Genomic DNA, 144,179 nt, shown 5'->3' with positions numbered 1-144,179 from the left:
AATTCTGGATAGCTGAGTGTATGGGTTGTAGGGCCTGTTTTAGTTCATCCATGTGAAAGCCAGGGTCTTCATTAGAGCTGACAGTATTTTTGTTAAGTTCCATCTGTTGTTTATTAGTTTTTTGCCTTTTTGATAGGGACTCTTTTTCTGGTGAAAAAATTACTGAAGACTTAGCCTTTGTTGTCTGTATCTCCATTGTGATAGGATCATTTGAAGATTTTTGCTGCCTTGCCATGTGGTCTTCCAAATACTGGAGCAAGATTAGGCCTTCTGAAACACAGTGAGTATGAGGCCTTGAGATTTAATATAGATTATAGGTTTGATTTTAGACCTTTTTTCAAAGCTAAGAGTATTGAGTGGGTTGATTTTATGATGAAGTGAAGAATTCCTTTGTTCCTAGTGACGTCACAGAGCTTTGAGAAGAATAAAACTTAAAGAAAGCAGGATAAAATGAGGAGCTCAGAGTGGATGCAGCTCACCAGGCGACCACCATTTTGGAATTTTTTTTGTATTGCACTTGGCACTGGGGGTTCAGGATGTGAGCTGTAGCTCCTGTGGTAGAGGATTTGATTCCATCAGCCCTCATTTACCTCGTGTGTGCACTTGTGCAGTTCTGTTAACCACGCACTGCTTTGGAGCAACAGGAGCATCATCGTATGAGCCATGTTCTTTGGATATGATTCTTGATTTCCTGGTTTTGTTGAATATTGTCAGTGTTTTCACTATTTAGATGCGGATAAACTAGACAGCATAAAGCCTGAATTTAAAGTTATTATTTTAATTATGAATACGTTTTTAGTTTTTTTTTTGTTTTGTTTTTGCAGGCACACAGGTGTAAAGTGGATTGTGTTTGTGCTATGACAATTTGTTTGCTACTTAGTACAGATAATAAAATATAAGCTGTTAAAGAGCTGCTTCTTGTAGTATAGATTTTTTATTTCCTCAGCCTTTATTTGTCTTCTGTGTGACTCTGACCAAGTTACTTCACCAGACAGCACCCCTGGGCTGCTTCTGAAATGGGACACTTGTGTACAGTGGGCTGTCCTAGGCTGTTAGTAAATGCATTACACATCTGTCTTTTAAATTACTGCACCCTTTACATACCAGTTAAGTAGTGCTTCAATATATGCTACTTTCTTATGAATCCCAGCAGGTCTGTTGTACTTTACTGGATTGCCAGATGCATTTTTATTAACTGTGAATTTAAAGAGAAGAGAAGTTTACTGTTTCTCATGCTAAGCATGTTCGATATGAGAGTGTTTTATTTTGTTTAGAAAATGGTTGTGAGTGTTTTTGCTATAAAAATTTTAAATGAAATCCAAATATCTGTGATAGTTGTAGTTGTGTCTTTCGGCTTTTCCCGGTTAGGGGTCACCACAGCAGAACTCCGGTCCGCTAATGATTGGTAGTTGATTTTTATGTGCTGAGTTACCAGCCCTGATGCACAACCTTCAACGAAGGTACGCCCATTCATGCATGTCTCCACGTAGAAGACGCTCTAGCTGAGAATCGAACCGGACAGTGTCTTACTGTGAGGCGACAATGCTACCGCAGCACCACCAGCATGGTTCTGTGATAATTGTAAAAGTAAAGAAGAAAATAGTATGCACACTGACAGATTTGAATAGTGTTTTATTGTAGTTCAGGGAGAGACAGACAAGTAATAGGGTACTAGCATGGCTGACAGAGGCCTGGTTCATTACCCTGCAGAGGAACCTGTTTAACCACAATCAAGCTCTGTCAATTCTATGGGCATATGCTGCAACAATACAGCATGATCAACTGTTCAGGTAGGTTAGACCTGTGCTGAGTGATGTCAGAGGGGATAGCTATTCTGTTGACTAAAACAAATAATCTTAATTAAGCTGTGATGTAAGCATCCTGCAAGCATGTAAGTTTCCTCCAAAAAATAAATAGTATTATATATGCAGTAATATTTCTGATTTTTTTATGACTTGTGAGTTGTTGATCAAACGCTGCTGCGGGATTTATATTGTCTTTAATTGTTTTCGCTTTATTTATTGCCATGAAGAATGAATTAAGTAATTAATAGCTTGAATTACATAATTGTAATGTAGTCTAAACATGGTGCATTTGAGTAATCTATTTTTTTTCAGTACCTTTTTTACATCCTCAAGTAAGTGTGAAGGAGTTGATATTCTTCAGGTTATATAGTTTGCATTGCTTACATTATTTTGAGTGATGCTCAGAAATGTCTAATCTTCATCATCCATTGTGCAGTCATTGTTGCATATTGCTGTGATACCAGTCCACCCTACAAGATCGGATTTTAAAGTATTTCTGCATTTATTTAAAAAATCTTACTCTGTGTGGCAGTTAGTGCAGATGACTTGCAAATGAGATGCTTCTTGTGTCAGGGGTGCAGTGTTTGAATCTTTCCACCTTCATTTACCTACTGAGAGACCTCAAGCAAGTCGCTTTACCAGACAGTCCTTTAAGGTGATGGGGTATTTGAGTTAGGCTCCTTTATGGCCTCACAGCAAGAAGTTCTCCCATTCAATTCTCGGCTGGGCTTGGGAGTGCCTTCTGTGTGGAGTCTGCATGTCGTCCCTGTGGTTGGGTAGCGTTTGAAAGACATGCGTGCGTAAATGGGCATGCCTTCATTAAAGGTTGGTTGTCGAGCTGGCACCTCGGCGTTTCGTAAAAATCTACTGCCAATCATTAGTGGACCAGGGTTCCACTGTGGCGACCCCTTACCGGGAAATGCCGATAGACAAACAACAACAACATCATGCTGTTGATGACTATGAAGAGCCTTTAAATAATATGCTTAAATTCAGCAATTATTCAAATATACTATGCACATTCAGCACATTAAAATCTATTTTATAAAAATGTTATTGTTTTAGTACTCATAAGTACTGGATTTTCTGAAAATATTACACTAAGCATGGAGATCTAAAATTCATACTGAGATGAATAGGATAAGAAAGAAAATAAACATTATTTGCATCTAGTTTTCTGTAATGTGGAGTATTTTCCTGAATCCTGTTCTTAGTCATACCCACAGTATTATTTGTATTGGAGCCAAAAAAAGGTGTCTGTATTTTGTACTACAGAAAAAAGTACATCTGGAAGGCAGACCTGTTGTTTTATTATTATAAAAATAACCTGTGTACTTCTTTTAAGATGCAGCATGAACATGATTAGGTTATTCATAATTCACACCTCCAGGGTACCATTTGGAAAAAATAAAATACCATTCTAGTAATAGATGTTAACTTCTTCTTCTTTCAGCTGCCCCCATTAGGGGTCGCCACAGCAGATCAACTGTTTCCATTTCTTCCTGTCCTCTGCATCTTGCTCTGTCACACCAACCACCTGCATGCCCTCTTTCACCATATCCATAAACCTTATCTTAGGCCTTCCTCTTTTCCTGTTACCTGGCAGCTTCATCCTTAGCATCTTTTTCCCAATATACTTTGCATTCCTCCTCAGCACATGTCCAAACCAATGTAATCTTGCCTCTCTGGCTTTGTCTCCAAACCTTCCAACCTAGGCTGACCCTCTAATATACTTATTCCTAATCCTGTCCACCCTCGTCACACCCAGTGCAAATCTTAAAATCTTTAACTCTGCCATGTCCAGCTCTGACTCCTGCCTTTTTGTCAATGCCACTGTCTCCAACCCATATAACATAGCTGGTCTCATTACCCTCTTGTAGACCTTCCCTTTCACTCTTACTGGTACTCGTCTGTCACAAATCACACCTGACACACTTCTCCACCCACTCCATCCTGCCTGTACTCTCTTCTTCACCTCTCTTCCACACTCACCATTACTCTGAACTGTTGATCCCAAGTACTTAAACTCATCCACCTTCGCCATCTCTACTCCCTGCATCCCCACCATTCCTCTATCCTCCCTCTCATTCACACACATATATTCTGTCTTAGTCCTGCTGACCTTCATTCCTCTTCTCTCTAGAGAATATCTCCACCTCTCCAGGATCTCCTCCACCTGTTCCCTATATCATCTGCAAACATCATAGTCCATGGGGACTCCTGTCTGATCTCGTCTGTCAACCTGTCCATCACCATTGCAAATAAGAAAGGGCTCAGAGCTGATCCTTGATGTAATCCCACCTCCACCTTAAATGCATCTGTCACTCCCACCTCAGACCTCACCGCTGTCACACTACCCTCGTACATATCCTGTACCAGTCTTACATACTTCTTTGACACTCCCAATTTCCTCATACAATACCACAGCTCCTCTCTAGGCACCCTATCATATGCTTTCTTTAAATTTACAAAGACACAATGCAACTCCTTCTGACCTTCTCTGTACTTCTCCATCAACACTCTCAGAGCAAACATTGCATATGTAGTGCTCTTTCCTGGCATGAAACCATACTGCTGATTACTAATCATCACCTCACTTCTTAACCTAGCTTCCACTACTCTTTCCCATAACTTCATGCTGTGACTGATCAGTTAAATCCCTCTGCAGTTACTACAGCTCTGCACATCACCCTTATTCTTAAAAATCGGTACCAAAACACTTTTTCTCCATTCCTCAGGCATACTCTCACTTTCCAAGATTTCAATAAACAATCTAGTTAAAAACTCCACTGCCATTTCACCTAAAAACCTCCATGCTTCCACAGGTATGTCATCTGGACCAACAGTAATAGATGTTAACTGCAAATAGAAATTTCAAATGAAATAGTATTCTGTGTGTTGAAATGTATTTCAGAAATGTGTGGGAATTCAGAATACATATAAAGCACTTGACAAATCTGGATTTCCTTATAGGGCCCTCTAATTCCTGACTAGTTGGAAAAATTCTTCACATATGGCAACCTTGCTGGTCTTGAATAGCAGTACTTCCATATGACATTGATAAAAATGCATAAGCAGCCAAAAAAATGCAATTAGATGATAGGCATAAATGTTTTGAGAAAGCATCAAAGTGGTCATTGTGAAGGGAATACAAAGTGAAAAAAGAGAACTTTTGCAGACCAGATATAGAGTTCTGATCTATAGCATCATGGTGAAATCAGCAGACAGAACAACTTGGTAGTCAAAGGAAAGACTGGGTCCACCATCTCACATCAGATATCTGACAAATACTGAGGGTAAGCTATCTAAGCAGAGTTCACAAAATTAACATTGATAAGGGTAAGCTTCAAAACATCTTTATCAAAAGAATGAAAATGAGTTAGAAGTCATCAGTAGGGGAGTGTGAAAGAAGGCTATATCAGCCATTGAAAGCTGTCTCTCAAGTAATGACAGGTAATGACACTACCAAAACATGTAATCATTTAGTCTACCAAAGATGGGCCAGTATTTATACTTCTCATTAATTTCCCAGTGTTGAAATGGATCAAAATATCACTAGAGCCCAAGATCCATCTGTGACAATAGGAGATAATGCCAGCCATGCCAGAGAGCGGTAGGGCAGTGGATGTTTGACTTGTGCCAACACAGGTAGTTGGAATTTTATAAATAATTATATGTCATTTGTATATCAAGCTAATTTGTACAGATGCCTGTGCTGAAAATTTGTAAGCTTTGCTTGTGTTAATTGTGTTAAAATGTATCAACAGTGCACCCTGCTGAAATGAAGAGAAATGTACATGTATTATGGTATCTGAATTAAATGTATATGTTTTGATAGAAGACACTGGCACAGCAATGGTTAACCAGCTGGCTTATTTTAAGAAAAATAAAATAAATGTAAATGAGCTGTTACATTATTGAACAGCACCCTACATTGCTGAGTAGGCTCATAGATGGTAATTCTGGGAGCAGCCATTATCTGTTAGCTTTTGTAAAGAAGGAGGGAAGTGTTGTAATTTCTTCTGCATCCTAGGCATTGCTATAAAAGCTCTAAATGTGTATTGTAGCAGTCTGCTAAAGTCCTGTTTCAGACTTCAATAGGAGATATTGTAGAAACCTAGAGTCAGGTGACTAGATGAGGTCATTCTGCAAGTCATCTTGGATATTATATTTTACAGGGAGTAATCTCAGAATATAGAGTATTCTGTTTGGGAAGCCTGACTTGAAAGACTGCTCACGTATGTCATCTTTTTTTGTCCAAGTAAGTTATTAGGGAACAGTAAATTCTCTTAGATTCAGTCAATAATATAGTGAAGCTTAGTTTAGAAAATGTTTTTCTTTATTGTATGAGTCTGTCCGTCAATGTTGTTTTCAATATTTTCTGTCATTTGAACTCTGTGGTTTACTGTGAATATATATTCAGTATTTTCATGTTCCTTTATTATTAAATATATTTAAAACTTTTTTTGTGGCTGATTCTTGTAGCTAGTACCTAATCTTTGAGAGGACTTATATTTATTTGGTGATACTGTGTGGGCCACTCCAGAAGGCCTAGCCATCTTGGTGAACTACTATCATTTATATTAGTATTAATATTGCACAGTATAACTGGACACCCTTTGTTAAGAGCCTTAGTATAGCTGATTGTGAAGTGTCTGGTGGCAGTGATAACTACCTTATACTATGGGCAGAAGGGGGCACAGCAGGTAAACTTGTGCCAGCCTTTCCCAGTTGTGTGTGACAACTGAATCTCTCAGTGTGTGTGTGTGTGTGTGTGTGTGTGTGTGTGTGTGTGTGTGTGTGTGTGTGTGTGTGTGTGTGTGTGTGTCAGCAACTTGGGGTAGGGACACAAAGCACTGGGTTTGCAGAGAGAGTGCTGGAGGACTTGGCTTGGACCCTTGGCTGAGGACCTAACTCTACATCTGTACCAGTGGGGAGTCTTATTGGGGATCTGGTGGGAGGCAGATATAGAGACACCCAGAACCCAGGATGAGTGTGTTCCCTGTGTGCTCTTATGGGAAATTGTGCTTGATGTTGTAAGGTCTGCATCTGGAAATACTGTGTATCCATTTGTATTCCAAATGCACATCCCTCTCCAGTGTCAGTGGTGAGGATTCAGGCTCCTTGATTATTGGCCCAGCATGGGAATGACACATAGTGGTGCCCATCACATATTGGTATCAGTGGTAGGCAACACAACATCATAATGATCTGTCTACAAAGATCAGCCAGCAGATTGATGAAGGTGCTCCCACGAGTGATGTTATAGTCTTAAAACTCTGAGAAAAAAACAAAGTAACATTACCAGAGTGTATACTAATACACAAACATCAAAAATAAATGCTGCAAAGTGGCACATGAAATTTTAAATGATGCTCACATTCAAAGAATATAAGAAAATCAATACAAAAGAAAGTAATATGGAGTGTTTCTAACCGGGCCTCCGCTGAAAACAGGCTCTGTGGAACCTAGTCGGACATTCCCGGTCAACAAATGTTAAATAAATAAAAAAAAAAAAAATAATAGATTAATTAATTAATTAATTAATTAATTAATTAATTAATAAAAGAAAAGAAAGGCGTATGGACATTCTCAGCCAAGTGCCACCATCTCGCCTCCAAAAAATAAAAAATAATATAGGCACTATTATGTTTATACTATTACTATTAATAATAATAATAACAGCAACACAAGCAGTACCGTTTACATTATGGCATTAAAAGAAAGTAACTAGCCTGAAAAGTAAGATGGTGCTACAAACAAATCTGCATAGATAATGTCATTGTTTGCCCTTCAACCAGAAAAATAAGGGACAACTCTGTTTACAACTGTATGTATTCCCTAAATGAAATCTAAGAAACATTCTGCACAAATTATCTTGAAGCTCAGATATCCAGGCACAGAAGATGAGAAAGAAGTGAAAAATTGTTAAAATAAATTACAGCACCAGTAAATGTATTCATAAGATTTATGTGTTTAAACAGACAATTTTTAAGACTCTTGTTGTTGTTGTTTGTCTTTTGGCTTTTCCCGGAAAGGGGTTGCCACAGCGGAACTCCAGTCTGCTAATGATTGGCAGTAGATTTTTATGAAATGCTGAGGTGCCAGCTCGACGCTCAACCTTCAATGAAGGCATGCCCATTTGCGCATGCATGTCTTTCGAATGCTACCCAACCGTGGGGAGGACATGCAGACCCCACACAGAATGCACTCCCAAGCCCAGCTGAGAATGGAATGGGAGAACCTCTTGTTGTGAGGTAACAATAAGACTCTAATAAATATAAATAACAGTATTAGGTATCAGCCTGCTTTTTTCCTTCAGGACAGCTATTGACATAACTCACTGAATGAAATCCTGAGACACTGTGGTTCTGGTCTTCATTTTCTCTTTATATTTTATTTGCAGTTTAGTGATTGGTCACTTTTGCACAGCTGTCCCTTTTACAGCAAGATTAGTTGCCACACAAGCTCAAAATACAGTTTGATTCACTACAAATCAAGAAGATGCCTTACAGCAACTACTAAGGTATTCTGAATCATAAGTAATCTAGATATTCTTAAATACAGTAAGATGATATCTATCAGCTAGTAAATTTGAAAGTTACTTGCAAAAAATTCTGACATGTTGGAAGATTGCATATCTCCATGCGATATGGTCATCTGCAGCCCCCAGATGTCTTCATAGTGTGTCCTGCTATTCCCCCTACTACTTCTTCAGGTACACTCAACCAGCTGTTTATCACTTTTTTTGAAACAATACTCCACTGTGACTGTACGGTGCATTTCTTTACATTGTGTCTTCTTATTCTCCCTATACCATTTATTTATTTATTTATTTATTTATTTATTTTTTTTTGGAAAAATTTACCCTACCTGGACTCTGGATATGCTTGAGGTTCTTAAAAGTGTCCATTATATCCTGTCTCCATCTTCTTTTTTTCTTCATTTCTTCATCACTATACATTTAAAGTTCCTGCGATATCCACAGAAGAAATTTCCAGCTTTGGTCCTTTCAGCAGCCTTCTTACTTTTCCTTGTGAAGTGAGTATTTTTGCACTCCCCAGTTGAAAGTTATGCTCTGACAGTGCCATTCAGCATTTACTGATTGTGTGATACCACTCCAGTTTGCCCATAGCAAAGTCTGTGCTTCAACATTAAGGGTAAATGTCCACCTTAAAAAGCTGTGACAGATCGGAACCCTATCACATGGTCGACAGGCCAAATGATCGACTTTCATTTGGTCGACAGGTCATTTGGCCCCCCACCCCCCCTAATTATATATATCAACTCCAGGGTTGCACAACATTGGGGAGGGGGGCAAATCTGCCTGTCGACCAAATGAATTGTCGACCAACTAAAAGTCGATCAAATGGCTTGTCGACCGTCTCAGGTAGACCCGACAGATTATATAACAGCAGGAAAACACCAGTGAGGAGCAATCCTACAACAGGTGCCCATAGTAATCTGAAAAAAAAAAACATTAGACTCACTTAAATATCTTATCCATTACCTCTTTTTGTTCAAAATCATTTCCTACCCACCACTGAATAATTAACTATTATCTACACATTACTTTAAATTAGTTCAAGTTATACTGTCATATCTCTGGTTGCATGAGGACCTTCATGTGCTTAAGAACTGAGTGAAAAACAGTGGACCAAGGGTGGCAGCAGCTTTTCCTCCATTCAGATAAACTTAACAGATGATAAGCACTTTGAGGTGATAACAGAATTTATGTACTTTACCATAATATTGAACTAGTGCTCACATGTCACTCTTAACCTTAATCTGTTTCACACAAGTATTTGCAATTTCTGTGGAGCCAGCATTTCCCTCATCACTCATTTATGTTTCCGTAGTTTGTCTGATAAGGGTTTCCAGGGCTTCTGTCCCATTTTTGTTAAAGACCCCACTCCTGAAATTCAGAACCTTTATTTATGTTAAACATAATTCAGAAGATGAGTTGATTGTGGTGTTACCACTGAGAAAGGCTTCTTTATCAGTGCCAGTGAAAATCAGGTAGCACACTCACCTTTGATGCTAGAAGACCAAAGGCTGTGGGTTTTCATCTTATTCCAAGTGATTGGATTGCTGACACTGTAGTGCAGCATGGGGGGGGGGGGCGTGTATGTGTCATCTTGTTAAACAGTGGACCCATCAGCTTGAGTTAGTGGTAGCTCAGGTGGATGTAAAAGGTCCCACAGCACCTACTCAAAGGAGTAAAAGTTCCAAGATGCCCTGGCTAAAATTCCCCTTGTGGTAGAAATACCACTTCAGGTTCCCAATGAATAGAGGTCTCTAACCTAGTTGGACTAAACTGGTCAACAAAGGATAAATCAATAAAATAAAGAGCAGTTGGCACAGAAGACTTAAGCTCTGAGCTGTTAATGGGCTGCTTCCTGTGTCTATGATACAGGATTTGTTTCCTTCCACTTTATTTTGCCTACGGTGTGACTTTTTAAGGCATTTAACTGACAGTAGTCAGAGTGCAAAAATACTCACTTAACAGTAGTCTTAGGTTGCCCTTGAAAGGGCACAGTTGTGTCCAGTGGGCTTACCTCATCAACAGATGGATTAAAAGGAGTGTGTGATTGTCTGTTACTAATCTGTTATTATTTTATCATTTAATTCTAGCCCACCATGAAAATGTGGAATGTGTTTGTGACACTCTTCTGTTTGGTTACTGCATGTTTGGATTTTGGAATTATTTCACAGCATATTGTTGAACGATTACTAGTTCCTAAAATGACTCTGAGATCCTCTCTTCTGCATTTACGTAAACCAAGCCCAAACCTAACAGAAGCTTGCCCCTTGCACAAGGAAATAAGAAAAGTCTGATGCAGTGCCCTCTCTAGAAGTGAGAAGTTATTCTTCCTTTCCATAGTCTGTCAGTAAGACCTGTGTTTAAAGGCTGTTTGCATCTCTAAAGACCTCATTAGTGTCATTACATTGACAGGATAATGGAAGTACAAAGGAAGTCAACAAAACGGTACAAAGAGTAACCTCATAAAGAACTACGAGAAAAGCTTAATATGTATTACTTTGAGGAAGTGAGGCATGTGGGTCATGGAATATTTTAAATACCGCAATAGAATCCACAAAATTGAAATTGTTACCGTCTTTCAATGAGATGCATAAGGACAAAATAACAGTGTGGGAATAAAAGGTGGACAGTTTTGGGGAGGCGCAAGGCCATAGTTCACAGAAAGGGTGGTAGATGATCAGAACAGTCTTCTTGAAGATGTAGTATGGTAAAAAACAGTGAATAAATTCAAAGTTGCATGTGGCAGGCATAAGGTCATTCTTAAAACGGACTAGAAAGTTTAGTGGGCAATACCTTAACACTGAAGCTAGAAATGGGTCAACATAGTCTGTCTTAATTCTTGTGGTTTTTTGCATACTTTATACCATAGCACTGCCTAGTTTGTTAGTGAATTCTAAGATTTTCTCTGAGCTATGTAGTCCTCAACGAGACACACTGGTCGCTATTTTTGTTTCTTATCTTTAGTTATAACATTTGTTAACTAATTAAAGATCATGTTTAATGGTGCAAAACAAACTTTTCTTTTCAAAGAAAAAGGCGTTTCTATGCATCTTTATGTATTTGAACATTTTTGTAAGGTAACAGCTGCAAGTAAGACCATGCAGAGGTGGTGATTTGGTGAATACGACTGAGATGGCTGAATCTTATTGGATAGCTGACTTGCAGGCTGCCAAGCATTCCAGCTTGAATGGTGTGGTACCAGTCAAGCTGATCCTGAAGGGGTGTAGGCCCTTCTATTAATTCTAATTGGATTTTAACTTCTTTTTAAACATAAGGTTGAACTTTCCTGAATGGATTTGAAGAAAGGACAACTCCTGAAAGCACTTATCCAGTTTTTATATGCTCTTTAACTATTTGCTTTTATTTTATTTTTATTGGTTTTAGTATTTATATTAAAGCTTATCATTATATGCAGTACAGTGTAGTGGTCTACATGTTTTTTCTCGCAGCTGTTTACTCTTGTACCACAAAGGATCTTTGGTTCTCTTCAGGCTGTTTCTTGTTGTGGTATTTTTGTAAGAAAAGAAAAGTGCATTTTGCAACCTTTGAAAAAATATAAAGTTTAAAAGATTGCTTCTGAATGCAAAAGACAAAATATGCTGCGCTATGTTTACAGCATGAATATTCACGGGTGGACAGGTGATGCTTATGTCACTTTGGGTTCCAGGTGTAATTATATTGGATTGGGGTAGGTAAGTAATTGTAACTTGGTTCTGTAATTGCCAAACTGATGACTTTTTTGGCAATCTGTTAATTTAGTAGTTTGGTAATTGCAGAACTAAGTTACAATTACTTATATAAGCTAATCTAGTATAATTAAAACTGGAATCTGTATTAATGTAGTTTCCTCCTGCTTATATTTTCCTATTAGAAAGCAAAGATGCAATACAACTAATAGTCATATAAATGTATGCATTGCTTTGCCTGTATCTTTTGTAATACAGATATCTATGAATTGATGTACAGCACATGAATCCCTACAAAACAGTCCAGCAAGGTATGAAGGGCCTAGCATGTTTAGTCTGTGCCCACAAACAGTCATACTTGCATATGGCACTAAAAACCCTTACTGCTCCATATAGCATCACTGCACTACTGTGCAGCAAATTGTTGTTTAGAATTGCAGGCCTTTTGGATGCTACACAAAATACACAAGGGGAGTGTGATATCCAGCCTATGTTTAAAGAAAAAATTGGCACTTTAAAAGGAACTGTCTATTTGTGTTCTGTGAGATGTAAAACAAAGGCTTTTCAGACCAAAGTCAGATCCTTATCCAGTCCATGCTAAGGTATCAATGGGGATAAACTGTGGAAAAGAAAAAAGAATCATAATTCCTGGGAAATATTCAGAGTAGACTGTTGTTGCAATAACTGCATGTCAAGCCAGATGAAAATCTGTGCAAGGATTACAAATTAACATTTAACCAGGTAAGTTATTTGAACCAGTCCTCCCTACTTCATATGGAAGTTGTCTTGCATTGCTGGTAATGGGCTAGAAATTTTCAAAATTAAATATGAGCCGTGTGCATCAGCAAATGCTTTGTATTGATCAGTCTTATGAAGTATTTAACTGTAGCTGCATATAAAGTAACAGTATCATCTACATTTACTAGATCTTAACACAAGTAATCCATAGTGATTGAGCTGGGTCTGGTATCCAACTTGTGACCTACAGGGTACCAGGGCAAAAGTAAAAGAGTAAACCAGAAGATATCACCTTAGCTCTTAAATCTAAGAGAATGCTTCTAATCCTCTCTCAGTGAGAGGAATAAGATGCCATGTAAAGGTTTTTTACTGTTTATTCAAATCTGTTAATTGAGCTGATGGAGAAGTGTTCTTGTTCTGCACATTTTGCAACTTTGTTAAAGCACTTTCATCTTTTGTTATGCATACACTAGTACAGAACAGAAAAAGAATGAAACATCACATTTCAAAATATAGAAATCTTATGATCTAATGATATGCTTGTCAGTTTTATATCCAGAGAGTTATCTTTATTTGTGAGCCTTCCCGTTATGTTGGAGGTGCTGTACATTCATACAGAATGCCTGATAATAGCAACACATATGCATTGTATTTATTGAACACCGATGTCTGCTGAGAAAATGTCCTCACAACTGGACCAAGAACAATTAAGCAAATGTTCTGGAATCTAGACATTTCATAAATGTTTGTTTATTCATGTCTTTATTATCATATACATAGATCACAAACCATAGATTATTTACAAACAAGAAACTAGTTCCTGAAATGAGATTAGAAGGAATGCAGATTTGGGCAGTGCTAATGAAAGCAGATGAGTACAAGATTGTCTATAGGCAAGGGTTACATTAATGCTTCTGCATTCTGTATGTTAGATATTCCAGAAAGACCTATAGACTTCACACACCTAATCAAATTACTGATGTTAAATGTTAAAACAATGCACCAGTCCATAGTGAACAAATTAAACCCATTTGGCTAACATTACATAAAAAATGCTGGACTGTCAGACATATTATTGTATCACAAGTTTGTGATTGTTTTTAAAGGTTGGCCTGTAATAAAAGAGTTAAGGTTTATGCCACACGTTTACAGAATACTTGCCTTAAGGGTCAGAGATATGTTTGGATCGTGAAAGTCTAGAGTCATAGTTCCTCCACAAGGTCATTCTGTATTTCTGAATTTGTTGTATCTAGCTCTTCTTGGAGTAGACAGAATGAAATACTTACCTAGATCATATATACTGGGACCTGGCATGGGTCAGGAGATGGAAAAGGAAATAAAGATATGTAATGAGAGTCACGCAATCATTAAACTGCCGCCAAATACACAATTACTCCAATGAGAATGGCCAGAAAAGCCAACACCTATCCTGGGCTGGCTCATGCTACTGAATTGCTGAGCTACAGCCCTCTTGCTTTTATTTGATAAACAATAAATATATTTGTTTTAATTAAAACCAGCTCATCATCACAGCAAAAACAAGTGAACTGGTGCAGTTATCTACCTGCAGTGTGCTCACATGCAGTTTCTAGTGTCCAAAGTAAAAGTGATTGCCGTGTTGTTTTTAAAACAGTTCAGTCAAAATAATCAATCCTCAGTGGATAATAAGATCATTCTTTTTGACATCTGTTGGTGCCATTTTTAGTACCATTGAAATGATGCATCTGTGGAGACTAGTTGGGGCTGCTGGAGGAAGCAGGCATTACAAATTTGTGTGACTGCCTGATGTACTCAAAGAGGAGTCAGAGTCAGAATATACCATAAGGTGGTGTGGTGCTTTATTTTTTTTCTATAGTATGAATTGTTAGTTCTTTTTGACTTAAAGTTGCAGCCCACCCTTTGAAAGTCCTTTTCTGAATCTAAGGAGGGCTTCTGTTCCTGCTGCCACACCGCCCAGGCTTGTTTTCCCTGCCACTGTTTTACAGAGTTCTCATTGTCTTCTCCATGCTGAGATTCACTGATTTCCCCCTGTGGGGTTTTCTGGACATTCTTCTCCACTGCCCTGTAAAATGGAGGTGCTTTTAACACTTGGAGCCACCACTGATGCTTAAAGAATTGAAGAGGCAAAAGCTTATATGTGGATTGACTTAATGGTTAAGGTGTTTGCCTCACAGACACAAGGTTTGATTCTCAACTTTGGAAAAACTGGCTAGACTTAAAATAACCCACAAGGACAGCTAGACTCGTACTTACCTATGAAATTAAGCTGTCTTACCATTGTGAGCTCCAAGTCTTGCCCACAACCCCCTCCTCTGACATACACAAACACTTGATGATGAGTCTTTACCTGAGACGAATGTATAGATGCAACTAATTTTGCTGTGTAAAGGTATGAGCAGAAACTGAAGGGGTGAGGGGTTCTGGTCCTTAAGACCACTAGCAACATACATAGTAGAAAGGCTTAATACTGGGTTATCTAGCTTCCCAGAGGATCTTTTTTGCCACACTTATCCCTGAAGTTAAAACAGAAGTGAGCCTTGAGTTGAAGAAGAACTCGTTAATTGAATAAATTTGTCTTACATGAGCAGTCCTTCATTTAAGCACAAGGTTAACATAGCTTATAGCATTTATTTATTTATTTATTTATTTATTTATTTATTTATTTATTTTACATTTGATTACCAGGTAATGTCTGACTAGGCCAGGAGCCTGTTTCCAGAGGAGACCCGGGTAGAAAAGCTCCAGAAAACTTTATTATAGTAAGACAGTATAAGTAGCAGTAAATAAAGTAACAGTACATGATTACAAAATTAGCAAAAATATGTTTACAAAATAAGAGAAATACAGAATCAATGGAGTTACAGCAAAATACAGTACAAAGAGTTACATGGAGAAATGGTTGAATCAAGAATGCTTCTATATGTTCACATGTTCATATCATATTAAAGTACTGTTTTCTTGTTTTGTTTTTTTATTTTATTTTTTTAAGATTTCGTAGAGAGAAATTGTTAATTTATTGGTGGGTAGAGAATAAGATATCAGAAAGATTTTACAAGCAGGGCCTGAGAGGACTCTGACTAGGGGATTTTGGCATGGCTAGAATCTTAGCCTGGGATAGTGCAGGAGCATAGCTAGTGATTAGTAAAGTGTTCTTTTTGGAGCATCTTGAATTTGTGGCTGTCAGCATTGTTTAGGATGTATTGGGCTAATAGAGTCCAGGTTCTGGATATTTTGTTACAGTAGAGGGAATCACCATAGCTATTACGGGATTTAGTAACTTTTAGATGCAGTTTGTTGGATGATCGAAGAGCCCTAGGATTTGTATTTATTTGGACTAGGTCTTTTATAGCTGGGCAGTTGTCAGGTTTATGGATGATGCTGTGGGCAATGATTACTTGACTCAGGTGTAATAGGTAGGGTAACTCTATCCAGTTGAGTTGTTTCAGCGCTGAGCAATGTTGATTCTATGTGGTAGGTTTGCAGCAAATTTTGCTATTTTATTATAGCAGGTCCCTAGATTGTTTAGATCAGTCTTGCATAGGTTGGTAAAGATTTGGGAAGAGTAGAGGAGGGTGGATAGTAGGTAGGATCTAGCTGTGGCTAGTCTGGAGTTGTTAGGTAATGTTTGGCTCTACAGAGTGAGCCAAGTTTGGTATGGACTTTTTTGATTGTCAGGGCTACATGTTTGTTGAATTTTAGACAGTTGTCTATTGTGACACCTAAAAGTTTCATTTGATCGACTGGTTCAATTTTAGTGCAGTTGGAAGCATAGATGATGAGTGGGGTAGTTGTTTTTGGCTTTATTATTGGAGAAGAACATAAGCTTAGTTTACTTTGGGTTAAGTATGTGATGTCTTTTGGTGAGGTAGTTTTCTATGTCTTGGAGTGATTTGTGCATTTTCTCTTGTTGTTCAAGGAATGCTGGTGTAGAACAGATAAGGGAGGAATCATTGGTGTATTGGATAATAGAGGCTAGCTGGGTTACAATACTTAGGTTATTGGTTAATATGATGAAAAGGAGAGGTCTGAGGATTGAGCCTTGGGGAACTCTGATAGAGATGGGTAGGAGGGGGAAGAGGTTATTTTCCCATTTGATGGTCTGTTGCCTATTAGTAAGATAAGCTGTGGTACCAGGATAAGGAAGGTAGACTAAGGTTATATGTTGCAGGTTTATTGAGATGTTTTTGATGAGAAATCATATCAAATGCTTTAGACATATTGAAGAAAATGGAAGAAATGAGTAGGCCTTGGTTTTTGAGGAGGTAAACCATGTTGGTGAAACTTATTAGCGCAGTATTTGTACTATGTGTGACAAAGGGGGACACTACTAGCACAGCTATATGGACTTTTGTAATTAATTATATGTCATTTGTGAATATCAACATGATTTATATAAGATGCTTGTGTTACAAATGTATTAGAACTGCATGTCATGTGTATATCAAACTGCTGGTACAGAAGTGTGTGTTGAAAAGGTTTTTGCAAAGTGCTGTTTGAAATGTAACCACAGTGTGCCCTACTGGAATGGAACAGAAATGTGCATGCACTATTGTAACTGTTTAAATGTATAGATTTTAACAGTGAAAACTGGAATACAGGAGGTTAACTTCAGAAAAATAGCTGAAATTAAATTACTTTATCGCTACACAGTAAAAGATGGTATATTTCAGTTTCAAGGCAGCAAGAGATACAATATCTATGCTAGGGAACTATTTGCATTGTCTTTATGGTGAAATAATTGCTAGTCTTGAAATGTGGAGGAATGTAATTGTTTTATGACTTCTAGCATCTGTCAAAGATCTGAGGTCTATGTATTTCCACAGGTAGATGCTAAACACTGCCAAGCTTCCAGCAGTGGGGGATTTCACCTGGGAACTAGAGTCAGATGAGAAGAAATTGTGTCATTCTGCAAGCTATCCCAGTAGTAATATTTGAGATATTAATCTAAGAAGTCTCTTAGAGAGACCGAGCATTCTGTATCTTGTCTTGGACCTGACAACAACAGGAACCATTCAACACACATCTGTCTTCCTCTAATGAAGTAAGTTTCTACGGACAGTATAATTCTCTTAGATATAGTCAGGAATATAGTGAAGCTTAGTTTAGATATTTTTCTTTATTTATTTGAGACTGTCCTGCAAAGTTGTTTTAAATATTTCCTGTGGTTTTGAACTCTGATGTCACTGGGAATATATATTTAATATTGTCTTGTTCTTTTATTATTTATTATTAAATATAATTAAACCTTTCATCATGGCTGATCTGTGTAGAGATATTTAAGTTTTGAGAGTACTTGCATATTTATTTGGTGGCACTGTGTGGCCTCTTCTAATAGCCTTGCTCTTGGTCAAACTACCATTTGTATTAATATTAATATTACACAATAAGATTGAACACCCTTTGTTAAGGGCCTTAAAGTAGCTGATAAGGAGTTCACTGGTGGCAGTGATAACTACCTTATAGTCTGGGCAGAAGGGAGCATAGCTAGTAAACCTGTGTCAGCCTTTCCCAGGTGTGTGTATATGTAAATCAAACCTCAAAGAGTGTTTGTGTGTGTCAGCTACCTGGGCAGGGACATGAAGCACTGGTTGGACAGAGAGGGTACTGGTAGGTCTTGGCTTGGTCACTCAGCTGAGATCTCAACTCTATAGCTGTGCCACTGGAGAGTTTTACTGGGGATCTGGAAAAAAAGTGAAAAACCAGACCTGGACGAACTGTGGTCTCTGTGTGCTCTTAAGGGAAATTGCACTTGATGCAGAGAGCCACATCATGAAATACTGTGTGTGTACCTGTTATCCTCTCAGTGAACATCCCCCACCATTGCCAATGGTGAGGCTTGAGGCACCTTGATTACTGGTTGGCAGTGATGGGGCATTACACTATGTTTAGGTAGAAAAACATGCTGAGAGTTGGATAGAAGGTTATTGTTAAGGAGGTTGTCTAGGAGTTGTTGATGTATACTCTTTTCTAGGATTTTGGCTAGGGAAGACAGAATAGCGATGGGTCAGTAGTTAGAGAAATCTGTACAGGTGCCCCCTTTATGAAGAGGGATGATATGTGATATTTTCCAGAGGATGGGTATGTATTATTCTGAAATAGAGTGGTTAATTAGTATAGATACAGGATAACAGCTGGAAGAAGCAGCTAATTTTAGGAAGTCATTTGGGAGCTGATTGGCAGCTGGAGATGAGGGTTTTAATTTGGATAGGAGCTTTTTAATGTAGCTAGTTTATATGGACTCAATGGTGAATGAGTTAGGATTAGATTTTGTACAGTTGGGAAATGTTAGGAGTGAGTTATTATCATTGTCTATGAGAGATGTAATAGATTTGATGAAGTGTGACTTGAACTGGTAGGCTAAGATATCAGTAGAGTTAGTGGATGTTGGAGATGGGGCCCTAGCAGGATTTAGGAGATGTTTAATACTTTGCCAAAATTGTTGTGGGTTGTTCTTGTATTTTTGTTGGGATTTGAGGAAATAAGATTTTTTTGTCAAGGTTATATTGTTTTGGGCTTAATTTCTTAGTTTTTGATAAGCAATGAGGTCAGCTTTGTTTTTGGTATATTGGTAGATTGATCAGATTATATGTTTGAGTAAGACTTTTGTGTCTCTAGTTAGCCAAGGAAGTTGTTTAGTTTTGGCACAAATTTTTCTAAGGGGAGCTAAGTTTTTTAGAATTTCGAGGAAGGTATTGTGAAAGTATTTGGCAGTAAGATCTAAGTGGAGGGATTTTGAGGGTGGCCAGTTGCACTGCAGAAGGAGTGAGTTGAATATTGGAGAGGAGAAGTTTCTTTTGCTATGGATGTGCTTATATATGATGTTGTTGGTGGTGTGAGTATGTTTCCTGAGAAGGAAGGTTGGTGAATGATCACTTAGATTGTCTGGAAGGCATCCTGCTAGGTGACCTAGGTTGGGTTTATTTATTAGTATCCAGTCTAATATTGATTTTTTGTGGAGTATGTGTCTATGCGAATGGGAGAGTTAATGGTTTGGGTGAAGTTATAGAGGTTGATAAAGTTGGAGGGGTTATCTGAGGAACAGGTTAGCCAGTCAAGGTTGAAATCACTTAGAACTATTGCTTCTTGTTTAAAATTGGAAGATGCCCAGCAGTGCAGGTTTTCTATGCTGGACAGGGTTTTTCCAGGGGGCAGGCAGATGAAGATAATGGTTATAGTTTTGATTTGTAGGCTTGCATTAATTAGTTCAGAGCTGAGAAGGTCTGGAGGAGTGCAGTTGAATCATTCTAGCTTAAGAGAGTCTTCAAACATGATGGCAATGCCACCCCGTGCTTTGTTAATCTATCACGTCTGATAATGTTGTAACCTTTGGGTAAGATTTCTTCATCTTTTATACGGGATTTTAGCCAGGTCTCAGTAATGATAGCAATACCAGGTGAGTAGAGGCCAAGAGCAGAATGGAAATCATGTAGTTTCTTTATTATGCTTCTTAGGTTGAAATTGATTATTAATAGGTTAGAGCACTTTATTTAAATGCCCTGCTTAACAGGAAGCTCCAGAATATAAACCTTTTCCAGATATTTTAGTCTGAGTAAATAATAACCAGGAAGGAATTTAGCCTTTGTTCTACAGTTAGGAATGAAATCAGATCTAAGGCCTTTCATTCGGCCCTTGTTCAATGAGTAACCAGTAATACGCGGGGACCTTAGTATAGTGCACAGGAGGGCAAAATTAAATTGTTCTGTGGGAAGTAAGACAAGCTGAGTAAGTTCTCTGCTATGTAAATATTGGCTGTTTGTCTGCAGGTTACCTATGAGAAGTAGAGGGATTTCATTTTTACTGGGTTTGAATGAAAACATGAAATACTGACGATATTTTGAGGTGTTCTATGTATTCCATTCATGATTTCAGAAGGATTTTAGATGTGTTTTTAAGCTGCACTTACTGAACCAGTTTTAAGACAGTTTTATTATATTTTTTTAGGAATAGCTACCACGTTCTATAGTCAGTTTATATGTTACTCAGCGTGTATTTGCATTACGTTTGGTATGTTGTGGCATTTAATAACTTTTTCCTGCAATGTGTTGATATAGGGAACATTTTGTTCTTTTACTGTTTGTCAGCAAATCTGAATTCTTCTAAAAATAAATAGGCTGTTCTAGGACTGTAAGGGATAATAGAAAGCCATTTACATATAACAGCAACTTAAATATGTGTGGCCATCTGCATATAACTGCAACTTAAATGCATGTGGCTATCTGCATATAACTGCAATTTAAATACATGTAGAGCGCTTTCCTTCAGTTGAGAAGATAATACCAAGTACCATGGCACCAGGGTTTGGTCTACAGAAGGAATAAATATGAGATGGAGCCAGTGGTTTCACAGAAAGCCATTGAGTCTTGCTATATGCTTTTTTAAAAACAAGAATCTATGAGAATGATTCGTAAATAGTTGATGCAGATTACATATTTAGAAGGTAGTGCTATCACTGCGGATATGAGGTAAGCTAGTTTGAGCAACCAACCCACTGCTGTTCTGTAAGCATGCACAAAACGTCATTCATAGCACCTGAAGTAGTAAATCAATTCCGGATAGACACTGAGATGAGCGTTATGACAAACTGCTCCAGGAAAGAAACATATTTTGTAATTTTGAGCTGCTGTCAATAACTATATAAGTTATGCTTTTGATGTATTGTGGTTAACTTCAGAGGTGTAAGTTGTGTAATATTTCCATCTTTAAATTGTATAAAAGTATATTCTTCCAATAGCTTTGAACCATTTATAGTTATACAGTGAAACCTTGTGGGTATTCAAAAGCATGCACACTGATTGTTCAAACCAGAGTGTCTGTTGTAATCCGATATTACCTAGTGGCTTCACCCTCATGGTCCACCCACTTCAGCAGTGGGTTAACCCTATATTATCCAGTCCTACTCACAGATGATTGCTAAATTGTAATATATGAGTATTCAAGAACACCTTGTTTTGAATGAGCATTATGGTGATGATCAATAGAAATGCTATGGGTGATATAAAAATAAGCAGAGTAGAAGAAGAGGTATACATTTCTGCAATTCATTTTTAAGAGTATGGATGCTGTTGCTGCTAAAATGCTGTGTACATTCAGGTACTGACAGTATTATTATTATTACATAACAGAACTTTGGCTAGAGGCTCCTGTAAGAATGATGACTGTGTGAAAGCTGTGCTTCTTAGAATGAGCACTATAGGAGAATGCTGCAGCAAGTGAATTCCAAAGCCGTGGTGGTACAGCGGTAGCATTGTTGCCTCCCAACAAGAGGTTCTCCTGTTTGATTCTCAGCTGGAGTGCCTTCTGTGGGGAGTCTACATGTCCTCCCCATGGTCGAGTGGCCTCCGAAAGACATGTGCAAATGGGCGTGCCTTCGCTGAAGGTTGGGTGTCAGGTTGGCAACTTGGCACCATAAACAAAATTGACTGCAAATCATTAGCGGACCGGAGTTCCACTGTGGTGACCCCTAACCAGGAAAAGCCGAAAAGACAAACAAACTGAAGCAGTGGTGGGGAAAGGGTACAGGTCTGTGCAGTTTATTCTTATAATTTGGCTGCTGTCACAGAGAGTTGCAAATATGCTTAAAAATACACCAGTAGTTCTTAGAAGCCAATTTCTAAGGAGACTTTTCAAGATGTAATGGAGTAAAACTAAAAGCAAAGCAGACTGATTCAGCAGTCAAGAAATGCTGACAGCATCATGCTGCCCCACATGAGGACTATGACTGGATAAGGAGAAAATGAATTATCATTACCGTGACAAGACATTTAAATGTTGTGAATTCAAATCGAGTGAGATATAAAGGGTGTACAGAATTTTTTGCAGCAACAAATGCAGTTTTTCATTCTTGTTGCTAAAAGATAAAAATATTTACAAACAATAAACCTTATTTCTAATGAAGGCATATGTTATGCAACAGTGAATAGATAATTCTTGTTATTGTGGCCGTAAATTCAGAGGTGAATATATAAAACTGTCCCTAGGATTCAGTAAATTCTTGTAGGCTTTGCATGAAGCCTACACAGAATTAAAATGTGTGCATGGTGATGCACTGTGAGCAGCAGAGCTCATTGCATGTTCATGTCACACACCACGTTTAAACATAAATAAGCAAGGTTTTGTGGCTGACAACAGTGTTGCCAGCCAGGAAACCATGTAAGCAAACACACATAGCAAATCTGTTTAAGTCAGAGCACTGAATTTCTGCAGTTTTGTGCAGAATGCCACAATGATCACCAGGGATTGACAGACTATATTTTTTATAGCTCTCAATCTCTTAGTGCAAGTCATCTGGACAAAGGCCAATATAATAGGGGAGGGCAATAAACCAGAAATAGGGACAGATTTGACATATTTGCTCTTTACAAATGTGCTAGAATAACAAGAGGTTTGCGTGCAAATACATTTTCTAAAGGATTTGAAGACTGAAACTCAAATGTATGTAAGTATTGAGTCATGTCAGTCCTAAGATCATCCCAGTGATATGGCAGAGAACCACAGATTTGATAAGGAACACGCCAAAAAATATATAAGGCAACCATTTGAATATTCTGTGAGAATCTGGATACTTGAGAGGTATGATGGTTAAGTATATGGTCCAACACAGTACATGACAGTCTATACAGTGCAGAGTATTATGAAATCTAATTTTTGGCTTTCTGTATTAAAGTTGTAAAAATGATATTTAAGAGTACATGGACTGCCATGTAAAATAAACACTCAGGGAAGTGTGTGTCTTGAATAAGGACACACAGATGAATTATAGAAAGGAACACAGGGAAAGAGGACAGGTGAAACAATCTAATGTACAGCTGATGAGGGCATGTCAGTGGAACAGAGCTGAAGTAGCAACACCAGTCACATATCAATATAGTACAGTAGGGACCGCACAGTGAAAATGTGTATTATGTGACTGTCACACAAGGTGACATAACAATAGGAAAGATGTCTGTGTGAGATAAGCATCCTTACATGAACAATGCAGAGGACATCTATCAAGGACGTTACATACAATTGGGGTAGGGTGCATATTGCAAAGCTGTGTAAACTGATTTGCCTGAATATGAGTGTAATCTCAACAGAAGTCTCCAGCAAGTGGGACACAGGTAAAGGCTCATGGACAACATTAAAAGAAGCAAGCACAATCATGGACAATATCAAAATAATACCACCGGTAATCCCATGGCTCTGACATAATTCATTCAGAGTGATCAGAGACGATCCTGCACAAACACACTTGTACAACTATTATGACATGTCCACATTGTATAAGGGTAATCACGCACACTGTCCTGGCACCACAACATCTTCTGGAGGTGTTAGGAGGGACAGTGCTATACCTGTATGCAACATGATGATCAATACAGGCTAGGTGACTGGTGTGCATGGCATATATATATGGCACAATCCACACTATCACGAATGTTACCCATGCCATTAATGTTGTCAAACAGCTATGTGTTTACTGTGTGCTTCACTGGAACAGGTAGCACACATGCATCAGGTGTAACAACTTGATGGGGGTTCCACACCATCAGACAGTAATGCTTATGCCACAAAAAGAATACCTAAGTATGGCCAATAAGATGTGTGACAGCTCATTGTGACAAAGGTGGTACCCTTAAGGTACACATCACTGGAAGATATGTAGGGAGATACATGAATAAGGGTGCAGTGTTCCCAGTTATTGGTGTGATGATGGCTGTGAACTGTGGCGGTATTATGGCCTCTGATATGGATCGCCTTCACATACTGAGTAGTTGTGTTACATACAAGGGAATAATCAGCACTGTGGCCACATGTTGGTGGACATTCCATTTACCATCTAATCCAGGACACAGGCTACATACCTACTGGTCTGATTATAGGGTGTGATGTCTACATTATACTTGGGTTGTGTGCCTGTTTTTCTGGCATAACAAATCCCCCTAAGCTTTTGTCATTGCAGGTGTTGTCATGGCTGTGGCAGCAATTTTTTGTGTGTGTTTATACTGTCTGTTTTATACTAATATCACAGTTGGAGTCAATGATTGCTCACAGTCTGTAGTCCATCAGACAATTGTTTGGACACAGGATGTGTATGTCAACATCTGTGATGTCCATCACTTAAATAATGGACAAGAAAGGGCCTAGCAGACAGCCCTGATATATGGGCCTGATCACTGGACTTGGGATATAAGTCACTTCATACATATCAACATATTTAGATACAGTGGTCTACCCACTAGATGATATAGGTGTATATGGCCACATCTGACAGTGTTGAGTGAATACCTCAGTGTGGATTTGTGTCAAATGCCTTTGGCTTGTCAAGTTCAAAAGGATTATAGTGTTGTTGTTATGCATGCCCTCAATGAACTCTTTGAGGACATCTAATAGATGTAGCAGACATTATGAAGCATTAACAACTCACACAAGTCCATGATGACATGTTGGTCTACCTCACAGATGAGGAGAGTCAGGATGTGTCTATACATGTATGCATCGGGTGTTGCCCCCCCCCCCGAATCTCAGACGAATGCATGTTAATGTACACCCCTCTACAGGAACATAGCCTGTGTGGAGGGTGTGTTGAAGTGTGTAGTCAACTATGTCAGGAAGGTGTATGTGATGAGTCACATGATAGATGATCTGTGATGCTGCCACAGCCCATTGAGTCTGTGTGATAGGCCTGGATGAAGGTAAGACATTGCATACTGGCTAGCCTCAACTGGCCTAAGGTTTGAACACAATCCCCCATGCAGGTATCATTGACAACCTCTCCCAGCTGGGAATTAAACCTTATGTCACTAGATGGGTAACCAACTGTCTCTCTGACAGAACACATACTGTGAAAGTTGGTGAATCAATCTGTACCAGTAGAGCTGTCACCACTGGTGTACCCCAGGGATCTGTACTTGGCCCTTTACTGTTTTGAATCTACTTCTCAACAGTTCAGGCTACAGTATACGGCCTTTAGCTTACTGTGGTTGCTGATTCTTGCATACTGGGTGCAATCATTGAGTCCACCTATGATGATAACATACTACAGGAGGGGCTAACACAGATTGATTGTTGACAAAGCCACACAGTCTAAAATAAATGCAAAAATGTGTCTTTATTTTGGCCTTCTGCAAAGTAGACTTCCCTGCTAATTACAGCATTGACAACAGTCTCACTACACTGAAACCAAGTGATGCAAGCATTGGAAACACATGTACACAGCAATCAGAACTTCAACCACAAAGTGTCCACACTGGTTTTGAAAGCCTATGTTGTGCACATCATAACTCACTCCATAGTATTCCGATCTCAGGAGTATATTACAGCACCGTACTCGAACCTCATCAGAACACTAATACAGAGTATTAGTTCTACCACAAGAACATAGGGCAGTGAGGGAAAGGAAGGGGAGAAATCGAATAACATCATGGAAGTATTGAACAGAGAAAAATGTAAAGCAATTAAGACAAGAAGTGCCACTGTTAGAAGAGTACAGAGGAGGGAAGAAATCAACAAAAATACTTGGAAAGATCGACGTGATAAAATCAATGTGCGGTATTAGAACAGATCAGGATCTGTCATACACTGTCACAAATAACAAGCTAACAATCTCAGCTCAGGCAGAAAAACTTAGAAGATACACAGATAAATATAAAGGAAAAGTGCAAAATAAGCAATTTATTGACGACCCAAAAATGTTTTATAGAGAATTGGGAAACAAGGTAAAAGGAATTGAAAGACCACCAGAAAAGAAGAAATAGATACATTTTGGAGAAGTATTTCTGAAGATGTTGTGGAACATAACAAAGATGCTAAATGGATAGAAGAGGTAAAAGAAAGAATAAGAAGTTTAAAGGTACAGGATATGAAATGGGATGAAGTAACAGCCAGAGAGATTGAAACAAAGTTAAGAAAAGCCTCTAATTGGAAAACCCCAGCCCCAGATGCAGTACCTAACTTCTGATTAAAACTACTAACATCTTTGCATGAAGATTTAACCATGAGTAAGAACTATTTATATGCATACCCCGAACAGACACCAACCTGGCTAACAACAGGAAAAACAATGCTCCTACTTAAGAGTGAACCTACAAGTGTCCTAAAAATTATAGACCAGTAACTTGCCTTCTGATGACCTATAAACTATGCACTGGAATTGATGCCGACAGAGTTTATAGTTTAAACTCAATTATGGAAATAGAACAAAAGGGCAATAAAAGAAAGTTATATGGAACAAAGGATCATTTGTTGTTAAATAAAGTCATAGTGGAGAACTGGAAAAAGAGGAAGAATCTAAGTATGACATGGACTGACTATAAAAAAGGATATGATAGTATCCTAGATTCATGGATAAAAGAGTGCTTAAAAATGTATAAGATACACCTTACATTGATCAATTGCATTACAGTGACCATGAAACAGTAGCAGGCCACTTTGCAATTAAGCCATGATAAAGGACAAATTATTATTCCAGGGATAAAAATTCAAAGGGGATATTCCAGGGTGACTCTCTGTCATTGCTGCTATTCTGTCTTGCCCTAAACCCATTAAGCTGCCTACTTAACAGCTTAGGCCATGGCTATAATTTGGCTGCTAGAAAACAACAAAGTGTAAAGACCTCATCTTCTCTTTATTGATGATTTAAAACTGTATAGCTCATCAGATGAGGAATTGAAAGCACAACTGCAAGTTGTCAAAACTTTTTCAGATGATATAAGAACGTCATTTGGTCTTGATAAATGTGCAAAAGCAACCTTTAAAGCAGGAAAACTGCAGCAGCAAGAAAACATCAGTTTGGGACAAGAATGTGATGTAAAAGAACTTCAGCAAGAGGGAGTTTATAAATATTTGGGAATTGATGAAGGATCAACAATAAACATGAACAAATGCAAACAAAACTTAGTAAGGAATATTTTAGAAGACTTAAATTAATCCTGAAAACAGCATTGACATCTAGGAACAAAATTCAAGCTATAAACCAATTTGATCTTCCTGTCTTAACTTACAGTTTTGGAGTGACTGACTGTCCCCAAAACATGTTGGCTAGATTATACAGGAAAACAAGAAGGATGCTTCATGCTTACCAAATAATTTATAAAAATCACTGTATAGCAAGATTATATATTCCCCATTCTGAAGGAGGGATGGGCCTCCTTGAAACTGACTACATGTGTAGAGCTGCAATCATGGGACTGCACACATATCTGCTGACCTCACAAGACCCAAACGTAGTAAAAATTTTGAAACATTAAGCGAATAAATCTAAGATGACTTCTCTGCTTAATCTAGCAGAAGCATATCAGTGTCAAGCAGGAATGGAAATCAAACCAGAAGTAGATAAAAATCAGGCAGCAAATGAAAGAAAAAATATAAGATGAAGGACCAAATGAAAAGGCAAGAAATGTGGAAAATGCATAAATGTAGTTGCAAGTATGGAAAACTTCTGGAAAAAAATCTTGTTGACCAGGATTAAACACAGGAATGTTTAACGAGAGGCAAATTCAAACCAAGAGATGAAAGGTTGATATTGGTGGCCCAAGATAATGGGCTACGTACACATTGGTTTACAAAGTCCATTGCAATGTGGGAGAAATAGACAAATGCAGGTTTTGTAAAACACAATTGCAAACAATTGCACACCTCTTGCTGGTTGTGACATATTAATTGGCAGAAGGACTATATACTGAAAGGCACAATAATGTGGCAAGACTGTTGCACTGAGGATTGTGCAAACACTACAGTACTGAAGTGACTGAAAAATACTGGAATCATGAGCCACAAAGCATCATAAAAACATTAAGTCTACATCACATGGGATCACCCATTACTGACAGTTCAAAAGATAGATGCTAGAAAACCAGATATGGTTGTCCATGAAAAGAGGACAAAAGTAGAACTGATCTTTGAAATCGCCACACCCAGTAACTACAGTGTCTTGTATACAGAGAGACACAAAGTTATAAAATATCAGGATTTGCAGGCAGAAATGAGAGCAATGTACCAGAAAGTTCCAATAGTTGTAGGAGCAACAGGTCTTATAAAAAAAGAATCTACAATCATATTTCGATATGTTACTAATATATGTAACCCCGTACAAATTGCAAAATGAGTCATTACCGGGCACATTGCAGGTAGTGCGAAGAGCACTTCTGGCTGACATCAAAGATTGAAACAATACTAATTTCATGAACTTTAATCATACTTTGACTTAGGAATGGGGTCCATTCCTGTTATGGTATTAGAAACCCAAGAGACTTGGAGAAATTAAAAAAAGTATAAATTATTACAATATTTTAGAAGACTTTAAATTAATACTGAAAACATTGTTGACATCTAGGAACAAAGTCCAGGCTATATACCAATTTGTTCTTTCTGTCCTAACTTACAGTTTTGGAGTGATTGATTGGCCCCAAAAGGTGTTGGATAGTTTGGACAGGAAAACAAGAAGGATGTTTCATGCTCATCAAATGATGTATAAAAATCAGTGCATTCCAAGATTATATAGTCCCCATTCTGAAGGAGGTATGGGCCTCCTCGAAATTGATTACATGTATAGATTTGCAACCTTGACACGGCTATTAATAGGACGTGCTGGAGGGATAGATTCATCACCCAAAGACTCCCTATGCTGTGGAACAAAATCCCGGTACATGTGAGGCAGAGCACCTCGCTGGCCTTGTTCAAGAGAAATCTTGACCAATGGATGGGAGATCACAGATATACCCCAGGGATAACCTCAGTGTCACTGCTCGACAGAGGCACAGCAAAATAATGGGTATAGTTCCCCATACTAAAGGGGTGGCGTAAGCCACAAAACGATGGGCTAGGCTTGTAAATGCCCTCGGGCAGATAGCCTAGTATGAACCTATGAACCTATGAACCTAATTGTGGGACTGCATAAATATCTGCTGACCTCACAAGACCCAAACATAGTTAAAGTTTTGAAACATGAGAAGAATAAGTCTGAGATGAGTTCCCTGCTTAGTTTAGCAGAAGCATATCAAGCAGGAATGGAAATCAAACCAGAAGTAGATAAAAATCAGGCAGCAACGTAATGTGCCAACAAACAAATGAATGAATATAAATTGAAGGATCAGATGAGAAGGTAAGAAATGTGGAAAGTACATAAATATAGTTGCAAGTATAGAAAACTCTTGGAACAACCTCATGTGGATAATGATTGAATGCAGGAATGGCTAAGGAGAGGTGAATTTAAACCAAAAGATGAAAAGTTAATATTGGCGGCCCAAGATAGTGGACTACATACATGTGGGTTTACAAAGTCCATTGAACATGTGGAAGAAACAGACAAATGTAGGTTTTGTAAAACAGAATTGAAAACAGTTGCACATCTTGTTGCTGGTTGTGATATACTAATGACACAAGGACTGTATACTGAAAGGCTTAATAATGTAGCAAGACTATTGCATTGTGGATTGTGCAGACATTATGGTACTGAAGTGGCTAAAAATCACTGGAAACTTGAGCCACAAAGCATTATAGAAAATGGCGAAGTTTATATCACATGGGATCACCCATTACAACGGTTCAAAAAACAGATGCAAGAAAACCAGATATAGTAGTCCATGAAAAGAAAACAAAAGTAGCATTGATCATTGAAATTGCTACACCCAGTGACTACAGTGTCTTATGTACAGAGAAACACAAGTCATAAAACACCAGGATTTGCAGGCAGAAATGACGGCAGTGTAGAAGAAGGATAACCAGACAGTTCTAAGTAGTAGTAGGAGCAATGGGTCTTATAAAAAAGAATTTACAATTGTACTTAGATATGTTACCAATACATGTAACTCCATATGAATTACAGAAGGAGTCATTACTGGGCACATTGTGAGTGCTGTGAAGAGCACTTCTGGCTAACTTCAAAGATTGAAACAATAATAATTTCATGAACTTTACTCATACTTTGACTTAGGAATGGGGTCCATTCCCATCATGGTATAAGAAAACCAAAAGATTTGTAGAAATTAAAAAGTATGATGATCTTTTATGCATGTACCCTCACCAGACACATGCAGCAGCTGGAGACACCACAGGGGTTACTCACCAAGAAAACACAGTGCCTACAAACCATGGCATATTATATATATGGATAGACTGAAATCCATGTCACTGTAATCTGTATCATATAGGATGATGTGACTTCTTCCTGGATTCCAGGCCAGTTTCTGACACTGCCTTAGTGGGAATAGTGCACATCCACAAATCAGATATAGCTGATGATGACATCAGCAGTGTCTGGTGAAGAGAATATGGCAATAACAGTGTCCCACATACTGATGTAAAAGGCTCCCTGTAATGACAAGCAAGTGCACACACACACACAACAGTTAACTACAGTGAAATAGAACCTCTACCTATCTAAGTACACAGACTACAGAACTCAGTACTTAAAAAAGCACCACAGCACAAGTCTGACTTTTGCAAGGCTGCAAGGCAGTTTATAGTGGATGATGTCAGCAGGGCATACTGGAGAGAAGATGTTGGGATGCCTGCATGAAACAGATATGTAGGCATATACAAGTATCAAAATACTGTTAATCCATAGGATTGGAGTGGTACATGCAGGATACACACTTCTGCTATTCTGGCTAGACACACACACACACACACACACACACACACACACACACACACACACACACACACACACAGTTGACTGCAGTGAGAACAGGCCCCTACCTATCTAAGTACACACACTACTGAACTCAGTACTTTACTCTAGTGCCACAGCACAAGTCTATTTTTCACAAGGCTGCAGGACAACTTATAGTGGATGACATCAGCAAGGCATGTTGGAGAGAAGATGTTTGGAAGCCTGCATAAAATGGATGGGTAGGCATGTGCAAGTATCAAAATGCTGTCACTCCATGGTATTGGAGCAGTGACTATAGGATACACACTTCTGCTCCTCTGGTTAGACATATACACAGTTGACTGCAGAAAGAACAGAACCCCTACCTACCTATGCATGCAGACTACTGAACTCAGTATGTTATGCTAGCTCCACAGCACAAGTCTGTATTTCACAAGGCTGCAAGAAAACTTAAAGTGGATGACATCAGCAGGGCATTTTGGAGAGAAGATGTTGGGAGGCCTGCATAGATTCATAGCTTCATAGATTCATAGGAGGTTACTAGGTTAATGCCCCTAGGGCATTTACAAGCGTAGCCATGTAAAAACACAAGTACCCTTATTGGGCATAGTTAGATGATCGTTGTTAGTAAAGTGATTTTACTGTGATCAGCACTGACTGCCTCTGTCCATGAGGGACATAGGTGCCACCCCAGGAGTAAATTTACAACCACCCATCTAGGGTCCTTGACAAGCACTGCTTTACATGCAGTGGGAGCCTATCACAGCAGAGTGGCAATTTATGGGAGATATATCTGTCTCCACAGCATGCTCTGTTTGTCTCAGACTAGGTTGAGATCCCTGGAGCAAGTTTTTCTTGTCATATTTAATTTGCAGATGTCCAGTATTACCAGTAGGGCAGGGTCTGAGACTGCTCTATAGGCCAGGCATAGGTCAACTCTCAACAGCCTGCATGATACTGAGTAAAATGACAGATCTGTCAGTCTTTCCATGTATGTCATGTTTTGGAGGGTCTGTAATCTCCCAGTCACAAACTTCTGTCTTTTCTCCAGTTGCTGTATATGTCTGGTGATGTACAGACAGAAGGGGACATTATACTCAATAAGTGGTCTGATAAGGGCCAAGTACAGTGGAGCTATGATCTCCCTGGTCTTGGATGTGATGCCTTTATTTATGAGGTGCTAAATATGTGTCTCACTACTATGGACACATAGTGATTGAAGTGTAGATTGCTATCAACATGTGTTCATCAACATGTGTTTCCAAGTCTCACAACACTGTGTTTGAGCTTACAGGGATGTTATGCATATCATAATTAGCATGGGTACTTCATTGCCAAAGGGGACAATGAGGCATTTTTTGCTTTAAGGTTCAGTCAGTGAGTTTGGAACCAATCATTTGTCTGGGTCAGCCCTTTCTGTAATATGTTAACATTGTTGGGAGATTCTATATGAGTGCACCCAGTTGACAGTTATCTGCAGACTTGGCAAGTCACAGGCCATCTACTATGCCTGGACTTCAGAGAAATAGTTTTAAAAAAGTTGAGGGCCCAGCATAGATCTTGTGGTATTCCCATGGTAGTGGTCTAGTGGTGGAGGTGCAGTTCCCAACTTTGGGAGTGTGCATTATGTCAGTCAGCTAGTTGGCTATACATCTTGTAATGTAATGGTTAATCCCTGGATAGGAGAGTTTCTCTATGATACCTCAATGGGGGATAGTGTCAAAGGCCTTGGCTAAATCAACATAGGCCATAAGTTCTGTTGATCTTTGGGGTCATTATCAAAGAAGTTCACTAGGTTTAATAAGCAAAATCTACCCTTAATAAAACCAAAATGGGTTGGGTCAAGTGTGTTGAAGGTCAACTATGTCCCTGTGGATAAGGTCCATGATGATTCCTTCCATAGCCTTGCAGATAAGGCCATTTAGGCTTATAGGTCAATAGTTCTAGTTCTGCATGTTATCAGATTGATGTGCATTGCATATTAACACAACTTATTCATTTATGTAGTGTAATTGATATATGTGTGTGAAAAGGTACTGAGACACTAGGGTTGCAGTGCTTGGGGAGGCAACATATAGCTGTATTGTAAATATCTGAATCCAACCCCCACGCAAGTACAGCAAGGTGCCAGGCCCAGCTAGTAAGAAATTCGCAAAATATACCAGCCAGCACTCTTAAAGGCTCTCTCCATAAACAAACAAAAAATTGGAAAAAAATTCCATGAGTGCATTAGCATTGATGAAGGCTGTTAGCTGAAACCAGTATGCTTTATACACCTTTTAGTGTTTGGATTTATATTTTCTACTTGATGTGACAATAAACTAAGAGCTTTGTGGAATTTTTTTCAAATTTTTTGTTTTTTTATGGAGATAGCCTTTAAGAGTGCTGGCTGGCGTATTTTGTGTATTGTAAATATGTGACATATTGTTAAGATAGGGACTTCAGTTTATGTTTCCACATGTACTTTCATGTTATAAACAGGAAATGGACAGTAAACAGCACTAATACATAATAATATTTAGTTTTCCATAGTGCAGTGAGCAGCATGTTTGCCTGTCGGTTGGCAAAAGTGTTTGTGCATGCAAGATACACATTTCCATTACTTTACCTGTTTGAGTGTAGTTAAGCAGTGCGCAAATGCGTGCTGCCTTGCCAAAGTCTGAGAGTTAGTATTGAGACTATTAAACACACCTTCTGCTTAACTGACTCTGTGGCAGGAGGTGTAAAAGCTTTGATACATTTCTTTTTGAGCCCAGATGATACTGGGTTCTAATCCAGGTGTATCTGATACTTTTAAATTTTAAATAAACAGAGATAAGGCAAAGACATTACTTGCTTGTAGTACATGTGTTGCTGTCTGTTGACATGGTGCAGCAGGGTTAAGCAGCATTCTGCTGAAGTAACCACAGCACTGTCCCACCGCTCACCGTTTCTTGGCATTGCTGCACAATGCCCAACTCAGTTCAAACATAGAGGCCAAAAAGTGAAGGGATCCATTACTTTTTCTGCTACTTATATTTGTTATGTGTGATTCTATTTTTTCTAGATTATAGGTTTTAAAATGGGGTAGATAGGAAAGTGGTGAAATGGGGAAAGCAAGAGGAAAAACAAAGGGAAAGCAATACAGGAATGTGCAGGAGGGAGGAAGGAAAGAAATATAGCTATCCATTTCTTCAACAGTAAAAACTGATATGTGCAGAATATTAGTTGAATTTTGACAGTCACCTCCAGAGAGAAGGGTGACAACAACGTAATCATGTTGTACAGCCAATTGGACTAAATCAAGTGGGTCAAGAAGACACTTGTGTGAAATGGAAAGCTATGTATGAGACTTTTTTTGTTGGACAGGTGCCCATTTTTTTTTAATTTAGTAAGACAGGACTGCTGGGTAAGGGACATAGGTATATTTGGTTCAGGTAAGTTGAGCAGGTGAGAAAGAAAATGCAAACAAACAAGACAAGAGATGGGGACCGTGAGAGACACAAAAGGTTGGAAGACACCATGACTGGGGTTAGAGATGGGACAACACAAGCTCATACCCATCAAGGTTGGAGAAAGTGAGAATCGAGTCCTCACCCACTGTACTGTCATCACTGTCCCGTTATTCCACTGGTGGCTGGAATACTTGATGTCTTCTCATCCTATGGACCATGAGGGAGAGCAGCCTCTCCATATGGCATAGGCATAAAGCAGTGGTGCACTGCATGACCCTACTCACCAATCCTGGCATCTCCCAGCAGGTAATGAAATCAACACCTCTGCCACTGCTCCTGGAGAGTACCACTGCAGCAGCTTCCAGGGCAGTACTACCTGAGGGTAAAGATAGTGCAGGCATAGCAGAAGTAGTGCTGCCAGGTTGGCTCCCAGACATGTTGGGCATCGGTGCTGAAGCTGATGGAGTGGGGCGCAGGCTGTTCTACTTGCGTTGGCCTACCTCACTGTGCTGTGTAGCATTTAGTGATGTGTTACACATGGATGACATGGAGACATTTTGATGACACGTAACAGAAAATAAAAAGAGAGATAAGGGATGGAGTGAGAGAAAAAAAGAGATAAAATTAGTACCATCATATGTGACATACAATACATTAACACAAGTATACAATTCTTTTATCTGAAGTATTACATGTAAGTATACATCCTAACAGATACACACTATACAACAGACTGCTGAAAGAAATCATTGAAATGTACAAATATTGCACATATGTGTGTTCCAATTATATGGATTACAGTTTACAGCAGGGCATTTGAGTCTTTAATTTAATGTAATTATCATTAAAGAAATAACAATATTTTATGTTTGTGAATTGTGGTATTTGAACCCACAACCTCTGACTACAATCTAACATTTGACTCCTTTGGTTTATGCTACAGACTAATATATGCGTACTTGATTTTACAGTTGGGATATGCATGCTGAATTTGATACAACTGTATAAAAGACCCAAAAAGCTATCTTTAACTTTTAAAGCTGCAATAACACTTCTCTTCTGCATGCCATTTGCTTCCCTCTGTTTCTCTACTCGAGCAACATGAGCCTACTTATTGAACTCATGTTCAGTGGCAGCTGGGGAAAGAACAGTAAAGAACAGAAGAGCATTATGCATACCACTCTTGCCTATATTTAGCTTTCTAAGTCTTACAAGTACTCTCCTATTGTCATACTTACACAACTGTGAGATGTCCGTAGTCTAAAACTCATTCAACCAACGGTTGAGGGTATCCCTTTTCACCTGTGTAGGTCATTAAAATGATGTCTACACTGTTCTCCAGTGTGTGAGATGCCAGTGGCACTGGATACAGTCTGGGCCATAATATTCCATGCCTCAAACTTGTACTTGGAGCCAGAATAGTCCCCCTAACAGAAACCTTTGGCTGTGGTGCTTTACCAGGAGTCCAATAAATATCCTGGACTCCTGGGCATCCCACCTCTCTGCCTTAAATTTTCCACCTTCATCTCAAATGCCAGCCATATCTGCCAGCCAGACTAGAGCAATGGAAACTGATTGCTTTCCCGCCAATTCCAGTTATCACGTTTACTGGCACTGCACAAACCTGAGCAATGATGCCAACCACATTTGTTAAGTGCAGAGCAGTGGTGCCAAGCAGGGAGGAATTAATAATTGAAATTGTAAGGTTAATCTCATGCTTGGCCTTAGTTTGAGGTGTGTCTACTAATGTAGCCTGGACATACATATTGGAAATTGGAAGGTAACTGTTAGGTGAGTTAAGTTTGCAGATATCCACTGGGGGTGTAAATGTAATGACCTGACACATTTGTTTTTGCCTTTATACACTGAGGAAAATTTATTTTTACACTGTGGGATTTAAACCTAGGCATAAGGGACAGAACATTTTCTTTCATACTGTTGATTTTCCATCTTTGCCACAGAAGAAGTGCTGCCCAGACATAGTCAAGAATCATACATAAATACATGTGATAGTTTGAGCTGTTACACATGTATGTATTTGACCTGACAAGGTTATTGGATATAGATCCTGCTGTGTATATGTCTCAAGTAATTGTGAAGGCCATGCAAGTCCAGATAGCAGAATTATACTTACAAAAATACAGTAGGCAGCATCCCCTCAGTCATAAATCTGAAAACACAGTAATGGTGTCTCAACCCTTACACATATAATTCATATCAGCTCCACTACCTAAACTGTTATAAGTGAGAGTGAATATAATGGGAAGTGGAACAACAGTAAAAGTGTATGGAATATCCTGTACTAGAACTCAGGACCATGTGTATGGCAGTCCTACACTTACACCTGTTGCCACAAGAATGTTACAATAACACTTGTCTCTTTTTCAGTTCATTGCTATAAACTGCAATGTAAAACAAGGTTGCATACCCTGTACTAGAACCTATGACCATCTGTACTCTGGCCCTATACTTACACCTGCTGCCACTGGACTAGTTATATGACATTTCCTAATTTGCTAATCATTCTTAAGGTTTCTGTGTTAACAATCACACAATGCCTCTTAGCGTGTTTGTGCAGTGCCCAACATAATTAATTGAATGTATCCGGTTTCAAATATTGTCTGTCTGAGTCCTATCTGCAGGTACTCAATGAAGGCAACAGTTGGGGAACCTTGCTAACCGTCACACAATGCCACTAATTGCAGTGGTGCAATGGAAAACTAAAACTGCATCAATGTATTGTTTTTCACCTTTGCTCTTTTACAGACACCCTGTTTGCAGGTGTTCTGCTGGTGTTCTGTCTGCTTCCTGGGTAGGCCACTAGTTCAGTTTGTACACTGCTGTGCTTCAAGCAAATGAGATAAGTACAGCCAAACTTGACTTTCATTTTTCTCCATCACCAGTGTTTAAACTAAGCTGCACATCACGTAAACACTGGCCCCAAAAAAAAAAGAAAAAAGAAAAAAAAAGAGAAAAGTTGTTGAAATGAGAAAAAGCAATCCATGACAAGCACACTACAAAATGTTAGTACACATGAAATATTTTTACATAGTGACTGATTTGAACTGTCACTCCAATGAACCTTCAGATCACAGTAATGGTGCCCTATTCCTCTTTGCCACACAAACACCTTTGCAGCAAGAAACTGAAATCATTCTGCATACAACCAACTGCAATATTATCTAAAGTAATATGAAACCATATAACAGTTATTTATACTTTTACTAATTTTGGATGTAGTGCACTGAATGATCACACAACCAGTTATGAGTATTGATAGCAAATTTGCAGCTCTGTCTTACCTGTCTGTGTTTGTTGCTCATTCTTGTCTTATCTGACCAATAATCTGAGACATGCAGTCTGTAGGCCATTCTATATCATTGTCCTTAAAGTGTGTGAGGATATTAAATTGCAGTAATATAATATGCAGTTGCGAACAAATCAAGAGGAGGTTAGATGTTAATGAACACAACCTGTGAATTGTGTGCTGTTTACTTACATTTCCAACCTTGACAATATTACATCTAACACTTTGTAAGTCTAACCTGACACATCCACTGGATGTAGGGCAGTCTGCATTGTTGTTGTGTTTTCTTCTCCCTACCAGTAATCATTCACAGTTGAAATCTATTAAAAACAAACACTGAGATTGTCAAGTATTTGGGATTCAGCAGTCGTAATGAGTTCACACCTGATTTGCATCTCCACCGTGCTGACAGCCCTGAATCTAGACCATAAAAAGACAACTGTGTACCTAGGGAAAATGAAAGTGAGGAGACTGGTTTATGTGGAGAACACAGAAAAGAGGCTATTACTTTAGGATATATCTACAGAGAAGATTACTGTACTTGAGAAGGTATGCTTGCAATTTGTCAGCTATATACTGCACATGTAGAAATGTAATTAAGAAAAATCTGTTTAATAGTTTTATATATATATATATATATATATATATATATATATATATATATATATATATATATATATATATATATATATTGCTTATTAAAGGCTACATTTGTATCTGTATGCATTAGTTAGAAGTGTGCTGATGGCATGAACATGTTTGTCAGGGCATTTCACAGGTATACATGATTGTCAATACCTTAAAATGGAATGCTTTGTGTTAAATCTGTAGACATGTTTCAGGGGCAGTTAATTTGAAAGCACGTTTAACATTTCAAAGATGATCAAAATGTGTCATTTGCCAATTCTTTTGGGGGTGGGGGAGCAAAGCTGCATTTCTGTTATGGCACAAACAAGGAAATGTTGCTATTGTTACTCCTTTTTTTGCATCCAGCCTGTTCATATTTTAAATCTCCAGACTGTTTTATGTTTCTGCAGTGGGTAATACTAAAATTTTACCTTTTCTGTTTTATCTAGGAGCGGTTATTTTGTAGTTATGTGATAGTTATGTGTATTATCCTTCTGTTGTGTTTTAATACACCTAGGACCATGGCACCCAGTCATTTCAATCCCCGAAAACCATCCTTCACGGACCTTGAGAATCAGGTCATTGTGGAAGCTTTTGGCAACATGGTGCCTTCCTACTTGAGAGGTGGCATGGAGATATGTCAGACAGAATGCAAATTTGGTAACAGGTAGTTGCAGAGGTTAATTCAATAGGTGGCCACAGCAGGACATATGATCAGGTGTGCCATAGGGCCACTGACATGATCTCATCTGCAAGAAGGACAGCAGCTGCAGTGGCCCTTGATCAGATGTGTACCAGGGGGTTGCTACAAAGCCACCGCTAACAGCAAATGAAGAGTTCCTGTCCATTGTCAGGGATCCAGACAGCTCCCAGGAAAGTGCAGAACTGCATGTCCTTGACATTGGTGCTACTGTTTCAGAGACAGCAAGAACGTCCCAGGAGGAGCTTCCACATAGGCTTTTGTATCTCAGTTGTCAAATACTGTTGTATAGTAAAACAGTTTAAATCAATGTGCTTGTTCTATTTAACAAGCAATTTTTTGGGAAGGGGTTGAAAATTCCTACAATGAACAACACATTCTGATTGATTACACATGGGCTTAGGTCAGATTTTCATCCAAGTTCTTGTTGAAAGTATAGTTAATGGACATATAAAGGGAAAAAAGTATTACCCCCGTGTTACTGTTAATTGTGATGATGTCGTTCTTACCTTTTGCTTAACTTCTTCTAGGACCATCTGGCATAAGGAGCATACCATCATCTGCACATGGTAAGCCAAACATTTTTATGTCAGTATAGTAACAGCAACACACAGATTATGGAACAAAACAAAGCTGTCTATATCCAATATCTCTAAAAAAAGTGAAATATCAAGTTGACTCAGATGTCAGCAACAAACATTTATTCCATAAAATCGGCAAGCGCTTTCACCCTTGTGGGCTTCATCAGACCTTTAAAAACTAAGCTAGAGAGTACCATTATATATAGGTCACCACTTAAAAAGGCGCCAAACTTAATACACCATCATTAAAACTTTTAAAGAGCCAGTATCTCACTAAATCAATACTGGTGCATACTATATAACTCTCAGTAAATCAATAACTTATCACACATGCTGTCAAAAATTTTCATACATCTAAAAATAAACATAAAATCAATAAACTCATATGCATATAACCATTTAAATATGGCTAGTACTACAAATAAAAACTTTGCTATGTATACTGCATAATAAAACACATATAACAATTAAATTGATGATATAGTAATCATATATTCTTACACCAAATTACTATATATAGAAGGTTTAAAATAACTACCAACACATATATAGCCATATAATGCAAAAAATTCATAATATATATATGTGCAAAGCCTATACCCCTACTAAACACCACCTATCACTAAAACCTTAAGATACATTAATTTGTAAATAAATCAATCAGGTACCTATAGATAACTAATAATTGATATACCTTATATGCGTGCATAACCAAATCTATATGGGGGATCTACTTCAAACCCCTTAGATTTCAAAAATGGTTTAAGGGGTACCTTGTCATTGAGGCCAGGATACTCATCTTCCCTAAATCTTATAATCCACCTGGTTTCTTGTGTTTCTGTAAAAGTCCTAACGTCCCCACCTCTGAAGCTAGGAGTCACAACCCCAATAACATTAAACCTAAACTCATGGGTGGAGCCTAGTCCCAATATATGCTTAGATAGTGCATTGATACTAGAGCCCAACCTAATCTGATACAGGTGCTCACATATAGGGCCTTTCAGCCTCCTGTCTGTCTTCCCTACATAGAAGGCATCGCAATGCTGTGCACCTCGCCAAATATATCACATGTTCCGATGCACAATTAGCATGAACATTAAAAGTGTACCTAACACCACTCAAAGGGTGCTCAAATTCATTACTGGACTCTATAAACAGACAAAAATTACACTGGTTACATGGGTATGTACCTTGCATATTACTTTCATCAACTTTAATATGAGTGTGACACAGTAATCTCTTCAAATTAGGCCCATTCTTATATACAAACATTGAGGTATCACCAACAACCTCCCTAACTTTGGGATCTATTGTAAGTATTTCCCAATGTGACCTGATCACATCTTTAATATTCCCAACATCTTTGGTATAAAATAGGGGTATCCTGATGTTATCTACTCTCTCAAAACTATCTAACTCACCAGGTTCATCCCACCTATTTAACTCTGAGAAATACGGACTGGCTACACCCTTTCTTAGGGTAGAAATACCTGTGATGCCCATTTCAATTATATTATCATGATACGTGCTTGCCTTAAACCTGCTACATAATTCTTGTAACTCTAAGTCAAAACCTTCCTGGGTTGGGTTATAACGGGAAATCCTCATTGCTAGGACCTTAACCACATTGCCAAATATGTACCCAGGGTGCATATTATGTCTATGCAAAAGGGTATTGCAATAACAGGACTTCCTCTACACCCCTGTATTCAATGGGCCATTTTCTAGCCTTTCCACATATACATCTAAAAAAAAATCCATCTATCAGAAAATTCATAAATAAATTTTAGTACCTGGGATAATCTATTCACATCATCAAAAAACACAGCCAACTCATCCCTAGTCCCTGTCCAGATAAAAAACAAGTCATCCACGAAACGTCTGTAAAACGGAACATTCTGGATGAAACTTTCCATCTTAAATAGTGACTCAGCTTCCCAAGAAGCCATATACAGGTTGGCGTAGCTATTGGCACACGAAGTGCCCATAGCCACGCCATCCCTTTGCAGGTAGAATTGGGAATCAAAGCAAAAAATATTGTTCTCCAATATTTTCTCCAAAAATAAAATCAACAAATCTAAAGCAGAGCCACTCAACTCAGCATTGTCCCTGACATAATCATGAACACTTTGAACACCTTCGACATTCGGATTTACGGTGATCAGGGACTGAACGTCCATGGTAACCATCAAATAAGCCAAATTAATAGGTTCTTCCTTAAAAAAAGCATAGAGGTCCAATAAAAATTGTTTCATATCTCTCAGTACATGTACATTGGCATTTACCACTGGGTGTAAAAACTTTTCTACATAGATAGAGAATGGCTCAGTTGACCCACCCCCTAACAGATACTATAGGTCGCATAGGGGAATATTGCTTGTCCTTGTGTATTTTAGGCAGCAGTAGCCTTAGGTCAACTGGTACCCTAGGCAAAAGGACTCCACGGTGCCCCCCACCACACTGCCTGGTGCCCCCATCATGGTCTAACTACACCAGATAAATACTAGAAAAGTGCCCCTTCTAGACCGGCGCCCTAGGCGGCCGCCTAGTTGGCCTATGCCTAAGGCCGGCTATGATTTTAGGCTGGCTTTGTATCGCTGGTATGAGGGGACTACTAACCATCAGATATTCAAACAATTCTTCTGTGATAACATGACTTTTATATAAATCATCCAGCATCATCACTATTCTCTGTACATGTGTCTTAACTGTATAACTATCTATGACACTATAGAACCTCCCATCTGCTAACATGCATCTCATAGCACTATTATAATGATCATAGTCCATAACGACTATGCTACCTCCCTTATTGGCAGGTCTAATGACTAAAGTAGGGTCATTCCTCCAATCATTAAGGGCCTTCCTCTGCATACAAGTTAAATTCCTCTTCCTGTTATAATGGGTCCCTTCTTCATTTAATTTATACAAATCATTCTCCACTAGCTTACTGAATGCAGCTATCAGAGGGAGGACATTAGGAACATAAAGACTTGGTTTCCTAAAGCATTTCTCATTAGGTACAGTGACTCTGTCCTTAAACTCTACCTTCAAACATAAGTTTCTGATAAACAATTTAAAATCAACTATAGTATTCGTATAATCAATATTGGAAGTAGAGATAAAATTCAGTCCTTTAGATAAAACAGCTACCTCATCAATTGTCAAAGGTCAAGATGATATATTATATACCAAAGTGTTTAAGTTTTCTCCTACATCTTCTTCAAGTTGTGACTGGTTTGGGACTCGGCAGAGAGTTTCCTCTTCTGCCTGTCCCTGCTCACTCATCTCGTCCTCCCCCCTCCTCTCTGAACTACATTGATAGGGAAAGGGCAGTGAATGGTATTAATAGTCACATATCTGAATCGATGGGCTGTACGTTACTATTACCAACTTTCCTCCTAACCACAGGTTCATCATGCTTAGCGGCTGAACAACCCTGGATATTCTCACAAGGTTTGCTTACACTACTATTAGTTGAACCCGAAGGTGTTGCTACATCAGCTACACTTTTATTACCACAAGATACAGTTGTGTCAACTTTATCTACAGCAGATACATCTGCATTAACTACATCATTAATAACAATATGACTTCCACTGGAATTAATTTTAGCATTTTGAGTAATATTTGCTCTATCATACTGGTCAGAATCATTACATGTAGGTCCATTAGTCCTCCGCCAGTAAAAACGTGGCCTAGACAAAGATAGTTAATATCCCTTCTCAACTTATGCCGTTTCTGTTCAAAAAGGCGTTTCGCAAGCAATAATACATTGTCCACTAAAGTCTCAAGTGTCCTGTCAACCATCTCCTTCGAAAACATCACATATAAATCCCTTTGCTGGTCTCTAACAGACACTCGCAATGCGTCCTCTTCAGGAGCAAAAACGTCATTTAAGAGAGTCATATACTTGAAGCTTACCTCTACATTCAATTGCTGACATTTATATAAGAGGTCTGGATACAAATTGCCTGTAGTCTGCATTTTCAGGACTCTGAGCCCTCTCGGAACAATCCTTCTTTGCAAACAAACTTCAAAGTGCTGTCTCTGCACTTGAAGTCTTTTAGGTTTAAGAAAATCACCCTCCATCTTCTCTACTGCTCCATGGAAGTCGTCTTGGTTGAACACTTGTGTTGATACATCATTGTCATCATCAGTTGCTTCATAGAGCAGCAGGGGATTCACAACTCCAGAAATGCAGGTAGAACAATTATCTGCACTTGTGGAAGTAGCTTGTGGTACATTAGGAATGTAGGGTAATTCAACGGGGTCACAACCCCTACCGGCCATGTCTTCCTGGGAGCAGAAACAGCAAATAACCATAATAAGTAATAAGATAATTTAGTACATGTCCATGGGTTATACTGTAGGGCTCCCCCAGATGAATCTAGGTACTGGAACCATAACTTCAGCAGCCTGAACACATGCTCTATGATATTTATAGTTTGAGCATGTGCCCCATTATGGCATTCTTTAGCAGGCGTGTGTGCATTTCTGATGGGTGTCATCAGCCATGGTTCCAGTGCATAACCTGCATCCTGCAGTAAATGACTCTGTGGGATATTCCCCCAGTGAACATCTGATACAGTTGGGAGGTGTGCCAGATATGTGAGTCATGGTAACTGCCGGGGTTGACAGCACGCACATTCAAAATGATTCCCTTGGCATTACATGTGACTTTGCAGTTAACAGAGTGGAAGCCCTTTCTATTAATAGAGCCTTCTCTGTTCCCCAGGTGGTGCCTTAATTTTTACAATGTGTGCAATCTATGGCACCCAGTACTTCAGGGTAGTGTTCTACAGGGTAGAACTCCTGCATATTTCTAGCCCTATCCTCAAGAGTACAGGGAATATATATGTGGTCACTAACATGTTGCAGAATAGCATTCAGGAATTGATGCAGGATCCTAGATGCTGATGCCTGTGACACCCCCAGCATGTCCCCTGGTGGTCTCTGAAATGTATCTATAGCTAAAATTTAAAGTGCTACACATACCTTGCCCTTGCTCTAAGATGAGGATGACAGAGGTTGTAGAATTCCTGTAATACGTCTATATCCACCCTGCAGTGCTCTAGAATTTCCACATCACGTAGATTGTGTTAAGTTACCCGGGTCTGAAAACTCTTCTTCTTGGACTTGATCTATCAGCAGCAGCATAGATTTCAGCCTGTTGCAGATACACATGAATTAAAGCAACAACAGCCCCTAACATTGTTTTTGTGTAGACTCCTTTCCATGGCTGTATTCCAATAGGTTTTGGAATTCACAGCACACTCCTTGCTTGTTGACATACCACTTCACTGTAGTGTCATCTGTGTACACCTTCAAGGAACCCGGAAAGAACATGGGGTGAAAAGCCTGAAGGGCCAGAATTAGAGCTCTCATCTCTTTGGTGTTGATATGGTCTGACTTCTGTTCTGATGGGGAGGCCAAAGACCCTGAACTTTCAGGTGACCGACAGACGTCCCTAACTCCATATCCGAGGCATTTGCGAACAACTCTTGAGAAGGGAATGGAGGCAGAAAGGGCCAGCCTGGATTGAGAGCAAACTATCAAATCCACCACTCGAATTCCTTCTTGAGACAGGGAAGGAGAGGTACACTGAAATTCAGAGGGTGACGCTGCAGTCAAACTGACTTGTGGTAGCATTGAAGCTTCTGCATAGGAAGTCTGGCAAGAGGAAGCATTAGAATAGAAGAGACCATGAATCCCAGGGCCTGAAGAAACTCCCTGGCTGGCATGGTAGTCAGAGGAAGGAGAGACTGAAAGAAGGCTGTCAATGACAGTATCTTCGGAGGTGGAAGAGAGGCCATCATTGACATCGCCTGAATCCTGCATCCCAGATAAACATGATCCTGAGAGGGAATCAGGATGGGCTTTCTGAAGTTGATAGTAAACCCCAGACTTTGAAGAATAGAGATAATGAACTGCAGATTGAGCAACAATCGAATGGGAGAAGGCGCCTGAAGCAACAGGTCATCTAGATAAGGAAGAATCTAAATGCCTTGGAGCCTACAGAAGGCAATCACAAGAGCTAGGCATTTTGTGAATACCCTTGGGGCAGTACAGTCGCCAAAAGGCAAAGAAGAGAACTGAAGAAGAGAGGAAGACACAAAGAAATGTAAAAACTTCTTCTAGGGAAGGTGAATAGGGATATGAAGGTAAGCATCTTTCAGATCCAAGGACAACAGAAAAGCCAGGGGTAATAAAAGAGGAAACAGAGTGTGAAGAGTAAGTCTCTGATAAGAAGGGATCTCGATAAAGGTGTTGAGTTGGGAGAGATCCAAAACAGATCTCCAAGTACCCTCCTTTTGAGGAACCAGGAACATCCTGGAATACAAAACCCTTCCCACTTCAGAAGGTCAAATGATCCTTTGGTTTAACAGGGTCCCTAGAACCTCTGGGAAATGAGGAGGTTGAGGAATCCCAGAAAAAGGAGGGAGAGATTTCCATACCATGAAGTAGCCATGACAGATGATAGAAAGAACCCAACTTTCTGAAGTGATGAGACTCCAATTTGAAAGACACAGGGAGAGACCAAAGAGACAAAGGAACCTGGTCTAAAGACAGAGGTGGTGAATTGTCAAAACAAAAGCAGGCTTACCAGATAAAGGAGGCTTCTGGGCCACTGAAATCTGAGAAGCCTTAGCAGAGGGGGCCCACCTCCCTTCCTTCCTGCCTTTAGAGGCCTGGCAGGGTTGCCTGTGAACAAAGGCAGACCTAGAAGGATAATTCCTCTGCAACTTAATGATAGGAGACATAAAAATATATTTAAGGTCTTGTAAGGCTTTGCTTTTCTCTTGAAGAAACTTAAACATGTCAGCAGCATCAGTTCCAAAAAGATGAGTATTATGCAAAGGAGCATCCAACAACTTGACATTGGCCTTAACGTCCTTAGGAAGAGGCCAGAGATGTATCCAAGAATAACGCTTCATGACAGACCCAAAAGCTGCAGCCCTAGAAGAGGCATCAGCAGCATCATAGCCACTTAATAGAGTGGCGACCCACTTGAGAAGCAGAACCCAAAAAAGATATGGCAGATAATTTGCCATCAGAATCAGGGAGGGCAGAGATAACCTGACATCCTGAGCAATCAAGGCCAGAGCATACCTGGTCATGTAAGTCTGGTAATTAATAACCCTAAAGGTCAAAGTAGAAGCAGTGTAAACTTTCTTGCCAATCTTCTCCATTGTACTGCTATCCTTATCAGAAGGCAAAAGTTTGGAAGAGGGCAAAAGTTTAAAGGGATTGTCAGAAAAGACTGACACCACAGCAGGATCAGCAGAAAGACATTTAAATAAAAATATGCAATGCTCAGGAACCTTATAGAACCTCTCAGGTTTCTTAGGAGCAGGAGGCTGAAAACCAGGAGACTTGGAAACAGCAATGAAAGTATCTAACAATGCAGCCAACACAGGAGGAACTGCCAGTGGTTTAGCAGTATCCAGTTGAGGCAACTCATCTTCTCTGAGTATCAGACACTTGAGAACAATCCCACTTAAAGTATTCCATTATTCCAACAACTGTGCTCACAAACAACAATTCCTCAAATGGAAACTCAGGGTTAACAGACTCCTCATCATCAGAACCATAAGACAAAGGTGAAGGGATCTGTGAAGAATAGGACAAAGATCCCTCACCAGACAGGGAATCCTCATCCAAGGAATCTGGTTCCCTAAACTTTTTAGAAGTGGTAGAGGTCCAAGGAGCAGCAAGTACTGAAACCCCTTGATGAGGCTTTAGGGCCATTAAGGCAGAGAACAAGCTTTGAGTAGACTCTTGCCATTTCTTTGAGGATTAACAATGGGACAACAATGGCAAAGCACATGTATTTAATAAACAATAAGCAGTAAACAGATAAGTGCTTTCCCGAGATGCCTCCTTCATCAGATCAATACAAAAAATATAAAATCAGTCTGCATATAAATACACTTGAAAAACCAATTACATTAATCAAAACCTTTAAACAATTAACATTTTCTAGCCTTTAAAATAGGTTTTAAAGGTATAAAACCATTTAAGCCTGGTGGAATATCAGCTCTCAAACCAGCTATCCAGTGGGTTTCTTTAACTTCTGTGGCATTCTTTATATCACCACCTCTAGGTAGTAGAACAGAACACATAGTGTGAGCACTTATATATCCTAAAAATGTGATTTATATAGCAACCTGTTCAGAATGCACTTCTTTTTATGCTGGTAAAACCAATAGAATGTTAAAGGAATATATTTTACAGCATATGGGTGATATACGGAGAAATGTACAAAGAAGTGCAATAGCTCAACACATTAATGAATTTCCACAGCATGATTTTAAATTTATAGCTCTGGATATTTACACTCCTGCACCATGTGAAAAGATGGATCCGTGCAGGCCTCTGGTGGATTCATAGCAAAGGAATATAATGTAAACACTGAACGACCTACCAAGCTATTACCTGCTTCTACAGGGACATCCAGTGGAGGATGGACAGTTAAGGAATCCGTCTGAGACTTCTTCGCCTTCTTCACACCTAGCAGAAGTACTTCAGGGTTAAAGGATTATGCCATGGTACCCTGGGCTAACTGTCTAAGCCTTTGGTTTTCGAAATAAATAGGCAAGGAAGACAAACTGCTTCTGAGTGTCTTAGGCACAAATGCCTTACAGATACTACATGAGGTCCTATGTTGTGGGAAGTGCCAAAACAAAAATGGGTCTGTTCATGATGATCCTAATGAGGAATCTGCCTCGCGCACTGACATCTTCCCCTCTGTGATGTCATAAACTCTAGTTAGTGATATAAAATACAAGACCAAGAAATTAAAAATAAAAAATAAAAATAATACGAAATGGGCACTTATCTGGTGTTGCTAAATATTTAGTACAGCAACAAAGCATTCAAACCAACTGGCAAAAACAACATTCAAACTGACAGCAAAAGAAGTTCTAGGTAGTTGCGTCCATCCATCCCTTTTATGCCTACATTCTATCAGGGGAGCATAAATGTGATGCACTGCACAGACAAGATCTCTTTAAAGCTTGCACCATGGCTTTTTAAAGATACCAAAACCAACATTTCACTCAGAAACAAAGCATGGGCCACCTACTGAAAAACAAAAGCTCCACTTGAACAAGTAAGATTCAGACAGCTAAGGAATGACACCAAAAAATCCATAACCTTAGACAAAAAGAACCACTACTACCATCTACTGCACCAAAACAAACCTCAAAAGTTCTGGGCATGAATAAAACTACTCCACCCAGGCCAAACCCCCAATCCACCCCCCCTCAGCTTCCCAACAAAAATCCCCAGTAGACATTGCTAATAACTTCAACAGCTTCTTCACAGAGACTATCCAGTCTCTGGCCAGCCAACTCTCTCCCAATGGCTGTAATTCTAATGTAGCCACACCCAGTACCCAAACATACTTTACCTTCCAACCTGTTCCTACTCAACTTATTCATGCCCTACTTAAGAAACTAAGACCCACCACCCTGGCTGCCGACCTCCTCCCAGCAGACTATCTGCAAAAGGCTGCTGACACCATAGCATACCCCATCTCAATCTTGATCAACAGAGCTATATCTGAAGCTACTATACCCACTATATGGAAAACCTCCCATGTCATACCTCTCCATAAAGGAGGCAGTTCCACTGAACTGTCAAACTTTATACCCATAGCTATTCTGTCACCTCTAGCTAAAATTATGAAGAAGTGTGGACACATACAGCTCATGCACTACCTCACACAGAGCAAGCTATTGTCCAACTTTCAGCATGGCTTTAAAGCACACCACAGTACTACTTCTGCCCTCCTCTTTCTCTAATGTCATTAACCACAACTGCAATAATAGCAAACTATCCTCCGCACTCTTTCTAGATCTATCCAAGGCTTTTGATATGGTTGACCATAAAATGCTTATAAATACTTTGAAGGCCTTCTTAAAACAACCATGCGTTCCAATGGTTTCAATCCTACCTGCAGGGTAGGCAACAGGCAGTCCTATGGCAGGACAAGCCATCATCTCACCTACCCATCACATTAGGAGTCCCCCAGAGCTCAATACTAGGACCCCTTCTTTTCTTCATCTTTATCAACGACCTTCATTCAGTCATCCCAGATGCTACCTGCATTCAATATGCGGATGACTCCACCTTGATTTGTTCTGACACCTCACCAGCTATTTTATTCACATTAACCCAAAATACCTTCAGTACAGTGGAAAAATGGCTCTCCAATCAACATCTAATCCTAAACCCCAACAAAACTAAGTTGCTCCTCTTCTCCCCCACATGCAGGACCCCCCTGCCATCCTTCAACATAACCCTAACAATGGCACTGTCATCTCCCCAGAAGCCCAAACTAAACTACTGCGTGTCATAGTTGATAACAACCTGAAGTCTGATGCGTATATCAATCAAACTATCAAAATCATTAATAAAAACTTGTCTCTCTTTACAGAATCAAACCTTTCCTTATCCCACTTGATAGAACTGCAATTGCCCATTCCCATCTGCTATCAACTCTTCTCTATTCCTCACCTCTATTCTCCAACTTAAACAAAACAGATCTTAATAAACTATCATCCTGCTATAACCACATTGCCAGATTTGCTACAGGCACAGCCTACCAGACACACCACTGTCACAATCTAAATCACCTAGGATGGCTTAAACTGCCAAGCCTACTGCAGTTCAATGAGCTAATAGAGGCACATAAAGTTCTTTACCAACCAGAAAATACACCTGCACTAAAAAATATTATCAGTCCCTACACCAGCACCCAGCCACTGTGATCATCCACTAGACTCCTAGTTCAAACATACAAATCCAACTACTCAGCTGGGGACTCCCTGTTTGCCATCTCTGTTGGAAAAACATGGAACAGACTCCCAACTGACTTGACCCTAGAACCCTCACTAACTCAATTCAAAAACAAACTCAAGAAATACTTAAAAACTCATTGGTTATGTCCTTGCACTAACCCCGACTAGTGACCTCTCTATGTCTTAGATGCCTTACCTTCAACTACTTCTAACTTATTTCTACCACGCCAAATCAGGAAGGGTCATTTATATAACTGCTGCTCAGCGTGTCTTAAAACTGAATGTAATGTTATGTATATATAGCTTTGAAAATAATGTTATATTTTGTAAAGTGTTTTATAATAAGTTAGTACTTCTTCTTTCAGATTTTTCCCAGTTAGGGGTCACCACAGTGGATCACCTGTCCACTCATGATTGACAGTGGAGGTTCTACGGTGTTGAGTTGACAGCCCGGCACCCAACCTTCCACAGAAGGCACACACACATGCACGCACTCACGCCTAGGGCCAATTTAGAGTCTCCAGTCCACCTACAGCATGTTTTTGGGATGTGGGAGGAAACAGGAGCACCTGGAGGAAACCCACGTGACCACAGGGAGGACATGCAGACTCAACACAGAAGGCACCTCAGCCAGGGATCGAACTGGAGAACCTCTTGCTGTGAGGTGACAACGGTAACTGCTGCACCACTGTGGCCACCCCAAAGTGTTTTATAATAAGTTAGTACTATATGTGCTAAATACCCATGGTGGTGGTGCTGCAGTAGCCTTGTCGCCTCACAGTAAGACGCTGTCCGGTTTGATTCTCAGCTAGAGCGTCTTCTGCGTGGAGACATGCGTGAATGGGCGTACCTTCGTTGACGGTTGTGCGTCAGGCCTGGCAAGCCAGTACGTAAAAATCAACTGCCAATCATTAGCGGACCGGAGTTCCGTTGTGGCGACCCCTAACCGGGAAAAGCCAAAAGACACTATATGTGCTAAATGCTGGTATTGCTTATGACTGTAATCTGCTTGAAACTAGCATTTACTAAATGTTCAATGTGTATTATTATCTTGGAGCTTTTCTCACCAGGCCTCCACTGAAAATGGACATATATCCAGTCGAACTATCCTGGTCAACAAATGTAAAATAAAAAATAAATAAATAAAACTTATTTCTAATGGCCGAGCAACAGACTGCCCAGGGCAGGACATCCCTTCTGTAATTAATACTGCAACAGTGACACAGAAGGACATCTACTTGTACAGAAAGCAAATAACAGCAAGAAGTAATACGGAACTGAGCATTGGGAACTGAAGTCGTGTTGCACGCAAGTCCTGAATCATAGCTAAAATACAAGTTTGTGCAGCAACAAATGAAAACATTATATAACCCTGGCTAGAAGTTACAAAACTGTATGGGAGTCACTGTGATTAATTTTATGTTATTTAACTAGCACACATTTAATCACCACAAAACATCTGTAGTTTCAAAAGATCACATCCTCCTATAAGTGACACTACAAATTTTGCAAACTTCACAAAATATTTCTTGTCCCCTGTAGCCCTTATGTGGGTGCAAGCCCCCGCAAGCTCCCACACCCCTGATCTCTTTCTACACAAACGTGTGTGTGTGTGTGTGTGTGTGTGTGTGTGTGTGTGTGTGTGTGTGTGTGTGTGTGTGTGTGTGTGTGTAAATATATATATATATATATATATATATATATATATATATATATATATATATATATATAGGTCTCCTTCATAACATTTAAATTTCATAACGTTGAATTTCGTAACATTGAGACCATAACATCTAAATCCCAAAACACTGAAAACTCAAAATATTGAAACTCAGAACATTGAAAGTGTGCTTCATAACACTGAAAACTACAATGTTGTGTCTTTCGGCTTTTTCTGGTTAGGAGTCGCCACAGTGGAACTCCGGTCCGCTAGTGATTGGCAGTAGATTTTTACGTGCCGAGTTGCTGGCCCTGATGCACAACCTTCAACGAAGGTACACCCATTCATGCATGTCTCCACACAGAAGACGCTCTAGCTGAGAATCGAACAGGACAACGTCTTACTGTGAGGCAACAACGCTACCGCAGCACCACCACTGCAGTAACATTGAAAACTACAATACATATGTAAATAACATCCTCTCCACCTATAACAACATCTAACTAACAAACACACTTTCTACTATGTTTCTACGTTTCCTAAAATTAACTTTTTTCCACTGTAGTTTGATCTTGGATTTGGTATATTTAATTTACGGGGGGGGGGCAGAGCCCCCCACACGGGGGGTGCAGGGGGGGCTTGCCCCCTGCAGAAACATAGTAGAAAGAAGTGTGTTTGTCAGTTAGGTGTTGTTGTAGGTGGACGGGATCTTATTTGATTGTGCAATATAGTTTTCAATGTTATGAAGCACACTTTCAATGTTCAGAGTTTTCAATGTTTTGGTTTTCAGTGTTTTGAATTTTCGATGTTATGGTCTCAATGTTATGAAATTCATCGTTATGAAATTTCAATGTTATGAAGTAGACCCATATATATATATATGTGTGTGTGTGTGTGTGTGTGTGTGTGTGTGTGTGTGTTTATATATATATAGTTTAGGACAGCATCTGTTTCACATCAAGTTCTAACATTTTGAAATGTTAACTCGAAGTACCCGACAATCGTTAAAACTCACTCACTTGGTGAGTGACAGATCATAACTTTCCTGAATGCACACCCTATAAAACCAGTGACAGTGGAATGTGTAATGGTTTCTGCCATGATAAACAAAGATCAGCTCATTCTATAGGAATAAATTATAAAATATAGAACCACTGATGGTGAAAGAAATTACATTTGTACAAAATAATAACGGTATGATAAAATGCATTTTATCAGATAGTAGCGTGTCAAACACATTTCTCTGAAAATGCAATTTCATCAATGTCGTATTCCATCTCCAGACCAAGATAGATTTCCTGTTCTCCTATGTTATGACTTGCACAGGATTGCAGTATTGCAATCATATATGTAGTATGATTAGGATGCTTTTTGTTTGTTTTCTCAAACAGAAATACAGCATTTACTCAGACCTTATCATTAATGTTGATGTTCTAGGCACAATTGCACAGCTTGTAAACCTCACGGCTTCAATAAAATGTCATTTATGAGTTCTCCCTTAATTCCACCTGTCATCTTTTCACCCATCACTTCAATAGATTGCTCCAATACAAGACCTTTTTGCTTTTCTTGTGTAACAGCAGGTTACTGTATCTGTATCTGATTTTTTTGTGTTTTGTTGTCCTTCACTTTGCTGGTTGTTTTGCCAAGCTTAAATGGAGTGTGTCAAGATTATCTGCTTGTCTGATTGTTTTGATTAGGATGGTAGGTCATGTGATCTTTTTGTTTACATTCAGGCAGCTTTTAGTCTAAGAGCTCAGGTTTCAGTACTTTGGGGAAAGGGTAGCTAACACTTAAAATGGTAACATTTTTATCTGCAGCCCATGCTGATAGGAAATTTTTAGCAGTCTTTGAAATCTAGTGAAGTAGTGCTTATTTGAGCTACGTTTTTTCCAGGCAGACACAGCAGTGGACTTTTTAAAATATTTTCTGCAATATAGTTTCGGTACTTACGTATTATCACAAACAGATTTTCATGCTAACACTATTCGCTTGTGTTTTCCTTAAAAAAACAGAAGTAACGGTATTAAAACTATTAAAACTATTTCTATAATATTTTTAATTTATAGTACTATTTAAACTTGAAAACACAGAGAAAAGAACATTTTAAAATAGCTTGACCCTTTTTTACCGCTATTTATGCATGTCAGTAATGCATCTCTGTATGTGTTCCATTTCTCGTGCTATACAAAAGTTGTCAAAGCTCTAGTCAACAGATTATTGAAAAGGCATATCGTTATTAACCGTCTAAGTAGATTGCTGTAGTCATAGTTTTGTTAAAAATGCGATTGTGGGATTTACCTAAGACAGATAAGGAGGCAACTCAGTTATTTCAACAGTATGGAATTATACACAGTTTTAAGGAATGCAGTTCAGGACATGAAATGAAATTATACTATGGAAAACAAATATTTTGGAAATGCAACTCTGCTAAATGCTACCAGCATATAGAAGTTCAGGAAGGTAACTTTTTTGAAGGAAGTAGAATTTCTTTTATAACTGCTGTTCATTTTATATACTGTTGGTGTAAGCAGTTAACTAGCATTAATTTCTGTCATGAAGAATTGGATATGGCTGACAAAACAGTTATTGACTGGAGTAATTATTTAAGGGATGTATGCACCATGGAGGTGGAAAAACAAGAGAAGAAAAAGAAAGGAGGGCCAGGGCATATAGTGGAAATCGACAAAAGTTTATTTACTCGGCGGAAAAATAACAGCGGTCGTATCCTACCTCAACAGTGGATTTTCGGAGGGATCTGTAGGGAAACGAAAGAAACATTTGTAGTAAAAGTGCCTGATAGAAGTGCCTCTACATTGTTTGACCAAATACAAAAAAACATCAAAGAAGGCAGCATTATATACTCAGACTCCTGGAAAGCATACCAAACAAAACAACTAGAAAAAGCTGGCTTCAGCCATGACAAAGTTAATCACAGCTACAATTTTATTGACCCAGACACTGGAGTGCATACACAACATATAGAAAGAATGTGGGGCTCAATAAAGTGGAGAAACAAGAAACAGCGAGGAACTGCACGTCACCATGTACATTCCTATCTTGTTGAATATATGTGGAGTGAAACACAACTATCAAATTTAAAAGACTGCTTTGAAGAACTATTAAAAGCCATTGCTAACATCTTTCCTCCACAGAAAAACAGAAAATCCGTACCAACAAGTACCACAGCAATTAACCAACCAACTACTTCTAAGCTCTCAGCAGTAAAAAACAAAACAACATCCAGTGAACAATCCACATCTTCAGAACTATCTACACTGACAACCAATATAACAGCAACTGAAGAATCCACAATTAACAATATTAAACAGTAGAGCCCCAACAGCTATGAAAATTAATAACATTCGAATATACATTACAACAAAGAAAGAAGCAAAGCAATACTCTGAATTTACCTATATTACATTGCATAAGTCTTCTTCTTCTTTCTTTCGGCTTTTTCCCGGTTAGGGGTCGCCACAGCAGATCACTTGTCCGCTCATGATTTGCAGCGGAGTTTTTACAGTGTCGAGTTGCCAGCCCAGCGCCCAACCTTCCACAGAAGGCACACACATGCACTCAAACCTAGGGCCAATTTAGAGTGTCCAATCCACCTGCAGCATGTCTTTGGGATGTGGGAGGAAACCGGAGCACCTGGAGGAAACCCACGCGACCACAGGGAGGACATGCAGACTCTGCACAGAAGACACCCCAGTCGAACTAGAGAACCTCTTGCTGTGAGGTGACAATGCTAACCACTGCACCACCATGGCAGCCCTCCGCCATGGCTTCCTGTACCATTCAATAAATACAGTTTAACCATTGAATACTTTTCCTCAATCACTTACCTTGTCTCCATTTTCTTCTTTTTTTTAATGAAAGCATTTAAGTAATCCAAGAATTAAATAAACAAAAATACAGCTGAAAAATAAATCTCCACATGTGTAACACATCCAACGATAAATCCCAAACCAAAAGCTCCTTTGTTTGCCCCAACGATAGCTCCCAAAGTCCTTCGATAACTCCAAATTAAAAAATACCATCGACTGCCCCAACGATAAATCCAATAGTTCTTTTCAACCAAACGAAGTTCCAATGATAGCTCCCAAAATCCAAAAACACCATCACTTGCCCCAACGATATATCCAAAAATTCTTTCCAAACAAAGTTCCAACGATAGTTTCCAAACTCCCTCGATAGCTCCAAAACAAACACCACCTTCCAATGATACCTGCAAAACGAAAAGCACCTTTAACGATCCCCAAGTCCTTCGATAACTCCTTCGATGACTCCCATATGAACACCTTCCAATGATAGCTTTCAAATCTCCAAAATCCTTCGATAACTCCCATACGACCAGCACCTTCTGACGACAGCTTTCAAATGAAAAGCATCTTCAGAAGATCACATATAAATACACGTATCAACGTAATGCTCGTCTTTTCAGCACACTACGTGCCTATCCAAAAATTGTACCCATAAAAACATTAAAAAATCCCCCACCAATATCCCAGCATACGTTTAAATACGCCACCCTTCCCTAATACACTATATTTTCTAAAATTCAAACAAATGGCGGAATGTACGCTACATCACAAAATCTGGTTGCGATAATACTTAAGTACCATAGTTTCTTTGTTGTTTTGATATAATGATGATGAAAACAGATGCACTGGATGTGTTTTATTGTATTGTCTGGAGCAGTGCAGTGCATTTGCTAATGTAACTGCTCACTGAGGTGCTTTTTACAAACATCTCTTTCAGTTTGTTGCAGAAAAATGGCACAACAATTATGGGATATGTCCAAAGGTGAATAGTACAGGAAACATTACTGCTTATGGAGGGGGAATAATCAGAATGCGTTAGGAAAAGGAACAGAAAGTACAGCGCTTTCAACTGGGATAATCTGTTGTAGATGTCACAGCAATATGCAAAACAGTCTGCAAGTAATGAACCAAAAACAGCCAGAAGAGCTGGTTCAAATGTAGACAGAATTACCTTTCCAGTACAAAGTACAGATCCCAAAAAAGTGTCACCTATTTACTAGTCAGCCTTATACGCAAATTACTTCTTTGTAGAGCAACTTGAGTAAGGTCTGCAGTAGAAACTTAGGAAACGATCTCCTCAGAACCAGAGTCATGTGCTTGTGACAAAGACATGGGAGAAGCCCTGTCCTTGTCATTATCAGAATCCTCTGATAAAACATCCTCACAATTTCAAAGGCTGCAAGCTAAGACATTCATTTTTATTACCAAACCAACTGTCTTTAAATGAAATATGTTTAACCTTTTCTTTTTTCTAGGGACAGCCCTTGGAGGAGACAAATTGAATGGACAGCATTTCAAACCAGAAGACAGATCTCTTACCCTGGCCACCCTGGGAAAAATCTCCAGGAGAAACATCCATGCCCAAAGTTGATGGTTCTCCTATACCCAGTATGGACACTGGAACAGCCCCAAAAGGTATGCCTTAACCCTGGTCCATGGTGCTAACAATAACTATACTAAAAGGTCCTGGTGAAACTAGTCTATGGCCACTGCAGTCACCCACCAATGCCTGAGGAGCAGACTGAGTCTACAGTACAGGCAAGGGCTCTTTATTTATTTTTTTTTTTCTTGTAGATACATGTTCCTGGCAAAGGAGAAGCCTGTCATAGCATGATGTAACAGCTTGTTGAACAGGCATGAATTTGTATACAGGGGTCGAGCCATGGTTTTGGCAACTGTATACCAGTTTTCAGAAAGTTTCCACCCATTCAAAGAAAGTGTCAACCTGGCAAAAAAAAAAGTAATTACACCCAAGCATTCTGAAGGGAAAGAAAAAAATAAAACGGAGGTCATATTTCAAAATAGTTGCTTTCAATGTAACTTTGCCTTGATGCTATAAGGCTTGTTTTCATTGTAAGTGAGTTATTTTGGTCCAAGGCCTATCTATAAACAGGCTTACACCAGGGACCATATTCCGTCATCTCTCTAAAGTGGGAGTCAATATTCTGGGATTCCGCTAATGTGAAGTAAATCCGTATATGAATGTGTGTGTGCGTGTGTGTGTGTGTGTGTGTGTGTGTGTGTGTGTGTGTGTGTGTGTGTGTGTGTGTGTGTGTGTGTGTGTGTGTGTGTGTGTGTGTGTGTGTATGTATGTGTGTAAAACTATAAACCATTATAAATTTACTTATTTTCAAAAAAAGTCAAATTCTAGCACCTGCACAGTATAATTGTAAAACTGTATGCTGTGACATGCATGCCATTTATCTGGATGTGTGTGTGTGTGTGTGTGTGTGTGTGTGTGTGTGTGTGTGTGTGTGTGTGTGTGTGTGTGTGTGTGTGTGTGTGTGTGTGTGTGTGTGTGTAGATATATAGGTTCATAGGTGATTATTAGGCTAATTGCACAAGAGCCTTTACAAGACAAGCAAATAATACTGAAGATGTAGCAGTATTATATCTTAATTTACCAGATATGGGATGGGGTAGTATCAGGGTGGTGGGGCTTTGGATGTTGGAGCCCTGAGTCATTTTACAGACTGCCTCTGTCCGTAAGGGATATGGGAAGTACCCCAGGAGTGAATTTACAGGTTCCCCATCCATTTATCCAAAGTCTTTTTCAAGAGAGTGAGGAACAGGCTTGGTTTTACAAAGGTGAGAAGTCTATTCCATAGACGAGGTAGCCTTTGAGATATGAATCTGTCTCTCCAGAAAGTTCCGTTAGAGTCCCAAATAAGGTTCATGTCCATGGAATGTACAACTCTTGTATAATTTTCTTGCAAATATGTAACATTTTCATAAGGGCTGGATCAGAGAATGCCTTGTAGGTCAGGCATAAGTCACCTCTCAATGAATGATGTGAGATGATGTAATAGCCCTATGGTCTTTAGTCAGTATGCATAAGTCATGTCTTATGCATTGTATTTTTTAAGTGAGAAACCTCTGGGGCTGCTCCAATTTGTGTGAGTGGCTGCTTAGGTATATGCAGAAGGGAGCAATGTACTCAATTATGAGCCTGATGAGGACCGAGTACAATGGCATTATGACTTCCTTTGATCTTGATGCAATGCCTTCACTTATAAGTTGAGCCACACAGAATGCATTCCTCACTACCGTAGCTATCTGGTAGCCAAAGTGTAGGTTACTATCTGTGTTCCTAGGTACCTCACCACTGGGTCTACATTTAGGAGTGTGCTGTCAATACTATAATTTGCAGGGATATCTGATTTACCAAAGGGTATGATTATGCATTTTTTTAGTATTTAATCAAAGACCATTGTTTTGGCACTATCTGTTTGTCATTTTTAGACCTATTTGTAGGATGTCAATATTGTTTGGGGATTCAGTGATTGCTCCCAGCTTAAAGTCAATGAAATTGGTGAGCCAGAGGCCTCCAACAGTGGCTTTCAGTTCAGTGAAGTATATACCAGACAGGAGGGGTCCAAACACTGACCCTTGTGGGACACCACTAGTAACAGGTTCCTTATCAGAGGTGGATTCACCTATCTGAACAACATGTGTCCTGTCAGTGAGCCAGCTTGCTATCCATCTGACGATATAGAGGCTTATGCCTAACTCAGTAAGTTTATTTATGATCCCTGAGTGGGGGATTGTGTCAAAAACTGTGGTCAGGTCTAGATAAGCAGTGTGTACTGTTTTACTCTAATCCAAGGCCCTGGTGACTTTCTCAAAGAAGTCCATCAGACTGAGCAGGCAGGTTTTCCCTTTAACAAAACCAATTGGGTCTGGTCCAGTGCTTGGCAAGTTCTTATGTTATTATTGATTAGATCCATGATAATTCACTCCATGGCCTTGCAGATAAGTCTGGTCAAGCTTATGGGCCTGTATTTGCCTGGGTCAGTTGATGGGCATCCTTGTGCAGAGGGTCAGCTGTTGCAGACCCCCATTCCTCTGGGACAAAGCCCATCCAGAGGCTGTGGTTAAAGAGGGTTTCTATTGGCCCTGATAGATTCTGTTTTAAGCTATTTAAGAAGCATCCTGGAATGTTGTCAGGACCCTTGAAGTTTATATTTTTGGCTTTAGTGAGTGCAGCAATGACTTGTTCCCTCAGAATGACTGGAATGGGGATGGCTGTGGATAATTCTTTGGCTGTGGAAGGAATTGGGAACTTTGAACTGACCTTGTCTGCCAGCAGGTGTACTATATAATTTCAGGCTAGGTGTAAGAGTTGCCATTCATGATTGACTTGGCATATTGCTGAGCGTTTCCCTTGTGGTTACCAAAATAATAAAAAAAAATCCTTATGGTTATCTTTCACCTGGGAGTCTATCTTTGCCTTATAGTCTGCTTTGGCAGATTTCACCAACTCTCTAATTTGTTTGTTTAGAAAGGAGAGTACCTTTTTGCACCGTTTTGTCTGTTCTTTCTTCCTGTTTATGCTACGGGCCCACTAGGGTGGTTTATTTTTGCCAGTAATCATAGGTTTTACTCAGACAGGTACTGCTTTCTCTATGCAGCTATGAATGTGGTTGTGCAGTGCTTTTGTGTATAGCTCATAGTAGGCCTCAGTGGCATCTGTGTTTGAATGGGCTTGTAATTTTAGTAAGATGTCACTTGGTTTGAGGTATTTGGCCATAACAAGGTTCTTAACAGGTTTGGAGTTTGATGGGGGTTCTAGGTTAGTTTTAATACTAAAGGAAGTAATTTTGTGGTCCGAGCTTAGAAGGGAGGAGTTAATGCATGAGAGACAGCAGCAGCATCCCCCCATGTTCATCAGTACTAGGTATAGGCTGTTTGTACCTCTAGTTGGGGAGCTAACTAGTTGCTCCAAGGTGTTTTCATTGACAAAGTCAAAAAAACTCTGAGCAAGTGGCTTATAGGATGTGCAAGTCTCCCAGTTTTTGGAGGGGTAGTTGAAATCACCCATAAGTATGGTGTTAGGCTGAATGTTAAGAGATTCCAGTAGGTTTAGGGAGGAGTTTTTCCAGACTTATGTTAGGGGATATGTAGCTAGCAAGGATATGATTAGGGGTCAACCTATGGTTAGTTGGCCATGGAGAAGCTCAAGTGAGTAATTTTGTTGGACCAGTCTATCAGTGTACTTCTCCTTTATGAACACTGAGATACCTACTCTCTTTGTTTTATCCTGAGCTCTGGGGGATCAAAATGTATGAGAGGCATTGTAGCCTTTGAAAGCTGGGGTGCTCTCTATGGTTCTGAATCATGTTTCTGTGACTTTACATATGTCTGCATTCTCCAGGGTGAGGAGTGCCTCCAAGGAGTGCAGTTCTTTATTTAAACTAGCACTGAGCAGCATTACCTTTAGGTGGTCATGAGTGATTTTTGTTATGTTGGAAGGCTTAACAACTTGGCCTGGCCTAAAAAAGGCACTATGGAGATTAATAAAGTTTTTGCCAGTACCTGGACGCTAAGTGGCAACAAGTGCAAACTATCTCTGGCAACACAGTCAGTCATGTCTCCCCAGGCTGACAGACATTGGATCCCCTTGTTGTGACAGCACAAACTAAGCCATTTGTTGAATTCAATCATTTTTCCTGGTACTGTGGCATCATCATTGGTAAAGGTAGGATCCTAGTCAAGGCTAGAGTCATACCCACCTGGGACACATAGTCAGAGAGCTCCATCATGTCTTTTTATATAGTCCAGTGAGATATATCTTAGTGCATTTGCTCCCACAGGGACTATAACCTTGTCATACTGGTATTTGTGGTTTAAAGACCTAAGTGCTTGAGTGACCTAGTGGATCCTGGCTCCAGACAGACAGCTCCCTGTGATCTTCTCCTTGTTTATCCTGGTAAGGGGGACAACAGTATGTCTTACAATGTAATCCTCAGTAACTAGAATGTTTGGCTGTGTGGTGTGTTGTATTATGGGCTCGGAAGTGGGACTACTGTGGTTTTCAGAATTATGTGCTGTGTAAGGTATTGCTTTTTTGAATGCACACAGGCCCAATGACAGATTCTTTTAGGAGGTCTTGCAAGTTTGGGTAGATTACAGTGAGTACCTCTGCCTATGTGGGTCTATATGTTTGTTCCTTAGTGCTGGTACTGAGTGCTTTGGATGCAATGCTGATGACCTGGTTTGCATTTTGTGTCTATATGTTAATGGCTTTGCCTCCAATGACATTGTGCATCTACCTCTCTCACATACTGTGTTTGTTCTGTAATTAAATGGTTGTCATTGAATATGCAGCAGTTACTACACTGCCACCAGATGTATAAATCGGTTACATTCCCTTGATCTAAAGTCAAAATATCTAAAAGTCAAATTACCTAAAAGTCAGAATATCAGCAATTTAAAATTTGCCCTTTCTTTACTGTTGTGCAATCCCAGACTTGGTATATATAGTTTCACAGGGTGTGGCGCTATTGGGGGGGGTTTCCACTGCATAAAATAAGTTTTACTCATAAATGTTATAATTTTCAATATGTTGAGTCTAAGATTTTTTATATAAATGTATAAAAAAGATACATATATGCTCACACATGAATGTGCACACCTACACTATGCAATCTGACAAATTTGTGCTTAAAACATTGCTCTGATTAAGAGTTAATATATTTGATTGCCAGCATGCCCTTATCAAGCATGTATTTACATTCTCCTTTCATCTTTACCAAGTTTTGCCATCCTCAATACATTGCCTGTTTCATCAGTCATAATCTGTGCAACTAATGAGCTGAATGCGAACCAAGGAAAGAAAAATAAGCGATTCAGTATAATAAAGCATTAACTCAACAGCAAATTATGTTAAAAAACACATATAATACAAAAAATACACATGTATACAAAGGCATATACTTAGCAAGCAAACAGATAAATGCACTCATATGCATATATTTATATTGGGTCTGTGTTGTTTGATCGAAATATCACAATCTCGATCAAGCAACATTGAAACCCATTAAAGAGAAAGTGCACTAGATTGAAAGTGCACTTTCACAAAAGCCAGTTCTTCGAACCAGAAAAAAACGAAACAAAACTGCTTTAAACAGTATTTTGCTTGGGGGGCAAGTCCCCCTGCACCCACCACACCCCCCTACTTAAATATACTAACTCCGAGATCACACTACAGTGGGGAAAAGGATATATTTCCTTATCTCCACTGTAATGCACTCCAGAGAACTAGCTTTTGCAAAAGTGCACTTTCGATTTAGTGCACTTTTGCTTAAATGGGTTCAATCTTCTGATCGTCAAGAAAGTGAGTTTTCGACAATCAAAAGTAGACCCATTTATATACATATTTGTATGCATATATTTGTAGACAAACCCAAATTCTCACCTAATCTTTACAAAAGGTCACACAGAAAGACTGGTTGCCAAATTACCACAAAGCTTAAAGCAACCCCCCCCCCACATGTAAGAAAGGAAATATCCCACATTACCATAGTGAACAAATAAAACTAAAGAAAAATAAGGTTTAATGTGTTAGAAAATATTGAAATAACATCACACAAAGTGCAGTAAAACTGGTAAATGGCAAAATATGAAACATGGAGTATAGTAATTTAAAGAATACACCACTGACACAAAAAAGTGCATTAAATACATAATTCCAGCTTATTTGCTCCTCCAGTAGTTATACCTTGCACAAGAGACAGAAGCAATTCATCACAGTTTAAATAAGAATCTCTCAAACATAAAAAAGTGCTTCCCTGTCTTTAAAGTCCAGTCTCATGAAGGCCATCTTTTTTTCACAAAGGTGATGACTTCTGTGAATGACCTCCCCAAAACAGTCACTGTCTCTAACATCTCCCACAACAGCAACCAAATTCAAAAGACTCCTTTTACAAAATCCACCGAGTCTAATTAATAAGCCCACTGTCACCATCAAAAAATATCTTAAATAAAACCAACTGTGATGACCGTGCCCTGGCCCAGCAATCAAAGAGCCTCAATCCTCACCACTAACTCCAGGGAGGTTGTCTCATAGAAGAGGAAAGGATAACAAATACATTCAGTAAAGTACAATTTCCCTTAAGTGCACACAGAGATCACAGTCAGTCTGGGTCTGGTTGCTCCCTTGCTCTCCAGGTCCCCAATAAGACTCCCCATTGGCACAGCTACAGGGTCCAGATCTCAGCCTAGCTGGCAAGCTAAACTCCAGTACCCTCTCTGCCCAACCAGTGCTTTGTGTGCCTGCCCAGGTAGCTGACACACTACACACACTTTAAGATAAGTATTTATACAACTTCACAGACACTCCTGGGAAAGGCTGACACAGATTCTCCAGCCGTGCCCCTTTACCCAGACTATACAGTAGTAATTCCTGCCACCACCATCTAATAATATCAGCTACCCAAAGGCCCTTGAAAGGGTGTCCAATTATTACTATGCAATATTATTATCTAATTGGTAATGTGACTATTCAGTCTAAGGCTTATTAGAGTGGCCTATTACAATGAACTCTATAAATATGCAATGTACTCTAGATCCTACTTCTCTACACAAACCAGCCACAAGTAAAGGTTTTAAAAATATTTAATAATAAATAATTAAAACACAAGGCAATACTACTACACCACAGAGATATCTAAGAGTTCAGAGATCACACAGAAACTTAAAACAATACAGTAGGACAGGTCTGATATCAAAGAAAAACATCTAATCTAACTTTCTAATCTTTAGCTACTCTTAAGAGAAAACGCAGTGCTATAATCCTACTTACATACATAAAGAGCATAAGCAGTACTGGGGTTGATGGTCCAAGACAAATGCTTTTCAGTCTCTCACTGAACAATAGTTTTTAAAACACTAACAAACAGCTCTGCTAAGGCCCTCCCAAATTACATTATTTTGACACTTAGGTTTTCCCAGTATTCACATTACATCATTTTGACATTTAGTCTGGAGTTCCCAGGCCACAAACTGCATTATTTAGCAAACTAACACCTGCTCAGGAAACTACAACAATAAAAGACATTTCACATGTATACTCTAACAATTATTCCTTAAATTAAGACAATAGAAAGAATGTGTTCAGCCAGATGCTTCGGCACCACTTTTTTAGATAACTGTAACTTCAAAGAACATTTGAAATGCTTGGCTTGATTTTCCTTACAGCAGATGGCAATGTTGCAACAATCTTGAAGTTCACATTTTACTGTGTTTTTCTTTCATTTAAAAACACAAGCCTGTATTTTACATTTATTTATACAAATGATAGAATTATGTATCAAATTCTATTTGACTAGGCAGGCAGCCTTCACCCATCTTTCCCCAATCTTCACATATCTTCCCCCCTGGAGAACTCAAGCTAGTTTTTAAAGTGACCCTTGAGAAACACCACTTGAGAGGGCTAGGTCTGTCTGAGTGTACCTCACCCCATTCCCTGTCTTGAGAGCCCATCTGCATTGGCATTGCTACTCCCACTGCAGTGCTGCACTGACATATCATATGCTTGCAACCCCAGGCTCCATCTTAGCAACTTGGCATTTTGCTGACTGGCTCTGTTAAAACATGTTAGAGGGTTGTGATCTGTCATTACAGTGAATTTCCTTCCATACAGATAAGGCTGAAGTTTCTGCAATGCCCACACTATAGCTAGACATTCCTTTTCTACAGCTGCATAGCATTCCTCTCTGGGTTGCAGCCTACGACTAAGATAAACCACTGGGTGCTCTTTCCCCTCTGAAGAAATTTGGCTAAGTACAGCCCCCACCCCATGGTTTAAAGCATCCACTTGCACAGAAAATTCTTTGCTGTAATCTGGACTTGCTAACACAGGGGGTCTTCCCAAAACTTCTTTAAGCTTCTGAAATGCCTGCTCACATGCTGGTGTCCACACTACCATAGCTGGCCTGTTCTTCCTTGTCAGGTCTGTGAGGGGAGCAGCTATGGTACTATAACTAGGGACAAACTTTCTGTAGTACCCTGCTGTTCCTAAGAATACCCTCACCTGCTTTTTGGTAACAGGTGTAGGTCATGCATGAATAGCTTCCACTTTGGCAGGTTCTGGCCTTATCTTGCCACTCCCCACTCTATCTCCTAGGTAGGTAGGAGACCTCTGCCATACCCACCTGACATTTGCTCGGCTTAATGGTCAACCCTGCCCTCTGTAGTCTGCCCAGCACCTCCCTGACATGCTGAAGGTGCTCTTGCCAGGAATGGCTTTAGATGGCAATATCATCTAGGTAAGCAAGGGCAAATCCTCCTGCTCCTGCTGGATATTATCCACCAGCCTCTGGAAAGTTCCTGCGGCATTCTTCATCTCAAGGGGCATCTTTGTGAACTCATACAAGCCAAAAGGAATCACAAAGGCTGGCTTCTCTCTAGCACTGGGAGTCAAGGGCACCTGCCATTAACCCTTGGTAAGATCAATGGTTGTAAGATACTTAGCCCCACCCAGCTGCTCTAGGGCCTCATCTGTCCTAGGCATGGGGTAAGCATCTGACTCTGTGTGACTATTTAATTTCCTGTAATCCACACAAAACCTGGTGCTGCCATCCTTCTTTGGCATCAACACCACTGGTGAGGTCCAGGGACTTTTGGACTCTTGAATCACCCCTAGTTCAAACATCTCCTGTACCTCTTCCCTCAGACTCTGTTTGACTCTCTCAGACACACTATAATGGGATCTGCCTAATAGGCCTTTGGGGTCCTGTACCACCTGGTGCTGCACCAGGTGGGTGCTCCCTGGTTTCCCAGTGTACATGTCCCCAAATGCCTGCAACACTGCTCAGATTTCTTGAACCTGGGTAGGAGATAGCTGTTGGGATATTGCTACCCCTTCCACTGAGGTGTCATCCCAAGCCTCACTGAGGAGATCAGTCCCCAGATCTCCCTCAGACTCTCCTGCAATCCACTGCAAATACTCAGCACAAGGGCCTCCCTATCATGGTAAGGTTTCATCATGTTAACATGGTACAATATGTGTCCCTACCATGTGCCTAGCACTTCCACAATGTAATTAACATCACTTACCTGTCTTACCACCTTGACGGGTCCCTCCCAAATTGCTTGCAGCTTGTTGTGTCTGACAGGAATGAGAACCATTACCTGCTGCACCACAGCATATTCTCTAGCTCGAGCATTCCTGTCATACCACACCTTTTTCTATTGATGGGCTTCTGCCAGGTTCTCCTGGGCCAAGCCCATGAGATCCCTGAGCCTTGTCCTGAGGTTCAGGTCGTATGCCACAACAGACTCCTTGTCAGACTCACACTCACCTTCCCACTCATCTCAAATTAAATCTAGAGGTCCCCTCACCCTATGCCCATACAGCAACTCAAAGTGTGAAAAACCTGTGGATTCCTGGGGAACCTCTCTGTAAACAAACAACAGATGGGGCAAATATTTGTCCCACTCCCTCTTAAACTGATCTGCAAATGCCCATAGCATGGACTTGATTGTAGGGTTTAACCTCTCAACAAGACCATTAGTCTAGGGATGATAGGGGTGGTCTTCATGTGCTTCACCTCACATGACTTCCACAGACAAGCCAGCAGGTTTGACATGAAATTGGCACCTTGCTCAGTCAGTATTTCTTTTGGGAAACCTACCCTGCTGAAACTCTCTAACAAAGCATTTTCCACCTTCTCTGCCTCAATGGAGGACAAAGCCACTGCCTCAGGGTATCGTGTAGCATAATCCACTACCACTAGGATATACTTTTTCCCTGTGGAACTTGGGGTACTCAGAAGACCCACAATATCCATAGCTACCCTCTGAAATGGCATCTGAGTCACAGGCAAAGGCATCACAGGAGCTCTCACCTTTGCCTACCTTTTGGCACTGCTCACAAGTCCTGCAGTACCCCATTACATCTCTGGAAATTCCAGGCCAATAGAGGTTTTGCATAATATGCCTCTTTGTACGTTTTATGCCCATATGACCTGCAAAGTGAATATCACGGGCTATGGCTAGAAGCATCAGACTGTAAGCTCTAGGCACTACCAACTGCTGCACTCTCTCACTTTCTAGCCCTCCCTCAGGGGTCCACTCTCTGTATAGTAACCCTTTGTCCCAGTATACAGATTCCCCGTTCCCTTGAGAATAAGGTGCCTCCCTAGCTACCTGCCTCAGGCATTGCAATGTAGGGTCTGAGAGCTGAGCCTGTCTCAACTCTCTCCTTGTAACCCTTCCCAGCTCCCCTTCCAAAGGAAGTCTGGCATCCTCTGATAGTGGTGCCTCACTGTCAGCTTGGGTACTACTACTCACCTCTACCTTTGCAGTTACCCTATCCAAGGAAACATCAGTACCCACAAGCAACTGTGACTCACCTTCAGTCTCACTGCTACAAAACAGCTCCCTCCCTGAAGTAACCACCTCAGCAGTTCTGGATACAAGTATGCACTCGTTCTGGGTCTCCCCAGGCTACCAGACCCACATGCTTGTCTCCTAGCCTCACTGTGTGTAACTGCATGAGTACATAGTACTGCCTTATCCAAATCCTTCCCTCTCAGGACATCTGCAGGATGGTAGTTCCATACCCCTGTTGTCTCAAAACAACCCATTATTGGCATTTTGTCTTTCTAACTTACTGGCTCCCTCCCCTTTGGTTCCCCACCTTGCCTCCATAGACACCTGCATGCCACATACCCCCACTGGTTGCATTCAAAACATTTAACCCTAGCTCCTGGATGTCTACCTGGACTAGTAGCTTCCCCTGCTACTGGCGGATTCTGTTGGGGCAGTCTGTGCTGCCCACCATGGGTTCCTTTAGACCCATGAGCAGTACTGGGGGTCCCCTTCCTGTGCAGGGCTGCCCTGCTGGCCAGATATAGGTCTCCCTTCTTCCCCAACTCATCTGAAGTAGCACATTGTCTATCAGCTAACCAGATCCTCATGTCCTCAGGTAAAGTGCTAAGGGCTTGTTCCCTCACCAAAATGTCTGCGAGCCCTTCAAAAGTAGTGACCTGACATCCACTCACCCAGCTATGAAAATAAGTGCACAGTTCAGCAACATATTCACATATATTTTCAACTGCCTTGCATCTATGCTCACAAATCTTTTTCCTATACATTTCAGGTGTTAGCTTAAAACATTGTAACAGACATTTCTTTACAGCAGTATAATCAAAATAGACAGAGTCAGGCAGTTGTGATATACAAGTTACAGCTCTTCCATGGAGTAAGGGGGTCAGGAACCATACCCAGAGCCTTTGGTCAACACTATACTGTTTGCATACCCTTTCAAACATGTGAATGAAACTATCAAAATTATCCCCCTCTTTAAATTGTGGAAGAAATTTACTGACCTGCTGTGCTTCTGGGGTCCAGTTACTCCCTTCCCCATTACCTCCATGACTCTGGAGAAAAGTCAGCATTTCCCTCTCATGCTTCCTCTGACACTACTTTTCTTCAGCTTCTATCTCCATACTCCTGGCCTCCAACTCAAGTCTCTTTAGCTCCAGCTGGATTTTTAAGTCCACTACAGAAAGGTTGAGCTGTCCATTCTCTGAGGATATTGTATTTCCACTGCCAGTCTGATTGTCCTTCTCAGAAAGGTTGAGCTGTCCATTTTCCGAGGATATTGTATCTCCACTGTCAGTCTGACTGTCCTCCTGGATGCTGTTTTCTGATGCAGCTGTAACCAAGGCTGCAATCAGGTCTGCCTTAATCAGGTTTCCATGCACCAGTCCCCTAGCCTGGCACATCTCCACCAGCTGGCTCCTTGTCAGCTCTCCATACTCCTGTGCTGACATGCTGCCTGCTCACCCTGACTAACTAAGCTAACAAAAGAAATAAAACAATTGTGATCTGAACTCTGAGTATACACTGCATGGCTGATTTAGAGTACAAAATACTTCCAGAGATCACTGTACATAAGCTACGGGATTCACTCTTTCCACACCACTACAAACCACAAGTGAGGATATCGTATCCCAATCACTGCCACCACTTGTGATGACCGTGCCCTGGCCCAGCAGTCAAGGAGCCTCAATCCTCACCACTAACACCAGGGAGGTCACCTCATAGAAGAGGAAAGGATAACTGATACACACAGTAAAGTACAATTTCCCTTAACTGCACACAGAGATCACAGTCAGTCTGGGGCTGGTTGCTCCCTTGCTCTCCAGGTCCCCAATAAGACTCCCCACTGGCACAGCTACAGGGTCCAGATCTCAGCCAGATAAGTATTTATACAACTTCACAGACACTCCTGGGAAAGGCTGACACAGATTCTCCAGCTGTGCCCCTTTACCCAGACTATACAGTAGCAATTCCTGCCACCACCAGCTAATATTATCAGCTACCCAAAGGCCCTTGAAAGGGTGTCCAATTATTACTGTGCAATATTATTATCTAATTGGTAATGTGACTATTCAGTCTAAGGCTTATTAGAGTGGCCTATTACAATGAACTCTATAAATATGCAGTGTACTCTAGATCCTACTTCTCTACACAAACCAGCCACAGTTAAAGATTTTAAAAATATTTAATAATAAATAATTAAAACACAAGACAATACTACTACACCACAGAGATATCTAAGAGTTCAGAGATCACAGAGAAACTTAAAACAATACAGTAGGACAGGTCTGATATCAAAGAAAAACACAATCTAACTTTCTAATTTTTAGCTATTCTTAATAGAAAACACAGTGCTATAATCCTACTTACATACATAAAGAGCATAAGCAGTACTGGGGTTGATGGTCCAAGACAAATGCTTTTCAGTCTCTCACTGAACAATAGTTTTTAAAACACTATCAAACAGCTCTGCTAATGCCCTCCCAAATTACATCATTTTGACACTTAGGTTTTTCCAGTATTCACATTACATCATTTTGACACTTAGTCTGGAGTTCCCAGGCCACAAACTGCATTATTTAGCAAGCTAACACCTGCTCAGGAAACTACAACAATAAAAGACATTTCACATGTATACTCTAACAATTATTCCCTAAATTAAGACAATAGAAAGAATGTGTTCAGCCAGATGCTTTGGCACCACTTTTTTAGATAATTGTAACGTCAAAGAACATTTGAAATGCTTGGCTTGATTTTCCTTATAGCAGATGGCAATGTTGCAATAATCTTGAAGTTCACATTTTACAGTGTTTTCTTTCATTTAAAAACACAAGCCTGTATTTTACATTTATTTATACAAATGATAGAATTATGTATCAAATTCTATTTGACTAGGCTGGCAGCCTTCGCCCATCTTTCCCCAATCTTCACACCAATTATTATTCTTAGAAAAATACTGTGGTATAGGGAGAGAGATAGCTGATATGATGGAGAGAAGAAAGGTTGATATATTATGCGTGCAAGAGACCAGATGGAAGGGAAGTAAGGCCAGGTGTATAGGAGGCGGGTTCAAATTGTTCTGTTGTGGTGTGGATGGCAGGAGAAATAGGGTAGGGGTTATCCTAAAGGAACAGTATGCCAAGAATGTTTTGGAGGTGAAGAGAGTGTCTGATAGAGTGAGGTTTATGAAGCTTGAAATTGATGGTGTAATGATGAATGTTGTTAGTGCATATGCTCCACAAGTTGGGTGTGCGATGGATGAGAAAGAAAAATTTTGGAGTGAGTTGGATGAAGTGGTGGTGAGTGTACCCATGGGTGAGAGACTAGTGATTGGAGCAGACTTCAATGGGCATGTTGGTGAAGTGAACAGAGGGGATGAGGAAGTGAAGGGTAGGTATGGTGTTAAGGAGAGGAATGCAGAAGGTCAGATGATTGTGGATTTTGCGAAAAGGATGGACATGGCTGTGGTGAATACATACTTTAAGAAGAGGGAGGAGCATAGGGTGATGTACAAGAGTGGAGGAAGTTGCATACAGGTGGATTATATCCTATGTAGGAGGGCCAGTCTGAAGGAGATTGGAGACTGTAAAGTGGGTACAGAGGAAAGTGTAGTTAAGCAGCATAGAATGGTGGTCTGTAGGATGACGTTGGTGATCAAGAAGAGGAGGAGGAGTGTGAAAGCAGTGCCAAGGATTAAATGGTGGAAGTTAAAAAATGGTGATTGTGAGGTGGAGTTCAGGGAAGAGTTAAGACAGGCACTGGGAGGCAGTGAAGAGTTACCGAATAGCTGGGTAACTACAGCAGAGCTAGTAAGGGAGACTGCTAGAAAGGTGCTTGGTGTGACATTTGGACAGAGGAAGGAGGACAAGGAGACCTGGTGGTGGAATGAGGAAGTACAGGAGAGTATACAGAGGAAGAGGCTGGCAAAGAAGAAGTGGGATTGTCAAGAGATGAAGAAAATAGACATGAGTATAAGGAGATGAGGTGCATGGCAAAGAGAGAGGTGGCGAAGGCTAAGGATAAGGCATATGGAGAGTTGTATGAGAGATTGGACACTAAAGAGGGGAAAAGGATCTGTACCGATTGGCTAGACAGAGGGACAGAGCTGGGAAAGATGTGCAGCAGGTAAGAGTGATAAAGGATAGTGAGGGAAATGTACTCACAAGTGAGGAGAGTGTGTTGAGTAGATGGAAAGAGTACTTTGAGGGGCTGATGAATGAGGAGAATGAGAGAGAGAGAGAGAGAGAGAGAGAGAGATGGTTGGATGATGTGAGGCTAGTGAAGCAGGAAGTGAAACAGATTAGCAAGGAGGAAGTAAGGACAGCTATGAAGAGGATGAAGAATGGAAAGGCTATTGGCCCAGATGACATGCCAGTGGAAGTATGGAGGTGCTTAGGAGAAATGGCAGTGGAATTTTTAACCAGATTGTTTAATGAAATTTTGGAAAGTCAGGGGATGCCTGAGGAGTGGAGAAAAAGTGTTTTGGTACCTATCTTTAAGAATAAGGGTGATGTGCAGAGCCGCAGTAACTACAAAGGGATAAAATTGATCAGTCACAGCTTGAAGTTATGGGAAAGAGTAGTGGAAGCTAGGTTAAGAAGGGAGGTGATGATTAGTGATCAGCAGTATGGTTTCATGCCAGGAAAGAGCACTACAGATGCAATGTTTGCTCTGAGAGTGTTGTTGGAGAAATACAGAGAAGGTCAGAAGGAGTTGAATTGTGTCTTTGTGGTCTTAGAGAAAGCATATGACAGGGTACCTAGAGGGGAGTTGTGGTATTGTATGAGGAAGTCGGGAGTGGCAGAGAAGTATGTAAGAGTGGTACAGGATATGTACGAGGGTAGTGTGACATTGGTGAGGACTGTGGTGGGAGTGACAGATACGTTTAAGGTGGAGGTGGGATTACATCAAGTATCAGCTCTGAGCCCTTTCTTATTTGCAGTGGTGATGGACAGGTTGACAGATGAGATCAGACAGGAGGCCCCGTGGACTATGATGTTTGCAGATGACATTGAGATATGTAGTGAGAGTAGGAACCAGGTTGAGGAGACCCTGGAGAGGTGGAGATATGCTTTAGAGAGGAGAGGAATGAAGGTCAGCATGGCTAAAACAGAATATATGTGTGTAAATGAGAGGGAGGGTAGAGGAATGGTGAGGATGCAGGGAATAGAGTTGGTAAAGGTGGATGAGTTTAAGTACTTGGGATCAACAATTCAGACTAATGGTGAGTGTGGAAGAGAGGTGAAGAAGAGAGTATAGGCAGGGTGAAACAGGTGGAGAAGAGTATCAGGAGTGATTTGTGACAGACGGGTACCAGTAAGAGTGAAAGGGAAGATCTACAAGAGGGTAGTGAGACCAGCTATGTTATATGGGTTGGAGACGGTGGCATTGACAAAAAGGCAGGAGTCAGAGCTGGATGTGGCAGAGTTAAAGATGTTAAGATTTGCACTGGGTGTGACTAGGATGGACAGGATTAGGAATCAGTATATTAGAGGGTCAGCTCAGGTTGGACAGTTTGGAGACAAAGCAAGACAGGTGAGATTGCGTTTGTTTGGACATGTGCTGAGGAGGGATGCTGGGTATATTGGGAAAAGGATGCTAAGGATGGAGCTGCCAGATAAGAGGAAAAGAGGAAGGCCTAAGATAAGGTTTATGGATGTGGTGAGAGAGGACATGCAGGTGGTTCGTGTGAAACAGCATGATGCAGAGGACAGGAAGAAATGGAAACAGATGATCCGCTGTGGCGACCCCTAACGGGAACAGCCGAAAGAAGATGATGAGAAAAATACTGGATTAACCTCACTTTCAAGTGTGACAGTACATTCTCAACTGAAGTGAATACTGTGGAAAGTGACAAACATATAACATAGCCTAAAAAGTATACACAACCACCCCAGTCCTTTCAAAAAAAAAGAAGAAAGAAAGAAAAAGAAAGTAAAAGGAATAAAAAGAAAACCTATACTATTTTCCTGAGTGCATTACCAAGTTAACAAAGTTGAATGAATAAACACTTTGCATGAATGGATACATTTTACACAACCCAACATTTAAGCTTTTCATTCAATGAACTGAAAATTAGGATCAAATCAGGTTGCATTTTAACCAATGCCTCATTAAGCTGAATATGATCGTTTTCAACTCTGCTGGCACCTATTGTTTAATCCCCTCTGTCCAGGATCAAAAATGCTTAACACATAGACAAGGATGATGGGTAGAAGTTTAGCAGAATGCTATATGCAAGCTGATTAAGTCAATATGCTCTTACCACATACTGTGTCAGGGGGATGACCAGAATATGTGATTATGTTTCAGGTTTTAGTCAACCTTTTATTTCATGTGAGGAGACTGAAATCTGCAGAAAAAAAAAAAAAAATATATATATATATATATATATATATATATATATATATATATATATATACTTTTCTTGTCCAGTTTTGGGGCCTGAACCAGACATGGACAGGTATGAAAAATAATTACAGTGAAATCTGAGGGACCAGAAATATCAGTTGGCAAAATCTCACATGAGGAAACCTATTCGTTTGAATGACCATCTAATTCAACTACAAGAACCCAAGCCTGGTACATATGGGTTAGGTTATTCTTATATAAACTTGAATAACAAGATGGTATGATGCACAGATGTGTGGCCCTTAGATTATAGATGCACTCAGTGCTATGTACAATTAATTTGTATAACTGAAAGGAAAACAGTTATGCACTGCAAAGGTAGCCAGGAAAAGATCACAAAAGAAGGACTACAGTCTACATAGGTTAAGGGACTGAAACCAATCAGTATGATGACAGGGCAGAAGGACAGCCTGCACTGAATGCTTTCTAGATCAATCAATCTAACTTTAGTGTAGGCCAAAGGCAGAAACACACACTGGTATGCACCAATAAAATACAGGCATGCACTGGACTCCCTGTAAATACAGGGAATATCCATAATACAATGAATAACTCCTAGGGGAAACTAAGTGAAGAGATCATCAAACACCTATCACTACCCATAATACAAGTGTTGAAATATGGATATCTTGGAAAAAGTAGTTTAAAAATGTGGGAAATCTCGGATCTATATTATGTCACCAAAACGGCAACAAAGCGAATGCTGTTTCAGTGACAAATAGACACCGATCCACCACTTCCGCAAACGGCCAGACCATCAATTTTTTTCCAAGGGAAAAAAAAATCACTTAGACGTCGCAGTGTAATTGCCTTTTTCCCCACTGCAGTGCAGTCTTGGAGCTGGTATATTTACTTAGGGGGTTCCCTTCACATTGGGGTGTGAGGGGGGCAAAGATCCCCCACTTTATAATGTTAGGTATGGTGTTTTGTATGTGGTTGGACTAATGACTTTTTGAAAAAAAAATCGATGTTCTGGCCATTTACTGACACAGCTGAAATGACATTCGCTATATTGCGTTTCGGCGAGATAATATAGACCCGAAATCTCACTCACATACTGAAATAAACGGTCACAATAAATACAGTAAAAAAGGCAACATGTAAAAAAGAAACCTAGACCAATAAACATTACATCACTGAAAGCTTAAAACATTGCATTAAAAATACAATAAATGCATAATTACTATGTATTTGTTCTACCAACAATTGCATTCATAAAAATAAATGACATCAGTTAATTTAATCACAGTTTCAGTGATAACCTGCCAGACATAAAAATGTACACTTACTTGCAATGTCCAGTGTCTGTGGGGACATAAGTAGAATTCACAAAGTCCTTGATGAGACATCTTCATCTACAGAGATGATTGTTTCCCAGATGAGCACTACAGAAAGCCTACTCTCTACCCAAGCAAACAAATATAACAATTACCTTTAATACTTGCCAAACTCATAATCCCCTTATACCAAAACAACTGATCTTAATTTATAAGCACACTGTCACTAGTTACTAAATGTATGCGCAGTAAAGATCCACAACAAAAAAATAAAGGTTTTACATATACACACACACACACACACAAGCACACACACACACATATATATATATATATATATATATATATGAGTCTACTTCAGAAGACTGAAACATCAAGACTGAATCCCAAAAGACTGGAAATTCAAAATGCTGAATAATGGAATCTGCCCATTCTCTACTGTTGTGCATGCAATCTTGGACTTGGTATATACAGTCAGCAGGGAGTGGGGGTACAGCACCCTGCATTAAAAATGTGTTCAGTATTCTGAATTTTTAGTCTTTTGGGATTCAGTCTTTTGGTTTGTCAGTCTTCTGAAGCAGACCCACATATCTCTCTCTCTCTCTATATATATATATATATATATATATATATATATATATATATATATATAGTCTATATTACCTTATCGAAAAGCCATAATATCGAATGACCTTTCATCGAACCGGAAAAGTCGAAAGCTGAAAATAGCGAAAACGCAAATGAGCAAATGTTTTCCCTGGGAAAAAAATCGCTATCCCTACCACCGACTACACACTAATCTAAACAAAGTGGGGGGGTGTCATCCCCCCACTCCCCCAACTAAATATACCAACTCAGAGATCACACTACAGTGGGGAAAAGGGCAAACTCATGAGGATGGCCAAGTGGTTTCTTTCCCAGGGAAAGAATTTGCTCATTCGTGTTTTCGCTATTTTCAGCTTTCGACTTTCTGGTTCGATAAAAAGCCATTTGATATTACGGCTTTTCGATAAGGTATATACACACACACATACACATATGTGTGTGTGTGTGTGTGTGTGTGTGTGTGTGTGTGTGTGTGTGTGTGTGTGTGTGTGTGTGTGTGTGTGTGTGTAAAAAACAAGCTTCCATGACAGAGAGAGACTATCTCTTTTGTCAGTATTGTATAGACTCTTGAGGGAGCTCTATGTATGCCTCCCATGCCATTAGGGAGCTAATTGTCCTATATCTCGAGAATCTCTTCAAGTCGAATAGTTCCACAAATAAAAGAACTGTGACATAAAGCTTCATCAACAGATAAATAAACTGAAAATACAAACAGGAGATCCTCCACCAAGGTAAACTGCTCACACAAAGCACAAATCCAAGGAAAAAAAGCAGTTACCAAATAATATGGAAATAATTTATTCTTCAGATAAATACGATGGCAGGTAAAAAACAAAATAAAATCCAAACACTGAATTGTAAGCACTTTCGGGTGACTACCCTTCTTCAGACAGATGAAGATACAAACAAAAAGCATTTTAAACTATAATTAACCAATCAGTGTTCAGTATTGAACCTGCCTTTTCTTTAAGGCTGGATTAATAGGAATTACTTCATTGAGACTAATCTGTCTACGTGCTGTCAATTCTATAATCCATTTAGCCTCTTCACATTCTGTTCTGTTAACAGTGTCGCCCCCTCTGTTTCCTTGAGGTATGAGGCTAATAACCTGAAATTTAAATGCATGTCCTGAAGCAGCTAGAATGTGTCTGTAAAGTGCATTATGTTCATTTCTGAGCCTAATAGCTGATAAATTATTCAAAATCCTAGTTTTTAACATGCAGTTGGTTTTGCCTACGTAATAACTAATGCAGAACTGACATATGGCTAGGTATATCACGTTCATGGTTTTACAATTTGCATTCATTACAAAATTATAAATTCTACCTGTGTGGGGATGGGTGAATGTAGTCATGGAGCTGATATAACTACATGCCTTGCAAGAACCACATGGCCTTGTCTCTTTTCTCATAGTCATCTGTCTAGAAACCCTACCACCCTCTCTATTAAACAAATCCTTAAGGTACTTATTCCGCCTGAACCCAAATGACGGTGTAGATCCTGCAATAGTAGACAACTTCTCATCTGAAGTAAGTATTTTCCAATTATTTCTAATAATATTACAGACGCCATGTGTATTGCTACTATAGGTGAGCATGAACTTGGGGCATCTATTAGATGGATTGCCAATGGTGGAAAAACTCCTATCAGCTCCACCTGAACTAAACCATGGTTGCATTTTACTTTGCCTAAGAACCTTCTGTTTGGCTAGAGTCTGCCCCACTTGCAGTTCATTATAACCCCTATCCACAAAATGATCTTGTAACTCATATATGTTTGTCTCAAAATCTTGCTCTTCAGTACATAACCTGGAAATCCTATCCAATTGACCCTTAATAATATTGTTGAAGGTGAATTGAGGATGCATGCTGTCTCATGCCAGCAAGCTATTTTTCCAACATTGCTTTCTGAAAAGTGTCGTATTGAAGCCCCTTGCATCTTGTATCAATCTGATGTCTAGAAAATCTATCTCTGTAGTTGAATGCTTCATAGAGAATTTCAAGAATGTGGTAGATGTACCCATATAGTTGACAAAGTCAATCAGCTCTGCCTCATCCCCCCCACAACAAAAAAATGTCATCCACGAATCGCATGTAAAGATGTATCTTATCCTTCCACATATTCTGTTCCCCGAGTACATATTGTTTTTCCCAGAATACTAGGACTAAATTGGCATAGGTGTTCGCACAGGGGGTGCCCATGGCTACCCCCTGTGTCTGCCTATAATAACACCCATCACATAAAAAAAACATTATATTCCAGGACCACCCTCAACATCTTTGTCATCAATTTAAGCTTATCCTCCCCTATAATACTTGATTCCTTGAGCAACTGTGCTATGGCATCTATGCCATAGTTGTTATTGATCACAGTGAAAAGACTCTGTATATCAAGTGTTACCATTATATACTGCCTGGCCTCCTTCGCTTCTATAGTCTCCTTTAATGTAGTTAAAAAATGTCCTGAATCTCTCAGTATCTCTGTAAACTCTGTTGTATATGGTCTCAACAAACATTCTAACCATATGGACATATTTTCGGTGATCCATCTCCTTCCTGAGACGATGGGTCTTAGGGGGGGTTAATAGGGTCCTTGTGAATCTTCAGGAGAGCTTTAAAAATGTTTGTGGATATAGCAAACCTGCTGGCTGATAGATTCAGTGAAGACTTCTCTCCCCTGTCCCCACGACATATCCCAAAGCATCCCTAACACCTGTCCCCAACTTAGTATCTTTGAGGAGCAAGTCTTTAATGCCCCCTCCAAGGCCAAAAACACTGCCTCTATGGGACCAGTCAACATCCTGGGCTGTGTTCTACATGGGTTAAAACAGAAATTAGCATCACCATTGGGCACACTTTTCAGTCGGGTCTATATTAAATAAACGAAAGTTTATCTAAACGAGTGCTGCAATTATCGAAAATCCCAGAGCTTGAACTCGCAATTGTGGGGGGCACCCCCGCTAAATATATATTCCAACTCCGAGATTGAACTACAGTGAGGAAAAGGCAAATATTCCAATCTTCACTGTACCGTGATCTCACAAAAACCATATCGAGGTCCGGGATTTTCGATCATTGCAGCATTCGTTTAGATAAACTTTCATTTATCTAATATAGACCATTTTCAATGACAGCATAAGCACTGGCTTCATCCCAGGGGAATGGACATGAGCTACCATCATCCTTTTGCACAAATGGGGTGCATCTGCATCTATAGACTTGTTAGCCTGACCAGCCTTATTTGCAAGGCCATGGAACGAATCATCATGGACCTTATTAACAAAGATATAGAAAATCTCCAAACACTCAACCCCAGCCAATTTGGCTCTGTCAAGGGTAGTTCATGCCTGTTAAACTTGGTGGACTTCTTTGAGACAGTCATCAAAGCCCTAGATGAGGGCAAATCTGTGAATACGGCGTACCTAGACTTAGCTAAGGCCTTTGACGCAATCCGCCTCTCATGCATCATTGACAAACTCATGTGGCTGGGTATCAACCCATATATTGTCAGGTGGGTTGCAAATTTGCTCATTGATAAAACTCAAATGGTCAAAATAGGGGACTCTGCCTATTTCAGCAGACATGTAACCAGTGGTGTTCCACAGGGATCAATTCTGGGGCCCCTACTGTTCGGAATCTACTTCGAAGAACAGGCTAGAACTAAAGGGCTGTGGCTGACAATGTTTGCTGATGACTGCAAACTGGGAGCAATCATTGAAACCCCTAGCGATGTCAACATCCTGCAAGAAGATCTTACGCAAACTAATGACTGCTGCTAAAGTCATGCTCTTAAACTTAATGCAAAAATTGCATTATCATCATTCTTCATTAATAAACGTATATTTCCAAAAAATGTGACATTAAAAAAGAAATAAATAGTGATTGTTTCTTGTAAACTGCTACATGTGATATATCTTTCCACTTCAGATGGATCAGATGGGGCTTTGTATTAGTACAGTAGCTCGCAAGCCAGTCTGTGCACATTTTTTTCTTCATTTTTGGAGGAGGCAATCCCCCCTGCCACACACCCCCCACAAATGAAATATACCAACTCTGAGATAAGACTACATTGAGGAAAAGGTTAAACTCAGAAAAATAAACATACCACTGGATTCAGCAAACGTCCATGCGGGAATAACTTATTCCTTCATGGAAGCGACTGTGGCTTTTCAGAATGGCAGCGTGCCATGCATATGTATGAAGGCATGCTGCCATGCTGTAAAACAGACATGGGTCTGTGTACAAGTGCAAGGGGTGTGTCTGAGAGCAGTGCTCTCACAATACACACCCCCCCCTGCACATTAAAATTCCCGTACGGCAATTTAAAACAAGCAAGAATGCTCGTAACACCCCCAACCCGTCAGGGTAAGAAATCTGGACAAAGCCATAAGGGACAATCATCCCTACAAAGCCAGAAAGTTGATAGAATAACAGGTTTAGTATAAGTACATAGCACACACCTCCCAACCCATCAGAGTAAGGAATCTGGACAAAGCCATAAGGGACAATCGTCCCTACAAAGCCCTGGAAAGCAGTGTATACACCACTATTACAATGGCAACTGTTCCTGACATAAACAGTGGCAGACCAGAACAGTACATTCCACACCTTTTACAACCTGTAATCTGATCCTAACATGAGCAATGAATGTGTGATATGGAATCCTATGCTAGGACAACAGAGATAGGGAATACAAACCTTACCAAACACTGGAAGCATATATGTGCGCACACTCCAAATAACATATATTGGAAGCAGCTTGTGATGTACTGACAGCATTCACTCTTCTTGAGTACACACCTGCCATCAAGTACAGGGCCTCAATATCACACCAAGTAATGGTCTGCTGTCCAAGATGTATGTCCATGACATTTGCCCACTCACCTGCAACAGAGGCAGCCATGGCTTGCACACATCTTAAAAACCATGAAATGGATCCCATATCCTAAAGGTAGCACGCAGGAGTGAGAAAAGTAGCCTTACCTCACCATTGCATATACCATGGCAAGCAGTGCAAAAAGTCATCTATGTGTGTATGAACTATGGGACAACACTGATGTAGAAAATAAACAGATGCCCATCCAAAACAGATGACAAAGCATGTTGCAAACTGGTCATAGAGGCTGGCCAGAAACATGCAGTAACACTGAGGGACTTGCAGCAATGTCTAGCAAGTACTGCCTGTGCAGTACCTGTGTCGACAATCACCTGGATTGTGCATAAGTGTGGCCTATGGGCTAGGGTAATCAGATGGAAGAGTTGTCCCACATGAAACATCATCCAGGGCTCTGTACAAGTAGCATAAGCATAACATCAAGTCTTCCAAAGGCATGGGTTGCAATGTGTAATGGTGTCATAAGAAAAAGGCTCAAACCTACAGACAGTATTCATAAAGATATGTGTGGTGCACAAGCAACACCTCACTCCACCTCAGGGACACCATCCCCAATTTTTAGCTTGCTGGTGTCAGTGTACACCTTTAGGATTGCTGTTCATTAGCTGGAACTAGGCCGGTAGACATGGTGTTCAGAATTTGGAACACTGCAAAATAACACTCATGTGTGGTCCATAGTTGTCCAGCATCTGCAATAAGGCTGAGAATGGCGAGGGGTGTCACCTTGAAACACAAAAGTGAACTGAAGCATACGTCCAAAGCTGGATAAGAATGGCTGTATCTGAACACAGTCAAGGTTATGAATTGTGCCAGACATAACCCAGACTCTACATCAAAAGTGAAGCCACTGTGTGACCTCCAAGGGCTGTGAACATGAGTTGACCTTGCAATCTGGCAGAGTTGGGGGACCTTTGTAGGGCAGAGTGACCAAATAATGACAAGTGAAGATGGGCCATGCTAGAATCCCCCTTCCAGGAATAGTGAATGCTGTAGTTCACTTAACAGACGCTTCAACAAACCATTGTGTTAAGGGTGTGCACACTTATGCAACCCACATATTGTATGCATCTCATTCAGCATCTGCATGACTAACACATTTGTTTGATACTGTATTGGATTGCACAGTTCATATGTCACATATCAGGTATGTATAATGTTAACAAATGCAGTATTGTGGCCCCATTGCATATCACAGAAGAGGCTGGCAAGTCAACAAGGGTGTGTACACTCCTCATATCCACATTAAGCTTTGAAGGTTGTCAGTGTAACTGGATTCTATTACACATACATGCACTGATGATGATGAGATCTGCAAATGAAAGGTCGGTTATAAATTATTGACATCAGTCCTCATATCATCCCAGGTATGTGCCAGAAAAAGCACATAAGGCCTGTGAGCAACAGAGCAAACATAACTGCCACACATATACACATTAAGCAATAGTCTGTACACTTGTGAGGTATGGTGCACAGTACATGCCAGTGTGCTGTACAGGTGCACAGCAATACTGTGTACATGGGTGCAGCGTGTTCCAGGGGAAGGGGCATCACCTACTAACTCTTATACTCACTTTCCTCACTTGTCTAGAGGAAAGTAGTTTTTTTATTCAGGAGTGTCCAATGGTCAGCTCCCAGTGTTCTCTCCTGTCTCTCTGATGAATCTGGGCATCTTGGGACAATGTAGCAATTGCCTCAGGTATACAGACAGCCCTCTCCTCCTACCACCCAAAACCACAACCTGTGATTGATGCACTTATCTAGCCAAACTGGAGGTAAAACTCTCTCCAACCAAGACTGAACTTGACAGTCAAGAGGAAAAGGTAAACACTTGCACCACACCACACTAATCACATAGTCCCACTAAACCTACACCACCAAAATCCACACACAGAAACACAAAAACATTTGTGGTGGCTCTCAATAATAATCTGCTCAAGCAACAGAGACCTCCAAAGCAGAAATGTAAGCAACCTCCACCTCCCCAACACAACCCAAATGACACATAGACCACAGACTCAGTGTGCCACTCAACCACAGCCCATAAAACAAAACAATGTACCCAGCACACTAGTCATAGGTGACTCTATAGTCAGGCACACGGATGTCCCACTCAGCAGGCTAAACAAGGAGAAGGTTACTGTCAGCTGCCTGTCAGGTGCCAGGTACTGCCACATAACCCATGCACTCAGGTCACTCCACAATAAGTACAAATATGACTCTGTCATTGTCCATGTTGGTGTGAAAGACCTGAGACGTACCTCCCTGGACTATATGAAAAGAGACATGGAAGAGCTCTCCAATCTTGTAGCCCAGGCAGGTATAACCCTAGCCCTGAGTGGCATCCTGCCATCACCCATAATGATACCGCAGTACAAGGACAAAATGATTGACTTCAACAATTGGCTAAGCTTCTGGTGTCATTCTAAGGGGATCCAGTATCTGTCTGTCTGAGATGACATGGTCGACAGACCACGATGCTTTGCCAGAGGTGGCCTGCACCTGTCACTGCTGGGATTCCGGATACTGGCTAAGGCTCTTGCTGCCCCTATAGCACCTTTTTAAGGCAAGGTTCAAATGACAAATTCACCACCATAACAGGAACAGGCAAGCAAAAACTAAGGGTAATGTTACTCAATGCTAGATGTGTAAATCTCAAAATGCACTCCCTCGAGGCACTCCTTAAAATGGAGAACACGGATATCTGTGCAGTGACTGAGACCTGGTTCAAGGCTCCAGAGAGCACTCCTGCATTACCAGACTATAACTCATACCACACTTTTCAGCCACCTAATCTGGACCAGAACACCAAAGGTGGAAGTGTATTCATATTCATTAAGGATATCCACACCTCCAGGCTAGTTAATCAGCATAATGCATCCGAGGTTATCCAAGTGCAACTGACTTTGGGCAAAACTGCAATCCAAATTGTAGCTTGCTACAGATCCCCAACCATGCCCCAGGATTCCCAACTCCTCTTTTCTTGATATACTGGAAAATATTAGGGTTCAACCAATCACCCTAATAATGGACAATTTCAACTCCTCCACCATTAACTGGGAAAACTACTCCTGTACCAACTCCTTTGCTTAATGCTTTCTGGAATTCATAAATTCCAATGGCCTGGATCAACTTATCCACACCCCCACCAGGGGCAACAATATCCTAGACCTAGTCATTACAATAATGAGTGACCGGTGTTCCACACCTGAAGTCAACTCCTTGTTGGTCAGATCCGACCATAAGTTAATCACCCTAGATATCCACATCCCGTCCGCACCCCCCATTAAGGAAATCATGGTAAAAAATTTCTCCAAAGCCAACTTCATGCTTCTTCAGACAGAAGTGGCAAACTTCATGACACCCATGCAGATGGACAATACAGTTACGACTACTGAATCCTACACAGATGCACTCTATAAGCACTTACACAAGTGCATAGATCATGCTATCCCAAACAGAACCAAGACACTATCCTCCAAAAAAAGAATCCAATCTGGTGGTCCCCTGCTATAAACAAACTCTACAATAGAAGAAAGAAACTGTTGCAAAAGAGAGTAAAATCCCATGAGTGGAGGAGTTTCCTGGTCAGCCTCAGTAAGAAGCTGAGATCCCTTATAAGATCCTCCAAAGCTAGCTACAAAAACAAAATTACCACTGATTCTAGGGACAACCACAAAGCATTCTATAGCCATGTCAAGAATCTCAATGGCAACACCCAGATCTGTTCTAAGTTACAGCACAATGGCATGAAATTTACAGAACCAATTGATATTGTCAACGTTCTGGCAGATAGGTTCAGTGCTAATTTTAGCCCCCCTCATACCCCCTAAAGGGCCCATATCTATACAGGAAAAATGCAGAGTCACTGTAATCACAACTATGCAGGTAAAAGCTGCACTCTCTAAAGCCAAAAAACACAGCATCCATGGGACTGGACAAAATCCCAGGCTCTGGTTTACACAAACTTCAGAACGAACTGGCTCCCCACCTAAGCATCATGTTCAATCATAGTCCCACATCAGGCTTTGTGCCCACTGAATAGTGCACAGCAACAGTTATCCCACTCCACAAAGGGGGAGCTACCACTGATCCCTGGAACTATCACCCTATTAGCCTGACGAGCCTGGTCTGTAAGGCCATGGAACACATCATGGAACTCATAAACAAAGACATTGGTAACCTCCAAACTCTGGACCCCACCCAGTTCGAGTTTGTGAAAGGCAGATCATGCCTCCTGAACCTGATTGACTTCTTTGAGGCAGTCACCAAAGCTGTAGACGAGGGTAAGGTGGTTCACACAGCCTATCTTGACCTTGCCAAGGCATTTGACACCATCCCCCATTCTGGAATTATAGCTAAACACACTAAACTAGGTATAAATCCCTATGTCACAAGATGGGGTGCCAATTAGCTCACTGATAGAACCCACACTGTAAAAGTTGCAGACTCCAAATCTGACTTCAAACCAGTCACAAGTGGAGTACCACAGGGTTCAGTCCTGGGACCTCTCCTGTTTGGTATCTACTTCTCTGAAGTACAGGCTAACACAGAAGACCTTTGGCTAACAAAGTTCACAGATGACTGCAAACTAGGAGCCATAGCTGAGTCCCCAAATGATGTGGAAATCCTACAGAAGGGCCTCACTGAAACAAGATGCTTAGTGTCAGAGCCATGGCCTCAAGCTCAATGCCAAAAAGTGCATTGTCATCACCCTTGGTAAAAACTCTGTATCCATGAACTACCACATAGGAGGCAGTCTACTTAATGCCAAATGTGTGATAAGAGACCTGGGGACCCAGGTGGACAGTAGTCTCTCCTTTGATAATCAAATCACTACAGTAGTCAGGAAATTCTTCTATGTGGCACACCTCATCACAAAAGGGTTCTCATCTAGGAAAAAATAGGTCATTGTTCCCCTCTACTCGACACTCATTAGGCCCATTATAGAGTACAACGCCCCTTTTGGAATGTACCTCTCAAGACATCTCCAGCAGTTGGAAAGGCCACAGAAATACCTCACAAAGAGAATTACTGTCCTCAAACAAATGCCCTACACTGACCATCTGAAAAAAAAACTCCAGCTTTACTCCATAGCATATCGCCTACTCCGAGGTGATTTCTGCCTAACATATAAAGCTATGCCAAACCCAGAGATGTTGGACAGGCTGCATCTAAAGAAATCCCAATCCCTCCAAGCTACATGCTCTAGGGACCTAAACCTTGTCATCACAATAAACAGGACATGCTGGAGGGATAGATTCCTGTCCCAGAGACTTCCCATACTCCAGAACAAGCTACCCATCTATGTCAAACAAAGTTCCTCATTAGCACTCCTCAAGTAAAATCTTGATAAATGGATGGGAAATAGGAAATACACCCTGGGGATCTGCTTGACAGGGGCACAGGAAAATAACTTTCTTGGGTGGCGTAAGCCAGGGAACCTTGTTGGCTATGCTTACTTAGGCCCTTGGGCCAATAACCTAGTACCTACCTATGAACCTATGAATACAACTCATGCATCACAGAAATGTATAATGTTGGTAACAAGGATTGAGTATGACTGTAGCACATGAAAAAAAAAAAAAAAAAAAAAAATACTCTTGTTTTCCATACTTTTCTAATAGTTTGTTCCAGTGATCAGATTTTGCTGATCCCTGGGCTTTGTCTTGGTTCCTGTTTTCTCCATTTTCCTTGTTTGGTCAAGGGGTAGTTTCTTTACTCACTAGTGGGAGTAGGGAGTACTGAGCTGCCTGTTTGTCCTCAGAGGAGTGGTTTAAAGCAGTAACTTGTAGTTTATTGGCCATTTTGGGTCATTTCCTGTCTTTTCCAGCCCCCTGCTATAAAGCACGCTTTAGCGCGCATTAGCGCGGAGCTGCCACTGTTGCACACTAGGGCAGCGCCGGTTAAGCAGGTTTAAACTATTCGGTTGCACACTAGGGCAGCGCCGGTTAAGCAGGTTTAAACTATTCGGGCTACCTAAAGTCCACTCTTCAAATTTTCCCTTAAAACTACCTTCCTCGAACTATACTACTGATCAAATCAGCGCATCCTATAACTAAAAAGATCATCTCTACTTGACTCCAAGTAGACCATTCTCTATCTGTTAAACCTAGCACTTGCTCCTACAGTACTTATTACCTTGATACGGCACTCTTGTCATAGATAGTACCCCAAAAGGCAACCCCCATTTCTCGGTCACCCACGTCCCGGATTCTTTTAAAGTTTTTGTCTATCCTTCTAGCATGTCGAGGGATCAGTTGCTAGTGTCCTCTCCTGCTCAGCTGGTGAACCTGGGAATATTGAGGCAATGCTACAATTGCCTCATGTACACAGACAACCCTCTCCTCCTCCCACAAAACACAAATACATGCGAGAGATGCAACTATACGGCCAAACTGGAGGCTGAGCTCTCTCAACATAGGACTGGCAAGACCAGTCAGGAGGAGAAGGTTACCACACACACTATAGACCCAGTCTCACATAGTACCATTACAACCTCAAATCATACACATAAACACACAAAGACATACTGGAGGCTCTGATCAAAAATCTACCAAAACAGCAGAGGCCACCAAAGCAGACACCCAAACAACCACCACCTCAGAACACAACACCTGCAACACATAGACCTCACAGTCAGAGTGTCAAACAGTCACAGCCCTTAAGGCCAAACACAATGCCAGACACACTAGTCATTGGTGACTCCATAGTCAGACACACTGACAACCGCTCACCAGACTGAGTAAGGAGAAGGTCACAGTAAGCTGCCTGTCGGGCGCTAGAATCCGCCACATAACGCAAGCATTCAGGTCTCTCAACAGCAGGTACAAATATGACTCAGTCATTGTCCACGCTGGTGTAAACGACCTGAGACGTACCTCCTTGGACTACATGAAAAGAGACATTGAGGAGCTCTCTGATTATGTAGACCAGGCAGGTATGACCCTGACCTTGAGCAGTATCCTACCTTCACCAAGAATGATGCCACAATACAGAGATAAGATGATCAGCTTTAACAATTGGCTTAAACACTGGTGTCATTCAAAGGGGATCCAGTGTCTGTCTGCCTGGGATGACATGCTGGACAAGCCACGCTGCTTCAAGGGGCGGCTTGCACCTGTCACCCCTGGGATTCCGGATATTGGCAAAGGCTCTTGCCACCCCCATAGTGCCTTTTTTAGGCAAGGCTCAAATTCTAAACCTACCACCCTAGAACACAAAAAAGGAAAAAAACTAAGGGTAATGCTGCTCAATGCCAGAAGTCTAAATCTCAAAATGCACGCACTCGAGGCCCTTCTCAGTATGGAGAACATCGATGTCTGTGCTGTGACAGAAACCTGGTTCAAGGCTCCTGAGAGCACCCCAGCGCTGTCAGGTTTTACCTCATATCATGCGTTCTGGCCCCAAAATCCGGACAATACCAAGAAAGGAGGGGGGGTATCCATATTCATCAAGGACACCCACACCTCAAGACTGGTGGCAATGCCTGATGCATCGGAGACCATCCAGGTGCAGTTAACCATAGGCAAGACTGCTCTGCAAATTGTAGCATGTTACAGGCCACCCTCACAAACTCAGGAACCTCACATGGCCTTCCTGAAAACACTAGAGGATAAATGTATCACCAAACACCATCATACTAGGTGACTTCAATTACCCTAATATAGACTGGGAACACTACTCAAGCCCAAACACCCTAGCCCAAAAGTTCCTGGAATTCATAAACTCAAATGCCATGGAACAACTAGTCACCATCCCCACAAGAGGAGATAACATACTTGATCTCATCATCACGAACATGGGAGCACAATGTTCAACACCAGAAGTACACCCCTCACTGGTGAGATCAGATCACAAACTAATCTCACTGGAGGTCCTCATCCCACCCCACCTGAAATAAAAAGACCACAGTAAAGAACTTCTCAAAAGCCGACTTCACACTTCTAAAGACTAGTGTGGTCTCCTTTAAGGCCCCCGAGCTGGTGGAAAACAGTACTCAAGCAGCTGAATCACTTACAAATGCCTTCTACCAGCACCTGCAGGACTGCATGGATAAGGCAATCCCAAGCAAAACAAAGACTCTTTGTACCAAAGGCAAGCGTCCAGTCTGGTGGACCCCAGCCATAAACAAACTCTACAACAAAAGGAGGAAGCTACTACAAGATAGAGCAAAATCCTTAAAAGGTAAGACACCCTTGATCACTATAAGTAAAAACTAAGAGCCCTCATAAAATCATCCAAAGCAAATTTCGAGAGAAAATAGCTAAAGACTCAAAAGACAATCATAAGGCCTTCTTTAGCTATGTTAGAAACCTGGGAGGAAACTCCCAGATATGCTCAGAACTAGTTCAAAATGATGTGAAGATTACTGATCCTACAGACATTGCCAACATACTGGCTGACAGGTTCAGTGCAAACTTCTCCCCTCCAAAGGAGAGATATCTATACCAAACGATTGCAGCCCCAAACATCTCCAGCGCCCAAGTGAGAACTGCTCTCTCCAAAGCAAAAACACAGCATCCATGGGACCTGATGGTGTCCCCGGCTGTGTGCTCCACAAACTCAATGAGGAATTAAACCCACAGCTAGGACAGCTGTTTAATCAAAGTCTTACCTCTGGATACGTGCCAGGAGTGGCGCACTGCAACTGTGGTCCCACTTCACAAAGGCGGTGCCTCCACCGACCCTGGAAATTACCGCCCATTAGCTTGACAAGCCTTATCTGCAAAGCCATGGAGAGGATCATAATGGACCTCATAAATAAAGACATTGGGAATTTGCAGACTTTGGATCCAACCCAGTTTGGCTTTGTCAAAGGAAGATCATGCCTTTTAAACTTGGTTGACTTCTTGAAACAGTCACCAAAGCCATTGATGAGGAAAGGCAGTCCATACAGCCTACCTCGATCTGGCTAAGGCCTTCGATACAATACCCACTCAGGTATCATTGAAAAACTCATCAGCTTAAATGTTAACCCATACATCACAAGATAGTCCCCAAAGTTCGGATTCTTTTTAAAGTTTTTTGTCTATCCTTCTAGCATGTCGAGGGATCAGTTGCTAGTGTCCTCTCCTGCTCAGCTGGTGAACCTGGGAATATTGAGGCAATGCTACAATTGCCTCATGTACACAGACAACCCTCTCCTCCTCCCACAAAACACAAATACATGCGAGAGATGCAACTATACGCCAAACTGGAGGCTGAGCTCTCTCAACATAGGACTGGCAAGACCAGTCAGGAGGAGAAGGTTACCACACACACTATAGACCCAGTCTCACATAGTACCATTACAACCTCAAATCATACACATAAACACACAAAGACATACTCGAGGCTCTGATCAAAAAATCTACCAAAACAGCAGAGGCCACCAAAGCAGACACCCAAACAACCACCACCTCAGAACACAACACCTGCAACACATAGACCTCACAGTCAGAGTGTCAAACAGTCACAGCCCTTAAGGCCAAACACAATGCCAGACACACTAGTCATTGGTGACTCCATAGTCAGACACACTGACATCCCGCTCACCAGACTGAGTAAGGAGAAGGTCACAGTAAGCTGCCTGTCGGGCGCTAGAATCCGCCACATAACGCAAGCATTCAGGTCTCTCAACAGCAGGTACAAATATGACTCAGTCATTGTCCACGCTGGTGTAAACGACCTGAGACGTACCTCCTTGGACTACATGAAAAGAGACATTGAGGAGCTCTCTGATTATGTAGACCAGGCAGGTATGACCCTGACCTTGAGCAGTATCCTACCTTCACCAAGAATGATGCCACAATACAGAGATAAGATGATCAGCTTTAACAATTGGCTTAAACACTGGTGTCATTCAAAGGGGATCCAGTGTCTGTCTGCCTGGGATGACATGCTGGACAAGCCACGCTGCTCATGGGACGGCTTGCACCTGTCACCCTGGGATTCGGATATTGGCAAAGGCTCTTGCCACCCCCATAGTGCCTTTTTAGGCAAGGCTCAAATTCTAAACCTACCACCCTAGAACACAAAAAAGGAAAAAAACTAAGGGTAATGCTGCTCAATGCCAGAAGTCTAAATCTCAAAATGCACTTTTCGAGGCCCTTCTCAGTATGGAGAACATCGATGTCTGTGCTGTGACAGAAACCTGGTTCAAGGCTCCTGAGAGCACCCCAGCTGTCAGGTTTTACTTCATATCATGCGTTCTGGCCCCAAAATCCGGACAATACCAAGAAAGGAGGGGGGGTATCCATATTCATCAAGGACACCCACACCTCAAGACTGGTGGCAATGCCTGATGCATCGGAGACCATCCAGGTGCAGTTAACCATAGGCAAGACTGCTCTGCAAATTGTAGCATGTTACAGGCCACCCTCACAAACTCAGGAACCTCACATGGCCTTCCTGAAAACACTAGAGGGGATAAATGTATCACCAAACACCATCATACTAGGTGACTTCAATTACCCTAATATAGACTGGGAACACTACTCAAGCCCAAACACCCTAGCCCAAAAGTTCCTGGAATTCATAAACTCAAATGCCATGGAACAACTAGTCACCATCCCCACAAGAGGAGATAACATACTTGATCTCATCATCACGAACATGGGAGCACAATGTTCAACACCAGAAGTACACCCTCACTGGTGAGATCAGATCACAAACTAATCTCGCTGGAGGTCCTCATCCCACCCCACCTGAAATAAAAAGACCACAGTAAAGAACTTCTCAAAGCCGACTTCACACTTCTAAAGACTAGTGTGGTCTCCTTTAAGGCCCCCGAGCTGGTGGAAAACAGTACTCAAGCAGCTGAATCACTTACAAATGCCTTCTACCAGCACCTGCAGGACTGCATGGATAAGGCAATCCCAAGCAAAACAAAGACTCTTTGTACCAAAGGCAAGCGTCAGTCTGGTGGACCCCAGCCATAAACAAACTCTACAACAAAAGGAGGAAGCTACTACAAGATAGAGCAAAATCCTTAAAAGGTAAGACACCCTTGATCACTATAAGTAAAAAAACTAAGAGCCCTCATAAAATCATCCAAAGCAAATTTCGAGAGAAAAATAGCTAAAGACTCAAAAGACAATCATAAGGCCTTCTTTAGCTATGTTAGAAACCTGGGAGGAAACTCCCAGATATGCTCAGAACTAGTTCAAAATGATGTGAAGATTACTGATCCTACAGACATTGCCAACATACTGGCTGACAGGTTCAGTGCAAACTTCTCCCCTCCAAAAGGAGAGATATCTATACCAAACGATTGCAGCCCCCCAAACATCTCCAGCGCCCAAGTGAGAACTGCTCTCTCCAAAGCAAAAAACACAGCATCCATGGGACCTGATGGTGTCCCCGGCTGTGTGCTCCACAAACTCAATGAGGAATTAAACCCACAGCTAGGACAGCTGTTTAATCAAAGTCTTACCTCTGGATACATACCCAGGAGTGGCGCACTGCAACTGTGGTCCCACTTCACAAAGGCGGTGCCTCCACCGACCCTGGAAATTACCGGCCCATTAGCTTGACAAGCCTTATCTGCAAAGCCATGGAGTGGATCATAATGGACCTCATAAATAAAGACATTGGGAATTTGCAGACTTTGGATCCAACCCAGTTTGGCTTTGTCAAAGGAAGATCATGCCTTTTAAACTTGGTTGACTTCTTCGAAACAGTCACCAAAGCCATTGATGAGGGAAAGGCAGTCCATACAGCCTACCTCGATCTGGCTAAGGCCTTCGATACAATACCCCACTCAGGTATCATTGAAAAACTCATCAGCTTAAATGTTAACCCATACATCACAAGATGGGTTGCAAACTGGCTGAGTGACAGAACCCACAGAGTCAGAGTTGCTGGCGCCATGTCAGACTCAAAGCCTGTCACAAGTGGTGTCCCACAGGGCTCAGTCCTGGGCCCACTCTTGTTTGGCATCTACTTTTCCAAGTACAAGCAAACACAGAAGGGTTATGGCTGACAAAGTTTGCAGATGACTGCAAACTGGGCCATAGCAGAAAACACATCTGACACAGATATCCTTCAGAAGGGTCTCACAGAAACAGATAACTGGTGCCAGAGCCACGGCCTAAAGTTAAATGCCAAAATGCATAGTCATACCCTTCGGGAAAAACAAGGTTACCCCTAGCTACCAAATAGGTGGCAATCCACTGAGCACAGAAGAAGTTATCAGGGACCTGGGGACCCAGGTTGATAGTAGTCTGTCATTCGACACCCATGTAGCTAAAGTAGTTAGGAAGACCTTCTACATTGCCCACCTTATCATGAAGGGATTCTCATCTAGATCCAGGGAGGTCATAGTCTCCCTTTACTCATCACTCATCAGACCAATGATTGAGTACAATGCCCCATTCGGAATGTATCTGACCCGACACTTGCAGCAGCTGGAGAGGCCACAAAGTTCCTCACCAAAAGGATAAAGGGTCTCAAAAATCTGTCCTGTGCTGCCCGACTGAAAGAACTCCAGCTCTATTCAGTCACTTACCGCTTGCTCAGAGGTGACCTTTGCCTAACATACAAGGCCATGTCAAACCCAGATTTGATGAATATGCTTCACCTCAAAAATCTAGATCCATCAGAGCCACAAGGGCGGAGACTTAAACCTCGACACAGCTATTAATAGGACGTGCTGGAGGGATAGATTCATCACCCAAAGACTCCCTATGCTGTGGAACAAAATCCCGGTACATGTGAGGCAGAGCACCTCGCTGGCCTTGTTCAAGAGAAATCTTGACCAATGGATGGGAGATCGCAGATATACCCCAGGGATTACCTCAGTGTCACTGCTCGACAGAGGCACAGCAAAATAACAGGTATAGTTCCCCATACTTAAGGGGTGGCGTAAGCCACAAAACGATGGGCTAGGCTTGCAAATGCCCTCGGGCAGATAGCCTAGTATGAACCTATGAACCTATGAACCTATATGTCATGCATGTTGACTGTTGGGTAATGAGAGGCCTGTGTAATATCTTTGTGCCACCTCACCTGTAAGTCTGTGTGTGTGTGTGTGTGTGTGTGTGTGTGTGTGTGTGTGTGTGTGTGTGTGTGTGTGTGTGTGTGTGTGTGTGTGTGTGTGTGTGTGTGTGTGTGTGTGTGTGTGTGTGTGTGTGTGTGTGTGTGTGTGTGTGTGTGTGTGTGTGTAGAAGTAAACCATAACATACAGGTCTTAATTTACATTTCTTGTCTGCCCCTCACAGGTGGCGAGGTGGGTCAGGGTCACTCCTGCAGGCAAACTGATGTTAGTGTCCATACAGACTCCGACAATGATGATAGGCATAGAGAGGCACAGGCAGGGTTGTCAGGAGCTGAATCTGTGCCATTGGTTCCATCCCACTTTTTTCCACCCCATCCCTGCACACAGTCACAATGCCAATACATACCTCATCACCAGTGACCATAGATGAGAGACAGTTGGTGGGTGGTGGCATGGGACAGGAAAGTGTGGTGACTATGGCAAGTGTGTCTGTACCCAGCAGGCATAGCCGGATGACTGGCGAGATCCCACACAGGCAGATGTACAGGGGTGTTCGTAGGAGGGCTGCTGGCCATCATGCCCCTGGCAGAAGTGCCACAGCAGGTGTCACCAGACATATGTTTTGGGCCATCATGGAGGCAATGGCACTTATGGAACGTTACACCAGATATAGTTTTAGGCTGCAGAGGGCTACTCTCCCTGCTGCATGTGACTACATCCGTGATCTTTCAGATGCCTACTGTTATTTTGCAGAGGTCATGGAAAGACGGTTGGGTGAGATGGTAGGAATCCTCAACCATGTGTTGTCTGTGGTAGAGCATGTTGTGGGAGTAGGGAGTTGGCCACGTAGGTCAGCAACACCAACAGGTGGAGATCTATGTGGACATGCAACCTGTCCAGCCATGATGCATTATAGCTGTTATTATCACTGACTGATTGTGGTCTCCATAATGTATTCTGTTTGTGTTCTGGTGTCTTCAGAAATGCGAAGAGCTGGGTCTGGTTCCTTTTCCTTTTCCTACAAGGGGGTGTGGCGAGTGATTGACATGTATTTCATATAATCGGAGCTGAACACAACAAAAACAAATGTGTAACAATAACATGCATGTGCGCTGTGCTACTGATGGCTGATAGGTCTCAGGGTGGTGAGTGTGTGGTGTGGCATGGTGTAGGCTTGTGTTGATGCAATACACAGAGAATACTGTCTACATGGATGCCACATGACATATTCCAAAGTTATTCACACTTAGACACTCATAGGCAATATAAAAAAAAATAATGTAAAAATCAAACTTTATTTTCCTTATGACCAGTAGCTACACAAGTAGAACACAGCAAGCAAACAAAGGGCAAATTATCTGCCTTGAAAAGTTCACTGATTAGTCACTACCTCCAGGACTCATCCTTGTCTGCTCTTTGCAAGTTATAACCCACTCAAAAATCAACAAAATCAACAGTTAGGAGTATTGTACACTGTTGATGTCATTATTGTCATTATTTTCATATGTCTAAGCTGATGTGTTTGCATCTGTTGTTCACAGCCTAACACAGTATAACAGCAATCATCAATTCTCCAGCACCTAAGGTTATTGTACTACCTGTTGGTGACCTTACTGTGTACCTCAATTCCCACTAAGAAAATCAAGGCCCCAAATTATATAGAGCTTACTCAACATGCCTTCAAACTCTATCTCAGTTCTATTCTTTTACACTTCTGTATTTGACTCATGATAGCTAGATTTGCTACTAACTCACCTCACAACTCTCACCACTGCCTTGCACTCAACTCATATCAATGGCTAGAATTCCCCCAACTATCACAACTTCATATCACACATTCCGTTCTATACAAGCCTACTTCCTGCTCATCTTTCTCCTCCCTTGTATCCTATTACACCCCCAATCGTCTTGTCACTACCTCCGATCAACAACTCCTTCATATCTATAAACCTAACAAAAACATTGGAAAACTACTATACAATTGCACTCTATGAGCACCTACAAGGATGCATGGATCGTGCCATCCCTAGCAAGACCAAGACTCACTCCCCTATGAGAAGGAAACCAGTCTGGTGGACCCCTGCCATAAACAAGTTATACAACAGAAGGAGGAAACTAGTTCAGAAAAAAAGCAAATCCCAAGAAGGAAAGACATCCCTGATCAGTATCAGTAAGAAACTAAGGTCCCTCATAAAATCATCCAAGGCTAACTTCGAAAGAAAAATAGCCAAGGATTCGAAAGATAACCACAAAGCCTTCTTTAGCTATGTCAAGAATCTAAGTGGCAACTCACAGATATGCTCTGAGCTAGTGTAAAATAGCACAAAATATACTGAACCTACTGATATTGCCAACGTCCTGGCAGATATATTCAGTGCAAACTTCACCTCCCTCTCACCTTCAAAAGGGCCCACAACAATACCGGAAAAGTGTAGTATCCCGGAAATCACAGAAGCACAGGTGAAAACAGCCCTTTCAAGAGCCAACAACACATCATCAATGGGGCCAGATGGTGTCCCAGGCTGCGTCTTGCATGAACTACAGAACAAACTAACCCCCCACCGAAACATGCTGTTCAACCTCAGCCTCTCCACAGGCTACGTGCCCATAGAATGGCACACAGTGACTGTTATTCCGCTCCACAAAGGAGGGGCCACAACTGACCCTGGTAACTATCACCCCATAAGCCTGACTAGCCTGGTCTGCAAGGCTATGGAGCGCATCATCATGGAACTCATTAACAAAGACATTGGGAACCTCCAAACACTTGACCCGATACAGTTTGGCTTTGTTAAGGGCAGATCATGCCTACTAAACCTGGTTGACTTCTTTGAGACAGTCACCAAGGCCATAGACGAGGGAAAGGTGGTTCACACAGCCTACTTTGATCTTGCCAAGGTGTTCGACACCATTCCTCACTCAAGTATTATAGAAAAACTCACCAGTCTGAACATAAACCCCTACGTCACAAGATGGGTTGCCAACTGGCTTACAGACCGAACCCACACAGTAAGAATAGCAGGCTCCAGGTCCTACTCTAAACCAGTCACAAGTGGTGTCCCGCAAGGCTCGGTTCTGGGACCCCTACAGTTCGGCATATATTTCTCAGAAGTACAGGAAAACACAGGAGGACTATGGCTAACCAAGTTTGCCGATGACTGCAAACTGGGAGCCATAATTGACTCTCCGGCTGACATGGACATCCTTCAAAAAGGCCTTACTGAGACAGACACCTGGTGTCAAAGTCATAGCCTCAAGCTAAATGCCAAAAAATGCATAGTCATCCCGTTTGGGAAAAACAAAACACCCACAAATTACCACATAGGCGGCAGCCCCCTTAATACAGAAGAGGTAATAAGAGATCTGGGGACCCAGGTAGATAGTAATCTCTCCTTTGACAATCATATTGCCAAAGTAGTTAGGAAATCCTTCTATGTGGCCCATCTAATTACTAAGGGGTTTGCATCTAGAAATAAAGAGGTTATAGTGCCCCTCTACTCGTCACTCATCAGACCTATCATAGTGTACAATGCCCCATTTGGGATGTACCTCACAAGACACTTCCAACAGCTGGAAAGACCACAAAAGCACCTCACCAAGAGGATTACTGGCCTCAAACATATGTCCTATGCAGCCCGACTGAAAAAACTCCAGCTGTACTCAGTGGCATATCGTTTACTCAGAGGTGATCTCTGCCTGACTTACAAAGCCATGTCCAACTCAGAATTGATGGACATGCTCCAGCCACGTGCTCTAGTGAGCTAAACCTCGCCACAACAATAAATAGAACATGCTGGAGGGATAGAGTCCTGTCACAGAGACCCCCCATGCTTTGGAACAAAATTCCTAACTACATTAGGCAAAGCCCCTCATTAACACTCTTCAAGAGAAGCCTTGACGAGTGAATGGGTAAGAGAAAATACACCCCTGGGATCACTTCATTGGCTCTGTTTGACAGAGGCTCAGTTAATTAATCAATGGGGCGGCGAAAGCCGGCACACTATGGCTAGGCTTAAAAATGCCCTTGGGCAGATAGCCTAGTACCTACCCATGAACCTACCTACCTATGAACCTATACAAATACACTGTAGCCCAAGCCTGGAATATATCCCCTCATACATAAGAACCTTCTCCCACCACAAGCCCTTCAAAAAGGAGCTAAAACAGCTCCTACTTAACACAAAGTTTTGCCCCTGTCATGACTTTACCTAATCGTCCACACCCCTTTGTCTCCAGTATCCTGTACAGAAATATTACACCACTCCATTTTTCTCTAAACACACTGTTTATTTCATTGTAACTCAATGGGCTAGGCTACTATGTCACATGTACTGTAAATATGTCTATATTAAGCTCTACTTTAACTATCTTCTCTTTATTATAATTTGGCCCTACTTTACTATTTTCTCTTCAGACATGTCATATACTAACACTGCTTTTGTTTTCTTTTCCTCTCTTACCTAATATCACCATTCTTTATTTGTTAAAAAAATCTCCCTTTTCACAAATGGATGAGTTATAACATGTTTTTCATGTTTTATTTTTTTTCTGTACTCATAAAAATCTTTTGCGTATATATTCCTTTTTTTGATCTGTACACCTCTGGAGCTTTTTTGCTTGAGTCTCCACTGAAAATGGGCTGCTGGCTCTGTTGGACCAACCCAGTTAGCAAATGTCTAATATATAAAATAAATAAATAATAAGATAAACTAAAGGTGTTACTGCTCAGTGTCAGGAGTCTCTACATAAACCTCCAATCCCTGGAAGCACTCTTCACCCTGCAGAGTGTTGACATCTGTGCAGTTACTGGCACCTGGCTTAAAGCCACAGAAGGCACCCTGGAAGTGCAAGGATATAATGCTTCCACACTTTTAGACCAGCTTCTGCACAAGAAGGGACAAGAGCTGGAGGTGTATCAATCTACTTAAAATTAAGCACACCTCAAAATTGGTCAAACAATATGATATGCTTGTGCTAATCCATGTCGAATTAACCTTAGGTAAAGTCCCATATCGTATACTTGATAAATCTAGGCCCCTGACTATAACCCAGGATAACCATACCACATACTTGAATGTACTGGAGTCACTCACAATGAAGCCCAACACCATATTCATGGCTTATTTTAACTATCCCACTACAAACTTGGATATATGCTCAAGCACTAACATGCATCAAACATTCCTGCATTTTGTCAATTAAAACAGCCTGCAATAGCTAATCTGCACATCTACTAGAGGTGCAAATATCCAGAATCTGGTACTCAAAAATATGAGGGAATGTTGCTCCCCTCCTTGTATAATATCATCACTGGAAAGATCAGATCACAGAATGGTCACTCTTGAAATAAATATAAAACCTGAACTTCCAGCAAACCCCAGAACCTTTAAAAACTTTTCCTAGGCTTACTTTCTCCTATTAAGTGATGGCATAGCTAAATTTCAAACCTCCCACAAACTCATTGAAAATTGTGGCCTGTTTACAGAGACCCTGTATATGCATGTAAATAACTGCATAGAAACAGCAGTACCAAACTGGAATAAACTTAGCACAAACTCCAAAAACAAGCTCCCTTGGTGGACCCTTAAGTATAAATAGGTTGTATAACAAAATAAATAAAATGCTGTCCAAAAATAGGAAGGGCTATACCCAAAAGACTAAAAAACTCCCTCATCAGTCTCAACAAACAACTAAGGGGAATACTCAAGTCCACCAAAGCTAACGTTGAGGCAAAAATAGCCCCCAGGTTAAAGATAACTGTAAGACATTTTCCAGTTATGTACACAGCCTTAAAGAGAACACTCAAGAGTGTGATGACCTAATAGTACATGGACCAAGAGTGTGATGACCTAATAGTACGTGGACCATACTATACCAAACTGTGGGAAAAGTAAATTTGCAGGTGGATACATTTTGCTCCAGTTTCACCCACCTGTTACCCCCCCCCCCAGAGAATACACTCTACCATTTCTCCCCAGTTATTACTAAAGAACAGGTACTCACTGCGCTCTCCAGAGCTAAACACTGCATCAGTAGGCCCTGATAATATCCCAGGATGCCTCTTGAATAGATTGAAACACAACCTGGCAGGCCCACTAGAATCTGTATTCAACTGCAGCCTCAAGACAGGCTTTGTTCCTAGGGAATGGAGGACTCCAATGGTAATCCCACACAATACACAAAGACGGACCATCAGCAGACCTAGGGAACTGCAGAACCATAATTTTGATTAGTCTTACATGCAAGGCTATGGATGGAGCTGATAAACAAAGACATAGAAAATCTTCAAACACTGGACCCATCCCAGTTCATTTTTTTCAAGGACAGGTTATGGCTACTAAACCCGGTGGACTTCTTCGAGGAGATCATTAGAGCATGGATCAGGGCAAAACAGTGCATACTGCCTACCGCAACCTGGAAAAGGTACAATACCTCACTTGGGTATTTTAGGCAACCTCACAAATTTAGGCATAAATCCCAATGCCACACAATGGATATCCAAATGGCTCTTGGATAGGACAAGTGAAGTTAGGGTGGGGGAATCCACCTCCACCAAGAGGCCTGTTACTAGTGGTGTCCCACAGTTCTTGGTACTGGGACCTCTTCTGTTCAGAATATACTTCTCTAGAGTCAAGGCAAATGAAGAGGACCTTTGGCTGACCAGATCTGCTAATGACTGCAAGCTGTGTGCAATCACTGAATCCCCTAAAGATGTAGATATCCTCCAGAAGCATCTGACACAGACAAATAACTGGTGCCAGAACCATGGCCCAAACCTCAATGCAAAGAAAAGGCATAATTATACCTTTTGGAAAGATGATCATCCATGCGAATATTAACATTGATAACACTTCCCTAAGAGTAGACCCAGTAGTAAGGGACTTGGGAACTCAGGGTGACAGCAACCTCAACTTTGATCACTGTGTGTCCATGGTGGTAAGAAAATCTGTCCATGTGGCACAATTTATATGTAAGCTGCCCATAACTGTAGGAGTCCCACAGGGTTCTATCTTAGGACCACTACTATTCACAATCTTCACAAATGACCTCCATACCTCCACACAACATGCATCTATCATTGAGTATGCAGATGATACTACCTTAATCTGTGCTGCACAAAATATTCCCACCCTCCTGCAAACAACTCAACTAGCATTCGCTGACGTTGAAAACTACCTTACCAAAGAACCAACTTATCCTCAATTGAAAGAAAACTCAGCTTCTGATTATAACCAGTTCTAACAAAAACACTGATAACAGTCAATTCACCATCTACTCCACAAATGCTACTCCATTTGCTCCAGTGGCACAGGCTAAGCTACTGGGAATAACCATAGACTCCCACCTAAAATTTGATATTCATCTCAACTTAACTATTAAAAAAGTACATGCCAAACTCTACCATATCAAACCATTTCTTACCAACAACACAAGATCAGCCATTGCTCGCTCCCAACTTCTATCCACCCTACTCTATGCATTTCCCATTCTGACTAATCTCAACAAAACTGAACTAAGCAAAATGGAAGCCTGCTATAACAGAATTGCCCACTTTGCTGCAAATTGCTCATATAGAAATCATCACTGTACTGCTCTGAAACAGCTCCATTGGATTGAACTGTCCAACCTCCTAACCTACAATCAGATCTGCCTCTGTCATTGTATCTATTACATCCCCAATAAGTGTCCTGCCCTCAAAAACCTAGTACAACATCACTCAGCCAAAAGGCCTCTTAAATCATCAAGCAAACTACTGCTAGAAGTCACCAACAGCTACAATAGCTTTGGAGACACACTATATAGTAGTTCAGTGGCTAAAAAACTGGAACTCTCTCCCCACTAGCATACAAAACATATCATCCAAAGCCTCCTTTAAAAACCTCATTAGGCAGCATCTCAAGCAAAGTTGGCAGTACTATGGCTGCTCCCCAGGCTAGTAAAAACAGATAAGTTACACATACTAAACCTAGAGTACTTGATAATAGTTTTCACTCTTAGTCACAAACACTGGCTAATGTACAATGTATGTATTGTACATGTGTACTATGTATGTATTCTACCTATGTTCCAAATTTCATATGTACACCACAAATCTATTAATTACCTTTATTTTTAAATTATTTTCTTGTTTGTTCTCTCCACTGCAACTGGTTGATGTGCTGCTTACCACTGTAAAAACATGTCCATTGTAATTTGTCTGTATACTGATCATGTCTAAATATCTAAATGTATCTGTAATTTTTCTGTGTGGAGCTTTTCTCCCCAAGCCTTGGCTGAAAAGGGGCCTTTTCGGCTCAATCAGACACTGCCAGCTAACAAATGTAAAATAAAATAAAAAAATAAAATAAAAATAAAAAGTGCATAGCTTCCAGTTTTAATAAGCTCATAGTCCCAATATACTGAGCCCTTATTAGACCAATAATTAAGTACAATGCACCCTGCAGCATGTACCTGACCATGCATTTGCAAGAGATGGAACGGCCACAAAGGTTACTCATTAAAAGAATACAGGATGCAAATAACATGTCCAATGTGGACTGCCTCAAAGCCCTGTCCCTGTAGTCAGTCTCCAAAAGATTACCGAGGGGTGATATATGTCTAACCAATAAGGTATTCGCCGATTCAGCCCTGTTGGATATGCTACACATTCTCGAAACAAACCGTACTATAAAGGAACTAAAGCTGGAAGAATGAATAAATATTTGGGAACTGATAAAAGAACACCAATAAAACATAAGCAAATGTAAATCAAGCTCTGTAAGGAATACTCTAGAAGACTAAAACTAATACTGAAAACAGCTTTGGCATCCAGGATTAAAGTCCAAGCTATAAACTAATTTGCTCTTCCTGTTTTAAATTACAGTTTTAGTGTGACTAACTGGTCCCAAAAGATACTGGATCAGTTGGACAGAAAAACAATAAAACTGCTTCACACATGCCAAATGATATATAAAAATCAGTTTTAAAACATGAGGAGAGGAAGTCCAAAATGACCTCTCTACCTAGTTTAGCAGAAGCATTCAAACTGGTAAGCAGAAATGGAAATCAAACCAGAAGTAGACAAAAATAAGACAGCAACTGAATGTGCCAAAAAACACAAGAATGTAAGAAGAAGCATCAGATGAGAATGAATGAAATGTGGAAAAGCCATAAATGTAGCAGCAAATATAGAGTTCTCCTGGAATAACATTATGTTGATTAGGATTTGACAAAGGAATGGACAAGGAGATGTGAGTTGAAACCAAAGGATGAAAGGTTGATAATGTCATCCCAGGATAGTGGACTACATACATGTTGTTTTACAAAATCCGTTGAACATATAGGAGAAGAAGACAAATGTAAGTTCTGTAAAAAAAAAAAAAAAGGAATTGGAAACAGTCGCTCACCTTCTTGCTGGGTATGATACTCTCATGGCAAAGGACCTATACACTGACGTGCACAATAATGTGGTAATATTTTTCCATTGAGAATTGTGCAAACACAACATTGCCATACATTGTGATTACAGTGTCTCACATACAGTGAAACATAAAGTCATAAAATATCAAGATTTGCAGCCAGAAAGGAGAGCAATGTGGATGAAAGTTACCCAGACAGTAACGATAGTAGTAGCAGTGGTGGTAGTAGTAGTAGTAGGAGTAGGCGTAGTAGTAGTTGGAGTAGGAGTGGTGGTAGTAGTAGTAGGAGTAGGAGTAGGAGTAGTAGTAGGAGTAGGAGTAGTAGGAGTAGGAGTAGTAGGAGTAGCAGTGGTGGTAGTAGTAGGAGTAGGAGTAGTAGTAGGAGTAGGAGTAGTAGGAGTAGGAGTAGCAGTGGTGGTAGTAGTAGGAGTAGTAGTAGGAGTAGTAGGAGTAGGAGTAGTAGTAGGAGTAGGAGTAGCAGTGGTGGTAGTAGTAGGAGTAGAAGTAGGAGTAGTAGGAGTAGGAGTAGTAGTAGGAGTAGCAGTGGTGGTAGTAGTAGGAGTAGGAGTAGGAATAGTAGGAGTAGCAGTGGTGGTAGTAGTAGTAGGAGTAGGAGTAGTAGTAGGAATAGGAGTAGTAGTAGTAGGAGTAGTAGGAGTAGCAGTGGTGCTAGTAGTAGTAGTAGGAGTAGAAGTAGGAGTAGTAGGAGTAGGAGTAGTAGTAGGAGTAGCAGTGGTGGTAGTAGTAGGAGTAGGAGTAGGAATAGTAGGAGTAGGAGTAGCAGTGGTGGTAGTAGTAGTAGGAGTAGGAGTAGTAGTAGGAGTAGGAGTAGTAGGAGTAGTAGTAGGAGTAGTAGGAGTAGCAGTGGTGGTAGTAGTAGGAGTAGGAGTAGTAGTAGGAGTAGGAATAGTAGGAGTAGGAGTAGCAGTGGTGGTAGCAGTAGTAGGAGTAGTGGATCTAAAACAAATCTACAGTCATATTTGGATAGGCTAACAATACAAGTAATTCCATATGAACTGCAGGTGTCAATTCTGGGCCCATTACAGGTGCTGCGAAGAGAACTTTTGGCGAACATCACAGATTGAAAGACTACTAATTTCATGAACGTCAGTGATACCCTGACTTAGGAATGGGGTTCATTCCCATAATATTATTAGAAATCCAAAAGACTTGCAGAGATAATACCAGACATCTCACAGATCCATCTAAATGGTATGTTTACAAAACAACATGCAACCTGTCCAAGTTTAACTCAGACATATTCATAACTACTCTATTATCCATTAACAGGAATATCCTAAAATTCCTCCCCTTAGATGATGCTGTAAGCGAATTCAATGCAGCTTTACCAATTACCTCTGCACCTCCTAGAAAGAAGAATTAAAAACAAATAATGCAATTTGGCTATCCAATGCAGGCTAAAGAAAAAAATGGCAGAAATATAAAACACCATAATATCTCAAAAACTTGAGAGTGCTCCACATCCATAGTAAAAGGCAAACAAAATACAAAAAGCTATACCATGACAGCATTCAGAGCAGTAGTTAACACAACCCTTAAAAAGTCTGGTCAACCATTAAAAAATCTTTCATCCTGGACAAAAATTCAACCCTAATCCCTTTCCTAATAACTTAGCACTCAAAACTGCAATAGAATGCAACTCATATTCCATAGATAGTATAGTGAGTGTCCCTAACCAAGAATTCCCTCATCTAATCCCTCCCCTGTCCAGCAGCCACATATCACTACATCCATTCAACTTCAAACCTGTGCTCTCATCCTATATAAAACAACTCAAACTCAAGCAATGCTCAGCTTCACCTTCCAAGCGAGGTCAGAATTGAACCCTGCACTTTGTGTCTATGAGGTGAAGACCTTAATCTTTATGCTGAACTTACCCTGTCTGAAATATTGAAAACGTACCTAAAAACAATTAACTATCTCCTGCAGGAGAAATCATATTTCTCACACAACATGGCTTCCATACCTCCCACAGTAGTAACACTGCACTTTCCAAGCCCAAGCCAATAACTTATTCTTTCGTTAGTTGGTATAGAAACCATAAAATATACAGACATTAATCTGGCCTTTGACCAACATGTGGCCAAAATATAAGAAAATCCTTCTATTTCACCCAACTCGTAAGCAAAGGTATGGCATCCAAGTCCACGGAAGTTATAGTACCACTATAAACACTCAGCTCTCATTAGACCCATGTCCCCCTTTGGCATGTACCCAACCAGGTATTTGCAACAGCTGGAATGTCCTCAAAGGTTTCACTTCAGGAGAATCCAGGGTATGAATACCCAAATACCCTGTCCTACAAAGATCACCTTAAGACCCTATATCTGTACCTGGCCTTCTACAGGTTATTTACAGACCATCTATGCTTAGCATACAAGGCATCCTCAGATCCAGCTGTGATGGATCTCTTGCAGATTTGCAAAACAAACAGCACCATAAACACTAGATAGAAAGACATGAACTTTGCCTGCAACATAAATAGAACATGCTGGAGAGACTGTTATGTTTCTCAAAGGATCTCTATGCTATGGAATAAGCTCCATATCTACATGAAGTAAAGTTCATCCCTTGATCCTTTTCAAAAGAAACTTTGATCATTGCATGGGAAACCATAAATGCACCATCCCAGTCTGGCCCTCATGTCTCAGATGGACAGAGGTCAATAGTAGTAAATGAATCACTGAATAACATGTCTCCCCCACCCACCCTCTAGCTAACTCTTTACTAACATACCACATCATATATGTGTCCAAGAAACTCAAGGACAAAATGGGGTTGGGTTGCACAGCTGGGCTTGTAAAGACCCTGGTGGTCATTAGTGTGGTATAAACCTATGAACCTATTACTTATGCACAAAACTTGGCACAAAAATATATTGAATACATCATTCATACTTATTTATTCCTAAAACATGCATTCCAAATTCAAGAGGCGAAACTGAAGTGCATTAACCCACCACCGAGTTCGCGCAGGAATGGGCGTGCCCACCGTGATTGACATGCCGGAGGGCAGGTATTAACAACGGCAATGTGCCGTGATTGACACGCAACATACTTTTTGACATCTTGAGAGGCACAAAGATGTATCTGTGGTTAGGTGGAGAAGAGTTACTGAGAGAGAAAGAACCTGTTGGTATCTTTTTTCTGTATTTGTATGTGTAAAAAAGACATACAAACCAAATTCTCTTCTACTGCTAATAGTCAGTTTTGTAAATGCTCAACAAGATCAGGAGATTGCCTTTTTCGGTACTTTTCTGTTATCAGGGCAACACTATAAATGCGGTAAGTAGCGCTTGTAATTTTGGCACAGCCGGTATCTTTTTTTTTTTTTTAATTACATCACAATTATGAAGAGTGGTTGGCCAACAGGCTACCTGACAAGCTATGCTAACAGCGAGGCTTCCGAGCGCCAGCTAGCACATGGATGGTGTTGCCCGATGAAGCTGCATCACTTTTCTGTTTCTTTCTTTTTTTTTTTTATAGGAACTAGTACTCCTTCATCCCAATGCAGTTTAAAATAACTATGGGAAGCTTTAGAAGTTGTCACTGCTTTGGGAAAATCTTCCACATATGTTAACCCTGAAGCATTTAATTTGAAGTGGCAGCTACTGCATTGATACTGTTAGCTTGACAACAGTAACAACCATTCTTCAGTCACTGAATTGTATACACTTTTGTTTTGTATGTAAACTATTTTTTTTTAAAAGATGGGAGTCTAATGTAAAATAAAAGAGTCAGGAATGAGAACCATTTTAGACCAAAAAATCATTGACAAAACTATCGCAAGTATGAAGTGATTGGCCAACAGGCATATGGAAGCTAACAAGGTTGGCAACAAACATGCAGAAGCTAATGGCGAGGATTCCAAGCAGCAGCTACTACATTTATAGTGTTGCCCTGATAACGGAAAAGTACCCCTTTTTCTTACTGTTGTGAAATCTCAGAATTTGCCTCCTTTTTTACAGATTTGAATGAATTCTGTGGGTTTATAGCAATAGTAAAACGCTTTATTTATTTATTTATTTATTTTTATTTTATATTTGTTGACCGGGCTAGTCCAGCTGGATACATATCCTTTTTCAGTAGAGGCCCGGGGAGAAAAGCTCCAAGTATGATAAGATTACTACATACAATAGTTAGAATAAAAAACAAGCTTAAAAAATACATTTTGAAGCACAAAATGATTATAAAGAGAGTACAAGCAATTTGAGTGAATCAAAGTTACAAAGTCTTGGTATAGGTTTTAAACAGCAATTAAGCAATGAGTTATAAGGTACAATCAGCACAGGTTCATACAATTTTTGACAAGAAAAGCAAATTGGCATGAAAAGCAAATTGACATTCACTTAGTCAAAGAGGGAGAAGAGAAGCAGGCTGGAAGATATATTAGAACTATGGAGGGGCAGTAGCCCAGGAGGTAGGGGGAAAAGGGGCAGAGAAAGGAGAATAAGAATATTTAGTCAGGCATTGAGCAGGGACATAGCCAATGTATTTTAGGTGATCTTTGAGGTGTTTCTTAAAGAGTGGAGTAGATGAAAGAGAGGTTAGTGTTGTAGGAAGGTTGTTCCAGATTTTGCCCACCACATTGGTAAAGAGTGAGTCCCCAGCTTTGTTATTAGATTTAATGTTGGCAATTAGTAACTTGCTAGCTGAGCGTAGTGTTGTAAGATTTTTATATGGGGAGATCAGGTTAGAGAGGATAGGAGTATTAGTAGGGTGGTACAGAATTTTTTGTGTGATTACAAGTTGATTATATCGTAGCTGGTTTTGTAGTTCTAACCATTTGAGTTGTTTGAGGTTGAGACAGTGGTGGGTCCTATAGGGAGAGCCAGTAGCAAATCTAACTATATTATTATAGCTAGATTCAAGCTTGGTAAGATTGTGCTTAGATAGATTGGTATAAATGGCAGAAGCATAGAATAGGGTAGAATTAAGATGAGCCTGGGTAATGGAAGTTCTAGCCAGTTGTGTAAGGAAGGGCTTGATTCTATACAGAGAGCCTAGTTTTTTATTGATAGTTTGAATAGTATTATTGATCTGGTCATCAAAGCTGAGGTTGTGATCAATGGTTATACCCAGAAGGCGTGCAGTAGGATCAGGGGAGATACAAGTTCCATTATAGGAGTTAATAGTGAAGTGGATCTGTGGCGATTTTTGAGTGGGAGTGAAGAGTAATAGTTTGGTTTTCTTGGGGTTGAGGAGGAGACATTGATCAGTAAACCATTTTTCTACAGAATTAAATATCATTTGAGTAAGGGTTTGGAGAGAGGATGAGGACTTGGCAGTACAGATTAGAGTTGAGTCATTAGCGTATTGTATGCAAGTGGCTTGTGGAACAATAGTGTAGAGATTGTTAATAAAGACAGAAAAAAGAAGAGGGCCTAGGATAGAGCCTTGAGGCACTCCAGTGTTCACAGGGAGGGGTGTGGAAAGATTGTTGTCCCAGAGTACTGCTTGATGTCTGTTATCTAGATAGGATTTAAACCAAAGAATAGCTTGTGGGTCAAGAGATTGGGCTTTTAGAGTACTGATAAGTAAGCTATGGTTGACCATATCAAAAGCTTTTGATAGGTCTATAAACAGAGCAGATGAAAGAGAGTTGTTGTTTCGATTTCTGTTAATACAATCTGTAAATCTTAGTAGGGCAGTAGTGGTGCTATGAAAGGGTCTAAAGCCATGCTGACAGTTAGCAAGTAAGTTGTTATGGAGCAGGTGTTGGAGTAGTTGATGGTGGATACATCTTTCCATTATTTTGGCTAATGGAGAGAGTAGAGCAATTGGACGGTAGTTAGAAATGTCAGTGGATTTACCTCCTTTATGCAAAGGGATTATATGGGATACTTTCCATATGGAAGGGATGGTACCTTCTGTGATTGTTCTGTTTATAAGGATGGATATTGGATAAGCTAAGGGTTTGGCAGCTACTTGAAGGTATTCTGCTGGGAGGTTATCTGCAGAGGGAGTACAAGGTTTGAGTTTCTGAAGGAGTTTACAGATAAAGGAAGTTGGAACTGGTTGTAACTGTAAGAGGGGAATAGAACTGTTTGTATTCTGTAAAGGAGAGGGGGTAGTGGGTGTTAGTGTTTTTGTTAAAGTTTGAATAGCTTCAGTGAAGTAGTTGTTAAAGGTATTGGCTATTTGCAAAGGACTATCATGGGGAAAAGTGATGTTTTCAATATATGTGTTTTTATGTTATATGCCTATTTATGCCTATAATGTTTTCTGTTTAAAGATCTGTATTACCTTGTGTTTTAATCAAGTGGTGGGCGTAGTAGTTAACATGCTCCAAGCAGTGGGCGGAGTAGTCAACATGCTCGCAGGCGGGGTTTGGGAGGGGCTTGCTACTGCGCATCTGGTGGGTTAATACACTTCAATTTCGCCATTCAAGAGTTAGCATACATAACTAAAGATAATTTACATAATTTCTCAAAAGAAAAGACATTTAACTAACCTGTAGCATCCTTCAGCAGGCGTGTAGGCATGTACCACAATGTCTTAAATGGAGCCACGTCTTTGTGTGAAACAGGCTGCTGTTTCAACTGAGCCAGTAGCAGTAGGAAAACCTACCAGGTATTGAAGCAATAAAAAATGTCCATAATCATTACCAGATATAGCACCAGGAAGTGTAGTTAGAACTCAGGTTTCACCACCCCTTAACAAAACTAGTTCTAAACTTATTGTCACTATCCATAAAAGGAAAACAGAGTAAATATTGAAAAAAAAACTGTTAAGACACAAAAACCTTCAACAATGACCGCATGCTCTCAGTTGAGTTAAAATCCTGCATATACAAGCAAAATGAACATGGTACGCCTTCTGAAAAAACAGGTTTGTGACCAATCAGGGAAAAAATAGCCAGTTATCAGAGTAAAAACACCTCTTCACAGACAGACACTCACAAATACACTGAAATAACTGTACACACACAGAATGCAGTAAAACTAGCAACTTGCAAAAAATTAAACCTAAAGCTTTACACTATATAAACCATACAACATGGAAACAAGAAGTACACCAAATACATACTTTCTACTTAAAATGATCCAGTAATTACACCAAACACAAGAGATGCCATCAATAATTCAGATTATTAAGAATCTCCCAAACATAAAAATGTTCACATACCTGTAATGTCCAAGTGTGTAGTCTAAACAAGTCCCATTAATTATTCTAGCAGCTAGCTGATTGCTTCTCCAATTATCAGCAAAATGTACTGCAAAATTCAAGTCACCTATAGCTAACCACGACAGTCATTTATAATCTCACTGTCACCTGCCACAAAAAGTAAAAGTCTTTAAAAAGTAGTCATTTATATAAAAAAAGGCTGCACTAACCTCTTGTCCAACCTTCCGTCATGACTTTAAATTCCACACTGAGCTGAATTCTGTAGAAAGTGACCCACATATAAATTCATAAAACAGCATACGCACCTCCAAACAATTAAGACAGGCCCTGTCTCTCCACAGGATGCAGCTAGACAATGCCTGGATTTAGTTTGTAATGAATGCATGAATAGATTACACTGGTTGACAAATTCAAAGAAATACATACAATGAAATGAATAAGACATCTTAAACAGCTAAGCATTTAAACCTGCCATTCAGTGAAATGAAAATCCCTATCAAGTCAGAGAGCAATGTAGTTAGTGCATCATCAAGTTGAATAGGGCCATTTTCACCTCTGCTGGCATCAGGGTTGCCAGATTTCCAGCAACCCAGGTAGGGACAAAAAAAAAATAGAAGGTCTCTCACGAAGTGAAGACCAAAAAAGGTCTTGACAACTGAAGACCAAAAAAAAAAAAAAAGGTCTTTAATGCGGAACACAGTTCTATATATACAGCACTACTTATAAATCCAAACTGTGCTTGAAGTCAGCTGCGCATAAATGTCACTGGATCTTTAATCCAAACACTGTGTCTTCCCCATTTACACAATGACAATGTTGACAAGTTGAGTCAAACTTCCAAAAGAAATACATAGATTGCTGAAGGTCAATACAAAGACATGTAACAGTTCTAAGGACTAGCAGCACTAGACAAGCTGCTCATATATTAGAATATTTACAACTATGCACTGGGTCAAACCTGCACCACAGTCCCCTTGCAGAAAACTAGCTAAATCACTCAGTACATAACTCATTTTAGTGTCTTGGGCTTCTGTGAGCAGTTCGGGTTAAAACATCCAGAAGACAAGGGACTCCTAAAGTAATGGAATAGAACAGCAGCTGAGCAACTCAATGGTGGAGCAAACACTGCTTCCTCAAACATCTTAGTTTCACAGTTGTGCTCCCAGCTGAGTTGCCTTCAGTGTATTAGGCAGCACCCACCCTTCCACAGCAGGTGGTATTGCCATGGCTTCTTTCCACTCTTCACTTACTTAACTAGCACACACTAGCACACACAAAACTTGCCCACCTCTAAATTTCTTTGATTTGTGTGACTCTCCTCTATCCTCCTTAGTGTTCCATTTCTTGACCTTTGCACAGACGTTACTACTTACATCCAGCTCCTGAATTCAGACATAAAGTCTCTCATTTAATGTCCATTATGTGCAATTTGCAAATCACCAGCATCTCTCAACAACTCGTAATCTATCATCAGTTCCCAGCAATTTGGTCTGATTGCACATGACTTATTGACTCACCTTTGGGGCAAGCAGACTGAAAAATGCAAAGCTTTTCATAGTCTGAGTCTCTGGTTAGAGTATACTAATATGATGACCTCTTCACCCTCCATCATGAACTGCCGCAGACTGTTGGCTAATCGGTATGCCGAAGACTTTAGGTTCCATTCCACAGTGGTGAAAAAAAAAAAAAAAAAAAAAACAGTTTCGCGCAAAAGAAGAAACAACTGCTCACTCTGCTTGCTCACAACACTGAGCTTCGAGCGTGCATTGCAGTAATGCATTGTTAACCGAGAAGCGCCTGAAAAAGCTCGTTTTGGCGCTTTTGATTAATATTTTGATTGGCCCGTATGCCAGGTATAATGGTCAAAAAAAAAAAAAAACAAAGTGGAGGCTGGCGGGATTAACCGCCGGCAGGGACTCGGGATCAGGCTACTGATCTCGGGACAGTCCCGCCCAAATAGGGACGTCTGGCAACCCTGGCTGGCATCCATTGTTTAATCCAGTATGTCCAAGATCTAAAACACTTCACACATAGCTAAGGATGACTACAGCCATTTTAGAAGAATTAACATGCAAACAAATTGACCCAGGATTCTTTACAACAAACTGATAATTATGTAACTAGTTTTATATATTTATTAAACTTTTAGTTAATGTAACAAACGTTAAGAAACCATGGATTTATTTATTTGACATTTGATTACCTGGAAAGTGTGACTGGGTAGAAGTCCACTTTCAGTGAAGGCCCAAGTGAAAAGCACCAAATTATTACAAAAATTTTATGAACAATAATAATAATAATAATCTTCAAAAGTAAAACAAAAACATCACTAGTTTAAATTAAAACAAAGAAAGATAGGTGATTTTATTGCACTTTCATATTTTAAACAAGTTTATGAAGTTGTCATGTATTTTTACATATTCAGTACAAAGTATAATTTTAAATAGAGTAAAGAAGTAGAAATAAGTGGGTGGTATATATGATATTAAACACTGTGCACTTTATATGGTTGAAAATAATGAACTGAAAGATTAATCAAATGATACCATTGGTTGGATGTGTATATATAACCCAGCATGTTTTTAATGAATGTGTTCTGATGAAGTCTATTTGAGTAGATGAAAGTGCTTAACGTGGGTTGAAAAGGTTTTGTTTGTTAAATAAAGAAGTGTTCTATCAACTACCTTGCTGCTTAAGTAAATTTTGGCACCCAGCACAGCAAACGGACTTATTAGTGTATATTTTATATAGTGTTGACTTTGCTGACTGTTGTGGTTTTATTAAATTATAACAAATTAGACATAATATAAAAACACTGGTTAGGAACTGATGCAAGGTGTCTGTAAAATGTGCATCAATGTGGCTTTCACTTTCAAAATTTCCAAAGCTCTTGTATGTAATATCTCAGAATTCAAAGCTTTTAAAGGCATTAACCTCATCAACTTCTATGATGAGGTTTCCAAATTCACTTATGGCAGCATCAGCTCTGACAATGACACTACAGATAACTTTATGAAGGACTTCTACACCCTTTTAGATAATTGTTTAGAGTAGGTAGTCCCAGAATAAAATGTAATGTGAAATTCTAAAACATACTTCCCTGGTCGTCCTCTAACATAAATAAACTTTACAATAAAAAATTCCATAAATTATACAGCAAATACAACAGTTTTCATCAAGGGTATTACAGTAACATAACACAAAAACTGGAACAATACTATTAGGTTTACAAAAGCAGACCGTGCAAAAGGTTATCCTCTGTAGCTAAAGAAAAATATAAATCCTTCTTCAGGTATGCTAGGCAAGTAAGGAATAATACCCAGTGTTGCTGTAAACTTATTCAAAATGGTATTATCTATTCAGATACAATAAACATTGTCAGTATATACTGGCAAACAATTTCAGTGGTAATTTTATCCCATACATTTCTTTTCAAAGTCCACATATCCTTGACTTCCTTAAATCCATCTGTTATCACAAAGGAACATGTACTGAAGGTACTTTGTAGACCAACAGTACTTCTTTCATATTACCTGACACTATATATGGTTGTGTAATAAACAGTACTTAGTGAGTCCTGGCAAAGCCATTGCTCAAGCCATTTTATCTAAGTTTAGCTACAGGTTTTATGCCTGAAACTTGGGACACTGCAGTGGTGATGCTACTCCATAAGAGAGTCCCTATCACCAGCCTTGGGGATTATAGACCCATCAATCTGATAAGTCTCGTCTGCAGAGCTATGGAATATATTACAGCACACCTCATAAAACCTGATACCATACAGTGGATATAAAACGTTTACACAACCCCTGTTAAAATGCCAGGTTTTTGTGATATAAAAAAATGAGACCACAATAAATCATTTCAAAAAATTTCCCACCTTTAATGTGATCTATAACCTGTACAATTCAATTGAAAAACAAACAAATCTGTTAGGGGAAAAATATAAAAAATTAAAAAGGTACAATACGATGGCTGCATAAGTGTGCACATTCAAACTAATACTTTGTAGTGTGTGCACACCCTTAAAATAATACTTTGTTGAAGCACCTTTTTATTTAATTACAACATTCAGTCTTCTTGGGCAGGAGTCTATCAGCATGGCACATCTTGACTTGGCAATATTTGCCCACTCTTCCTTGTAAAAGTGCTCCAGATCTGTCAGATTGTGAGGGCATCTCTTCTGCACAGCCCTCTTCAGGTCACCCCACAGATTTTCTATTGGATTTAGGTCTGGGCTCTGGCTGGGTCATCCCAAAACTTTAATTTTCTTTGGGTGAAGCTATTCTTTTGTTGATTTGGATGTATGCTTGGGGCCATTGTCATGTTGAAAGGTGAACTTCCTCTTCATCTTCAGGTTTCTAGCAGAAGCCTGAAGGTTTTGGGCCAAAAGTGACTGGTATTTGGAACTATTCATAATTCCCTCCACCTTGACTAAAGCCCCAGTTCCAGCTGAAGAAAAGCAACCTCAAAGCTTGATACTGCCACCACCATGCTTCACTGTGTGGATGGTGTTCATTTGGTGATGCGATGTGTTGTTTTTGTGCCAAACATACCTTTTGGAATTGTGGCCAAAAGGTTCAACCTTGGTCTCATCAGACCACAACATATTTTTCCACATGCTTTTGGGAGACTTGATGTATAGTTTTGCAAGTTTTAGCTGGGCCTGGATGTTTTTCTGTGTAAGAAAAGGCTTCCGCCTTGCAACCCTACCCCATAGTCCAAACATACGGAGAATATGGGAGATTGTTGTCACATGTAGTACACAACCAGTACTTGCCAGAAATTCCTGCAGCTCCTTCAGTATTGCTGTAGGTCTCTTGGCAGCCTCCCTGACCAGTTTTTGTCTTGTCTTCTCATCAATTTTGGAGGGACGTCCAGTTCTTTGCAACATCACTGTTGTCCCATATTTTCTCCACTTTTTGATGACTGTCTTCACTGTGTTCCATGGTATATCCAATGCTGTGGAAATTTTTTGTACCCTTCTCCTGACTGATTAATACCTTTCAACAATGAGATCCCTTTGATGCTTTGTAAGCTCTCTGCGAACCATGGCTTTTGCTGCAGCAGGCAACTGAGCAAATGTCAGGAAAATCCTACTAGGAAAGCTAAACTTTATTTGGGGTTAATCAGAGTCTCTTTAATTGATGCCAGATGTGTACCCAAGAAGACTGAATGCTGTAATTAAATCAAAAGGTGCTTCAACAAAGTATTAGTTTAAGGGTGTGCACACACAACAAAGTATTAGTTTAAGAGTGTGCACACTTTTGCAGCCGGAGTATTGTACGCTTTTTATTTTTTATATTTTTCCCCTAATAGATTTGCTTGTTTTTCAATTGAATTGTACAGGTTATAGGTCACATTAAAGGTGAGAAAAGTTTTGAAATGATTTATTGTGGTCTAATTTTTTTATATCACAAAAACCTGGCATTTTAACAGGGTTGTGTAAACTTTTTATATCCACTGTATATGTTATGGGACCCAACCCACAGCAATTGCTTTGTCAAGGGGAAATCATGCCTACTGAATATGGTGAACTTCTTTGAGAGGGTTACAAAGGCTGTTGATAGTGGTCATGCTATTCACATAGCATATATATTGAATTGGTCAAGGCATTTAACACCATAACCTATGTTGACATTGTAAGTGAACCTATATCGTAGATTTACCCTGGGGGTCACTTCTGTGTCACTGTTAGACAGAGGTACAGTAAACTAAACCTTAAAATGGGCACAGTATACTCATTCCAAGGGGCGGCGAACGCCAAACACACTCTGGCTAGGATTATAAATGCCCTAGGACAGATAGCCTAGTATGAACCTATGAACCTAAGTAAGCTTAAAAAAAAAAGTAGACAAATAGATAAGATAAATAGCAAACGGTATAAAAGACAGCGCCCATACAGTGTGAGTGTCAGGTGTCTCAGACAGTATGAAAACCAGTGGTCTCCCTTAGGATTTGATGTTAGGACCCCTTCATTTTGGCATCTACTTTTTTGATCTCCTGACTAGAAACAATGACCTCTGACTACTAAATTTGTAGATGACTACAAACTGGAAGTTATTGTCAAGTCCCCCTCTAATACCCAAACCATTCATCACGAAGTTACATAAATCACTGGTGTACTGAAAATGTACTTAAATGCAAAAAAGTACAATACTGTCACATTTTGTAGACAATCCCTCCCCCAGTCTACAGCATAGACAAATAATAATGTTGTTAGGGACCTTCAATTATAAGTTAAATCCCCTTTCTTTTAAATCATCATGTGACAGCAGTAATCAGAAAATCCTTCTACTTAACAAAGCTAATTTCCAAGGGAATATTCATCCAGATGTTGAGAGGTCAATGTTTCCTTATAGTCACTACTGATTAGGCCAGTTAGTGAGTATAATGCCCCTTTTGGGAGGTACCTCACTAGAAATATATGTGGGAGGTTGGCATGGTTAAGGTGTTTACCTTACAGACACAAGGTGCAGGGTTTGATTCTTGCATGGGATAAATTGCTAGGCTTAACATAGCCCACAAGGACAATTAGCCTAGTACTACTTTATGAACCTATGAAGAAAGACTTCAGAAGTTTCCATTAAAGAGATCTCACATTTAAACCACCTGAGTTAGCAGAAGAGACTGGAATCACTGTTCCGTTATTCAATATTTTATAACATTTTGAGGAGAGATCTATACCTACAGCCATAGCCTATCTGACATTGCCTTCAGTGCAGTAAGAGACCCACTTGCCCTGTATTTCTTGCATCTTCAAATAAATCTTAACCATCAGATAAAATGCAGCGGGGGAATTAGCTTAAAGGTGGGTACTGACAAGGTGTAAATGGTCAAGGGACTCAGTTGCTTTGAAATTCCTATGAATCTTATGAAAACATGTGATGTAATTTTCAAAATAAAGAATACATTAAGTGAATGGTGATATCCAGAAAGAAATACCAAATATAGAACTATTTTATATTTTGATTAGAGTCCTTACTTACATAGAGCTGTTTTATTTCATGGAGTTTTTTTTTCTCCATGGATCTTCAATGACGTTTTTCACTCAGTCTGAACTTTCCCATTAAAGAAATACAAATAAATAATAAAAGCAGTGCTGGTCAGCAATGCAAATAATAATAACAGAACCATTTTGCTTCACTGCTAAAGGGCAATGATGAAATGCATTCTAAATTAATTTGTATTGTCACCAAACAAAAATAAATTCAAACCAAGTAAATAAATGAATAAGTAAAGGAATGGGCTGTCAAAAAAGTACAATACTTATAGGCAAAAATGTATACAAAGACAACAGTAAAAAATCAACAAACTGGCTACTATCCAGAAAGTCGAACATTCCCACTTCAGAAATACAGTAACAGTAACATAGCCATGAGCTTTGCTAAGCAAATACTGAAAAAAATATATCACTACAGTGACATTAATAGCATTTCACAAATAAGTGAGACACAAAATGTAATAAGTAGTTATTTGGGAACTACTGGCTTTATGATAAAATTAATTATACTTAGCATGAAAAAAAGAAACTAGCTATAACATAAGCATTTTGCTTCCCATGCTAAGCATCAGCTTTGTAACAGAAAAGTAAGTTTGGGCTCACCTATAATTACCTTTAGGTAGTGGTTAGTCAAGCTGCATGCGATTTAGTGGAAGGAAAGTACAGCATTGTTGGGGAAACAACATAAGCAGCATACCTCTCAACTGTCTCTGTTTTCACCTAGCATTTTTGCCCCATCCCTTGTAAAATTTGTGGTTTGAAAGAACATAATATATCTCAACTGTGCCTGGTTTTGCCTCATATTTTTCCTAGCCCCTTGCTAAATTTTTGAAGGGGCTAGGAAGAAGAAGATGACAAAATAGGGGGAAGTGAAAAAGAATGGCAGTGCCTCAAAACAGCATGTGTGAGGACTACAGAACAGATATATGGCTGAGTCAGGTATGGAAATAAGGAACATAAGGAAAGCTGGTGGTGGAATGCAGAAGTCCAAGAAGTCATCAAAAGAAAGGAGTACAGGAAAAAATGGGAGATAGAAAAGACCGACCAGGCTAGGAAGGAATACTAGTTGGTTAACAAAGAAGCCAAGAAAGGAGTTGCAATAGCAAAGAATAGGGCATCAGAGGCACTCTACCATCTTCTGGAAAGTGTCTCAGTAGGTGGCACAAAAATACTATATCAGGCTGTGAGGCAATGAGGCAAAGACAGAAAGATAAAGGAGATGGTCAGGCACCCTTCATAAGGGATGCCAGTAACAACCTGCTCACCAGTCCACAGGACAAAGGTAGATGGAAGGAGCATTTCCATCAGCTTCTGAATGAAGAAAACCCCACAGAAGCTGTAATGCCCCAGAAACAGCCTGTGATGAGAGAAGAGGAGTCCATCCTAGAGAAGTAAGAATAGCACTAAGGAAAATGAAGTCAGGGAAAGCATCAGGCTCAGATGAGGTCACAGCAGATGTGATAAAGATGCTAGGTAAGACAGGGGAGAAGTGGCTGTTGGGGGGTACTCATAGCAGCGTGGAGAGAAAGGCATATCCCAGATGACTGGAGGATAAGCATACTCATGCTAGTGTACAAGAATAAAGGGGACATCCACAACTGTGGGTAGTACAGAGGCATCAAACTCCTATTACAATGCATAAAAGTTCTGGAAAGGGTGATTGATAAATGGATATGCAGTGTAGTAGAATGTAAGATGGGAGATGAGTAGTTTGGATTCAGATCAGGATGCAGCACAATTGACCTGATGTTTGCAGTGAGATAGATAGTGGAGAAGAAGCTAGAGATGAGGAAAGAGTCCAAGTGGGCATTCCTATGACAATGTACCAAAAAAATTGACCTGGGCAGTACTGAAGTGGTTCAAAGTCTCAGAAACATTAGTAGAATTAGTGCAGGCTATGTACAAAGACCCAATAACTCAAGTAGGAAGAGTGTTCAGCTTCACAGATGGGGTTCCCAGTGGGAGTGGGTGTACACCACAGTATAGCTCTGAGCCCACTGCTGTTCATACTGGTGATGAACTACATTAGCAAACAGGTTGCAGTGGACAGATCAACAAAGTTGCTGTATGCAGATGATGTGGCATTACAGACAGACTCTGAGCAAGAACTTCAGCAAAGGATAGAGGAATGGAATGCAAAACTGAAGGCACATGGGACAAAACTATGCACAGGCCAGACAGTGGTAATGACAGCAATTGTAGAAATCAGAAGAAGTTGAGAATTGAGACAGAAGGTGAAGATAGTGGAACAGGTAAATAGCTTCAAGTATCTGGGAGGGGTGGTTGAGGAAAAGGGAAGTCTGAATGAAGATGTCAGCACTACAATCAGAGGGGCTGCAGCCAACTGGCATAGAGTTGTAGGTGTAGTCTATGACAGAATAATGCCAAAGAGGCTAAAAAGTAAGGTGTACAAGACAGTGGTGCGACCAGTAATACTATATACCATAGAAACCCGGGCAGTGAAGGCAGAGCAGATGAAGAATTAGAGGTGATGGACATGAAGTGCCTGAGAAGGGTGGTAGGATGCACACTGTGGGACAGATGAAGAAATGAGGACAGAAGAGTAGAAGCCAAAGTAGCTCCAATTGCAGAAAAGATCAAAGAAAACAGATTACTGTGGACTGGACACGTGCAGAAAAGCAGAAGGAAATCTGGTGAGGAAGATTTGGGACAGACAGGAAGAAAAGAGGAAACAAGGGCATCTGGCAAAGAGGTGGACGGGTTGTGTGAAAGAAGATCTGTGACAGTCAGGCATGAGTGTCAAAGAAGTCAGGACTGTGGCACTGAGTTGAGAGAAAGAGATGGTGACAGTAAACATGATGCTCCGACACAATGTAGAAAATGGAAAAAGGGGGCTGATGATGATGATGGTAAGTAACTAAGGATTAAGTCAGACAACAGTGGGCTACAATAGAGTTTATACTTCAGAAAATGCACATTAATGGAAAGCCTGCAAGTGTATTTAGTGGTCAAGAGAACTGGAACAATATTTAAAAATATTTCATGATTCCGGGTCTTTTCACCATCATTTTGTCCCTGATTCATGAACAAAGAAATTGAGAGTTATGAAGGAAGTGATTTGTACAGAGCTTTAGATTATGGATATTGCTGCTAAACTATTACCCCCTCCACTGTAAAATCTCCATTGTAAAATCTGTTATTTTATGATAGTGATGATTACATTCAGTCAGCAATGACTGATACTGTCTTCAGAAGGAATGGTTATGCAAAACCTGCTAGAGTAATATTTAAAAGCCCTCACTGATTTTGTGTATTTCCCCACGGTTGTAGCTAAGTCTCCAGGCTCCCTGTAAAAAAAACATCTTCTCTAATAAAAGAAAAATAAAGTAAACACAAATCTTTGTAAAACTGCAGCAAGCTGCTTGCTATTAATGTAAAAAGCAGTTTATTACAGTTAAAACAATAGGCGCGTTAGCGCTAATTCGCTTCAGCTGTTATCGCAAATGCAGTATCGGTGTTCATTATTCCCATGCTATTTGCGTAATAGATGGCACTTGGCAGCCTCCCCCAGCAAAGTTGCTTGATCTGTTTCTGCATGTGGGATTGAGTTAAGGAAGTTGAATTCTATGGGTTTGAATCAAATTATTTTTAACTCAAACTGATTGTACTACTGCAGTAGATTATATAGGACACATGCATGAATGTTTTCAGTCTCACAATTCTTATGTCATGACTTGGGAATAGGGTTACCACTTGTCCCACTTTGCGAGGGACAGTCCCTCTTTGGGCAGTTGTGTCCTGACAAAAAAAATGTAAAAATGGCAAATGTCCTGAGATTGTAGGACAAAATTATTTCCTATATTTTATGTAATAGTTGCATAAAACAGTTAAAAATACCTAAATTTTACAAGAAACAGAATAAGCAACTAAAATACTACAATAATAAGCTTTTATTTAGCAAAAAAGCTAAGTTCTATTCTTTGTACCAACCGTGGGTATGTGTCGGCCTGTAAAATCTGATATTTGTACCGAAAATGTCCCACTTTGGCCATTCGAAAAGGTGGCAACCCTACTTGGGAAAATTAATGAAACAAAAAAAGAAAACTTGCTTCCTTTATACAGTAGTGACTATGAAGTCATAAGTGTTAAGGGAAAGGTAAAAAACATTAGCCAAAATAGGAGCTTTATATGAAATCAGAGTTAAGAGATATACTGCACTGCTCTAACATCGGCAGCTGAAATATCGGCAGTATAACTCTACTCTTCATACAACACTCCTTAATTTTGTCTCGTACCTTCAGCTGCTGCACTCAACTTGTAGAGCACTAAATCACTTGAGTTACTTATGAAGAACTGTCCAATCTTTCTTTTTCTCTATAGATATATAGCCTCCTTTTAAAATGTAACGGCAAACAGCTTCAACAACTTCTGCCATCCTTACCTGTGGAAAGATAAAAGAAAACAGAAAGCCTGACTCCTTTTAAACTGCAGTAACTGCTTCTTACAAAGTATCAAGCAGCTGGTACAGTCCACATATGTAGGCTAAAGGGCTGTAAATACAATTATACCATGACCCCCCCCAAAACATGCACACTGATTGGCCAGCGTGCACATTGTAAATCGAGTTATACTAATGGAAAAAGGTCCGGTCGCCCGGACTTTTTTCCATTAGTATAACTCTACTTTTAAAACACTGTCTCGCTATGTTAAATGGGTTTAACATAGCGAGACAGCTTTAAAATAAGCAACGGAGATCTCCGTTGCTTATTTTAAAGCTGCCTCGCTATGCTAAACCCATTTAACATAGCGAGACAGGTTTTTTAAAAAAAAGCAACAGAGAAAGCAAGATCTCCGTTGCTTTTTTTTACTGTTCGCTATGTTAAATGGGTTTAACATAGCGAGACAGTTAAAATAAGCAACGGACATCTCCGTTGCTTATTTTAAACTGTCTCACTATGTTAAACCCATTTAACATAGCGAAAACAGTAAAAAAAGCAACGGAGATCTTGCTTTCTCCGTTTTTGCTCAACTCTGATGTACGCGCAGGTGCACAGTACATCAGAACTGCCGCAGATGCCAGACATCTGCGGAAGGGCAGTAAACAGGCATTATACTATGCCATTATTTAAGAAAAGTAATAGTTTCTTTTCTTAAATAATGTAATGGTATAATAGCAATAACCCACTTCTGGGTGTAGGTAATGCTGTATTTACCCACGGTTGGCTTTGTTTGGTCTCGGGCTTCGCCCTCGGGACCAAACCACGCCAACCGTGGGTAAATCCAGCATTACCCACACCCAGGCATGGGTTATTGCTATAGTATTGCTGGACGGAAGATAAAAAAGTTACTACTTTAATAATGTAGCAGCAAACAGCTGCTACAGTTCATTCCACATGCTGAGCGCTAATGTGCTTCAGTTCTGCTGCCCTGACTCGGGGAAGTAAAGACTAAAAATAAAACCCCACTGTCTTTAAACAGTAGGGACGGGGAAATCATACGTGCTGTTAAAGGTAAGGTGAAGACATGATCAAAAATTAGGAGCTTAAATGAAATTATAGTGTTGAGAGGTAAACTGCACTGCTCTGACATTGCAAATGAAACATCGGCAGTATACCTTTCTACTGGAAGATTTCATATATCGCTTTTAGTTTCGGTAACTATTTCACCTGCCACAGTCAACTCATGGAGAGATAAATCGCTTCATTTATAAATAATTGTCCCCACCCCCCAAAAATGATATTATTTATATAAATATATATATATATATATATATATATAGAGAGAGAGAGAGAGAAAGACAGTTTCCGTTTAAAATGTAACATCAAAACATTTTCATGCCACATAAGCATGAACGTACTTCAATTATGATGTCCTGATTTGGAGAAATAAAGAATAAAAAAAAAAAAGAAGCAAAACCCTCTTCTTTTAAACAGTGGCAAATAATAAATCATAAAAGCTGTTAAAGGCAAGTTGAAGACATGAGCCAAAATTTGGAGCTGCTCTAACATCGGCAACTGAAATATAGGCAGTATACCTTCATCTTGCTTTTAACAGCATTTATGATTACTTGATACATCACTGAACAACAGTCAATAATGTAATATGTGACAGTTTCCAAACTTTTGTTTTGCAAAAAACTGGTTTCTGATTTGATTTTCAATCATTGCAGTGTAATACTTTAACCCGATGCATGTTTGTTGTCTTTACACTATCACTTTGTCATTTGTTTCCCAAGAAATTAAGGAGCTATTGTATGAAGCAATGAAGCAATCAACATTACATGCGTTTTTATTTGTTTTGTAACTATGAATCTGATATTGCTAATCCTCATCCACTTCCTTACGTATGGGTTACAGTTCCGATATCGGAACCGAGCCGGCCATATACCAAGCTCGCGCCAGCGATAAACTCTCCAGCTAAGCAATCTCTTACCCATAATCCCCCTCTCCCTGTTACCTCAGATTTCGTTTGCCGCATCGCCATCAGGTCATGTCAGGCTGTTGCTCTTGAGCTAAGTGAAACCTTTTTTTGTCCTTTTATTTCAAAATAAGGACTTTTTCTCTCAGAAAAGTTGATTTTCTGATCTCTCTTACCTTATCACATTTAGCGACTCCCTTTTCTTTCAGTTTTCTAAAAGTTTTTTAGTCACTTTCACCCTTTTTATCTAATGTAAGGTATCACTTGATTACCATAATTGGTAGATAGCCTTTCCTTTCTTTCCTTCGAGTAATTTTGTGTTTTTGTATTATTGTTGGTATTTGCCTTTCCTTTAACATGACAGATAAAAAAGGTAGTACTGGTTTTAAAAGATGTTATGATTGTGGACATAAACTACCTACTTCAGATGCACATTCTTTGTGTGTTTTCGGTTTAGGTGCGCCTCACTTAACTGTTGACCCACCCTGTGGGATTTGTAAGAATTTTTCCAACAGGACACTGATAGAAAGGAAAAATAAACTTTTGCTGAAAGGGTTACTAAAGTCTCCCTTTTCAGAGGCTATTTCTGGGTCGGAGGCCTCAACCCCTCCAAGATCCCATAAAAAGAAGTCTGAGGATGCTTCTAAGGCTAAATCTCTTCCTTCATCCCCAGCTTGGGACTCTCATCAACCAAGAAAGAAAGCAAAGATTTCTGCTTCGGATCCGACTCTCTTAGATCCGGCATCTTTGGCGCCTAGATCTTCGGCTCCGAAAAAGTCCTTGGCACCACCTATGTCTATGACACCAATGTCCTTTGCTGTATTGGAACAGAGGGGCCCCTCAGTTCAGACTTCTTTTATTTATTTATTTTATTTATTTATTTATTTATTTATTTATCATTTGTTGACCGGGAAAGTCCGACTAGGTTCCACAGAGCCTGTTTTCAGTGGAGGCCCGGGGAGAAATGCTCCAGATGCATGTCTTTGGAATGTGGGAGGAAACCGGAGTACCCGGAGGAAACCCACGTGAACACAGGGAGAACATGCAAACTCCACACAGAAGGCACCCCAGCCGAGAATCGAACCGGAGAACCTCTTGCTGTGAGGTGACAATGTTAACCACTGCACCACTGTGCCGCCTGGCACAGTCGGTGCAGACCACAATTGTTTCAGAACCGACAGCTCAGTCCTTGTTTACTATTTTATCGGTTCCAACCTCGGCACCGACAACTACTTCGGCACCGACCTTTTCATCGGTGAAGACCATTACATTGGCACCGATGACTTCCTCGGTGCAGACACCTGTAGTGCAGTCCTTTACGGCATCGTTGTTTTCGGTGCAGTCTACTGAGATGGGCACCTACCTGCCCTCATCTCTAGATAGACCTGTTTCCCCCTCAGCTGTTTCTGTGAGATCTACCAGAAGCCTCTCCCAACATGACGTATTGTGACTTGTGGATCAAGTGCTTTTGGCCAGAGGAATTCCACCTCTCAAGACCTATCCTTCTCCCTTGAAATCTATTGACATAGCACAGTCTTCCCCCTCTACGGTTCCCCTTATGGATCTCTCTAAGGAGCCGCAGTTGCCTTTGTGGCAGAAAAATTTTGCTACGACCCAGGATTTGACTTTTCTCAGCCATCCTGGGACTCCCAGTCGGCAGGCTGGATCACTTAGGGGAGAGGTGACTTTCCCCTTGGGCACTCACCCCTCTTCTAGTGGACCTGCCTTCCAAGTCATGGAGAAGGCCTTGGCATCTACCGCTGATACAGTGCTTACTATCTCACCATCCTCCTTTGGACCGCTATGTACACAGGTCGCTTCTAGTGGACACCGGGCGCAGAGGTCTCAGGATATACTCCCACAGGATACCCCCTTGGTGTTATCTTCCCCAGCGTCTTCCTCTGAGGAAGTTCATCGGAAATCCTCATGTAAGAGGAAGCATATGGAATCCACTGAGGAGTCTCTCACTGAAGACACAGACTTTGAAGATGGGGAAGGGTCCCCTCGTTCACCTTCTGATGTATCCTTTGGTGATATCCTAGAAATCCTTAAACAGAGAGGTGAATGGCAGTCCTCTAACCCGACTTCTGAGGAGTCTGTGTTCCTGCAGGCTTTTCCCACTTGGCCCCCTACCTCCTGGGTTACCCCACCTGCAGACAAACTGATCCGGCTCATTGTGCAGTGTGCATGGAAGACCCCTGATACTGTTGAGGCCATTCCCCAGAGGTCAGACAAAATCTTGTCCCCCCTGCTTCTGAACCTCATTGGTCTAAAGGTCTCACTATAGATGGTCTGGTGGTGGCAGCCGCAACTAAGAAAGACCTGTCAGAAGAGGAAAGCCAGACTGTCCATCCACCCAAAAAAGAGTCCAGGGCATTGGATAGGATAGGGAAGCGCACCTTTGCATCAGCGACCTTTGCTATCAGGTCCCTGAATTATATGGCACACTTCATTAGACTTCAAAGAGACCCAGTATCTGAGCTCTCTGAAACTTTGGCAGGTGCCATGTCTGATGAGGTCCGTGACAAAGTGGCCTCTCAGCTGGCCACTATTGAATCGATTTCAAACTCTTCCATGTGCTTGGTGTCCCATGCATCAGAAGGAGTGGCTAGAGCAGTGAGTTCAGGCATTGTTTTGAGACGACATGCTTGGATGCGCTTGTGTAATTTCACAGAACCCTTCAAGGCTTCCTTTCTCAATGCTCCCATTGAGTCCTCCTCCTTGTTTGGACCCAAAGTCAAAACTACATTGGCCAGGTGTGAACAGGATGGTAAGACCCTGTCTGCCGTAGGTGTTCATTATTCTTCCCCCCAACATGCTTTCTCCAGAAACCAAAAGAGCGGGAGGATGTGGTACAGAAAATCTCAGGGTCCTTTCCGTGACACACAGGACGATTTTTCCCCTAGGATCAGAGGGGGAAACTCACAAGGAAGATGCCCCTTTCAGGGCAGAGGGGGTCTGCATAATCAGGGTTCCAGAGATTCCTTCTCTGGGCAATCCTACCAGCGCTCCTGAAGAGGGGCCCAACCCCTTTCCTCTGGAAGTGTTTGGGGGACGTTTCTCTTTATACCCTTCTGCCTGGCTAACCATTACCAATGATTCTTGGGTACAAAGGATAATAACCAGAGGTTACAAGATTCCCTTAGAACTTTGTCCTGTTCCTCCATCAAGATTTCCTGACATTCCACCCAGTCAAAGGGAAGAAGCAGCTCTAGAGATTACAAAGCTGCTAAACAAAAGAGTCATCCAAGTAGTCCCAACAGACCAGATAGGATCCAGATTCTACTCAAGACTATTTTTGGTGCCAAAGAAAACCGGGGACTGGAGACCAATTTTGGATCTCAGTGTGCTAAACAAATTTGTGAGTGTGCAAAAATTTCGGATGGTCACTATACAGTCTATCATTCCTTTCTTGGAAAAAGATGATTGGATGTGCTCGATAGATCTTCAGGATGCGTACTACCACATAAAGGTGGACAGACCATCAAGAAGATTCCTGTGCTTCTGTGTGGTAGCCAGTCATTACCAGTTCAGAGTACTGCCCTTTGGACTCTCTACAGCCCCCAGAGTGTTTACAAAGTGCATGGCAGTTGTCACAGCTCACCTGCGACTTCAAGGTTTTCAGGTTTTTCCATATCTAGATGACTGGCTCCTCTCTGCCCCCACCAGACACCTATTGGAGGAAGGCCTGGCATACTCTCTCAATACTATCGAAAAGTTGGGCATAACAATAAACTGGCAGAAATCCAATCTCACCCCTTCTGAGTCCACAGAATTCATAGGGGTCATTTTGGACTCAAAAACTTGCAGAGCATCCATACCGGAACACAGAATATCAAGAATCAGACAGCAACCGTTACCAGTTCTCTCAATGGAAAAGTCCACAGCTCACTCGATCCTGCAGCTGTTGGGCTCCATGGCAGCTTGCATCACCATTTTCCCCTTAGCCAGGTTTCACATGAGGCTTCTACAATGGCTACTGCTCACCCAATGGTATCCTTTTCAGCTTCCCCTTTCAGCCAAGATTCACATAACTCAGAGATGCAAACAAGATCTAAAGTGGTGGTTGAACCACAACCTGTCACAGTGGTCTCACCCCTACTCCCCTCAGCAGCCCAAAGCTTCAGTGACCATGGACGCCTCCCTGATGTGGTGGGGAGGGCTATGTCAGGGTCAGACAGTCCAAGGCACTTGGTCCAAAGTGGAGGCCCATCTGCATATAAATGTTTTAGAGCTGAGAGCGGTGCTTCTGGAGTTGCAGGCATTCCATCCCTTGCTGCCATCAGGGACAATTGCGATACAATCAGACAACATGGCGGGAGTCTGGTACATCAACAAACAGGGCGGAACCAAATCCTACCCCCTCTGTTGAGAGGCTATGAGGATATGGCAATGGGCGATGGCTACCAACAGCTTTCTTCTAGCAACGCACATTCCCGGGAGTTCCAACGTGATAGCAGACAGACTCAGCAGGGACATTCTTCAACCTCATGAGTGGTCCCTGAATCTTCTCATAACGGCGGAGATCTTCCTCTGTTGGGACCATCTGTTCTGCAACCTCTTTGCATCCCCGACCAACTTCAAATGCAGCAACTACTTTGCCCTGATTCCCCCTCCAGGACAGTCACCCAGGGATGCTCTAGTTCACGATTGGCCCTCGGGTCTTCTTTATGCCTTCCCACCCACTCCCCTCATTCCCCAGTTTCTGAAGAAAGCCCGTCGATTGAAGAGCAAAGTGATCCTTAATGCTCCATATTGGCCTTGTCAGATTTGGTTCCCCTTTCTGTGGCCTCACCTGCTAGATCAACCATGGATTCTTCGTCCAACCTCAGAGTTGATCTCCCATCCACAGAATCTGATTCACCCCAACCTGCACAGTCTGAAGCTCACAGCTTGGCTCCTCCAATTCCCTTGATTGCCAGGCAAAATGATCTTCCCTCACAAGTACGGGACATTCTTATTGCATCTCATAAGCCCTCCACTAGAATGACTTATCTAGGCAAGTGGAAAAGATTTACCTGTTGGCTGAAAGGAAATAAGGAAACTGATCCCTTTTCAGCACTGATGTTGATGGTACTCGAATATCTAACCGCCCTATTTCAATCGGAGCTGTCAGCATCTACCATTAGAGTACATTTGGCTGCGATATCTAATTTCCACGAGAATGTCCAAGACTCCTCCCTCATGTCTCACAAGTTATGTAAAGCCTTCATAAAGGGTGTGAATCATCTGAAACCCCCTTTCAGGGAACTTATTCAACCTTGGGATTTATCTTTAGTTCTTCAAGCTCTGACATTGCCCCCTTTTGAACCAGCTGCTTCATGCGACCTCAAATATCTGTTGTGGAAGACCTTGTTTTTGGTTGCTATTACTTCTGTCAGACGTATCTCTGAGCTTCAGGCCCTATGTACAAAGAGTCCATACTTGATTTTTCATCCAGATAGGGTATCCTTAAGAACTAACCCTTCCCTCTTGCCAAAAGTAATTTCTGAAATGTCTATTAATCAGACCATTGAATTGCCAGTGTTTTTTCGTGATCATTCTAATGAGGGAGAGTACTGCCTTCATCCCTTAGACGTACACAGACAAGTCCATTTCTATTTGCAAAGGACTAAATCTTTCCATAAATCAGACCAGTTATTCTTGGCTTTTTCTGGATCTAGATTAGGATGTGCTGTTGCTAAGGTCACATTGGCTAGATGGTTAAAAGACACTGTGACCCGTATTTATTCGGTACACAATACTTCTTTGCCAACTACCATCAAGGCTCATTCAACAAGGTCAGTGGCAACTTCTGCTGACTTCCATGCCAGAGCTTCTTTATATGACATCTGTGCAGCTGCAACTTGGGCCACTCCTCATACCTTCATCAATTATTACAAGTTGGACTTGGCCTCCAGGGGAAGAGCATCTTTTGGTTCTATGGTGTTCAGGAATGTCCTTCCATGGAAGCCTCCCGGGAATAGAGGTAGCTGGGGACTCTGTCCCATACGTAAGGAAGTGGACAAGGATTAACAATATCAGATAAAGAAGTTATGTCTTACCATAACGTTCCATCTGTATTGTTGATCCTTGTCCACCCATTACGACCCTCCCTCCTTCCCCCTCCTATGGCGTCTAGTGGATCTCACCATTCTTCTTTTAGGTCATTTGACCAGAGATAGCCTCTACCTTTTTCTGACTTGCAAACTCAATCTGAGGTAACAGGGAGAGGGGGATTATGGGTAAGAGATTGCTTAGCTCGAGAGTTTATCGCTGGCGCGAGCTTGGTATATTGCCGGCTCGGTTCCGATATCGGAACCGTAACCCATACGTAATGAGTGGACAAGGATCAACAATACAGATGGAACGTTACGGTAAGATATAACTTCTTTTTTCTGCACTGAATTTACTGCCAGTAAAATTATCGAATGTGGTAAGTAAACTTCAGAGTCAGACCTGACCGGAACCAAAGCAGGATTACTTTAGGGAGTGAAAACAATCCTAGCAAAGGTCAAATAGGGTCATATTTAAATATGTGAAGGTGTGGAGGGGGTGTGAATGATGACATCACACTATGGGTGGTATTTTCTGGCCAGACTGAGAAGGGGACACTCCTGAAGTAAAAACAGTGAAATTGCACATAAAAGGGAGAGAAAAGTGCAGATTTAGTAACAAAGATCCACTAAAAACTACGTAAAGTATGCACTGGTGAGGGGAAAAAAAGTGTTCTGGAAGGTCCATCTTTGACACTCTCCCTTTAAATAAGAACAGCTTCAGTTTATCCTACCCATTGCAGTATTTATGTTATATTGTGTAGATCGTGATATAAATGTACCAATAAAACAAGTAAAACAGGGAGGCCGTATCTGTTGTGCACTGCTCATGAGATGTCAGGGACACTGTTTAGTTTGCCTAACAACACAATGTACAGGAATAGGAGTCATTGCTTATGTCGTACAAGTTATGTGATATCACAGGTTGGTTTAGCTGGGGACCGTCCTACCATGCATCACTTTCCTACTGTCAGTCACCCTGCTTAATTACACAGTGTGGCAAAGAGCTATTTGCCTGTAATACACCAGTCTTTTGATGTTAGTGATCTTGTCTTATGACAGAACACATTATTATGTGATTACTGAGTACTACACCCTTTTGAGGCAAATGTAAGTTACTAAATTCTCAATGTACATGCATATAATGGAACACATGCACACTGCCCCCCCCCCCCACACACACACACATATATACATGTATGAGTACACAAATGTTCTTCTACCTCTTCATCTCTTGGGTATGTTCTTTTGTTCTCCAGCTTATCTGTCTACTCCCTTAAAACTGACAAAATCATCCCCAACATACAGCCACATTTTTTTCATAAGCAACTATCTCATTTCTATATTCATCTTGTCATCTCTTTTTATCTGCTGTTACTCACATTTTTTTTAGTTATTTGCTTCTTGGTAAGAACATAAAAACATAGAGACCCAGGGTCTGTTAAGTCTAGCACTCCACAGCTGCTGCCCACCTTCCATTTTTGATTTTATCAAGCCAGTTTAAACCCTTATCTAGTGTTCAGCTGTACATCTGCCTTATGTAGCCTGTTCCAGAGTCCACCAGTCTTTCCACAAAGTAAAATTTTCTCATGGCAACTTGAAACTAGACTCTTCTTTTTGCCATCTGTATCCCCTCCCTCTTTCTTTCCCTTGTGTTCTGTACCACACACAATCCCTTCTGTGAGCTTGTGCACCATAACCATGCCCCCTCTGTTACCTTATTACGCCCAAGCCATACAGTTATAGAATCTGATCAGCCTTTTTTCATGCCTTAACCTGTCCATCTTTTTTGTTTGTTTTCATTGCCATTCGATGCATCATTTTCACTAGCAGTTTTTCCCTTTCTGAAAATGATCTTCAGATGGACTACAATATTCCAAGTATAGCTGAATCAAAGCCCTCTGCAGTAGAGATATTACCCATACTTTACTAAAATCTGATCCTAACAGTACACCACAGCATATTGTTGGCCAAAGATACTATTATCTTGATATGTTCTTTGTGGATCCGCATGGGCACGATTGCTACTCCCAGACCTTTTCACTGCTGTTACTTTTTAGGTATACTGTCCTTATGTTATACATCAGTGCTGGGCTGATGCTTCCAAAGTGCATTACTCTACATCTAACTACAACAAATCCAAGCTGCCATCTTGATGCCTATGCCCTACACATAATCAGGTCCACATTAATGCTTGCTGTCTATCCCTGAACATTTTTCAAGTCTTTGTACCATTACTGGATACATTTATTTTGTTTGCTGTTCTGGCAGAGGTTGACACAAACAAGCTGAATAAAACACAAGTATCACTATCTGAGGCTGTTTGTGAATCACCTCCTTCAGTGATACAGTTTCCAACCCCCCTCTCCTACTACTTCACTGTACATAGGCCAGAACCAGCCTGTTTAACTTTCCCATTCTGTTATATAGAAAAAAACAAAACCATTGCTGAAAGCAAAGTACATTATGTTCTCTAGAGCTACCTAGTCAGCTATGGTTATTGTCTGGTCACACAATGGCAGAGAGTTGCCCTGACAAAACCGCTAACAAAAGAATCCATGCTGCTGTTGATCCATTATCCCTTTGGTGGTTGAGGTTCCCTCAGGGCTGTCCATCATGATCCTTTCAATGACCTTGTCAAGAACAGAGGTCAGACCCACCAGTCCGTGACTCTTGTGTTCCTCCCTGAGCCCACCCTTGTGCAATGACACCACAATGTTTACTTTCAGTCACATGTTGCCCACACCGTCCTTTAGTGTGCATAACCAAGCTAGGTGTTTGTGGAGTATCTGTACTAATTTTTTCTGTGTTAATTCATCAGGTTCTTTTGCTACTTTTATGTCTGTTTTCTGTTTTATCATCATTTTTGCCTCCATGCCATTTCTTATTCTTTCCCTGATGTACTCCCTAGTCCATAATTCCATACTACCCCTCAATCCCCAAGAAACCTTTCACTTGAATCTGTAACTGTCTGAATCCAGCCCCACAGTCCCATATACCAGGCATCATTCTACATATTCTCTTTGACATCTGGAACCACAATGTGAAGAGTAGGTGCTGTTCACCAAGGCTTGAGCTCACTGACTCTCTCAAACTTTGCTAGCATCACACCCAAAATTCCAACCTCCCCAGTGGATTTCTTGACCTTTTAGTAAAATCCTGCTTCCTCCAATGGTCCCATGGTGAGTATTCCCTCCTCCTGCAGACTGGCAGGAATTTTCTATTGCACCCCTGACTAGTTCCAGTCACACACTACTATCACTTTGTTTTTATTATACTATCTAATCATTTTTGCTTCATCCTCTATTCCTATCTCTCTAACTTTCAACCTCCTCAGTACTTGTATCCAGTCTGTAGACCATGTTTACTCATAACATCTCCCCATTACTTCTGTCTAACCTTACGTCCAGCACTCACACCTTTTCTTTTGTCCTTCCCCATCATTGTCCCCTAAACATTCCTCCACCTCTAGTCTTTGCCCATTCTGCGCATGTGTCTTGTCTGCTCCTACCATGGCAGGCATCATCCCACAATAACTTACATTGACTTTCTTTTATTATTGGGTCTCCTGCATGCCTTGTTCCTGTCTGCAAATAACTAAGTATTTTATAGTCAGACTAACTCCTTAATTCTGCGTTTTCTGCTGCTTATTTGCCTTCTGCTTCTCTTTTCCACAAAAAATGAGGTAACTTTCCTCATGTACACCTCTTTGTTACTTCTTTATCAGCCATTTTTTCCTGCTGTTTATTTTAAAATACCTTGTATGCTGCTATACAGTACTAAGCTCCCTTTCTTCCCTTTTTCCTTCTTGTCTTTTTTTCTCAGCTTTTCATAGTATTCCTTAACAGTGCACCTCTTTAGAACTTCCCCTAGAAACATCCCCTTAAAAAGCATGTGCCCTATCTCTTTCTCTCATTCTCTCTGCAGCAAATGTTCCTTTTTACTTATTTCCTTCTTACTCTCTTTCCTGTTTTTGATGGAGAAAGAATCATTCCTCCTTCTGATGCCCTCCATCTGTGCTACAGCATTTTATTTTTATTTAGTACTGGTTTCCAGTGGAGCAAGCAGTATATTCATTTTCATTGCTTTTTAAAGCAGGATTACCACGAGAGTCTGTCTGCTTTCCTACAAGAAAAGAAGACTTAGCACCTATGTACATAACTTCACATAGAAGACTTTGTTTATCAAAAACGGGCATGTGTTGTACAGCAAATGTTTATACACACGTGGCTCATAGTTTAGACATGCCAATTTTACAACTGAATTTTCATGGAATGGATAGCCATAAAGCAACATAGTTTTATCATTTTAACCTGCCATTCTTTTCATCAAAATCCTAGTGCAAGCTATAGTTGGCTCTGTAGCACATAGGTTTTGGCCTTGACAATGCCCCAGGTGGCCTGAGTTTGCCTATTAGCCCAACCAGAGAGAAATGGGAGTGAGAAGCTGATACTGCATTGCTCATCCTTGGGAGAAAGGGAGTTGCTGAAATCTCCCAAATGAAGTTCCATGTAGGGGAATTCCTAGAAGTGCAACTCATGAATTAGGGACTGTGGAAGGAGGGCAAGAGTCCCCCATGGACTGATGCCTGATCAGTTAATTCTGCATCATTACTGAATCTAGTGCTCGGATATGTGGCATTTGTGACATACTGTACCCATAAGTCACAATCCAATGTTTGTAATGATCCCTGGTGACTAGCTCCCAGCAATCACACGTCAGTCAAGTCTGCTGAGAATGTTAGCCCTTTAGTAACCTTTCATTGCTCAGTCTAGGTGTAAGACTTCCATAACAGACACACAACTGCTGAAGAGCCTTACAAAGAATATCTGTTGCATGTCTCGTGTATTCAAATGAGACACTGAGGCTGGGTATGCGTTTAAGTTGTTTATTTGACTGACTTCTTACTTCTAACACACACATGTGCATCTCCATTCAAGCTTGCATTCACACTGACTGACTACACAAAATGGCACTGATTTCGCACATGCTCAGTGACTTATATGCACATGCTGTCTAGCTACAGTGGCTGACTAGGTTCAATATACACACCAATCTACAATATCCTTATAATGGAGACATTTTATCTACTGTTGGTACAGCCAAATTACTGACTGTGGTACTGCACTGCAAAGTAAGAATAACAGCAGGGTGAGACCAGAGCAGAATATAACTGGCATAGCAAAAGAGTTTCGGGGGAGGGTGAGGTAAATGTGCACCTGCTACAGCAGCAGTCCCAGGGAAAGATAGGTTAAACATAGTAAAGACAGAGCAGCAGTCACAGGCAGGATGGGGTAAAATGTAGTACAGACCCAACAGTAGTGTCAGTCAGAGTAAGATGGGGTTGACCTGGTGCAGCCCCCCCCCACTCTCTTGGCAAAGAGTAAAAGTGGTACAGACCCAATACCAGTCTCAGGGTAAGATGGAGGTAAATGTGGCACAGACCCAGCATTAGCAGTGGCCTTGGGGCAGGATGGGGTAAACATGGCATAAGCCTAGCAGGAGTGTCAAGGTAAACATGGCACAGGTCCAGTTTTAAGGAAAGGAGTAGGAAAAGGTGTACAAACCCAGCAGCAGTCTCAGGGCAAGATGGCATAATTGTGGTATGGACCGACCAGTAGCCTCATGGCAGGATGTCATAAATATGGTACTGCCAGGATAGCAGTCTTAGGACATAATGAGGTAAAAGTAGTACAGGCAGAGCCATAGTCTCAGTGCCCTTTTTTGAGAGTTTATAAGAATTTTTTTTTAAATTTCCAGGAAAATTCTATAAAATTCCTGAGCTTGGATTGTCTAAGTACTAGAGTACTAAAAAACTACTAGTCATACAACTGTGAATTTACTTCATTCAGTAACATAAAAATAATGGAATTATGATAATTGTGATGGTCCTTACTCTGGGACAGTAATCAAGGAGCCTCAATCCTCACCACTGACACCAGTGAGGAATGGAGACTAGGAACAAAAATGGATACACACAGTATTTTCAGATGCAGCTCTCTTACCAAGCACAATTTCCCTTAAGAGCACAAAGGGAGCACACTGCAGACCTGGGACTGGACTCTCTCTCACTAGGTCCCAAACAAGACTCCACACTGACCACTTTGGAGCTTTGTGTCCCTGTTCCAAGTAGCTGACACACATACTTGGATATTTGATTTTCACACACACACACACACACACACACACACACACACACACACACACACACACACACACACACACACACACACACACACAGCTGGGAATTCTGGCATATATTTACCAGCTGTGCCCCCTCTGCTCAAACTATAAGGAAATTATATTGCCACTAGTCAGCTACTTTAAGGCTTTTACAAGGGTACCCAATTATACTGAGTAAAGTTAATACTAATACAAATGGTAGTGGTGACTAAACAGCAAGGCTTTTAGGAGCAGCAACAGTGTCACTAGATAAATATAAGTACTCTCAAAAGTTAAAATATTCTCTAAAAGACAAGCCACAATGAAAAGTTTAATTATATTCAATAATAAATAATAAAAGAATATGGACTGCTAAATATCTATTTACAATTAACACCAGAGTTTCAATCATAGGAAATATTAAAAATAACATGCATGGGTAGATTCACACAGATACAGAAAAACAGTAGTTAACTAATCTCACTATATTTTCCTGACCGATCTAAAGAAGTATTATTCCCTGGTTACTTACTAAAGCAAGGCAAGATGAAGTGTGTTGAGTTGCTTACTACAGCAAGACTGATAAGGTGTGAGGTTGTGTGAGATATCTGAGAGATCTTTCCTGTCAAGTTCCAAAAAACAAAGTGCTGCTGTGAGAGTTCTAGAATATCTCTAGCTAATATCTAAAAAAATAATAATTTCAGTGCTAGTTATAGAATGACATCCATCTGGTCACCTGACTCTGGTAGAATACACACCCAGAGCTTTACTAAGATCTGTTGCAGCATCTGAAAGCTGTAAAACAGTTTCAAAAACATCCACCCTTCCAGAATAACAATTACTTCACCCCTAAGGTAATACAATAAGATTCCTAATCCTGGTTTTCCCAGACAGTTTTGTCTCTGGCTGCAATCAGACCTGTAAGAGAAAATTGTTATGGCCTAAACCAACCCATTTAATTTTCAACCTATTTTTTTTTTTCAAAATTAGCTGGACTGAGATTAATCTCTTCCCTTCCAGAATTCTCTGTTAAAACAGATACATTTAATCAATTATACATGCACATCAGAAATTATTATTATATCTCTTTTCTGTCCAGCAGGACCCACTGTTGGTGCATTTTTAACACAAGTAACTTTACAAATACATTTTTAACACAGCATCTGTACAAATCAGTGTAATAGTCAAATGGCATAACATTCTTTACAAAACTTCAGCTAATTATGCCGACACATGTTACACATGCACTGCAATACTCTCCCTAGCACAGATGGCACTACATCATATCATCATAATAATGACTGGAAATTCACTCAGTAAGCACTGTTGTAATTCCCTGAAATTCAGTTTTAGAACACTGAATTTCATTTTTTTTTAACAAATGTATACCAATGTCCCCTTTTAGTTATAGAAAGGCAAACCACAAATAGCAACTGAAACAAGAAGGTAGTTGCCCTTATGGTTGGGAGATGTGAAAAAATTTAATGGATTGTAGTGCAACTTTCATATAAATTAAAGCATGTATGCATGTGTGTGTGTGTGTGTGTGTGTGTGTGTGTGTGTGTGTGTGTGTGTGTGTGTATCTGTACATTAATTGATCTACCAAATGCTTCTTTCCTATAAAGAATATTCACTTTTTCATTTTAGGCTGCAATGTTGAAAATGTTGTCTACCCTTTGCACATTTGTGTAGAACAAACATCAGTTGTAAAGGCTGTCTGAGAAGGATGCAGGAGTTTTAAAGCTATAGCAATTTCTAGATAAGTACTGGATGAAACAGTTAAGTAAACTATGTGCTGTTTTTTTTTTTCTTGTGAACAACAGAAATCATACAATCCAAATTTTTATTTTATTTCTATTGTAAACTAGATTTTCCAGCTGAGTAGAGCCCCCATTTTTAATTGGGCCCCAGGAGCATTAGCTGGTTAATTGACTTGCTTAGACTCTTACAGTAGGCAAATTGAGACTTGGAGAACCAAACCTAGGGCACTAAGATGAAACCTTTTAGCTGCTCAAAACCTTACTACTTTGTTCTAAACTGCCAAAAAATAGTCTAGAAACAGTGACACTTTGGTCATATTTCTTCAACATATTGGGAATCTGACAGAATATATTTCAAGGCAGAAAGAATACTATATGAATAACCCCACAATAAAAGATGAGTTTTTTAAATGATGTCAACATAGGCAGTAGGGGAGAGCAATGAAGTATCTCAGGAACAGAGATGGATCAGATGATTATTATAATGGGAGAATAAATTTATAGCCAGAGCATTGCCCACACCACTTTCCCAATTTTCTACTTCCCTGTAGTCCTACCAAAAACTGGAAAAACAAATTACATGCCTCCTGAACTCTACTTTGCTGATCTGAAGGTAGCAGTCTCTATGCCGTGACTATTAATGTAAAGCCTTCAAATCCCTCAGACCATGTTATAGTCCCTGCTCATCCACTGACAAAGATACTGCCCCAGCTTTAGCATCCAGCTTCATGTAAAGCATCATAATGAATCTGAGGTCTTGGCAATAAATAAAGTGAACAAACATCCATTTTCTTCAACTTCATTCAGTGCACTGACTGAGTGACAGGTAATTAGATATGCATGGACATGCTGAAGCATGTATATTCCACATATGCAACTTCTGTGTTAAAAAGCAGATGTCTGCTTGTTCTGCACTAGCAAAATTATGTGAAACACTTCATGGAATTAGGTAGTCATGCTGGTTTTCCTACAGAGTTTAATTTTCTGATTTAATGTGTATAAATTAAGTAATTCTATGTTGTTATCAAAGTCTTATGATAAAAACACAGCTGAGTTGTACATAGTTATAATACAAAATATGCCCTTATCCAGATTCCACAATGGGGACACGTAATAAGCTGTACAAGATGCATCTAAGTTTTCATGTCACCCTTACCCAAAAAAGATCAGTCATTTTTCACAAATTATTTACTGACATCAGTGACACTTTCCATTCAGTAACAAGTTTAAAGCTACTATAAAACATTGCTTACATATATTCTTCCTGAAAGTTTTCATATCATATTTCTTCCTCATAGACTGGAGCTCAGTGTTGAAGTCCTATTATAATGAGCAAATATTGTTTAATTTCTTCTAATTTTTGTGTTGGCTTGCATGACATGCAATCAACATGTTGATATGCCTATGAAATGGAACTCTTTTTTTTTTCTTGTTAGCTTACTCAGTGGAGTCCATACCTGTGCTCTCTTAGCTCATTCATTTACCCAAGGATGAGAGAAAGGCATCCCTCAGCTGATCTTATTAAGAGTATGCATTTGGGTTTTCCAGCCGAATGCTCTTAATGTTTTTATGCTGTACCTTTTTACAGCTTATTTGCTCATTTAAATTAAGGTAAGTATTAAAGGCAGTAGTCACAAGGCATACCCTAGTTCATTCTTGTTTGAGAGTTTGTACTTCATGGAGATGGAGTACAAGCCTATGAATTAAATTGTAGCATTTCTTTGTTTTTGCTACTTTTATAATATCTATAATTTTACCACTTAATATTCTCAACATAGTAAAATATGTGTTGCCTCATTTGGGGCTAATATTAAAAATGTTTAAATTAAAAAAAATATGTGGTTCATGTAAAAATGATAAATGCTTGCAAATGTACCACTACAGTCACAATTCTGTCATAATTTTCTTCCCCTACCTCATATCCAGTGCACATGTACACAAACAGAGGAATAGGTATGGTAGAATAATCAGTTAGAAATAACTGTCAACGGCTATGTGAAACAAGTGTGCTTGGCAACCTGAGATGCCAGGTCAATGTCTTGTGAAGAGTTTACATCTGTGCAGTCATAGATGACAATTTTGACATCCAGGGTCCATGTGGATGTCATTTCCAAGTAATAGTAAATTTACATTGTTGCTATCTGTGGACTGTTTTATGTTAGGTGATGTTAGTTTATGGTTAAGGTGAAATTTAATGTATGTACAACCAACATCCAGTGTTTTTGAATGAGAGAGTAGAATAGAAACAAACATTGCATTTGTACTAGGTGTTACCAGTTGGTGGGAGGTGGATGGCTATCAGCTAGATAAAATCTGTAGGGGTTGAGGACATGAGCTGTTATTCCTCCAACCCTTTTACCAACACAGTCATATCCATAGCTGGTGCAACCTGGGATATTAATTTCTGAGTTAACCTACACAGTACTTAATCCACATCAGAGAAATTGCTTGTACCCAGGTTAGTTAATAGGGGATTTTGTTACAAAGGATTATTGCATCAAAATGAAAAACCCTAAGACTTTTTAGTTGTAACAACTGGCATTTTAACTGTAGTGTAATATTATTTATGAGCAAAGGGGACCCATATTAGTTTCAGTATTCCCAAACTGAAGTAATATTTTGTGTAACTAGTAGAAAAATGATTTTGCGCATCTTTTCACTAGTGTAACATGGATCCACAAAGAACCTTTTTATTTATTATAAAAATGCCTTTTATTGAAATTGGCTTTGTGGCTCTGTCTCTCTGTGGTTCTGTTACACTTCTCCTATTGGTTGCAGACACAACACCCACTAAGTTAGATCATCATCCAACTTCTCCACCCCTATCAGCTTACTCTGAATTACTTCTAGCGAGAACTTGTATCAGTAACACCCAGTGAGCTGCATCATGATCCAACCTGACCACCACCTATCAGCTTACTCTGAATTACTGCTGAGTTCCCGGTTTACTCTCCTAAGACTTTTATGTAATCATGCAATTGCAGTCCCGTGATCATTGTGGTTCCGTCCTTTCTTTCTTTTTTTTAAGTATGTGTGCATGTGTGTGTGTGTGTGTGTGTGTGTGTGTGTGTGTGTGTGTGTGTGTGTGTGTGTGTGTGTATGCGTGTGTGTGTGTGTTTTAATCTAAAGAGATGATGCAAAGGTAATAATCTCTCTCTGACAACTAAAAAAATAAAATAAGACAGATAACTGAACTGCTCTTTCTTGACTCCTACTCTACATATACTTGCCAAGGGATCACAAAATGTCTGTTTAGCAATATGTTTTGCAATGAGGGCACATTTATACTCTGAATTACTGCTACAGAGAACTTGCATAAGCAATACCCACTGACTTGCATCATCATCATCATCATCATCATAATCTGGCCTCTCCACCTCCTTTCATTCTTCTTCCTTACTTTCTAGTTTTTAAAGTAACTGAATAAAAAACATTCTTTATTAAAAATCTTTTTTTTTACTTATATTTTTTTTATTCTTATTTTTGCATCTGTAATGTATTTTTTATAACTTGTTAATCAGTAGAGCACAGTATGATAGTATTTTGAGAAATACTTTCAATAGGAATATGATATCCCTTAGGGAAAGGGTGAGACATGTGAACGTGAATGATTTAATTCTTCTCTGTGATGTTAATTATAACATCAGAAATACAAATTTATGGATAAAAAGTAGTGTTGACCAGAGTTGTTAAACCTTGTACTTACAAGGAAGAATAGCTAAACAATGTAAACAGTGACTTTATGACTGGTAATGGATATTGTTACCAAGACCCATTAAGATTAGATTAATAGATTAAAACTAAGCAATATAAACTTTAGTGACACAGAGCGTGTGGAATATGTAAACTTTAGAACACAAGAAAGTGACTCAGAAATGACAGTGTAGTTAAGTTAACCACAATGGTTATACATTAAGAAATAAAAGATGTGGCACTGTAAATCATCAACCTGTGTTTGCATCAGACATCTAGATGAGGGATAGACAATGTTTGATCAGACATAGAAAATGTACGTGACAGCCATTATACTTTCAGTCTGCAGGCATCTCTACATATAAGAATGTAGTTCACAAAAGTAGGCTTTCCATGGTGCAGAGATGATACTTTTGCTGACTGATTTGTACAGATGCTGAATTAGACTTGAACCTTTGAGTGCATCAGGCTAGTGACTTGCAACTTGAACCTGTATGTGGATCAGGCTATTGACTTGCAACTTAAACCTGTGCATGGATCGGATTAGTGACTTGCAACTTAAACCCGTGAGTGGATCAGGTTAGGATTTGCAACTAGAACCTGTTAGTGGATCAGGCTATTGACTTGCAACTTGAACTTGTGAGTGGATCATTCTAGTGACTTGCATTTGAACCTATGAGTGTGCTCAGGTTTTTTGCAGGCGGCACTACAACCCCAGTAACCTGTTATTGGCCTGAGCAGAGACTTGAAGTAGTGAATGTAAAGTACATAGATTAACAGGTGTTACTGTCTGACGTCATTATTATTATTTCGGGTTCAAGTCTCAGAGTCTGTTTATCTCATTAGTATACAAAAAATGTTATCATAGCTTTATTATGTTGGCAAAATATTTATCTCTGTGGTGTTTTGCATCAAACACAAAAACCACAAAGAAGCAGATATACAAGCACTTACATTCACACACACACACATATATCTATATATATGTGTATATATATATATATATATATAGTCATTATATATTTGTATTTGTATACATATATATAAATGCACACACATATGTACACAATCATATGCATATATACAAATATACCCCAAAAAGACATACACACACACATATATATATATATATATATATATAGATAGATATATATATATATAGATAGATATATTTAAATGGAGAAAAGAAGGAAGTTCCACAATCAAAAATGAAAACCAGTGTAAATATTTATTATAGTAATCCAGCTCTCTGCCTCATAACAGACCCATGTTTCGGCCTTTAGCCTTTTCAGTGTTGCAAGACCACCATAAATAAAATAAACGCACAAAATGAACACAGGTTGAAATTATCCGGCCAATGACTTGGAGCAATACAAAGTTAAATAAAGGAACTCAACAGTCAATATCTAAAATGAAGATGTAAATTTCAGAACTCAGGTATATGCAAAATCTATTCAAAAATCAAAGCCATAGGGATTATAACTGTTTAAATTGAACATATGTCAGAATGAAACAGCCCTGCAGGGATACACAGAAAATCTACTGAAGGAATGGGAAATATGATTAAATGCATGCACTGAGGGGACCCATATTAGTTTCAGTATTCCCAAACTGAAGTAATATTTTGTGTAACTAGTAGAAAAATGATTTTGCGCATCTTTTCACTAGTGTAACATGGATCCACAAAGAACCTTTTTATTTATTATAAAAATGCCTTTTATTGAAATTGGCTTTGTGGCTCTGTCTCTCTGTGGTTCTGTTACACTTCTCCTATTGGTTGCAGACACAACACCCACTAAG

Source organism: Protopterus annectens, chromosome 2.part2, assembly GCF_019279795.1.
Source record: "Protopterus annectens isolate FY-2018-M chromosome 2.part2, PAN1.0, whole genome shotgun sequence".
Taxonomy (NCBI): domain Eukaryota; kingdom Metazoa; phylum Chordata; order Ceratodontiformes; family Protopteridae; genus Protopterus; species Protopterus annectens.
This window is presented reverse-complemented; position numbering follows the sequence as displayed.